Genomic DNA, 112,280 nt, shown 5'->3' on the forward strand with positions numbered 1-112,280 from the left:
TGCAGGCTCTTGTCATGAATACATCGAAAAAGCCAGCCCAGACAGGGACATGTGTACTGGTAAGGACGCCCTCTGCGTGATAAACAAACTGCCCAGAAAGTATGACTCATCGTTAAAAACATTCACCTTCGTAGCGAGCCAAATAGCAGCAAGCGAGCCATTGACAAAGGTCAAACTAGATATGTAAATGGACAAAACAGCACAAAATGACACCGTCCCCGTGGAGAGAAACGCACTGTTTAAACAGCAGCAAGTCGTTGCCTTTTGATCCCACCAATAAGATAAAATGCAAGACCTATAGTGTCTATAAATAGTCTCACATACCAGTACCTTGCTTCACAAGAGGCAAGAAAACAATTCTTCAAAACATTGCAACCTGAAAGAGCAACTATCCAAATGACTGGACATTCAAAAGCTAAGCAATGAAGATTACGCAGATATTCAAGTAACAACATTCTTTGTATTTTCCATCCTTTATCCATCTCTCTTGTTCTCCGACCCTCAGGTGCTCCTGCTGTCCTTCTCCCTAATCCTGTTCCCCAGCCTCAAGCCCTTCTCTGACACCAAGGTCAGCCAAGGAGACTTCAGTCCAGTCAGAAGTGAGTAACCTCCAACTCCAAATAGCTTTGTGTGCCTGCCTGCCAACTAATCCAGCACCTCTCTGTCACAGCTGAGGAGCTTGTTAGAACTGCAGTCTCACCCACCACTTGAAAGGTTCTCACCTGCGGAGCCTCACAGCCGGCTCCGCCTGTCTGAGGATTTGCTGTCAGCTTAAAATTGAAAGATTACAGCTAATGCACAGACAGCCAAGGCCATGTATTATCGTTACAGTTATGAAGCTATTGCTCTGTCTACAGCCTCTAATTAATGACCGTTAACTATGACTTTATTTTAAGATTTATCGGCACAAACTCCCAAAATGTCAATTTTTTAATTAGGAGGCAAGATCAGGATTTCTACAGCACCGAGGTGTAATTTGTTACCATAAGCTGTTTGACAGCTTTGAAAAAGCAATCGATGCTGCACTTTCCCTGAGTGCTACAGGCTATGTTACAAGTTTTTACAGGTTTAGAGGCTTAAATGTCTTTACGCTTGAATTTGATGTACAGGCGAGCACACTGACACACACATTTGCTACAACGCAGTAACACCTAAATTTATGTCCCCCATGTTAGCAATTTCAAGCAGTTATAAATGGTTTGTAACATACCATCATGTAGTTGTAAGCAGGGTAAGGCCGTTTAAGTGTTTATTAATGCATTGTACGGAAATGTAACTATAAAAACATATTTTATACTATCACATCTGTTTTACTATATTCTCATTATCTGTTTATACACCAGCTTTCACTTATGGGTGCCCATTAGGGGTGTCACAATCCTCCAAATCCACAATTCCAATTTGACGTTTGATTTTAGAGTTGACAGTTTGATTCAGCTATGCCATCGTTACCATCACATCTTGATTGTAAAGATGAACATGTTATTAGTTTTATGCCCTAACAGCTGTCATTTGAATTTTCAAATTCTTGTCTACAAAAACTAAGTATTTTAAAACAACAGCTTGACTATATACCCTGGCAGCTTTTGCAGGTTATGAATAGGCGAGTAATATATTCACAAAAAAATAAAGATCCCAGAGTTCAACAAAAAATATTACTCTTCAGAGATCTAACAATAAACAACAAACGGTATATTCATTGTGTTACAAAAGTTCAGATTCTCAAACTTGACATGAATAAACCACCGAGCAAATCAATAAAAGATCTGTGAAACATATCCAACGCTGTCAGCATAACCTTCCTACCAGTCAGTTGTTTTTTTTCCGTGCACATAAGCATCTGGAAGTGCAACTGCATGCAACTAGTAAGCTGAATTAAAAGCTTCTTTTGATCGATTTCTGCTTTAAATCTTGACACTGTTCATACAAAGTCATGTTGCTGTAACGGAGTTAACAAGCATACTGTAGTTTAACACTTTGATACAGTAGACAGTGTCAGTATGGACCTTTAAAGTTGGTTTGTGATCCCACAATAAAAACCAAGAAGAAGGAGAGCAAGGTTTTATATATTTCCTGCAATATTTCAGAGGGGAGTTCAAATGTTTACGATGACTTGAATGTTTACTCAATGGTAGCTTTTCTTACCCTTAGGTGTGCGTAAACTACAGGCTATGAACTTCTTACATAATACAATACAAATATATAAATACAAAAATGAAATTCAATCATTCATACGTAAAAAAGATCTTATATCTGCTTACAGCCAGGTAATAGTGCCTTTTCAACTATGAATTCAATCTTTATTCACTGCTTATAACTGTTAAATAGGGGGACTTAAAGTAAAGGGTTATTGGATAATAACAGGCTGAGCTGTTTGTCCACAGAGGCTTCAACTTGTATATCTTCTTCTCTGCCTGTTGTTGTCACACAGTCCAGTCAAGGTCTCTGCAGAACCTTCAGGCTTCCCGTGTGCTGCACGTCACTGAGCCGCCTTTCTCCGCTGAGGATGAATCCGAGCCTCTGCACCGGCATTTCCCCAGAGACCAGGAATTTGACGACATTACCTCACTGATGGGAAAGCTGTTAGTGAACCAAGACGGGCCCGATTTGGAGCCACTGTCTCTAAACAGCAGCCAGGAAGAAAGAATGGGTCATTACCACGTGGACCCAATTACTGGTCACATAGCTACTTTGACCTTGGATCCCCACCGATCAGCCAGGCTGCGACCACATGCTGATGACATGTAAACGAAATGCATAAATGATCTCAACATGAACTCCCCACAGCGACCTTGTCATAATGGAAGAGCAGGGAATTATCTGGGGCTGCTGTTTACACAGACAGGGAAATTAGGCTTTAATCATTCCTGTTTCGCATTCCTGTTTGTTATTATGTCTGTATACCTTTACCTTATTTGTGCAACTGTTTTATATATCAGGATACGGATGTGAATCTTATGCTGACGTCACCTGTCAAAATAAACTGTGTTTTTCTTTGTTTTATTGCCTGCTGGCTTTGATAAAATGCCAGTGTAAATGAATGTGTTTGAGACTGTCAAAAGCTGGGTAAATAGTACTGTGATGATGTGTATAGTTTTGATCCAAATGAATAATTTGTTGAGGATTTTGAAATCAAATAAAAAATTTGTTTAGATTTATTCACGGTTAAAACTGCCTCAAATAAAAGCTGTCAAAGCGAGATCAGAGGGATCAAAACACTGTGCGTTCATTTTCTTTACGATGTACACTTAATATTTCCTTTGGCAGTTACTGAATGTGTATTATCCAGTGTCGAGACAAGCCACCTCTCAAAGGGCGAGAACAGCATGTCAGTGAAGACATGGTTTGCAGAGAGGGAGACCGAAAACTGGGCCAAAGGTGGACCAGATGACCTCTTATCTCATGACTCAGACTTCTTACCCAATGATCGACATGTTCATATATTTACTCATTGAAGTCGGGCTGTAGCCTGTGTCCACAGCTCTCACCGTGTCTGGCTTGTCAGCGCAGACCACACAGTGACGGGATGAAAGTGCTCTTATCCTCGCTGCCACTTGGACCAGAATTTCATCCAGGTTTGACTTGTTGACATTTTCTGTGGTCAGCTTGACTGAACTTGAAGGCAGAACTGGAGATTCAATTCAGTGATTAAATCATCCACTGTAGAAACTGTAGTTTTTTTTTCTGGCTGAACAGAATATACAAAACACAATAAACCACCACTGTAGTTCCAATTTAACGTTCATCCTAAAAGTGGAAACATTTTGTAAAGTATTACAATAACATTAATAAAATGATTGCTTATATGAAGGCATGACGTTTAAAAATTCAGCATTCAACAAAGGCTTTTTAAAAAATAGATCTGTGTTTCATAATGTATCACATTTGATATGAAGGGTATTTTAACAAAAGAACATTTTACAACCCCCACAATACCTTAGCCTTTTTTTCTTTCACTTGACGTGTGACTGATGTATTTTCCATCAATTTCAGCCATCCTCTTTCCAACTGTCCTTTTCTCCATCCGTTAGGAGAGGCCTTTATAGAGCTGACACACCATCAGTCACAATCAGGATGTCAGGAGCTACCTAAATTGCAGCAATTGACTGGCACTTTGCTAGAGTTGTTGCAGTGTCTTCATGTGAAACAACTCATACAAACGTGATCCCATATTCATGACCCACTAGAAGTGTGCAGCTATGCCTGAATGTGCAGAATGTTTCCGTATGAGATCATGGCTATACAAACGCAGCAACCAGGTTACGATGCTGTCTCCATCTCTCTCTTCTGCTCTTGGTCTGTTATGGATGTAAAAAGAGCTGCCGGTCTATGTGTCTGTTTGACTGAGGGCGGGGCGAGCTACACATACACAGAGCAGAGAGGCAAACAGCCAACAGGGTGATGCTTGGCTTTGGCTGCACTTACACAAAATAAAATTGTATGTCTCTGATTCCCTGCTTTGATGTTGCTCAACTTTCTCTCTCTATCATTCACTCTCTAGTTCGCTCGACCATTGAGCCAGGTGGATTTGGGCCACTTTGAATGGGATGTCTACAAACAGCATAGTCTTCACCTTTAACGCTGTGTTTTGCTAGACGTTAACACAGATGTCAACATTACGTTTTACTGGAGGTCGAATTCTCATATTCATTTTCCTTTTGAATGTTATTAATTAAACATAATTCTATGTGGCCGGAGGTTTTTATTCCTTGAACCATTTCAAAACCCATTAATTGTCACTTATCAATTTATAGTTCACCTAGCTGAGGACATGTTTCAGGTTTTTTCATTTGCATACTAATAAGAAGGCCTATCAGCTGTCTGCTAAGGCTGGGACTGTGTCTTTGGAGTAAACAGTACCTTAATTAATTAAACTCTCAGTGAAAAAATAACTTTGAGTAGGCCTATAGTATGTTACACGAAAGAAAACGCATTGTACATGCCTTTAAACAAACTGTGTTCTGTGTCAGCATGAACTGGTGATGTGTGATCTGGTTGAATCCTCGTCTCTCTATCTCTGACCTCCATCTGCCCCCTTTCCTCTTTCATTTGACTCCGTCTTAAGTTATTTTTTCTAATCAATGTGAAAGTCTCTTGACCACCAGTGGCTTAAATCACTAACATAACCCATCGCTTTGATTAGCCAAATCCCTGTGGAGTCGGAAAGCCTCTTCACATAGATCGGCACCCGCTGACTTTAGTTAGCAACGAAGGAATGATGGTAGGACAGAGTGTCTTTCAAAAAGAGTCCTCTTCTTTTTTAATCTACAAGATGGTCGTCTTTTTTTTTTCACAAGGTGTGACGGTGGCCTGAATAAACTTGTTCGGTTGAAGATTCTTGAGCACCTCCAAACTTTCTTATTAACAGAATTGTTTTTTTTCCAATTTCAGAGAGATAAAGAGGGAACTTAAACAACTATCAATAAACTCAAGCTTGAAAGCACAGAGTTGAATCAATATTTTACACCTCAGAGAAGTGTGAGGGGGATTATTACTTCTTTGTCTTTTTTTTTTTTCGTGTTTCTGTAGGCATGATGCAATATGTTTTTCTGCAGCACATATTTGAAAAATGTGTCATACTAACAGAGATTCAGAAATAAATCAAACTTTTTGTATTAATTAATTTCATTATACCTATCAGGAAAATGAACTACTGTAAAATGTATTTTGTTCTTGCTTTCTGCTGAAATAATTTTGTCAATGAATCAGATTAACCTTTGTAGTCATAATTAATGAAGGGCATAAGTGCTCCCATTTTTCTGCAGTCTCTTACTGACATTTCTTTCCATCTTTGCTATTCTTTCAGCCATCCAAACATCAGCCGTGGGCAACCTTTCTGATTTTCGACAAAAGACGCACGTCAGCACTGCCACATAGCTACATGCTAGAAAGCATGCTTCTGATGAATACTGTTTATACTTATAGTGTACATAATCTGTCTACAACGCTCTATAAAAGGGTTATTAGTTAAAGAGTGATTCATTTTAGCATCAGAATGAATTCAGACATGTGTGCGGCCCTCCGCACGAATGGATTAGTCCTAATGCACTGGTTGCCATTAGTTTGCTGTTGTGACTTATCATCCTTGCACATGATGATTTGGAATTAATTAGTTGTGTAAACAAGAAATTTAAATGGTGGGATTAAAGGCTCAATATGCAGTTTCAAACCACAGATACAGACCAGCCAATTGAGACATACAGTGTAAATGTATTTAGCATTAAATTTAATTGTCTTCATACATAAACCAGGTTTTTGCCTGTAAAGACCTACTTTGATGTCAAAGTCATTTATTCATTTGTAGGGGTAATTTATGTATAAATGAATTTATGCAGCCTTACTTTTATTGTTACTTTAACATTGCAAGTCCTGGTCGAAAGAAAATAGCCTGCAAAAAGGGTTCTGCATTATCTCTATCCACAGTCAATAAGAATAACACCAAGAAGTTATAGTGCAAACAGCACAACATGGCAACAGACATGTCTCTTTTTGGCTGTTAAAATGTCCACATATTTGAAAGCCATGTAAACAGACTAGCCTTGGTCAGAGAGGCTTTCAATTCTAACTTGACAAATGAATGCTCCCAAGGATGGACCAACTACAGGTGATTACCAACACAATTGCTTCGACAGAGATTTTTCAAGAAATATAATCAGCATTGGAGCATTTCTGAAGTGTGTCTCCACAGAGAGTTGGTGCAGCTGCAGGTTTTGTTGAAAAAGCTAAAATTACCTTGACAGCAATTTTTTACCAAAGCATGGTCCATAAAAAATGCTGCTGTAAACATTACATGGAGGAATCTAAATATACTCTGAAGACATCGAGGGTCTGAAGATGTCTGGATGTCACTTCGATTACTTCTGCCTCTAATCACTATGTCAGAGCTGGAGGTAGGGTGAGTACTGTAAAAAGTTAGCAGAGCAGACACCTCGCTCCGGATAGGAAGCATTTTAAATCACCTTTAGATCCAGTCACCTAAATCAGCAATTTAGACGTGATGTAGAGCTGGTACACTCTTAGAAATAACGAGCTTATTAAACAAAGAGAATATTTATAGCTACAGAAGAGTTATATATATTTTGACGGTCTCAGGGATAAATTTTGGTTCCTGTTTGCACCAACATGTTATATAGTTGTAATATTCAGATATATATATATATATATATATTCAAATATATTAGTTTATCATGACGTCCCAAACGCAAATATCTGTGTTTTTTGTTTTTATTAAGATAATTGCTGCCCATTTTAAAATTATCTCTTCATACCCAGATGGTAGAAATTAGCTTTCCAGGGAGATAATGAATATTTAGAAACAAAACAGACCACCCGTCAATCCAGTCAGCAAAGATGCAGCAAGGTAAAGGTGAGAGTGAGTCGACACACATCGTACACGCTAACACACACAGTGCAAACAAATGTCAGTGAGTCACCCTAAAGATGGTGGCTCCAATCAGCACTAAACACAACCTAAAAAATCTCAATAAATAACTGTGTCAGACACTATTTACCTCAGTGTTTACAAAGGCTGGTAGTGCAAATATCAAAGCAATCTATTTGCAGAAATGAAACAGCGGCAGCAACATAACAAGGAGTTTAAAGACAAGATTTAAAGGTAGGTCTGGTACTCAATTATGATATGCAACGTTCAGTGGTTCGCAGAAATGTTAATTGCCAACCTTTTATCTTGGTCATTGGGCTGTGAGGCAGACTTATGTGAACTCAACAACCAGTTCCAACTGAAATTGTCCTCAAAGCACTCTGGATTGATGTGCAGTTGTGTCTGGACAAAGATAAATGTTTGACAGCAGAATTGTATCCCCAGAGCTTGGCCTACACCAAATATTAGCCTGATCAGATGACAACCTGAAGCCATTATTTTTCCACCCTGGAATACTAATCGTTCTCAAGGTGAGTCTGACTGTGAGCCTGAGGCCAGCTCTGACAATGGGTAGCCATTCACATCAAGATGAGATTTATATGCCATCAATTTGATGTCAGTATTCAGTAAGCAGTATCTTTAGCCCCGCTGGGACAAGATAGTAAACTGTTTTTCACTCATTCAAGGAGACAGTCAGCACTCGTGGCAAATAGATATCAAAACTTATCCACCTAATCATTCTCTCGTTTTTTAACGATTCTGTCAAGCAGGATGCATGAACGGTCAGAAATGCATCCTTGTTTCATGGGTCAGTTAGACAGGGGTCACTTCGGTGTCATTACTAATCACACCAAAAACTTTGCGTCAAACAGACGCTGCCTTTTTAACAGTTTGCCCACTCACTGAACTGAATCAATCACCATCAATCATGACAGCCAAAACAACCTTGGAACAGGCTGTGCCGTCATTCCCCAACTTCAAATTCACTTCTTTAAAGTGAATAAAAGGGTGACGCAACAACTGAGATGTGAGAGATTTATCTTCTCTTTATATGTGTCACTATCACTCCTGCCCCAGGCTTTCTCTGCCACAGATCCTTAATGAAAGCACAACAGAGCTGGTTTTGAGGACCCAGCGGACTGTCCAGACTAGAGAATACTTCTGTTGAATCGCTGGCTGCATCAATGACCCCATGATTTCACAGGAGACTCTGAGGATAATTTCCAATAGACCATATTGACATGGGGGCTATTTTCTTCTGACGTCATGCTCAGGGTGTGAAGCTCGAGTGCTGACGTAATGTTATGCTGCTGTGTTCCAGTTTGCCAGTTGCATAAACATAGGAAATCTGACAAACTGTCATCATTTCACTGCCTCCCGATTGATCGGCAACTTAAAAATTTGATTGATAGTGAAAATCTGTAGGGACATCGGTCCATATTTCAAGGTAAAACAACATATTTGATAACCTATTAGCTAACGTTAGCATTCAACCGTTCAATTTACCACCAACATATTCACACATGTCTAAACTTCTTTGTCTTAAACTGGGTTGAACTGGGTTTACAATGCGTTATGCAAATTGACTACTCTCCATCAGCTCCAGCAATTATCGATGGTTTTATCAACATCCTGATCGCTGTTGTTTCGGTGAGGGTGTCCTTCACAGCTGCATGATAATTTGGAGAAGATGAAAACTGGTTTGCAACTTGTGAAATATTAGTGCTTAGTAAGCAGCCTGTGCAGACTTAATCCAGGCTACATCACAGATTTGAACGCTTAGAACATTAAACCCTGCACTGTCACTGCTTGCACATTTGGGGGTTTAGGAGGTGTTAAGATGACAAGAACTGGGTTGCAAGGGATTAAAAGACTGCAGATGATTTTATTTTTTTTTTTTTTGTAATTCCGTCTGTCTTTTTAATTTGCTTTGAAAATGTACAGGGAGGGATTACTTACAGACAACAGAAGTGATTTGAAAAACTTGTTGTAGGGGTGGTTTGGAGTCCATTTTGTTAAAAACTCATGGCCATAAATCCCAAAGGATACAGGGGAAACACAACCCCCCCATCATGGGAAAAATATACTTAGTCCCCCCAATATATCACTGTACTGAAAACACAACTGTAATTTCAATAAAATTAATAACAATGAAAGCACTTGTGCCCCTGTAGCCCTCAGCAGGGGCACATGATGCAGGTACAGTGCATGTGTGGGAACCTGAACTTGACGCTGGTGGCTGACCTCCTGTAAGGAGTCAAACAAAAGACATGTTAGATATTTATTTTCTTCTTCCACTGAAATCAACAAAAAACACATTTATTGTCACCACTCACACACCAACATTAACCACGGTTTGCAGCAGCAAATGCAGTAATGTAGTTTCCCTTCACTGGGTGTTTGTGTGCAGAGTTTCAGCACTACTTTTGGTGTCCCCCTCCGGAATTGCTCTTGAGAAAATTTCATGTAGTTGTCCCCTCAAAGTTGTTATATATTATATTTTTCCCCCTGTGAAAACTGTTTCCACCCTTATTCTGATGTTTACTTGGGCTTTGCCATTTGAAAGAATGACAGCAGCTACAACAGGTGGCCCTGACATGTCATTGTTTCCCCACTTGATCCCCGCTGGCAGCCATCAAGTACTGAAGTTGATCACACAACTGTGGATTTGCAGTACATCATGTGAAAAAGGAACAAATTATTAAAATTTGGAAGGGCAGAAAATCAGGTACAAAGGCTTGAATGATGCAAAGTGAATACACTCTGAGCTAGAAGAGCACAAGTGAAGAATTCTGTTTTTAATTATCTCCCCTGTGGTTTTTATTTGGAATATATTTACCTCTACTAATTTGTGCTGACAGTTTCTGCAACACTTACTCCGCTGAATGCACAACACAGCTTGAATATTTGTAGAAAATACAATTCTCCAGTGAGGTTTAATTTTCATTATTAATATTTATATTCTCAAACAGGATACTCTTGTCTCTGTTGGACCATTTTGCTTTCCCCTCACCCTGAAGCTAAAAATACAAAGTCAAGAAAACTAAGCACTGAAACATTTGAAAACATGTTATTATTATTATTATTGTTATTATTATTATTATTATTATCATTATTATTGTTGTTTTTGTTGTTGTTGTTGTTATTTGGCAATGATCTTTCAATTTTAATGTGCAGAGCTTTTTTATTTTCATGGTGTATTTAAAATGTGCAGAGACGCTCCTGACCTCGTTTCCTTTCTCCTCTCAAAAGTTGCAACCTGGGGATTTGCTCGGAGCGCACACACACACTATACCTCGAGTGCGCACGACAGCTTTATCCTATTGAAGTTTATAGTCAAAGTGCAGCATGCTCATCCGGAGAGGTTGTCCTTTTTTTTCCCTCCAGTAAGGCTCACGTTTGTATTTTGTGTCCCTGCATCTTCTCCACACACGTCTGGAGAGAGAACATAACACAAGCAAGACTGTTTGTTCGCGTACAGTCGGAATTCGGCACATGCATCCTCTCCACTCACCTGCATATTTTACGCGCGCCGCTGTCTCCACGTCCCCGAGGCTCCTTTTAAAAGCAGCAGCGCAAACATGATTATCTGGAAGTTGTGCCGCCACGCCTCACCCTTGGCGGACACGCTGGAAGACTTTGATGTTTCAGATCGTGAACTCGCTCTGGTCCAATAATCTGGCTGCTGGCGAGGAGAAGAGCCCCGGCCGCGCGACGGAGCTCTGCGCGTTCACGTGGAACCTATAAACGATCGTGGCGCGCGGAGCTGTGAGTCGTCGTGGAGAGAGGAGAAGAGGATAATCGTGGAGAGAGGATTGCATCTGCCGCGTCGTGGGAGACAACCTGCCACAGACACAACAGGAATGCTCAAAATGTCATCAGCACAAACTTTTTTCCTCTCTCTCTCTCTTGTGAAACACAGATGTCCAACTTAGCTGTTCAGGCTGATATGTGAGCAAGATGCAGCTGAATGAGACTGGAGTTCAGACCCTGGCTCCTGAGCCATGTGAGCAGCAACTACAACAGGAAGACAATGCTGGAAACTGTAGCGGGGGCTCCATCGGCAACCTGTCGCTGCACTGCTGGCTGCAGCTCCTCACTAGGGAATCTATCATGGAATTTCCTGGAGACAGCTCCAGCCTTGTGGTGCGTGTGATGATCGCATGTGTGTACTCTATAGTCTGTGCACTCGGGCTGGTGGGAAACGCACTGGCTCTGTATCTGCTGCACTCGCGTTACAGGCAGAAGCAGTCCTCCATCAACTGCTTTGTGATGGGACTGGCTATCACTGACCTCCAGTTTGTTCTGACTCTACCTTTCTGGGCAGTGGACACGGCTCTGGACTTCCGCTGGCCGTTTGGCCGTGTCATGTGCAAAATCATCAGCTCTGTCACCACCATGAACATGTACGCCAGTGTGTTCTTCCTCACTGCGATGAGCATGGCACGCTATTACTCTATCTCCTCCGCGCTGAAGATGCACAGCCGGCGGGCAGCGGCCACCAGGGCCAAGTGGACGAGCCTGGGCATCTGGGCTGTCTCTCTCCTGGCCACTTTGCCTCATGCCATCTACTCCACCAGCGCTCAGGTGTCAGATGAGGAGCTTTGCCTGGTGCGATTCCCAGACTCAGGCAGCTGGGATCCACAGCTGCTTTTGGGTCTATACCAGCTGCAAAAGGTCCTGCTGGGCTTCCTCATTCCTCTGATCATAATCACTGTCTGCTACCTGCTGCTGCTGCGCTTAATCCTCAGCCGCCGTATCACAGGTGCAGCGGGCCCCGAGGTGGAGCAGGGCCGGCAAAATCGTCGTTCCAGAGTGACCAGGTCTATTGTCATTGTGGTTCTGTCATTCTTTCTCTGCTGGCTCCCCAATCAGGCGCTAACACTGTGGGGGGTGCTCATAAAGTTTGACCTCGTGCCCTTCAGCAAGGCCTTCTACAATGTGCAGGCCTACGCCTTCCCCCTGACCGTGTGTTTGGCACACACCAACAGCTGCCTCAACCCTGTGCTCTACTGCCTGATTCGTCGAGAGTTTCGGGCCGGTCTCAAAGAGCTCCTCCTCCACGCCACGCCATCCTTCAGGAGCCTGACCCATCTGCTGCGGCGCAAGACCAAAGTGGCTGAGGCGCCGCCTGTTCTAGTGCTGGTCCAAATGGATGTGTGACTGTGACAGCGGAGTTAAAGGGGTGAAGAGGAGAACTTGTCTTTAGTACTTTTGATCTGGAGCTGTGAACCCTGATGGTGCATTCATCTGAACCCTGTCAGCACAGAATATGAAGCACCTTTTTGGCTTTTGAAAACAACATAATCATAATGGACTACCCAGTGGGATGTGCCCCACTTTCACTGCATGCTCCCAGATTGACTCCACCGCAAATTGTTATACAATGACTCTCGCTCTTTCTCCGCCTCTCTCTCTGTGCTCCTGACAGGCAGTAGGAGTGCTGCTCTCTGGTAATTTGTCATAAATATGTATAGCTGTCAATCATCAATTCAAATTTCCGCACTCAGACGCTTTTGACATAAAAAGAATCAAAATGCGAATCTGGAGCGTTTCCATAAACTGTTTTGAGCGAATTAACTAGGCTACGTGAAGCGTAATTTCGTCAGAGGATGACGCAGTGTAGGCTACGTGGCTACGTCACGCGTCGATGTGTAAGTCAACAGAGGTTAGAGGAAAACAAACCAGGAGACACAATGGAGAGAGGTCTTCAGGAAATGACTTTCGATAGGGCAAGTTGCAAATCGTCTCGCATGTCAGCTAGCATTGGCCATGACCGTGCTGAAAAGCACGGAAACAGCTGATCAGTCATGTGAGTTGAATGTTCGCTACGTCAGAGTTTATTCGGCAAATCTGTTCTGATGCGATGCGATCGTACAAACCTTTTATGCGAATTAGAGGACTTTGTTTTTTTTCATTTTGCCATTTTCCATAAAATTTGCACATAAACTGCTTTATTGAAACACGGCTAGTGTAAACCTGAATTAATATTTGCCACAGCATCTGCACCATGAGTGGGATTAGCCATTTTTTACACTTCACTTGTACTTCACTGATAGAACTCTCAGACTGTGACTTTATCATGGATTTGCTTGGATAAGAACAAGAGTAAACCCCCCTTAGTGAAACGAGGAAAGAGCCTGAGTAATGAGGAGGTTGCCCAGTGTGCTGGCCAGTTCTTGTGTTTGTGTTTGTTCTATGGTGTAATGGTGTACATTGTTTCGTACAGTGAGGGCAAACAGGAGAATATGAAAATATGAAAATGAGTGATTTAAAAAGTGAATAGTAGCCTTTGCTATATTTAAAAGACAGCATAAACAGCAGGGTAAGTGAAAAGCGTAATGATATACACCTTTTGAAAAATGGCAAGGTCAAGCACTGTGCAACATCGTGCAGTTTATTCATGAGCAAAGAAAAGGGGAGTAGTTGTTGGGTTCACACCTGGAACGGTGAAAAAATAAGAGAAAGAGGTCAGGAGAAGGTAAAATGAGTCAACTCAGATTCCTGTCCTTTTTAAAGGTAAGACAGTGTGACACGATCAACACAATTTACAATAATGACTGTATAGTTTGTGAGCTGAATGTTGTCCTGGATGAAACAGCAGATTTTTTCTCCTGCGCAACAAATCAGTGATCACAGATGCAACATCTGGGTGCAGCTTTCTCATAGCATAGATGTGTCAGATTGATTAACATAATGAATCATTAAGAATTTGCATTAAATTTGCAGATTTATGTATCTTTGCAGCAGATTCAAACCAGGCCATTCGTAGAAATGGATTTAATCCACTGATGCTGACACCAGCCTGTCCTCTGTTAAATCACACAGTTATCGATGTTGAAGGAGCACATGCGTACTGAGTTCATCTGACGTGGCGATGTAATCTTCTGTGGATATGTTGTCTCTCTGTATTCTATCATGACTGTGGCCATCATCATGTTATTTTCTAAAGGAAAATTGTTTGTATTGATGTTTCAGTGGAAAATGATATGAATTGGCACAGTGTCAATGAAAATAAAGTAAAGATTGAATTAAAAGACCTTGTCGTGAACTGGTTGAAATGTTTGGGCCAAGTTGGAATTCAGAGCACATACATGGGGAGGTGAAATATGCAGATGCACGACTGACTGAAAAATAAAGAGGGACTAATGTTGCTGAAAGATAGTCCTGTACAGACTGAAGGGCATCTCATAGGCAGAGACTCACCCCTCTCTTCTTTTATTAATGGGATTTAATTGTCTCCCTCAGTGTTTGTGCAGCAGCTCTTCAATCACTCACAAAATCAGCACTGCGCTGCACAAATAATCCACAAACAAGGCTTCTGACTGAAGTGCTGTTAACAAGAGGTGCTGTCAGATAGAGTGGATAGCCTTTCTTAATCCTCTTTGATGAGCTGTGGTGAAATTAGATTGTTTTATTTTTAATCAAAGCTCCTCTGACACAGAGGGAAAGTTTGACAAAGCACACTCAAAATATTTTTGCATAAAACGCCCTGGAGTGGTATTTAATTAGTCAGAAATGTTCTTTTGAATGCAACACGAGGCTTTTGCTAAACATCACTTTAGGTGTTAGAGTTCCTCTGGCTGTGAACTGTGCACAGGGGGTCATATTATATATTATTGTTGAAAGCCATGTAATTATGGCTTGGTTACTGACCAGAGAAAGCAAGCAACTGCCCCAGGTCCCCACATGAGCAGTAACTCAGTTTGTTTGTTGATTGATTTCTGGTAATTAAATTAAAGGGTAACTCCACCAATTTTACACATTAAAGTGTGTTTGCATTTCTTGGGTTGTACTACTGGATATGTGAAAAAAACTAGTATGAAGTCTTTTGTGGCTCAAGAGGAAGCTGCATGTAATCTGTTTAATTGCCTCCAGTGATGTCACTCGGTGTCTAAGTTTCATTGTGGCTAATGTAGTTGCCAGGTTTTAAAGGAGGAGGAACGTGTGGAATAAAAAAGGTGATCTCTGGTTCTGCTGTATTGATTTATCCAGTGACATCACTGGAGGCAATTTACCAGATTACATGCAGCTTCCTCTCAAGCCACAAAAGACTTTATACTGCTTTTCATATATGCTGCAGTACTGTACTCCCAAAGACCTGTAAACACACTTAATGAATGGTACCCTTTAAATTGATTGCTCATTTGTGTAAGAATATGCCACACTAAAGTATGAAGTGATTAGAGCATCAAAGCTCCTCTATAATGATGTAATCTAGATGCTCAGTCTTGCATGGCACCCTGTGTCAATTAACAGCTTTACGTTTTTGTCCCATATTGTGTTACCATGGAGCATATTGGTAAATTAATGTGTGTTAAATCAAATTAACATGAACTAACTGACATAAAGCAATCCTTGAATCAGACAGTATTCCAGCTGGGAGGTACTGGTTGGTTTCTGAAGCTCGAGACAAAAAATAATTAATCTGCCATGGGTAGACTGCTGTGTGTGAATGCAGCATGGTACATATATAATAGCAAGAGACAGAGGAGGGCCGTCAACAGGAGCCCATGGTTTATTTTTGCCCCAGGGCCCCCTGGTGGGATAATCCGGCCATGCTGGGGACAGCAGTAATTTCTGTAAACAACAGAATCAGTGCCTTTTGTGACCTTTACTCAGCCAATCAGAGTTTAAGTATACTTGAATGATCAGTTGTGTGTCCAGACATTTCTCAAAGCATTTTTATTGTAATAACTCCATTAAAAACTCAGGGGCCTTATTATGCAGACCATGGACATTCTGGATTGCAATCATTAAACTTTACTTTAGTATAGAGCTTTTATATTCACAATGTTACACCATTTGTATGCAAAGATCTTCTGCTTAAAAAGCAAACGAAGCAGAGCCTGTCAGACCACTTTCTCTGCTGGCATGAGCAGATTTTAAAATCTGTGTCTCACATTGTTGCTGATCCTCCATGAAAAAACATTGGAATCAACCCAGGATCTGATCTTTACACACTTTGTCTGTTGCTTTCGCATTCAGCTGTGGAGGATCACTTTTGTAATTACCCATACCAGCACGATTTGTAGCTTCAGTGCAAGCATCCAATAAAGCCTGCTGGGCAATCCACAGAAAACGGTTCAGGGTTAGCCTAATGCCAATAACAACTGGCAGGCCCTTTGGCCAACAGCCAAATGGGCCGCAATTAAAAAACTCAGCAAGCAAAGCTCATAAAATGATAATGAACAAATGCCATGTAGGGAAAATCTGTTTAGCATGAATGAGTTATCTGTAATAGGTTTCCTGTGCCTAGGCAGCTGCCCAAGACAGAAAAGAGAGAATATACAATGTTTTCTTTTCATTAAATTACACCTGACCTATATTTTGCTATCCCTCTTTTTGTGTGAGTTGTGTGTGTAACCACGTACATAAGACAAATTTTCACACACTACTCTCTGCCCAGTTTGCCCTCAGAATACAACCTCCAGATATTTATATTTCTTTCTTAAGCCTCGTCGGCACCTGCTGCATATGGATGGACTGCGCAAGAGAGTAGATTTAAGACTTATGTACATAGAACCAGCCAAGGGTAACCAAACAATAACTTGCCATTTAAAAGTGAATAAATGTTATGTAAAAGTCAACACCTGAGAGGGATTGGACCAAAGACCTCTAACAATCAAAGGGAAAAGATACCTGTAGGGCAGAACACGTAGGACTGGCTGACTCAAAGGGAAGAAATAGGCAGCACAAAGACTTTGAGCTCTTGTTTTATTACAGTGCAATACAGTCAAGTGTATATTTTATATTACGCTATGCTTTGGCTGTAATTCAAAGAACTGCTTCTCTGACTGCTCTCACATCTGCTTCATACATACAGAGAGCCAAAGCATCTTTTTTCACCTCTCTGTCACCTCCTCTCTTTCTCTAAGAGGAAGTATTTGATGAGAATACAAACTTACACATGGACGTACACTGTTACAAAAGGATTTCGTGAACTTTTAACAGCAAGCTAATAGACTTATCAACATGCACTTTGTTACTATTCATGTCAGACTGTTTGATCAATACTCATCCAAGTTTCCCCTGGGACAGGAAGGGTTCGTAGAAGGTTGCCCGACACCCTTGGCGCTGACCTTTCTCTAAGGCCTAATGGTAGCCCAACAACACTCGCCTCTTTAGAATATTTAATTGTCCCTCATTAGCGTTAAACAGGTTCAGACTCGGCGGAGGCCAACTTGACTTTTTCAACCACGGATGGGATTATTTAGAAGCAGGTGAGACACATAGCGTGTTAATGCCATGCAGTTTCCATCAAAAGCTCCTGAGGTGAAAGAGACCCCATACGGCTGAATTGATTATCTATACATGTACGGCAGCAAACTGGGCAGCTCATGAGAGGCGAGTTTTTTGTAAAGCAGTTTTCAACAACAAGGCAATTCAAAGTGCTGTACATAAGACGGAAAGGCATTGAGAAAACATGTAAAAGACACACAAGGCGATAAAAAAAAGACAATATAAAATGACACAGAAAGGATTTTAACAGAAAGATCTCAGAGCTGGGTCTAGCATTTAGAAAGAGAAGTGGGGTGCTCATTAGTTAACAATTAGAAAGAGCATAAGAAAGCTGCTGGTGAAAAACACCATGTGAGACCACACCCACAGTCGATTACGTAATAGAAGTTCCACAACATTACGTTACGTAGAAGTACGTAATACTGAGTTGCATCATGTTGTATGGCGTTACGTTATGCTGTGTTAGTGTTCCGCTACGTTGTGTGCGAGCTACCTCCAGGGCTGATAAATGAAGCCAACACCAGACCCCCATATTAAAATGACCAACTTTACAGCAAAAATAGTCTAAGCGTGTTTACGTATGGTACAAGAAGAGTTTAGCTAATTACCCTGTTAATGACGGGTCCAGGGTGGAATTCCGAAGGACCGCCATTCCAAACGTTCACTTTCATGTTTCGGAATGCCGGCCCTTAATTATTTTTGAAAAATATTCCGAACCTGAAACCCTAACCTTAACCATAACCCGGTCGGAATGGCGGACTGTCTGAATGGCGGTCCTTCGGAACGGGGGTCGCCCCCCGTTAATGACGGTGAAAGCTCCAGTGAAAGTTCAGACAGTAAGGCTGATCTTTCGTATGCTTCGGCCTTAGTTTATTTATCATACCATCCTTTCATTCATTCCTCTCATAATTGCCTCTCATTATCTGGGGTCGTCAATTGATATCAGCTGCTTCCGTCAGCCCGTCACATCTATCCAATAGCACAGCGACATACCTTCACTGTTCGCCTGTCATCTTGCTGCTGTGTTTTTCAATATAATTGTTTCCTGCCTATAGTTCATTCTTGCTGCTGTTTTGCACACGTCCTCCACCTCCCAACCACCACCCAGCAGATTCACCAGCTTTATCGTTTCATCAGCTTCATTGTTTCATCAGCCCATCTGTCTTAGAAGAGTCGTCAACCACCACCACCATCAGTGTCTTGACTCCATGGGGGGACTCTTCTTGCTGCTGCTGCTCAGGGCAGATGCCCTTTCAGTCACGAAATCTCCCTGTAGAGTCTAAGCACCAAAGACTTTCTGACAAGACTCTGTCACATATCATCTGCTCTAATAAACATTTTCTTTACTTCATTCGCTCGTCTGTCCTGATTGAACTACACAGGGGGTGAAATTTTGCATAACTCACTTGTTTAAATTATATTAAGGCTTAAAGTTATGCATAAATAAGCACGAGTGCATTAAGTGACAGCTAGCCGCTAGCTGTCTAGCTAGTTATCAGCAACCATGCTTTCTTTTTCCACCTCTTTGCCCGTTTTTGGAGGGGCGATGGCGAGGGCCAGAGCCACTTCACTGAGTTTGTCAATGGCTCCTCAGAAACCTATGGGTTATGTCATTGAAACTACATTATTGTCTATGTGTTTGACTCAGCCATTCACCCTAAACTCCTCCTTATCCAGACTTTGTCTACGACAGTATGACACCTGACTTCCTCCTTTGCTTCGATCACAATCACTTCAGCCACGAGAGATCATCACCTAACAATTAATGTAAAAATGAGTCGTAATAAGCCGCTTGCATGGACAACCGTAGAGGACTGGCTGCTATTAATTTAAAAGCCCTCTTGTAATTGAATCCATTATCTATAGGCATTTATCTCAAGCAGCTCTCTTAAATGAGAATCATATTTTTGATAAATAAAAACGTTTATAGTTTTTTTACAAACTCACCAGGCCACAATTTATTAATCATTCAAAGCAGCACCTTACTCTCTGTGGGGGTTGTTTTCATTTCCATGGTATTTTTTTCCTTGAAGAGTTTGAAGATTTTCAATCAGCTGTGGCCCCAATTTTTCTCTGGTCATATCCAGTTGCACAGTCACGCCCATATCTTCAAAAGTCCATCACTGAATTCAATTTATCCTCCTAAAGCAACAGAATGTGCTTATCTCTCAGACTATTAAGAGGTCTCATGAGTGTTGAGTGCTAACACAGAGTCGGAGGCTGACTCTCTTTCCCTCTCCTACTCTCTTTCCGGCTTCCTGCTGTGCTAATGACTCCACTTGTGATGCCCACTTCTTACCTGTTGCACTTCATGATTAAAATTCTGCCAGAATTTTTGCCCAGGGTTTTTTTTTATCAGTTTATGCTGTCTGGTCGTGATCAAAGTATGACAGGAAAGCTATGGCATTTTGACTTGGCAAACGTTGGTTCCTCATTTTGCTGCTGCCCACACAGAGACCTTGAGAGTGAAGCTTGTTCTGTGGCTTACTTTAACAGAGTTAAGCGGGGAGAGAGAGCACAAACCAATCAGAACAGGAACACAAAGTTCAGATAGATTTAATGACTCACGGTTGCCCTGACAATTCTCAGTAAAGTCTTCTTTCTTCACTTGTCTGACTGCTTGTTTGAGTCTCTCAAGTGTCTTGGCAGCTTTGCGCCCTGCATGATGTCCACATGCTGTAGGCACCTTGGAAGGATAAGATTCAGGAATCCTGATTTCTTTCATTGCCCCTGAGAGGAAACAAGTCATTGTCAAACAACCAGAATCGATCCTGAAATAGATCAGAAAATTCCCCAGGTGAGTTGGAGGTTATATATATGCAGGAAGTCTCAGACTCAACATGAAAGTCAGCATGTCAAAAGTTATGAATCTTGCACGTGTTGAATACTTTTTTGCAGCTTGTATTCAGTTGGAAGTGAAAAGGTGAAACCATTTTCCGTCAAGACGATTTGGTGCATAGGTTCATATAGGAGGAAACACAGCGTGATCACAAGTGTAGAGTTGTGATGTACCTCATCTGGCTCACTGGATGTAGATTGTGAGTATAAACCTGGCATTGGCCGACTACTTCATTCATTCTCCTCCTTTCCACTATCCAAGTTATTATTTTCAAAATCCCCATCACCACAGGAAACCTCAACAACCTATGAGCTAGCAATTTACATGCTGAAAATGGCAAGTTACCCTAAATTGATCTCCAAAAGTACAAATGTAGACAAGCTAGCAGCTCTGACCTTTTCATCCCCAAGACCCGCCTCCCTATGTGCAAAACAAGTCCCTCACGGGGCACCATAGCTGTATTCTGGGTTTAGCGTCACCCAATGACTGTGATAAGTTTGAAAAAATACAAAACCAGAATACCAGAATGAAAATTAGTGCAGACAGACTCTCCAGCACTGACACAACGCTGTGATGATAGGTTTCGTTGTGCAAGTTTATGATGTAGCTGAACACAGACTAAGAATCTAAACCTGTGCTAGCAGCTCTGTGTAACTGTACTCTGGCATAGCGGTGCTTTTAGCTAGATGCTAATGTGCACACAATGATAATGGCAGTATGTTGATGCGAATGATGTAAAATCTTTACCATGACTGTCTAAATTAAGTGTTAGCATGCTAGCATTTGCTAATAAGCACTAATCAAAAATTAACGCTGGGGCTGATGGGAATGTCATAATACTTTTGCAGGTTGTTTTTCATAAAGCAAAGTACTCAGTAATCATGGTGGAGCTAGTGGGAAAGTCAGGGGATCACCAAAGTTATCAGGATTCATCTATCCATGAATGTCTGTTCAACATTTTGTGCAAATCCATTCAGTAGAGGTGTTGAGAGGTATCTCAAAATAACTGAAAAATGTGACTTGCTGGTGTCACTAGAATCCATAGTGACTAGGATTCAACATGTGACTGTGAACGTCCGCTTAAAACGTCATAGCAAACGGCTGTTGAGATACTTCAGTCTGAACCAAGGTGGGATCAACAAGCCGTCAGACAGACTTACACTGTCAAAGAGATAATAATGGGTTGAGGTTTTTTAATTGATGCTGACCTGTTTATTTTTTAGATTATACTGATCTGCGTTCATTTCACAAAAAGTGTTTACGGTTAATTGCAACAGCTCCGGGCATGAACATTGCGGTCTGGTTGACCTTTCCCTGCTGATAAGGATCTCGACCTGCCTCGAGGAACATAGATTAGCTCAAATACCAGCCAGTGTTTCAGGCTTTATCTGTTCTCTCTTGCCATGTAATGAAGCTTGGGTCACAACAAAGAACGCTTTAGATACACAAAGCCAGAACGGGACAGTCCCTTTCATCCATATCTGGACCCATTATTATCACAGGCACCAGGCTAAGCTGAGAAGGCAGGTGAATAGAGCGCAGATCAACCTCCTATACATGGAGGTATGGTTGTCGGGTGTGAAAAACAAATCTTCATTTTTGACACCTTGTCATTTTGCCATCTTGTTTGTGTCAGTGCAAAATTACTTAACAGATGTTGACAAATGAGTAGGCTGAATAAAGATAATTAGAATCAGGCATGTTTAGCCACGCTACCTGCATGGCTCTATGAATGGCAGTGTTAGATGCTCTAGACTGAAATATCTCAAAAACTACTGGATGGATTGCCATGAAATTTACAACAGAAATGCATGTCACCATCAGGATGAACTTAAATAATTTTGGTAATTCCTTAACTTTTCAACTTGTCCAGTACTTTAATTTATGACCCAGACTCGCAAAGCTGATGACATTTCCATCAGCCTATGTATTTCATGTTTATGCTAATAATCAAAAGTTAGCACAATAACATAAGTTCTTAGTCTTGTTATTTAAAGGTCCAGTGTGTAGGATTTAGGGGATCTATGGGCAGAAATTTAATATAATATTCATAATATTTGTTTTCATTTGTGTATAATCACCTGAAAATAGGAATTGTTGTTACCTTAGAATGAGCCCTTTTTACCTACAAAAGCAGCGGGTCTGCTTCCAGAGCTATGGTTGTGGACATATTCCAGGGCCATAGCACATTATCTGTACCTAATTGGTATGCAAAAGATCGCAATCTGATTGGTTCGGCATGAACCTTGGTAGCTTTGTATTTCCGTTTCCTCTGAGAGTTTAGGAAAAACATCATGACTTGAGGTGAAACAGATTTGCTTCACACAGGAAGCAAACCCCATAATCCCATATGAAGGTTTTAGGGGTGACCCACTTATCTAGCCCCACCGCATCTGTTATGCTTTGCTTACTGGTTACTAATTTTTAAGCAAAATCATGATCTTTTCCCAGGGGCAGCCTTTTGAATAAAGGAGTATTTTTTTTACACTTAAAGCAAGATGATCATTGTATTATCACCTCGATCAAATGTCTTCAAAATGGAGACAAAGGAGGCATTGCTGCTGTTAATGATCATGATGATGACCATGACCATCAGCATCATCATCATCTTGCAACATCATCATTGTCATCATCATGTACCATGGTGCACTGCTACCACTAAGCAAGCTTTTTAGGAAGCCAGCTGACAGGCTAACCTTACAAACATCTACAAAATGACTAAAAACATGAAAAATACTAAACAAACAGTAAACTATTAACAATATATACGAAGCGAACTGTGAAAAGTTAAGTATTTTAAATAAGTTACAGACAAAAAGCACAGAGATATCGATAAACATAGACTGTAGAGCAAGTGGAGAATAGAATAGAATAGAATAGATATACTTTATTGAATAGCTGCCTGTGAAATGTATAATTGTATTAAGTGCACCTGTAAAATAAATGCATTAAAAATGTTGTGTCTTACAAAAGCTTGATTTTGCAACTGAAAAACCACTGAATGTATTGTGCAATGCATTCTGAAGGTGTTAAGGTTCAAGGTCTGAATTTAATACTGGATACATATGCGGACAAACACACTAAGAAGGCAAGCTATTAGTGTGGGCTGTAAGACAGAACATTTCAAGGTTATTTTCAGTCCTTCTGAAAAGCACATGTTCTTGCCTTATTTGTTACCAACGTGTTTAAAAGATGTTGACCTACTTACTGGTTCAATCTGAAGTTTTGTGCTTTCAGATGGAAAATAGAAATAGATACTGACACATTACACGTAAATGAATGAACATAATGTTCTCCCCACTCTCAGCCCTACTTTATATCTATAGTATGATGAACTGAGGTGTTGGCAGAATATTGGAGTTCATCACTGCTCTCATCGACCCAGAGTGAGCACAGATGGTGATTATGTTAATGACTTTACAATGTATATATGAGGCTTTTTATCGTGGAGTATTATATGATTCAGATATGTTGTTCATTTTCAGATTCATCACACCTTTGGTTTCAATATGAATGTGATAATAACCAATCCATGAATATGGCCTTAAAGACATTGTTGCAAGGCAGTGTGAAAATGCTGCCAGAGAGAAAATGAAATTTTAAAAAAAACAAACTCAGAATTATAAATATTATTCACAAATGGGCCCAGCACTTTTTTCCATTTATCCCTCACTCTGCAGGTACTCATGTACCTCTGATCTTTAAAGCTGAAAGAGAGTTACTGCAGCTATTCCATTTATATTACCTGACCTTTACCCCAACATGTTTTTCAGCCTTTTGAAAGAGGATGGCAGTCTCCTTAAGGTTTTCTATGGGGCTCTGAGAGATGATTCACAAGTCAGATTCCTCCAGAGACTGAAAACCCTGAAATGTAGGTCAGGCATTTTCTTGCTGTGCATCAGCTCTTACTGCAGCTATGATCCATTGTCAGCTCAGGGATTCAGGCGTATTTGTCACTCCTGCCCATATTATTAAGCAGGTAAAAGACAAATGTAAGCGTCAAAAACCAAAAACCAAAAACAAAAAACATAACTGTTCTTTTCTGTTGGTGAAATAAAGTGTAATGCATATCTGCTGGGGAACAGCAAGGCCATTAAAATGAGGAAATGTACAAATGCAATGAACACATGCAGACACACACTCACACTGAAATTCTTAAAAGGATTAAAAACACAGCTTAGAGGTTTTCAGTGGGCGAACAAGTCAACTCAGTTTTTCCCTTGTTGTGGGCTTGTTTGTTATCTCTTAAGAGAGACTTCACAGAAGGCTGAGGCCGCGCCTGGAGAGCGCTGTGTTTTTTCTTCACTCACTGAGAGAAACCAGATCAGCCAGCTGGGCCTTGCCATGCACTGCTATGCGTTAACTGGGGACATCCAGGGCTCACTTGCTAGAGAAATGAAACAAGGTCACCTCGAGCAGGAGATGATTTTCATATGGACTGAGATTAAAACAGTTACTTAAGTTATTTAATACTTATTCTAAGGATCTGATTCAGTTTGCAGTGTTTCATTAAGCACTCTTCTTCCTATATAATCATAACTACACAGCATTATATACGAGGGCTGCAACAAGTATTTTTGGTATCGATTAAATCTGATTATTATTTTCTTGATTGATCATTTGGTTTGTAAAATGCCAGAAAAAGTACAAAATGGGAGGAAGTAGAAAGTGAAACATGACACATGAAATATAAATTATCAAATTAAACAGAAAATCAACAAACCAAAAGACCCAAAGAAACAGTTTAATATCAAAGAAGACCAAGAAAGCAACTAAATATTCTGCAAATTGGAGAAGCGGAATTTTTGACATTTCAGCTTTATTTGACAATAAATAACTGATTATTATTATACTGATTATTACGCCATTTATGTAACTTACATTACTTACCGACACTGCCAAATTTAGAAGTGTGTGGCAACTGACTGGGTTGCTGTGTTTAACACATTTGGAGTTAGAATGGGCTGATGCCTAAGTTTGTATCTATATCTACATGTACATCTGTTACTGTTGTAAAGTTTAATGGCAAACAGTTTTACATTCTTTTCAACTCTATAAATCTATTCAGCAAATCCAGCAGAAGGTCTCATCTTTGCTAAATCTCTCCAGTTGGCTACATGCTTTGGATTAAACAACACTCTAGGTTTAAGACTGCAGTCCTTCAAGAACAGTCTTCTGCTCATGATACCAGTCACTGTTCTTTAAAACTTCCACCTCTGTCTGACCTCGACTGTATGAATATGTGGCAAATTAGTTTTCCATGCAGATGAGATTTCATGAGATTAAAGCAGCATATTAAGATTATAATGAAAAAGAATAGAGAAGCAGCAGGAGAAAATAGGCAGGCAGGCAGGTAGGGAGAGAGGAGGGCTGCATGACTGATCAGGGAAATCGTTAAGATTGAGGCACAATAAAGCGTCAGGCAAACAGAAAGCAATTTTGTTCTGTGTTTGGCTTCAATTACCTGGTCTATTGTGTTGGGTTATGTTCAACATGTCTAATGCATGGTGCTGGATGGAAACAGCTGAAGAAAGACAAGATATGATGTGTGAAAGGCGGTATTCATTTTTCCTCCAGCAAAACGAAAAACGTCTTTTATTAATCTTTTTATTATAATTATCGTAGGTAGAGTGCCAGTGCCATTTCAGCGTAAACTTCTTCCTCAACTGCCCTCTCTAACTCTGTAACACACAGTACTTGGGGTGCCCTGCTAGCTCAGTTGGTGGAGCATGCACCCCATGTGAGGCGGTGTCCTCACCACATCGGCCCAGGGTTCAAATCTGACTTGTGGCTGGCCCTTTGCTTCATCTTATCCCATTTCCTGTCAATCTACAGCTGTTCTATCACATTGAAATCATGAAAAAATCTATTTTTATGCCAAATATTGCCACTATCTATCATTTTTATGTGAACCCCCATATCTTGCATGTAATATACCCACTGGTTCACTGTGTCAGTCTCACTGCCTCGGTGTGAGAAGTACACATTCTCATTCTGCGATGAAGTTAGCAATAATATTAAGGCTTTGTCCGGTTAGACTTTCAAAACAAAGCTTGCTTAGAAACATTTCAGGTGAAGGTTGTACTAATAAAGTTACAAATTTTGGCAATCTATGAATAAATACCACTTCTTGTCACTTTTGAACAAGAAATCTGTAACTGTGTTTGTGAAGGTTATTGACAACTGAATTTGATGTAGATGCTGCCAGAAGGTAAGTGATCAAATACAAGGTTCCTCCAGATTAATTATAGCTAACGATCAAAGGGAGTTTTCACAATCAAAAAGTTGCTCTGGTCCACTGAGGATGGTGGCCAATTTCCAGCCTTCATGACACATCACATCCAGAGAAAAAAAGACACATTTAGCCTTTGTTCATATGAGCTGCTGGCTCTGCGACTCTGAGAGAGGGTGTTGATTAAAGCCTGCTTCAGCCGACACTGTCAGAGTGCTATCATGTTTAACCAATACCCTGTTAGTGTAGACACTTAATCAATGGCTGTCATGGTGTACAGGGATCAAGACTTTACCATTCATCAACTGCATTGTTGTACATTTTGAGCGAAGTCGACCTCCCCATGACAATTTTCTTGCAACCCTCTATTTCCTGCACTCAAGAATGACTGTTTTGTCTTAAAGCAAAGGGGTTGTTATGAATAATGGAATCATTAAAGAAAGGAGATAGAGTTATGATGGCCAACAACAATATCAACCCCGGTGTTAACAACTTCTATCATCCGCACAGAAACAATGCGAGGTGGAAGCATGTCAATCTGGTTGTCGAGTGGTTTCATTTCTCCGAGCGCCTGGCATGAGAAAATTGAAATTTCTATGTATGAACAACATTGAATTGGATGTTATTTGCTATTCATAGATATCCAGAGCTCATGTTAAATTGCTATTTAGCCTGTCAAGGATGGTGTGGTCTGCCTGGCTGGGTGAAAATTGAACCCTCTGGCTATGACAATGTTTGAGACCTAGTATCCTGTGCATCCATACACGCTCCCTTTTTTAAATACAGCACACATTTGCCTGAACAATGTTTATAGTCCAGAAGAAAGACATCAGTGCTTAAAGAACTAGAATTACCACCTCGTGTTTGTATGCTTCCACAAAGTAGTCAAGTTGCAATTTACATCCTTGTAAAACTGTTGTCGGTGAATGCGGTTTGTTCGCAAAGGATTTCATCATGTCCCAAGTCTTTAGGAATTTGGTTTTTAAAAAGGACTGAGCATGCAACAGTGAAAGCCAGCTCTGTAGTTCCATTACAGGAGAAAGCGTCTCTTTTTATGAATGACTTGAATTAATTTGACTCCCTGGACTCAAGCAGCTCTAATAAACATTTTATATCAACAATTATAATACTGACTATGTGTAATGTGTAAGGGATTCCTTGTTGTGACAAACCCAGAGAGTTTTTAGCCGACTCTCACGTTCCCCTCAACTCTACAGAGTGTTTAGTGTCTTTCAGTTCATGGTTTGGTTTGCCAGCCCACAATTTTACTGTTGAGGACACTGTCAATACTCTCATCAACCAGCTGGCAGGACAGCTGGCAACTTGCTGGTCAACATATACATTTAGCAGCTGCAGGTTTACCCAGCAGCTGGTGGACACCAAAGCAGAGCTAAAAGGACATTAGAGATAAGACTTACATTCGTTACATTTGTGGACACAAAGATGAGTCCAAATGAAAGTTAATGTTGCTCTGTCTGCTGGATGTGTAAATAGGTGTTACAAACAGCCATATCAACTTTATTAGGTAATAACAACACAATGCTGTGTTTACAGGTTGTTGCAAAACTGATCTCACGTCTGGTAAATATGTAGCCAGAGCATGCCAGTTAGCTAATGTATCCTAATATCATAGTAGCATTCTGAAGTCTGTTTGCCCGATACCTGCTGCTGGCCAACAAATAGTCAGGCACATAACCTTTCTTTATAGGTGCTGGTATTTGGATTTTGTTACCTAGCTAGGTGTAGCATAGCTGTCTTTATGTGATTGTAAACTAAATATCTGCCGGATCTAGCTAAATCTTTACCGTATAGACACGTTTTGATCTTCGCATCTAACTGTTTTTAAAGGAAAGCAAGTAAGAGTATTCCACAAAATGTCAGACTATCCCTTTAAGAAGCAAACACTCAACACAATTACTCAAAGCCTATACCTAGTTTTATGACCTGCACGTTCTACACACCAAGAAGAACTTAGCTTTTTTTACAAGGGGTGGACTGTGTCAGAGAGGTGTTGATTCAATGCTGATCTTTCTTACGTAATGACACGTGTTATTCTCACTTCAGTTCTCATACATTTCGTTTGGGTAAAATGAAAATTGAGGTCTGGAGGACTCTGTAACTATGGAAAACTTCCATAACCTCCTGCAGTTTGTTTACTGAGCTAAGAGGGAGGGGAGAGCTGAGCTCAGTCTCAGAGGATCTGGAAGGCTTGAAATTCCCTGCAACACTTAGGCCCATATGTTGGCATCTCTTCAGCGTTTAATGTGATTTAACCTCATATCCCGGCAGAGTAACTGCCAACCTATTTTGGCATGATATTTTTATTATAGGATGGATTTTAGATCTGACTGGCAGAAGCCAAAATAAATAATGTTTTTGTCTGAACAGTACTCTTCTGCCTGCTCACCTCAGGGAAATATTCTTATCTGTTAAAAGTTTTTTGTCTTTTATAAATATAAAGGATCATGCAGCAGCGGGCCTATATCAGTATACTTGTAACCACATGCCAGCATTTTGTAAAAAGGAACAGCAAGGCCTTTTTTTCCCTCAGGAAGCCAACTTAGTTTCCTATCTTCACAGCAGTGATGCTTCTGATGGCACAAGCTCAAATTAGAAGTGCAGGTGCCAGTTACAAAAAACATTCATCCAGATGTGGCAAGAAAAATCACTCAAGTGAAATCCTCCACACAGGAGACGGTTTCATTCACATTATACAGAGGCCAATCAAATGGAAATGGTCTGAGCAGCTCGTTTGTTGCAGAGCCTTCAGCTCTGCTCCAAAAGAGAGCGGACTGCACCCAAACTTGAAGCCATACAGTTTCTTACCTAAAGAACATTTTTTGGGACATGAAGATATGTTCATAAGTCATGCAGGAAAACATCATTATGTATGTTGGATAAAGCATGTTTAAATCCTTCTTCGCAGTTATAAATCAGCATCTCGAACCTTTCAGCACATCTTTCACTGTGCTCAATCTCAAAATAACTCTTTTTATTTTGCAACGTGTTGTTGTGCACACACTTTGTACCCACTACCGTCAGCCTGCCATGGTCTATTGAGACTATTGTCAATAGAGACATTGTTAGCTGCTCACAGAATGGATTTCTGCCTTGTTGATTGTTGAACACGAAAGCAAAAATGCTGAGTATTGAAATAAGCCCTCAGTCGTTGGGGACTGACACCTATGACTGACTGACGGATTTTTTTTAAGTGAGTCTGAGGCTGATCTGTTCTTAAGATTTAATGTACACGGTACTTTCACTGAAAATAATGGAAAAAATAAATATTTCTGAGTTTGTATTTTTACCTCATTAGTAATGTATGAGTAAGTAAGATTATGAGTGTTTTCCAAAACTACACAGTGCTCCTTTTAATGTATTGATTAAGTCTAATTGTGCTCTTTTCTTCTATTCTTTGAAGTACTTTATACTGTTTTAACCACGACAGCATGCATGTAGTTACTTATGGACAAAAACTTTTGCTGTGCCTCCTTAAGAAATGGCACCTAAATCTCACAAAGCTGATGTTGGAAAATTTTCGAGTGGCTTCCTCTTCTGCTCACAGTGTGATGTCAGCAAGAAGTCTAACCAGTGTGATAAGATAACTAAATCATGTATAGGTGTTGAGTTTGATGAGACAAGTATGACATTGCTTTTACCAAGGAAGCTAAATTTAACAGTTGTTAATATTCACTCCATTGTGTCCAGCATAAAATAATAATTGCCAGAAAAATTAAAATCATGTGATTAAAATGTATCCATCAATCTTTTGCTCTTTACTGCTTCAAAATTCTGACCCTTAATTAAAACCCTCAATCAAAATTTCATAAACCAAGTAGCCCAGACTGCCCCAGTGTAATGCTTTGGGTAAATTTCCATACATAAAATCAGATATGAAAAGATATTAAAGATAATTAACAACTTTAAAGTATAAAGATTATGAATGAAGTAGATTCTTACTACATTCAATGCCCAAACATCATGTTCAGGTTAAGTCAGGCCAAACCTGAAAGTTATTGTTTTGCTTCGTCAGCCCAGCACAGTCTGTGAAAGTGTAACAGAAAACTGAGGACACTGTTCAGCCTTGGAAATGGTCTGCTTTAAATTTAATCCTTTCTTTTCTTGTCACAGGAGAAACACAGTAATACCTCTGTAACACCTCTGCAATGACACAAACAGAGAATTCTTGTCCTGCAGTCAATAAAAATGTTCAGACCAATTCTAAGAAATCAAAACAACAATCTGCTTGTCAAAATGTGAAAACAAAAAAAACTTATATGTGCCTTTGTATGCTTGAGTGCACAGCTTTGTTGTCATTGCAAAAAGGTGTATGTGCTCTATTTATATTGGCCCTCAAGTGAAAGTATGATAATAATCAATAATTTTGTTCTATCGTCCTTATTTTTCAATATAGTGGCCAAAAAGAAAGGAGAAAATATGCCTTGCAGCACGTTGTTCAGAAAGCTGTCTGGCTGGTAAATCAATTTATTTTCACAGCAGCAGGGAGTGATAAGATTGTTATCTCCTTCATGATGATTCTGTCTGCTTTTTCTCTTTACCTATTTGATATTAATCAATAGCTCCAATAATTTCTCATCATGCATCACTAGACCACATAAGACAAGAGCAATTCTTATGTAATGTTTGTAGACATGATAACAGTGTAAGAGCGCAACATGTGGAATCAGAGAGCACTATGGTTTGGATGAGTTTTATCTGTTCTGTGGTCGCAGACTTTATCAAACATCTTTGATAAATGGCCATTCATTAACTTTACATATGAATAACAGTTATTCACATTACCAATAAGATATTAATATTTTAGTCTTTAAACCATTTACTGGATTTGTAAATGTTAACATTATGATATATCAGAGTACGTTGGTTATGGTTATCGTTATCGTTATGTGCACCACAATGTCACCAGTTTGATTCCAGCTGTCGCCCTTTGGTGTCTGTCATCCGTTTCCTGTCAGGCTTTGCTCTCCAATAATGGTGAAGAAATGCCAAAGAATAACAAAAACAACAACAACAACAACATTATAAATCACTGTTCCCTAATGTAATGGAATTGTATTGACTTTGATAAAGTGTGTATCAATCCCGTTATAAATACATTCCAGTTGATGTATTTCTCTGTGGTGGGACACGACTGGATGATTAGTTTTCTCTTCAGTTTTAAGTCAGAAAATGATGAAATAGAAGAGCTAAAACTGGTTGTCAGGTGTCATAAAGTAAATGATCACTTCCCCTTTAAAGAAGCAGTGAAACAAACCTTATATAGGCTTCGTACCCCTGCAATACATTTTTCTTTTAAACCAGAAAGAGACAACTTTTCAACTTTCCCCCCGTCTGGCCTCTCTGGCCTGTAGTAATGCTGCTGGCGCCACTGAGCCAAACACAGCATTAGCAACATGGCTCTTGCTAACAGCCTGGCTACTGTCCAAAGCAAAAGACAACCATAAGAAACCAGATTTGAACAAGAAACCTCGATCTCAGTGTGCAAAGGAAAACACATGGCTGTTTGAGTACGTAGGCAGGTTTTGTTACTTACTGATCTAATAGAAAGAATGCCGGTTTTGAACCGTCTCAAGATCTGGTGGTTAGGAGAAACACATTTGACACAACACCAGCACCCTGTCACTCTGTTTCTGGGGACTTACCTGGGGACTGTGACTGGGGAAAACAATGGTTCTTCCTGTTTTGGTTGGACATTGGCAGACTTGCTTCCTTCGTGCCATAATGTGACCTTCATTTTTGCTGGAAAAACCAAGCACGATGGCAGACCGAATAGCAAAGTGAAAGCGAGGTTTATGGGGAACCATTCTATAAGTGTCATTTTTCCACAGCCATTTCTCTGTGCAGTCAATATTTACATAGATGCAAAAAAAAAAAAATACTTTACTGGCTGTTTTGTTTGTGACAAAAACCCATTACTATTGTGTCATAAAGCCCCATCCATTAAATATTTTCATGACCTCAGCAAACCAACACGTTGTTTTCATTAGTCTATTAAGTAAGAGACAGGAGGACACCTTATGTATGGTAATGTTGATTGAATTGCTGTTATAGAGGGCCAGTGTGACAACAGTGAAATAAGACCTTGAGATTATGCTTTTCAGAAAGCTGCTTGAAAGTCTCCTTTTCAGGACGCACTCATGTTATTAGACCAGATACTGCAGATTGAAATGGGAGTGCGGTTTTACTCTGCAGGCCAGTTCTGCTCGTGGGTATGAATCCCGCAGAGGCAAAAAAAGCACAACAGCATGGACAACACAGCAACGTGATAAGCAGCATGCAGACAGCACAGAATAATCCCCCTCCCAGGTGCATTGAAGAAGAGCAGAGCTGTAACAGGTTGAATATAGGAAGCAGTGGCCATAACAGTAGTCTCATATCAATGTAAAGAGTGAATACAAGTATGAAGATCTAAAAAAAAGTCAGGCCACTGAAATGCGATGGTTCAGGAAGAATTGCAGTCGACTGACACAGCAAAGCATGATATCAAAGCCCCTTTCAGCGTTGACAAAAGCTGGCCTAAAGTCAGCATGTCAGCAGCTTTCAGGCCTGTGTGTGCGGTTAACTGCATGCAGTACTCCAGTAAGCCGCCTTCTGGCCATGAAGCTGGCTCCAAGCTGGCTTTTGTTTGTTGTTGGCATTGTTTACATTGCGGTGACACAACCACAGTAAAATCAAGACCATTGATTTCTCTCCCTTAATCCGACTTCCCTATCATGTGACGTATCAGTAACCTGCCCCACAAAACTGAACCACTCTTGATATGAGTGCCACTGCAATGTAGAGAAATACCTTCCCCTGGCCCCTGTAAGTCTAGCTTCAACTGAAGAATACTTAGAATACAAAGAAAAAGATACTGGAAAAACTGCACATAATTCAAGCCTTTCTGCTGGCACCCCTGTCTGAAGGAGCTTAGAGTGTCCTGCCAGAACTGGGTCATTAGTCATTTTGAATTTTGGGGCTGGTTTTCAAAATGCCATTCCCTTTTAAAGCTTGTCTGCATTCAGTGATGTAACGCCTACAAACAAAAAAAAGTCAAATGAGACAAATATAAGCTGTCAGCCATTGCCACCTGCTGCCATTTCTTTCACACTGGCGAAACAGAAACTAGTGGCAGCTGCATGGCATAACAGCTTTGTACTGTTGTTGTTATATACGCCTACCTATCCCCTCCACTTTCTCTTCTCTTCTCTTCTCTCTCTGTTAGCTCTTATCCTGTCTTACAGCCCACATCCATTCAGTCATTGGTAAAATGTACAACATGCTCACTCTGAAAGTAGAAAATACAGACTACTTTAATCACAGAAAATGTTTTGAAAGTCAAAACCTTTCCATCATTGTCTAGTTGTCTAGTGGCACCCACGATTTTTAGAGGGATACTTATATCCTCTTCAGGATTTAGAGGGCATTGTACAAGTCATACTCTCATAACCACTGATTAATGGAAGTTTAAAATAGCCATGATGTTGTGGTGCCAACTTTGCCATTACCTTCTGCTCAGTTTGCGTTCTTGTTATACACAAAGTTCAGTGAAAATTGAGAGAATTCTTTAGGAAATAAAATCTAAAATACAGACTTTTATTACCAAGATAAACTGTCTATAAATGCGTGACTCCTTCAGTAAATCAAAAAGATGATTGAGGTCACAGTTCAACAACAGACTGTTCCCTCCTGTCTGCAGCCTTTCATTAAAGCGATTGCATCAAATAACTTTATAGCACTTAGTGATTATTACCAAATTATGCTTCTGCAACAAAGCATAATAATTTAATTCTTAGCAAACATTTTCACACTCCCAGGAACTGTCTGAGCACAGTGGAGAGTTTGGTAGGCACAAAAGCAACGCATTAAAGATATTTTTTCATCGTAATGAGATAAAGCATTTTGAAATCACGTTGTCATAGATAGAATGAAAATGATTGGTGTTGACCTTAAAGGTGAGATTTAAAAATCACAAGTGACCCCTCCAAATGCATGTGCAGCTCCAGTGGACGGGTAACACTTTACTCAGACCTCAGTTTACAGGTCTGGAAATTTCATGGTAAGTATGTGGCAATTTACAAGTAGTAGTAGTAGTATTTAATAACTAATTAGTATTTTAACAGGAGTACATTCAGTACATTCAGCACTATGATAATCCCACCAAGATGCACCACAGAGCGCCACAGGAAATCATTCCCGCCTGTGGCCATCAAACTGTTCAACTCCTCGCTCTGAGTGTCAGACACTCTGAGTCAATAGGAGGACTCTGGACGCTTTGTTTCTCTCTAATTTACAGTGTGCAATGACAAATGTGTTTTCAACTTTGGCATTATTTCTTGCTCTGTAGCTGCAGCTGTAAAGTAAGCAATTTCCCCTCGGGGATCAATAAAGTACTGATTCTGATTCTGATTCTGATCATTTCTTTGAAATTACCCCCAAAATACCTCAAGTGCCTCAAAACATTTTTTTTTCTTTGATCCAACATTTCTCCTAAAGTGATGAAAGGAGCTTTCATTTTCACATGCCAGAAACATTGGCACATGTTTTATTAAGCTTGTTTATACAGTCAAGGAAATGAATTTAGTCAACAAAACTATTTCACTTTGTCAGATCAAAGGTTTAGTTTGAAAGTTCAGTCTTGTCCCTGGAAATTTAATTTGGTTTATTTTATCTTTTATCCGCATTCATCCATAAGTTTAGTCTAACAAACCCAGCATGACCCCATCTGCAGCACAGCACATCTCATTCTTAGCTTTTGAGTCCTGACTCAGAGGCTGAGATGCAATTAACCATGATAGAAGTGGATTCATGCCTCTGTTGACTAAAATATCATTTTAATTAGTTACCACCCACTTTACATGCCTTTGACCTCAGATATCCAAAAACCACAAACTCAAAATCTATTTAACAATGTGGCCACAGTCTACATGTCGAGGTGTCATTGGGAAAGAGACCAATCCCCAAATTTCCCCATTGGTGAGTGTGGAGTGTGCATATGAATGATTACCAATTCTGATGAGCAGGTGGTGCCTTGTATGATAATCGAGAAGGCTGTGAGAGAAGTAATTTACTCTGCCACCAGTGTAAGAATGCAGTCTTGTATCGTGAAGTGCTTTGGTCGGTAAGACTGCAGTCAGTTTTCCTCTCATTTGTCCAGGTAAATATACCCCCACGCATCTCTAAGCACAGTTACAGAAGAATGTGATCAAGAGTGGCCTTCCTGCATTTCGGCGTGATGCGTGGGCTCTCAATTTGCAGTAATGGGTTTGCCCTGTTGGTGACTGGTCCTCTGTCTCCGCACTCAGGTTAAAAATTTAATCCATGTCAGTTTCAGAGAGCTCGCTCACAGTGCTGCTCCTTTTATTCCCACAAAATACTTGGTCATAACTTCATTCTCACAAACTCCCTGAAGATTTTGAATCAAATAAAAAAAAAGATTGGGCCAGCCAAAAATCTCAACACACAACCCATATCGCAGTCACTTTTTCAAAGTGGCATTGATGGATCGTGTGTTTTTGCAGGCCAGAGGGAGAGGGGACAGTACTGTCTTTACAAACAAAATACGTTTGTCTTGTCCAAACTAATTTTCACCTTTCTCTACACCACTTCGTACAAGAATGTACAATCAAGACCCTGACTTTTTTTTATAAATTACTACTTGTGATCTGCTTTGCCACTGCCTTCATGGTACCGGCAGTCATCTCAGGGAGGTGTATGCCAAAGAATTATACATTCCAGTGTCAGAAGGCCTGGCCAGCACAGCAATAATAATAATAATAATAATAATAATAATGGGAAAACGATTCTTTAAAGTAACCTGGTTCATCCCGCCACCAGGATACAGAGTCATGAACGACTTATTTTGGTTCCTTTAAAGTATTTGGTAATATAATAAGAATAATTTTCTTTTTCTGATTGTATTATGGATGCTACGGAGGAGCCAGCAAACAAGCAATCTGTGATTTCCCAAAGCATGCCAAGTCAATCATCACAAATGCAAAAATGTTTTTTCCTGATTTTATCTTCCTGTTGACCGCAGTGTTGCGTCAGTCCAATCTAGAAATTTCCACACCAGAGCAGCTACTTAAATCACTGCAGGCAAAATGAACATGGATGGATAATTTTGCACTCAGACTGGTAAAACCCGGGGGAACTGCTACTCAACACTGACAGCTGCCTCAGGGCTACAGGTACAATACTGTGATGATCGCACTCAATCATAATTTCAGTTGATACAGAATGAGTTGGTGTCAGGGATAAATAGCTAGACTGGATAGTCAGGGGACTTCAGCAATGACATGGCTTGACTGAACTGTTTTCTGAAATAGCAGGTACAAGGCACGCAAATCAAATCAACAGTTATATCTGTCATATCTATGACAATTGCTTTGCTTTGTTTAACTACAAGCACAATTTTATGACAGATGTGACATGGCTGGACAAGCAGACCAGGTGCGATAGTGTTAATGAGAAATTTTCACGCAGTTTACTTACTGTTCTCTCCGATAATTAACACTGTCAAACTTGTTCATATACTGTAATTCCATAGAATTCATCACATAATGGTCAACCTATCATGTGAGTGGAGATGGAGATGAACCCATGCACTTACATACACACAATAACGTTCTGCATTCACCACTTAGCCCTTTGTCATATTGTCTTTCATACCCGTCCATCCATTTGTCTGTGCCGCCCTGACAGAGCTCACTTCAAACAGAAAGCTGCGCCACACGGACGCAAAGAAATGTCACACAAAAATGACTTAAAGGATAAGTACCGTTTTTTACAACCTGGACCTTATTTCTGGCAAAAGATATGGTCATTTACTCACCCAGATAACTTTGGTGTCATTCGGCGTCGTTCGGACGAAATTAGATCCAGTGTAGCGGCGATATATCCATATAATGGGAGAGACGGGGCAGCGACACACAGCCTCTATATAACGCATTATCTGCCACGAAACTAGTTAATTTCATCAATATTTTGTTACGATATGCTAGCGCTATTAGCCTCTGAGTCCGGGCTCGTCCGTTATCAACATCCGGGGTCAAACTAGCAGCAGCAGCTACAGGTAAACAAGCTGCGCTGTCGCGGGTGCGCGCGCAGCTCAGAGACGACATCTTCCAGGTCAGAGGTAGTAGATCAGCCTACAGACCCCGGATGTTGACAATAGACGAGCCCGGACTCAGAGGCTAATAGCGCTAGCATTTCATAACAAAATATTGATGAAATGAACTAGTTTCGTGGCAGATAATGTGTTATATAGAGGCTGTGTGTCGATGCCCCGTTACTCCCATTATATGGATATATCGCCGCTACACTGGATCAAATTTCGTCCGAACGACGCCGAATGACACCAAAGTTATCTGGGTGAGTAAATGACCATATCTTTTGCCAGAAATAAGGTCCAGGTTGTAAAAAACGGTACTTATCCTTTAATGTGTTTTTATCAATAATGACAGATGTTAAAATTGAGGAATCTGAAGCTGTTTTAGTTGGACCTGCATGGTGACAGATTCATTGGTGAAAGTGCCGGTAAATGAGCAATAACCGATACCAGAGGAGAGGGTTGCATTTAACTGAGTCAATCATCACAAAGTGCACAAATGTTTTTTTCTGATTTAGTTTTCCAGTTTTATGGGCTGATGATTGCAGTGCTGCTTGCAAAAAGAAACTAGAAATTTTCACAGCAGACGACTGCAGATGAAACACACGTGGATGGATAATTTGGCACTCAAAACTTGTAAAACTCTAAATCACCATGTGGCTAAAATGCTACATGGTGATGAGGTGGAACATCACACTGACCCTCAATTACAGTACCTCAATACAGAATGAGACAAACAGCCGGACTGGATAGTAAGTGAACTTCAACAATAACATGGATTGAGTGAACTGTGCTTCGAAATGGCAGGCACCACACAACACAGACATACATATATACACACAAACATAAAATTATCTTTCCAAAATGCCAGGACAGAGTTGTTCAAATAGCTTAATACAACCCATGTTCACATTTTCCTGACAAGTATCCTTTAGTGGATGTGTTAAGACTCTGACAAGTCTTCCCTGGTGGTGTGCTGGTGTGTCTTTGCCAGGTCAGCGAAATACTGATCCGGCATTTAATCTCAAATCATCTGTTTATACAGTCAGTTAATAGAAATGTATTCATCCATTCATTATCTAAACCTACTGATCCTGTGCGGGGGCTGGAGCCTATCCCAGCTGACATTGGACAACTGAACGAATGAATGAATGAATGAATGAATGAATGAATGAATGAATGAATGAATGTGTTGCTTGTCCAGAGCAAGAATCTGGATAACATGCTTAAGGGAGCAGCACTTTAAGGATAGGAGGATCACCAAAGCTGTCCCTTAGCTGACTTCCCCAAACTCAAAAATATTCTTGTCCCTGTACAGCCTTGTCCCTCTTTCTCGTTCTAGGTCAAGTAGAGTGCTCCCATCTACAGACATGCAGCTGAAAGTTTGAGTTTCAAATCTTTCTTTTTATAGTGTCTCATATGTCTACATTTGTTTATGGGCTACAGTGCTGACAAACCAAAGAGTCCTCCAAAATATGCCGGTTGTCCTTTCCCTCTAAAGTGACACATTAGCTGTGGTTACATGGACAATATTTGAGTGGAATGAGTGAAATCATTTTAAGGAGAGATTCCAACTTGACTGCTTACATTGAGGAAAAAATTAAGTGATGCAGTAAGATGTGTGTTTCAATGCCCTAAAGCATGTAGAGCAAGGTTCACCTGGTCCATTCTGACATCATACACCAGCCAATAAGACACAGACACCTACAAAGTGACTGCCAAATGCAAGTATTGTTTGTAGTTTGTAAAACATGAAGACGAAAAAGGCGGACTGATTATAAAAGTTGATATTCTATTGTTGTAGGTGATACTTCCTCTATGGGATTTCCTTATGGATAACTCTAGGTGATTTGATCTATTTGATAACCAAAGTAAACTATGAGCCTGTAATTGGGCATGATATGGGACCTCTAAAGTCCTCCTCCATGCAAACATGTGTTTTACTTCGCTTGGACTTTTTGACCTTTGCTGTGCAGAATGATGTGTTTTATGTGTGTATAATCAGGTTTTTACAGTCTTGTAGGGATAACATTTCTCCTTGCTTTTTATTGTTTATCTACAAGCTTGATTTTGTGACAGTTGTGGTCTGCAACTTTACAGAAATGTGATGACGAAACTGCACATGCACAGGACTTTTCACCGAGGTAGGAAACATATAGGGCATCGGACAATCATATCAAAATATCATTGATTTTATGTCTTGAAACATGTCTGGAGGAGATTGTTGTGCATTCTACAGAAATGATTTATTGCTCATGTCAGCTGAAGACACACATGACAAACCACATAGCTTCCTGGTGCAAAGGATAAGATTATTGCCTTTTATGTGGCTGTGCTATGTGTTAGTATTTTTGAGAGGCATGGTATGGCAAGTTTTTCCTCACTCGAATCGAGGGCCTAAGGACAGAGGGTGTCATTCACTGTTTATTAATCAACATACTTGAAAAAATAAAGTTGATTGCTATTCTGAATATCACCAATTATTAAAGTTTGTTATATTTACACTTTTGTGCTGTTTTTTTGTCAAAGAGTTACTTCTGTCAGGAGTCATGCATAATCTGCTACACTCTCAGGTTAGGTTGTTTGATGAGACAAATGGGTGTTTTTGTTGTTTTTTTTCCCCTTCATTTATTATTAATAGCCCATTCTTGCTGTTTGCCATAATAATGATACCTGAGAGGGGCTCCAGGGGACAGAGTGCAGCACTGTGCAGTACTTATGAATGAGAAAGTACAAATGTGCTTTGAATATATTAAGGGGCTCTGAAGCACATCATTTAAACACTGCTGTGATGTGAGCACCGGGACGTGACAATGATTTGTGTCTTTTGTTTTTCTTCAGACAGAAGTTCAGAAATACCATGGCTGCTGTCTGGAGCTAGACTTGACAGTTATCTTATTAGATATAGTATATTTTGTTTATCTGTGTGTGATGTCTGGGCTCCTATGTGAGGAGTAGGTGAGGTCAAGGATCAAAGCAAAAAAGCAAAAAAGAGAGAGGGAAACCGGATAAATCACAGATGTTGAAGACTTCCAGGCCTGCATGCATTTCTAAGGATCAGACTGAAGCAAATACTCGCATACGGTGTGTCAGACTTCTGTCTCCTTCTGTCGCACGAAGTGCCAGCAGAACGTGAATTCTTCTTAAACTTAGCACAACAACAACGTTCCCCAGGATAGCTGTTTTGGGAGAAATCACATTGTCCCTCAAAAACTTTGGTGTCATTTCAATCCATAGTCAATTACTCAGGCTGAGCAGCCTGCCATTTCTCCACGTCAATCATTCTGTGCGAGTGTCTTTAGATATGACAGCAGGCTGAGAGCTACAGCACAACACTGGAAAAGCAGATCAGGTGCGATGGCGTTAAATGAGAAAATTTTACACACTCTCCTTCCTGTTCTCACAGATAATTAACTCTGTCAAATTTGTTCAAATTACTATGTTTGTGCTTTTTGAGCATGCCCCAATTGTTTTCTAATTGAGTTCCTGATGCAACCTCCCTCTCTCCTCGCAGAGTATGAATCACGGAATAATTTTATGCTTTTTAAAGAGCGCTTCTGTGACACAAGCACGTCCATATAATTCATCACGTAATGGTCAATCTATCATGTGAGTGGGGATGGAGATGAATTTATATACACACACATTAACATACTTGTCCTTTGTAGAAATACAGACTGGTCATACTGTCTTCCTTACTGATCTCTCCAGTTATTGACCATGGTGACAGACAGGTGCAAAGAAATGTCACACAAAAATGATTTGCTGCGGCAAAAAGTGATTTCTCCTTTTTGTTTTTAATGACAGGTGTAGGGAAAATATGAGTTTAATGTTAAATTTGAGTAAATCTGAAGCCGTTTAAGTGAAAGGCAATGCATCTGTGAGGTGGTCTTGCATGTTGACTCACTGGTGATTCATCGGAGAAAATCAACAAACCACCAAGATTAGAAAAAAGCCTTTACAATCTATGTACTCTATGGGTAAAAACAATTTTGTACACCATTAATGACTTACAGGCGGCATTTTATTCAAGGACCTTCCTCTTGCATGGTTATTATGCAGGTATATAATATTTTCTATGGTACTGAAAATGTTAATTAAATATATTCTGAATGTTGGAGACAACAAGAGATGGTCTTACAGGCTCCATTTGTTGCAGCCTCCACTTGGTCAATAAATCCTTTCCTCAAAAAAGCGCAGCAGCTGAAATGTTAGATATTTTAACAAAAAAAGGTTTTAAAATATGTGCAAATATGATTCGCCTGTCTATTCCTAAATGTGTTACAGGTGTTACACTTCAATAAATTTGTATTAAACAGCACCTTTCCTTGGAGCTGACATGAGGTAGACACCCATCAACCTGAAAACAGTGTGAATTACAAAGATTCCTGGATGAACTAACAACACATTTCATCATTCATGTTCCATCGTTCATTTCCACTGAGAGTTTAAAACAAACACGTCCTTTGAAGGTAGGCAGAACATCAGTCCTCCCTCTCCACCAGACTGTCAGTCCGCAAACAGCTTATTTTCTTGGTTCTCCCTCCCTCCCGTTCTCTTCATATGTACTAGTGATGTAAAATATTATATTTACCTCCAAAATGTAGTGGAGTGGATGTATAAAGTAGCAGAAAATGGAAGTACTCAAGTAAAGTAAAAATTGTACTTAAGGGCAGTACTTGAGTAAATCTACTTGATTACATTCCATCACTCAGAGCCACAGAGTCAGAGAAAGCCTTGATTATAAAACAAACAGGGTCCAATTAAAGCAACAGGAGTAAAATGCAGGATAGACCATGGTTCTTTTAGTTAGACTAGTTTAACGGGAAATTAATGGTGTAATAATTCCAGCACGATCAAAGAAGACATCTATCAGGATTTCACACTGATTGCATTGAGTCAATGATGTCTAATTGTCTTAAACATCTCTGTGAGTGCAACATAATCACTGCCTCATTCAGTAAAGCATGAAATGATCATCTCAATAGCACAGTTTAGTACCTGAGTTTAATGGGACTGGAGTGCTGGAAGCTGAAGTTTCTGGAAGTTAAGCTGGGGCACCATCTGCTGGAAAAATATAATAAGACATGTTTTGAAAAATCTGACAATGACAAAATGAAACATCTGACCCAACACAACACTACAACATTTTTGTTTTTCATCAGCAGGATAGGTTTGGGACAGTTTCCAACATTTAAATGATCTGTTGAACCACATTTTTGATTCCTGGTCTGCCGCCCACTTCCATGTGTGACCACATGTGACAGTTTCTGGCCGGTGTTTTCTTTCATAATGCAGCATTGATATTGTTTCATAATCATTTTATGCGGATAATTATGTTTTTTTCATATTTATGAAGCAATTCATTTCCGTTTGCTTTTTTTGCCAGAGAAGGCAAAGTACAGGGATTAACTACGGAACAGGTGCAGTACGTGATCAAAAAGAAAAGATTGCTGGATAGAAGAATGTAATCCCTGACATGCTTGATTTATTGTACTGTACAAGAAACACATATTATGATTCATGGCAAATGAAAAAACAACAAAAATCTGATTAAAATGCTGCCATCAAATGGCAACATTTTGCATTCTCATTCCAGAATAATTCAGTGCTGTAACTGTTAAAGGTGGAGCTAATTTAACTACCTTTGATGCTGATCGGTAGCTTGATGTATAATACATCAGGATTTATTTGGTGATTACATTTTGTGTAAAAAACCTAACTACAGCTTTGTATACAGTATAAATACAGTAGAGTAAATGGTGCATATGTGCCTCTCAATCAGAGCAGAGACATAAAGTAGCTTGAAATTAAGATACTCAAGTAAGTAGGTCTACTGGTATTGCTTACCTCAAAATTGTACTCAAGTACAGTATTTGAGTTCATTTACTTAGTTACTTTTCACCACTGACAGATTACCTTTTCTAGAATCCTGCCTATTTCTATGCAGGTCTGAGTCACTTAAAACATTACAAGTGCCCATTTTACACATTTAGTACTGAGATTTGATCACTGACAATTTATTGAGGAAAAAGATTAGCTATGAATATTATAATCTACATTTTAAACTGGAGTGAGGGACTTGCAGCAGGCCACCAGCACCTGATGACCAGAACATGCATAACCAATATACTTTCAACTTATGTTAAGGTCATTTAAGGACTTGTTTATGATGCAACTATGTTCACCAGAATGGACAACGAGCCCCCTGGTGGAAAGGAGGAGGAGAAAAAAAGGAAGTCTTAAAATGTGGAGACAAAACACTCCAAACAGGAAAGGCATGTGAGCAGCCTCCTGTTTAATTCAGGCATTTTGTAGTATAACCCCATGCTAAAAGTACATTTCTTTCACTGACTCTGAGTTACAAAAGTGTGTTAAATATCTGAAAGTATAGTATTGTAGGTTTTCTTTCTTTCAGTTGATTAGTGATTGCATTTTCCAGGTCAAAATATCCCAGCAAATGCAATTTACATTTGTTTATGGAATGTAACTCAGCTCATTGCATTGTATAAGAGTCTTATGTTTTGATATTTGCATTTATTTCAGTGAAAGATGTAAAAAATAAAAACAAATATGAGCAGATACAGCAAAATCCAGGAACCTTATTATTTTCCATGACCAATATGTGGAATTTAAGGGTTAGAAAAGGATTATTCTGTAAAAAATTAAAGTCAGGCAATTTATTTCATTGCATCATAAAAGAAAGCCCCTGGTGTCTGAAGCTAAACAAGACGTACAGTATTGTGAATTGGGGAGAGTTCAGTTTGGCTTCTAGGCAAGCCATTCCTTCTCTTTCTTATTGGAGCATATCCTATAGCCTAAATTAATCATATATATAAAAAATGTAATTTACACGTTACATATATTGATATACAACAACAAAAAAGCATGTTTTAGTGATTAATTTACAAATATCTTGCAGGATTCATAATTAGCCTCGTGTTCACCAAATTCTGGATACAGCGAGTAAATGCTTTGTTGCCGTTTTATTATTAATGGCTGTCGTGATTTAAGTTAATACTGGACTTCTCCTTCGGGCTCCTTCGACTTCTTTGTCAAGCAAACTTGTGATCACGAGCAGAAGCAGCGTAATGACATTTGTACGTGACGACGCACAGGAATGACGCACGTATTATAAAGCCCTGTTTTCTGACGTCAGCGGCCTCTTCCCTGCCTATGCCCTCGTGAGGTGGGCAGCGTAAAATTTCCTGTCTGTTTTCGCCACTAAGCGAATCCAAAACCATCCGCCAAAATGGTGAGTTTCTCTCATTTTTTCTGAGTAATTAATGAGTTATAGGACACACAAGGTGTCTTCCGCGTTAGTATTTATAATTTTGCCCGGACACTTTGACGGATGCTACGCTACTTGCATGACATATCTATGGATCGGGCTTTGATCAAAATGGCAGCCATTTCGTTGTCTGTAACGTTATCCGTTATATGTAATTAAAGAAATCAACTTCTGAACTGTTGCTGAATTCTTGGCTTTTTTACCTCTTTTAAAACATGTTCTGAAAGGCGATATGCCGGTCGGCCCTTTTGTACAGGTTGAAATGGCTGACGTTGGGAGCCAGTGCTGTTAGCTAACTTTTACCATTGGTGGCCGTTTTGTAATCCAACGTTGGGTGTTTTCGTTAAATGTCTTGCTAAGATCAAGATGAACGTAGTTGTACCAGGACACTCGTATTTTAAAAAGGCAGTCTGGGTGTAGGGTTAGCGAAATGTGTTTGACGTTATAAGGGGTAGAGGGGGGGATGACTTGCCGGCATTTAGCGTTTCTGGCCCGCCCGGCTAGTTTAGCTTTCAAGCCAGTGTTAGCATCTAGCATAGTGTCAAAGTCTGTACACGTGGCCTACAAGAGCCGACACACTGTGCCGGCTATTAACTCGGTTCAACGTATTTATACCAACTATTACTCATTTGTCATCGTAGTCAAAATATCAGTTGTTCACCGGCTGTACTGTGAAACATCGACAGGGAGCTGTTATATATTTCGGCTGAGTGTAGATGACGGTAACGTCACAGCTGATGTGATGCTGATGGCGGACACAACGCCCTGGTGGAAGTGCAGCACAGTTAACGTTGCGTCAGCAGCAATTTTCGATAAGCTGTGGGGGCAGTGAGTGTGAAGCCAAGTTGAATAACAATCGTGTGCACACTGAAACAAATGACGATATGATCCGTGGCCGTAAGTTATAAAAACTGGAAGATGCACAGCCAATGTATTTTAAGACTTTTGCTACGTGTGCACTGATTTGTTTGTGTTTCCTCTTTTTGTGAATGCACTAACCTGATTTTGCCCCCTCAGGTGAACTTTACCGTAGACCAGATCCGTGCCATCATGGACAAGAAGGCCAACATCCGTAACATGTCTGTGATTGCGCACGTAGACCACGGAAAGTCAACCCTGACAGACTCGCTTGTGTCGAAGGCTGGCATCATTGCCTCAGCTCGTGCTGGAGAGACCCGTTTCACAGACACAAGGAAAGATGAACAGGAACGTTGTATCACCATCAAGTCTACGTAAGTGTCTTGTTGTATTTGCTACTGCACTCTTATACTGTCTCATCACTACTGTGTTTGCAGTGTAGAGTTTTGTAGCAATCCGGTGATTAACATAAATGGTGGTGTGGGCATACCTTTTTTGTTTTTTTCGTCATGCAGCACTTTCCCATTTCAGCCAAAATGCGCTTAGGTGATAATTTGTTCCAGCACCTAATAGTTGTCTAACTGGATTTGCTTTTACTCTAAATCACGCATATGGTTATGTCATGGCTAAACATTTTGCAAAGTATGCTGTTTGTTTTGAACATCAACATAACTTTAACTACTGTTCTGCTTTGACTTTTTACTGTTACGGTATAAAAACCAATTGGCAGATTTCTAGAACTTGCATTTGTGAAATCATTAGATTTTGTCAGTGCTATATTGTAAGGCATTGTATGGAAGACCTTTGTGAATAGGAAACTATGTTTTGGATGGCATTCCTCGATTGGGAGGAAGAACACAAATTAAGTGATATTTTTTATTTTGACATCTGACTTTGTCTAACAAATTGTTCCAACTTGCAGCGCCATCTCCCTGTTCTACGAGCTGGCCGATAATGACTTGGCCTTCATTAAGCAGGCCAAGGATGGCAATGGCTTCTTGATCAACCTGATTGACTCACCAGGGCACGTTGACTTCTCCTCTGAGGTGACTGCTGCCCTCCGTGTCACTGATGGAGCCCTGGTTGTGGTGGACTGTGTGTCTGGTAAGGTCATGGCTGACCAATCCTCAGCAACATAAATGCCTAATGCAGAATATATGCTCGTCTTGGTTAATAGGTAGTTTGATCATAATTGACTTCAAAATATCTCAGATGTTTTTCTCTTATGAGAAGCTTGTTCCATTTGCATGTGCAGCAGGAAAACCTGAGGTGCTAATTTACAAAATAATCAGAAGTGATATGTTAACAATCAGACAAATAGTGTGAAATTGGACTGACAACCTGATCACCTTTCTGTACATTAAACTATCATTGTGTATCCCTGCCAGGTGTCTGTGTGCAAACTGAGACAGTGCTCCGTCAGGCCATTGGTGAGCGCATCAGGCCAGTCCTGATGATGAACAAGATGGACCGTGCCTTACTGGAGTTGCAGCTTCAAGCTGAAGACCTTTACCAGACTTTCCAGCGTATTGTTGAGTCGGTCAACGTCATCATCTCCACCTATGGAGAAGATGAGGATGGACCTATGGGCAACCTCCAGGTTAGTGGCTTCCTGAACCACATTGTACTCTGCTTTACCCTGAGACAGTAAATTTCAAACAACTGGCAGAATTTGCAGGATAAAAGCCCCTGAACGGAGACTCAAAATTAATATTTTTCTTTAAGCATTTGTCTAAAGTAAAATACTCAGTTCTCAACTCATCAATTCACAACATGATTAAATACATTTTTTTTAAAGATTCTCATTCGTACTGATATCCTAATGTGGTGTCATCAATTCTCCTAGATCGATCCAACCATGGGAACTGTTGGCTTTGGCTCTGGACTCCATGGCTGGGCTTTCACCCTGAAGCAGTTTGCTGAGATGTATGCAGCCAAGTTTGCTGCCAAGGGCAACACCCAGATGTCACCAGCTGAGCACTGCAAGAAGGTGGAAGACATGATGAAGAAGCTGTGGGGTGATAGGTGAGTCTTTTAAGCAGAGCTAGATTAGCAAATGAAAGCACATGTGATCAGGGAATGGGATGCAGAGGGGTAAGATGCACATACAAGACGGATTTAAGCATAGAAAATGACTTGTTTTAAAATGTTTGTAGTTGTCTGACAGTTTTATTGGTAAATCTTAACACAATGTTTGTATACTCAAGGTATTTCGACCAGAGCAATGGAAAGTTCCTGAAGACTCCTACAGGAGCTGACGGCACCAAGTACCCCCGCACCTTTGTTGCCCTCATCCTGGACCCCATCTTCAAGGTAACAAGACTTGGAGTTTATTTAAATGTTCTTCAGCACAGACATACATTTCCTAATTGGGTAATTGAGTGTCGGCAAATGTTTTTTGTTCAAACTCGACTATGTGCCTGAAAGTGATGACTTAAACATTCTTCACTTTGACCTGAGTAACCAGTGATGATATTTTTCCGTCTGAGAAGGGCACAAAAGTTGGTTTACTGAAACTTTCTTGGCTGGGCCGTGTTAAATTGCAGCCTACTAATTCAAAATGACTTCCTTTTGTAGGTGTTTGATGCCATCATGAACTTCAAGAAGGATGAAACCGACAAACTGATCACCAAGCTGGAAGTCAAGTTGGATACTGAAGACAAAGAAAAGGAGGGCAAGCCTCTCCTGAAGGCTGTGATGCGCCGCTGGCTGCCTGCAGGAGAGGCTCTTCTGCAGATGATCACCATCCACCTGCCTTCCCCCGTCACTGCCCAAAAGTACCGTTGTGACCTGCTTTATGAAGGACCCCCCGATGATGAGGCTGCCATGGGTATGACATTTACTTTAGTTTTGATCATGAACAGGAATTGAAGGTTGTAACATACACAGCACATGCATGATTTCAGCAATTCCTCTTGGAGATACCTTGGCAGGGCAGCGAGGCAGATGTGGCTTGGATTTGCTGTGGTTCTTGGAGTCAAACTGTCCATTTTTTGTTTTTAATCAGGTATCAAGAACTGTGACCCCAAGGCTCCTTTGATGGTGTACATCTCAAAGATGGTCCCCACCAATGACAAGGGTCGCTTCTATGCATTTGGCCGTGTGTTCTCTGGGTCTGTCTCCACTGGTCTGAAAGTACGCATTATGGGTCCAAACTATGTCCCTGGAAAGAAGGACGACCTCTACTTGAAGCCAATTCAGAGGTTTGTTGCAACATTTTGACTATCGATCAATAACTAGATATTTATTGGGTATGTGTATTACATTTCAGATGTTGGTCACATCTAACTGTGTGTTGGTCTTTTCTAGGACCATTTTGATGATGGGTCGTTATGTTGAGCCCATTGAAGATGTGCCATGTGGTAACATCGTGGGTCTGGTTGGAGTGGACCAGTACCTCGTCAAGACCGGAACAATCACCACCTTCGAGCAAGCACACAACATGAGAGTGATGAAGTTCAGTGTCAGCCCTGTGGTGAGGGTTGCTGTGGAGGCTAAAAACCCTGCTGACCTGCCAAAGCTGGTAGAGGGTCTGAAGCGTCTGTCCAAGTCTGATCCTATGGTGCAGTGCATCATTGAAGAATCTGGAGAACATATCGTCGCTGGTGCTGGAGAGCTCCATCTGGAGATTTGTCTGAAGGATCTGGAGGAGGATCATGCTTGCATTCCACTCAAGGTGATTAAAGCAACTTTTGAGTGAACTGATGTTAAGTAAAAACCCATTTACACCAATGAGTTTAATGTAAAATCTATATAAATCAAATGGATAAAACATGTTTTTATTTTATCCCTCAAGGTGACCATTTCTGCATTGACACTTGTTTTCTTTTAGAAATCTGATCCAGTGGTGTCCTACAGAGAGACCGTGTCTGCAGATTCCAGTGTTATGTGTCTGTCAAAGTCACCCAACAAGCACAACCGTCTGTTCATGAAGGCCCGTCCCCTTGAAGAGGGCCTGCCTGAGGACATTGAGAAGGGTGACGTTAGCGCTCGCCAGGAGCTCAAGGCCCGTGCCCGCTACCTCGCTGACAAGTACGATTGGGATGTCGGTGAGGCCAGAAAGATCTGGTGCTTTGGACCTGATGGAACTGGCCCCAACATGTTGGTGGACGTCACCAAGGGAGTGCAGTACCTTAATGAGATCAAGGATAGTGTTGTGGCTGGCTTCCAGTGGGCAGTCAAGGAGGTAAGTGGTCAGCTAAAACGGTCTTGAGTTCCACTAGAATCTTCTATCAGATTAAATCATTGTATGTTCTTCTACCCAATGATCAGTGTATATACATATATTTCCTTTACAATTGGTGCCTCTGTTGTCTTTAGGGTGTCCTCTGTGAAGAGAACATGAGGGCCATTCGCTTCGACATCCATGATGTGACCCTGCATACAGATGCCATTCACCGTGGTGGTGGTCAGATTATTCCCACAGCTCGCAGAGCTCTGTACGCATGCGAGCTCACAGCTGAGCCCAGAATGATGGAGCCCGTCTACCTGGTGGAGGTCCAGGTAAGTGTCACTGGAGATTTAGTCTGTGTTTTGTTTCTTCTAGTTACCCGAGCAGAGTTTAGCTTTAGGAATAAACCTTTCTTTAATTTTGATGTTGCTCAGACAATCAGACTTGTGTCTTTCACAAACAACTTTCTTTGACTCAAAGTCTCGTCTACTTTGCAGTGTCCTGCAGCAGCAGTCGGTGGAATCTATGGTGTGTTGAACAGAAGGCGTGGTCATGTGATTGAGGAGCTCAGTGTCATGGGAACACCGATGCGCCTTACCAAGGCCTACCTGCCTGTCATGGAGTCATTTGGTAAGTCGTCTTTTAACGAGGGATACTGGCAGAGCAGCCAGTGTTAATCTTGTTGCCTGACGTTTTAGCTTAGTCTGACTTATTAGGGCAGCATTTTAGTAACTTCAGTTAGCAAAACTAATGTAATTTCTATCTGAAACAGAGATTAAAGCCATAGATTGAGTCATATGGAGATTAGTTATTCAAAAATGCTGTTTGAAGTTTTATCACACTAAAATTTCACTCACCTACTGTATGTGGTCAAGTCTTGTATTCTTGTAGCTGACAGAATTCCTGTCCCAAACGTTTTGACAGGGCTAGGGCTGCTTTTGTTTTCAGTTGGATCATAGAAGTCGGTCTTTAGTTTATTTAACTTGCAAGGAACTTGTTGCAACCCAAGATCCTTGCCTCTAATGCAACACATACCTAGATAGTTTAACTTGGGGAGCTACTACTTATTTACCATGTCAAAAGGGAAAAAGATGAGGTGCTCAGTGTAATTTTACTTGAACCTTACAGACTTAAAACGGTCCACAAATGTTTAAAAGCCTTGGAAATGGTAGATGAGAAAATGTTCCCAGTGCAGTGGGTTGTATGAGTAATGGACAAATTGTGGTCTGTAAGTTTTGTCTTTATAAAAAAAAAAAATGGACCAATCATATAACTGCTATGCGTGTTTGTAGACATTCACATCTTTTTATACCCTACAAACCCAGGATGGGCAGCCATACCTATGTGATATTAAAAGCCCTTTTTTGACTAGAGGGGAAAACGAATGTAGTCTTCCATATATGTTCCACTTTTACCCATGAGGTAATGGAAGTTATTGAAACATACTTCGCTTTGTCTGTTCCCAGGTTTCACAGCTGACCTCCGTTCCAACACTGGTGGCCAGGCCTTCCCACAGTGTGTGTTTGACCATTGGCAGATCCTCGCTGGAGACCCAACTGATCCCGCCTCCAAGCCCGGTGTGGTTGTGACCGAGACACGCAAACGTAAGGGTCTCAAGGAAGGTATCCCAGCCTTGGACAACTACCTGGACAAATTGTAAAAGCTTGGGACCTCACGTGGCTTTTGCCTCATTCCTCCCCTTCCCAACAAATTATGTCTACATTGTGGGACCGGACTGTACAGAACAGTGAGCACTAATGTTTGCCAAAAGGATTGACGATAATGAATAAACACCTACAAAAATTGTAAACAATAAATAAAGGAAAATAAAAATGACTGGTTCAGGCTATTTTCTTTATGGGGCTAATCATGTGAAAGCTTTTAGACTTTTTCACTCCTGATTTCAAATGAATTGATTTAAGGGACAGCTGTACTGATGAAGCAAGACAGGCTGTGCTGAAGTGTCAGCCAGGACACAACAAGTTTTACAATACTTCCATAATGGGAGCATAAAACCATCTTGTTCACTGGTACGTGGCAAGAGTTTTTGTGGTATGGTCAAATCTATTTTATGTTTTATTTTTTTATGGATGAAACAAAATCTGCAACTTCATTCCGCTGTCGTCCTTCTGAAGATGCAGGACTTGGGTGACTAGGCAGAGACCTAAAGGAAAAATGACATGGTTACCAGAGCTGCATTTCATTATGATTATAGTTTTGCTCTTTTTGCCGAACATTTGCAGGTATACAGTTACTGTTTGTTCTCATTGTAAGGTGAGTCTTGAGACAAAACAAATGAATCTCAGACACTGGTATTTTGATAGACAATTGTCAGTTTGATATTTTGTAGACCAGTTTGAGAAGATACTGGTATACACTAACAACAAAGGTGAACAATTGCCAGAAAATGTCTACAAGACAAATATTGAATTTTTTTTGACGGTTACCACCAGATCTTTTGTTCGTGTAAAAGGGTAGGCGAAGTAATTTGATTTTGTGGCACCCCATAACCAAACAAGCTGAACTTTGTCTCAAATGTTTCCCGGACATGACATGAGAAGATGGCTAAAGTGACTCAAACAAGATAATCTTTCAAGATAAATCTGTTTTGACTGTACTCTTGTAGCCTAAAAACAATATATGGTATTATCTACCATATTGCCCTTTTCATGCCTCTAGGTTTGTAGTCAATAATCTGTTTTGAAAAAGATGGGTGGAGCCAGCAATCCACAACCATTGCTGTCCTTTTATTTGTATGCTTATTCTGATCTGCCCTTGCAAATCAATATTGGGAACTAATTGTCAAGAATCGTATTTGATAGGTAACAGCCAATCATGTTCACTGGGATCGTGTCGTCACTGCGCTTTGAAAGTATTTACCATAAGTGTGTAGTAACCCTGGCTTTTTCCAAAATGAAGTCATAGAAAAATCAAAGAAAATAAGATTATTAATCTAATTCTTCTAAGAAGAAAGTCACATCCACAAATCGAAATGTAATAAATCTAAACCCTGATTTATCATACTTGAAAATTAATTCAAGCAATACATAAAGCCTGTTTTCTCCTCCAGATGCTGTTCCACTCTGTTACCTGTGGAGGGCAGTAAACTCACACGATTCTTAACTTTCCAAAGCACCTGGCACCCAACATTTATAAAAACGATCACGACAAGCACCCTATCCAGGTAGTCAATGAAAGCTAATAGCAAACGACCACTACCGGTGTAGACTTTCAGAATAAAACGCAGGTAGACTACAGCTGTTGTTGGCGGGTACGTGTTTTCGGCGTGTTGAAGCTCGTGCCTTTGAATCAAACTTTACCCAAGTATCATGGAAACAATTACGATACGATATGGAAAACTTTATTAATCTCCCAAGGGGGAAACCTCAGTGTCACCATAAATATAACACAACATCAAGTATATGGGAGTACTATTTATAAAATGTAGAATACAAATGACTTAAATAAAGTGAATAATGAGGTGAATGTTAACATACACCTTATTAATATGATAAAGGGCTACATGATAAATATATAAATAAAATATGAACATGACAAAGTTCAAACAGACTGCCGCTTTTGTACTTTCTAGCTTTTACAGTCATTCGGGGATTTCATAGTAGTTAAAGTCATTAGGGACAGTCTGTAGTAAAATTAACTAAAATTAACTACAAGTATACTTTTGAGGTACTTGTACTTTACTTGAGTATTTCTCTGTTGTGCTACTTTATGCAAACCTTTAAGGGGGGTCAGATAGGGGGATATCCAACCAACCAATCATGACTCTCCGCGCCGACCAATCAGATGACAGGCAGCGTTCACTTCCTGTTTGGCCGAGGGATTCATTATCGGGTGAGTTAGAAGACGTTTATCCCAAAAAGTACGACTAATTCTACAAAATTGCCATTGTTATAAGAGAATAAACATTACTGTATGCATTGATATATATTTTCCTGTATTTAGTATTTCCTTTTGAAAAGTAAGTGCTTTGTCTCGCCTTTCTTGTGTCTGGATATTTACCCGTTGTGTGTGAGAACAGAACTGCTAGCAGTCAGGTTAGCTTAACAAGCGGCAGAGCTACGGGGGAGATAATGCTGAAATGTACTAGTGTGCGCATCTTTATGTACAGCTTCCTCTGTGTTATTCAACACAGAAGTCTTCACTTGGCATAACCCTAACGGAATAAGACCATTTGTATACGTTCATAGTCAGTTACACGGGCGAAGATCATGGGAGGGATCAAACAAGAGCAGAGTGATGCTTCACATCAGCCCAGACCTTCACATTCAGCAGAACAACCGCAAGAAGAGGTGAGTCCTCCTACATCCGACCAGGATCAGCACGATGTGTAAATTGCTTTGATTGCGCATCCTTAGTTGAAATAATAAGGCTGTCAAGTTTTGCATGTAAAGGTGTGATTGATCACTTTGTTTCAGGGATAAAACTGTTTACTATCCATTATTTTCTTCGGTAGCTAAAGGTTATTCACACTATTGCAACATCCCTGCAATAAATCCTGCATTCACAAAGGTTATAATGTTGCAGGAGGAGACAAATTATTGTATTGAGAAGAATAGAATAACTTCATTGTCCAACCGGAGCAGGAAAATTGTCTCTGGTCTCACCCAGGAAAATACAAACACAAACATGTCCACAGGATTAAAAACAAAACACATCACATCAATAAACTGTCATTGCATTAATACCCATAGTGTTCAGCATACACTCTCCTATTTAAGTTTACTGTAATTGGTTGTCTACATAAAATGCATTTGGGATAGATGAGCCCCTGGTAGATCTTGTTCTTTGCCATATCTATTTCATTTATTTTTATACAGGGCAATGTCCTGTTAACAGCTGAGCAGAATAGTAGAAAAAACAAAATAACAGGACAGAGTGTTAATAATTAAAATGGGGAATTGAAAAGAAATAACCTCACTTTAATGTAATACAATTCTGCAGCACCACTAACTACCTATATTGTATTTGCTGACATTTAACAGAACCAATGATTCATAGAAAAAATAATCTGCATCTTAACTGATATTCAAAAAAATTGTTAGCTGCAACCCTGGTATGTTATTATGGTAGTTTTCTACTGAGCAAGATCGTTTATACAGATGAGTGAGCAGTCCCAGCATTCATGAAAGTGTTGCTCCTCCTCTCTGCAGCCAAAGAAGAGAGGCTGGCCGAAGGGAAAGAAAAGAAAGAAGGTGCTACCAAATGGTCCCAAGGCACCAGTGACGGGATATGTCCGCTTCCTGAATGAACGCAGAGAACATATGCGGGCCCGATACCCTGACTTACCTTTCCCAGAAATCACCAAGAGACTTGGAGCAGAGTGGACACGGTTAGCCCAGAATGACAAACAGGTAGTTATTCAATTGTTGCTGCAAATAGCATCATCATCTGCCTTGTTTACTTTTCTAAAGATACGAAATCCTGTTGTTTGATTGGATTTTTAAAGGATATTTCACATCAGTTGTGTTTCTCAGTGCATTATTTGTGAAACGTGTGTGTGCTGGCAAACATTTTTTATGATAAAATGTACCACATGACCATTTTCCAAATGACATGCATAATTAAGCACTTGTTCGTTAGCAAGACAGAATTTTTTCTCAGTAAAGCAGCATGACATTATTTGTGCTCTGACAGCGCTACCTGGATGAGGCAGAACGGGAGAAGATGCAGTATGCCCAGGAGCTGAAGGAATATCAGCAGACTGAGGCCTATCAGATCACCAGCGCAAAGATACAAGACAAGAGGATCAAGAAAGGTGACAATTTATGTAATATATGTCATGTTGGTTATTGCCCATGCATGCATAACCACCACATCACCAGGGAAAATCGCAAGTTACTCCCTATGTTCTACTTTATTACTCTGTGTCTTGTGAGCTGTAGGAAGCACTTACAATTTTCTCTTTCAGAAGACACGCCATCTGTCATCATCAGTACTAGTTCAGAGTCGTCTTTATCAAAGGTACATGACACATCATATCGTCTCGCTGTATATTCTGCATCTTATTTTTACAAATGTTTCAAACAGCTGAGTTGTCTGATGTTGTCCATTAGGCTTCTGACCTTTCAAGCAGATTCGACATCCCTATCTTCACAGAGGAGTTCCTCGATCAGAACAAAGGTAACAGAGGCACTGGAAACAGGAAATGAACATGCTGATAGATCACAAGCCCCCCTTAACATGGCTTAGACAAAACTGCATGATTACTTTTGATATGATAACCGAATTTCCCTTCGGGGATTAATAAAGTTATCTATCTAAAATGATATTTCACTGTAAATTAAATTCCATATAGCTTTAAACAGATCATGTAAGATTTACACTTTCATCAAATCCTGCTTTATTTCTCTCTCCGTGGTATAGCGCGAGAGGCTGAGTTGCGCCGGCTTCGTAAGGCAAACATTGAGTTTGAAGAGCAGAATGCAGTGCTTCAGCGCCACATTAAGGACATGTACAACGCTAAAGAGCGCCTGGAGGCTGAGCTGGGGCTGGACGAGAAGCGAACACAGGCTCTGCACCAACACTTGGTGTCGATTAAACACACACTGGTCAACAGTCTGTCAGCAGTTCCCCTGCCAGGTTAGTCAGCACTCAGTTGGCTATATTTAGCCAGAGCGGGTAGACAGATGGATATTAGTTAAATGTATTTGCCATCAAGAATATTTTCATGCTAGATTCATTTTGTTTCATACTATAGTATAAATACATTGATAACATTAGCAATGTTACATGACCAGTACACGTAAGTCTTCGATTTCTGTCGATAGCAACAGCTGCTCAGAACACCTATTTCCCTCAGGATTGGATTGCCATATCAGTGCTTAAATTCAATTCTATGATATTTCACCTTGAGGGGACTTAGAATGAACTCCACTGTATCTTTTCTGAACAGGTACAGGTGAGACAGCATCTCTTGGGAACCTGGACTCATACCTGAGTCGTCTCAATGGAGCGCTGGAGGGAAACCCTCACAAGCATCGTGCCCTGCTCAGCCAGCTTTGTGAAGTCCTTTCTCATCTGGACAGGTAACTAATGTCTCTCAGACACAACCTGGTAGGGTTAAAACATAAAAATGGAGGTCAGGAGCCATAATTAAGTGTGTCTAGTGCAGAATCTGGAGGAGTGTGATTGATTGTTTTATTCACTATACTACTATGTAATACATTTATATGTCTTGCAGTGTAAGTAATCCTCCTAGTCAGGGCACAGATAAATGCTTAACCCGTGAGACCAAAGATGTGTTCAAAACTTGAACTGCCTGACAAGGAGAAAACGGTTTAAAAATATATACGTCTCTTATTATTCACATTATTATTGGTCCAACAGGGTTTTCCATTAATTTTGTTTATAATTCTCAAGTGATTTTTCTCTTCTTTTTTTTTTTTGTCTTTGCCAGTGAGAAGTTATGAGGACACTGCTTTTCATCCTGCAACACAGGGACACATGACCGGCTCTGTTGTATTAGTTCAAGTCAGTGCCATTCAACGGAGCATGTGGATATCTCAAGGAGAGTAAAGACAAGGGTACAAATACTTAAAAATACCACACACGCAGTCCTATCTACATGCCTCTTCTCTATGAATATATGTATTCTGCAGAATACGTGTATTCATGCACATTAGTTTATGTGAATGTAAATCTGTGTGGCAGTGTTGAGGCTTTTAACAGTTCAGGAATTTCATTACATGTAGTTTTATCTTCTGAACCGCATTTAAATTTGGATTGACTGCGACCCTGTTGTGTAGTTTTAGCAATTACTACAGGCCCCTGAGCTGTCCAACAAGACGAGCCTGTTTATTATGAGTTTACAGTAAATACCATTTGGTATTTGGTGGGTGGGGACTTCGTAGTGTTATCGAGTGCATGAAAAAATGTAAAGGGTGAAATAAAATGTTGGGGTATACATGTTTGGATTTACCAGCAGGTTGTTAAATGGACAAGCAGTTTCACATGGTGTCAGAATATTATTATATATTTGTGAAGTATATTTGTATTTTCTGAAATGTTCATTAAACTACACTGAAAACATTTCCAACAAAAGGTGAATTTGTGCAGTTATTCCTTTTTTAAATTGTTGTGAGCCATGTGTAACTATTTAAAAAGCCCCAACTAAAGTTTAAATCAGATCACAAAACAACATGGTTTCCCCTCTAAAATATGCATGGCTAGATTCCACTAGAAGTTACTGGAAAAATATGCTTTTGTGTGAGCGTGTGATGGTGACCTGACCCCAAATGAGAGAAGGTAAAGGTGCAGTGGATGTTGTAATCCAGCAGGGGGAGCTGTTGAACTACAAAAAGCATTGAATCTTGGAGCAGTGTGAAAGGTCATATTAGCCTGTGATTGGCATTTCTTTTTAAACTGGAATGATGAAAATGGGGTGACCTGTGGTTGATGTGCAACACAGTTTAATACAACGGAGCCTAGCTCAGGTTTTGCCAATGCAATTTGCGCTCACACTACGGTACAGATTATGTGTTTCACTTTTCTGTAGTCTGTTGACTTATGCACCAACAGTTTGTCTGCTCCAATCAAGTATCACTTAAATCCTGCATCACTTGTGTATAACCATTACCTTCTTACAGGAACGTCCTTGCAGAAGACTCTTGAATCCCTTAATATTTATGTGCATTTGCCCCCCTAGGTAAAAAATGTAATGATTACTGGGGCAGTATGCAGCCTCAAAAGCAATTGTTGCAATCTACCATAAATCAGAAAGAAGAAGGTTCAGTTACTTAATTGTCTCCTGTGGGACAAATTTGTCTTGGATAAAGGGACCTGCTGCATCAAACAGACATTACCGTGAAAACACATTAATAAGAGCACATGTGCAAAGACTACCTGTGATAAAAATAACCAAGCAAGTTGATCACAAAGTCAGGCACACTGTTAAAACTTAACAAAGTTAGCACACATCTCCGACTATACGCATCTTGGTATATAATTTACGAGCAAGGGCACAACTCTTTACATGCAGCGAAAGGTGGAACCTGCAGTTATTATTATTAACTTTAACAGACAGAGGGACGAATGAAAGTTTAGGAGAATGCTGCAGCGCAGTTTTGCTGTGAAGCTCCAGAAATGTTCTGTGGACTACGAAACTTCACCTGACTTTCCGTCAGCATGGGGGTGAGTAGATAATGACCAAATTTGTCATTTCTGGATGAACTTATCCTTTAAAAACATGCCTTTCAGGTGAGATTCTGTTAAAGATGCACAGTATGGTGGTATTATAACTGACACTCCTGCTGTCACTGACTCACTGCTAATTATTACCCAGAAGTCCTCTGAAGTAGTTTCCTCAGAAGAAGGCAAAAATGAATGATCACAATATTCTTCACTAAAAAAAACCCTCCATGTTGTGATATTATCTCAGGATACCAAGTGAGGATCTCCTCAGACATCTTAGAGTGTTTAAAATATGGAGGGAGAGGCTAAAGATCAGGGGCTGTATTCCTAAAGATTCTTAGTGCAAAGAGTTGCTCCTAGTGGCCAAATTCTAAGAAAATTCTTTGAATCATGATGTTTTCTTAGAATTTCCCCTAAAAGTGAAGAGTAGATCCTAGTAAAGATAAAAGCTATTCCTAAACAATCCTAGCTCTTAAGAGAGCTCCTAAGGTGAGATCTGTTAAGAGCAGGGAAGAGGACTTTTAAGCGGCAGAGTTCCCTAAGCAGAGGACAAAATGGCAGACGGAAGAGACAGGAGAGATATTCTACAAACACTGGATGACAGTGAATTAATGAAACGCTACAGATTGGATCGTGCAGGAATCATGTTTGTGGTCGATCTCATTAGAGATGCACTTACTTCTCTAACTCAACGCCACAATGCAATACCACCCGAAATGAAAGCCAGCCAACACTGCTTCTTATAGGCCGGTCAACAATCACAGACATTGATGAAAGCTGAGCCATTTTACCCTCGTTAATACCAAATTGAGTTGAAATGTTGAAAGTGCAAAAATGACCAGCATGGCAATTAATATAAACAAATAAATATAACTATCACTATGTGAATACTGTGCAAGTGGGCCTAAGTTTTCACACAGTTTGTAGGATCATTTTAAAGTATAGCTTACTATTCATTTAACAGATATTTTTTTATGTGAACTATTATTTACAATTACACAGTCTTCATAAGATTAGATTCTATGATTAAGTTTATCGATTTGAGGGTCCATCCTTTGCCCATTATCACCAAAAGTACATTTTTTATCCAGCTTTTGGGATCAACCAATCACAGCTTTTGAAATGATGACTCACACCTAGCAACGGGGTCAACCACACCTCCTCACTAAGATAGGAGTTCCTGTCCATTCCTCGCTCAGAGTTCTCTGGGAATGTTCTGAAATCACTCCTAAGCTAAGACTCCCTGCTAGGAATGTTTAGGTGAAGTCAGGAGCTCCCTGAGAGGATTCTCGGAACCTTCAGGAATACGGGCCCAGGTGTTTGACAATCTCCACCCCCTCCACCGCTCTGACGTCACTGCCAGGAGCTGTCCACAGCAGCGGTGGTGCTGAAGCTGAACAAGATGGCTGTGTGTTGGGGAGCGGAGAGCTGAGAGAGAAGGAGGGGGCGACAAGAGGCTCGAATTTAGACGGACAAGCCATCAAAAAGACGAGAGAGGTTTGCGACGCCGGCGCTCACCCTCCAAGTGGGAAGATTTGTATTTTTTGTTTCCGTGAAGCGTAACGAGCTCCTGCCAGGCCCCTGTCCCTGCTGGCGACGGCAGGCTTCTCCATCTCCAGCCCCGACGGTTCATTCACAGGGTGTATATCCATCGCACGGATTGGCTCAATTACGGAAGCTGGTGAAGAAAACTGGACCCTGGACTAAAGGCGCATATAAGAAATGTCATTGCTGTGTGTTGGAGGTAAGAGACAACTCACAATCCGCGTCTTGGCACGACTTGCTGCCATCCTGCTGTAGCGCGAGCGGCTTCAGTAGCTGCAAGTCTTTTCTTTGCAGCTTTTTAGGAATTTACCTGTGAAGATATCGATCCATACATCAGTGTTTTTGGAATAGCCATCTTGCACAGTAATGTTGAAATGTGCTAAAGGGCAGTTTGATGCGAATTCAATTAATAAGGCGAATACTTAACATCAGCTTTTGCATGTTTCTGATCGAATAATTTTTTTTTCTGTAATTCACCTTAAAATATTTCACGCCGACAGTCTTGATCGACAGCCTGGGTTCGTTTCACAAAAACCTGGCATCGCTACAACCGGATCGATTCATGGAGTAGGTGTATGCTTTCTGGCAGCCGCTGTCAAACATAGTAAAACAAGATGTAATCCACTCTCAGTTTGTGCCCGTGTGACAGAAGCGGTGGGTGGTTTTATGTTTCATGTCAAAGAGCTGATAGCATTTTGATTAGAAATCATCTCCAGTGCAGACATTTCGTGTCAGTTTTCATGCGTAATTGCGCGGAGCCAAAAAAAAAAAAAAAAAGGCGTGTACAGTAGCCTGCGGGTGTCTTTACAGTAGGGTACTTCTTGAAGCCATGCGATTGGGTGCAGCAGTCTTAGATCCACATGCCTCCTATTGATTGAGCTCTATAATGACAACCACAACATGTTCTCTCTCTGAATAATTCAAGCTTCCTCAGTTGTGTCCAAATTGCTTTTCTACTGTATGAACAGGCCCTACTCATCACGCTGCACTGTGTCATGACAGTGTCTACTCTCAGTTATCGAAGGTGTGTGTGTCTTTTTCTGCTAAACCTATGATGTTGCCTATGAAGTGAAACAAGTAGAAAGTTACCCAACATCTTTTTTAAATGTAAGCGCTTATCAGTGAATCCATGATAGGCTCTTAAAAGTCACGCAGTCGCTGTAAAAAAAATAACATTTTCAAGCAGAGCATATGTGGTTGTATCTAAGATGTAGAGATATGTTGGTTTTGATTGATCAAGTTGGAGTTTTGGGCTCCACATAGGAGCGAAAGACTGAAGACTTCCCTTTATTAAGACTGCATTTCTTCGAATTAATCAAATCTGAGTCCTTTGCTGTCGGACATGATTTTAATTGAATTGCGTAACTGTCTAAGGGGAAACTGGCTGGGTGGATTGTGCAGATGTCTTGGGAGTGAAGCACCATTATCCTGTGGATCTCCTGTAACCTTCCCCACAACCTCTGGTCAGTCCCAGATTCCACTTTGGCACCAAAAGTTAAAGCACAATTCAACACACACTGATCCTGTCATTTATCCTTGTCCTTGGAATTGTGCTTAAAGTTTCATCAAAAGTAACGTAAAATGCTCCAATTTTAGGGTGATTAAGTTTTGTTTTTTGTTTATTTGTTTTTTTACACCGCCTCTTAACTTCTTCAGGAGAAGTTACAACATTCCTCAACAGCTTCAAACGCCGTCAAAAACACCCAGACTTATGAAGAGACAGTAATCTGCTGCTTTCTAAAATCCTCAGTGACTTGCTGTGAGTTTCCCTCGTTGTGACAGTTAATAACAGCTTCCTAATAACTCCTCAAATTAAGAACACATTTGCCCCATGCACTGTGAGACTTGTAGACCAGTTTGCGTTTATTTACTACTCCTGGACACTGGAGAAATGTGTTGCCTGATTTATCGTGGAGCACTGCAGAAAAGGACGGAAAGGTGATTCCCTCAAGCGTCTTCTTCAGAGAGGTCGGTCCCGGCCTGTAGTGTTTGTAAAGAGGCTGCTTTACTGTTGGCACCAGTGCTCGAGCTGATTGCACAGATGTCAGGAATGAGATTCAGGCTCATTGGTGGTCCCTTTATGTCCCGAAGCGTTGTTGGCATAGCAACCCCAATGGTAATTCAGGTCTCTGCTGGCATTTTCTCATTAGTTTCTATACACAGCATTATAGGCCTGCAGCTAGGTTTATATTGATATTATATTTCTTTCCAGTGGCTCTGAGAAGAATGAGCCCCACGGTAACACAAGTCGGGCCGATAAACATTGCGGTGATCCGAGATGTGTGCATGGTCTACTTCCATGTCTCGTGATGTTAGAGGCAGCCTTTGAAAATGATAGCTTGTGCCACAGAAGCTGCATAAGCGTATTCAGACCTGGCAACCAGCCTCTCCCTGTCACCCCCTGTAGTGAGATGCCAATTCACACATAACTTTAGAACAGAGTGAGTCATGAGAGACATCCTCATTAGTGTCACCTTCTTTCACCGCAGCACCATCCAAACATCTATTTAAGACTATTTAACACACAGTATGTATTCAGATCGTTATGGAAGATTTCCTGCAGGAGAAGTCAGAAAGTCCAACATTAGATTTGAATGAAATTAAGCACAAAGCTGTCCTTGGCTGGTTCTGTGTCTTATTACCATTTCAAACACACTGCTGTGTTATTGTAATAATGACTAGGTAACTGGGAGTCTGGAAATAATTAGGAGCAAAGTTCAGTTGTGTTTTAATGGAAATATATACAGTGCAGCGGATAATGTAGCATTCATATCATGTGATTAATGAATCCAAGGCTGCATATACTGTAGGACCACTGTTATATGTGTTATATGTAGCCTTGGAAAGCAGTAAATACTTGTACTTACGTTTTCAGTTTCTAAGATTTACCACCACCAAGGAGGTGATCTTTGTTTGTTGGTTGGTTTTGTAAACAGGATTACACAAAAGCTACTGAACAGATTTTCACGAAACTTTGATGGAGGATGTGTTTAGGTGGCTGGTATCTAAGAGTTGATGTGGATCAGCAGTTTACAAATTAGAGTGATACAGGGCTGCAGAGTTTGTTCTTGAAATATGTTTCAGTTAGTCTGTATTATGGAGTAATAATAAAAAGATTTTGTTGCGGATCACGATAAAAAACACTCAATAAGCTGAACGGGATAATCGTACATCGAGATAAACATGAATATCCTCACATGAGTGACTTGAAAAAGCTGTTTACTTCGCTGGCGTACAGTCCTATATCGGTTTAACTGATTTATTTTCATTTGCCTCAGTCTGTCATCCATGGATCCAGGTGGTTTGCGCATTGTACGACAGCGAGATGAGGTTACCAAAATGTATTTATACTTTATTTGTGCAGGAGGACCTTGTGATTTATTATAACTTATTTAAGGTTCTTTGTTTTTCATAAAAAATAGATGTGACGGAATAAATTATACTATTTTCTCACTAAATGTAAAGTGATTGCAGTATGTTGTAGTAAGATTTTACGTTTTATTTGAAACTTTTCAGAATATTTTGATGATAATGGCGTAATATCGTGTTGGACAGGGTAATGATGACATTACATTTCCTGTAGTCTGTATGAATGCAGTCATCAGTGACTACCATTGTGTCACAGTCTAATTGCTATTATTGATATATATCCGGAGGCATACTGCAGGTGTGTGACTGATTTTTCTCTGGCAGTGAGTCAGCGATGCTGTAACAACCTCTCAATCTTTGTCACTTTTTCTCACTTAATTGTGCACTTGAGTCAATTCTCTCCCTTTTTTGTCATAATCTTCAGATTTCTCTTCACTGCATCCCCTGCCTGCAGGTTTATATTGTTGTTCCTGGTGTCGGTGTAATTGCTCTGAATTGTAGGCTCTTTGAAAGCTTTTGATTGGAAAACCTCAGGAAATAAAAAGCCCCTTTTAGCTCCTCTACACCAGGCCATGAGTGAGTGTATTTGTCAAATTTTTCTGCAGCACAGAAAGAGAAAATGAGATTCTGTAATTGCTGTGGAAGGTACTTTCTGTTGAGGGTTTGCAGAAAATATATCGCACTCCTTTTTTTTCACCTACTCCTCTTCACTCCTTCCCCCTGTGCTTTAACTGCAGCGATGGTGGTTTAGTCTTATGCCTGTGAGCTGTGAGCAGCACCCCCCTCCTCACCCACCATCCCCACACTCACACACACCCCCTTTCCGGCACCCCCCACCCCTGTCACACTGAAGTGGTTATTTTTAGTGTTGGGGATGCAGCGCGCTCTGCCCGCATCCGGCTGCACAGAGAGATTAATGGAGCACGAGAGAAAGAGATAGAAAGGGAGCGCACGTGCATACTCGCCACATGGCAGGGGGAGCTTGTAGGAGCGAGCGATGGAGTGAGAGGGAGAGAGAGAGAGGAGCGATGACTGGCGGATGGTGTAGAGAGGACAGTGTATGGCAGAGAGCGTTGGCAAGGGTGCAGCCAAGGTGCATCTGTCATTTACTGTCTGTTTAAAGTAAAAAATAACTCATTTGGACGCCTCTTTGTCATATGAATATTCAGTGCTTCCTTGGAAAAGCACCCTCCTCACCCCTCAGGCGTGACTGCCTTGTCAGCAGCTAAATCATCAGAAAGGGGATTTTACTTTGAAGTTGGCTAAGAAGCTACACCAGACCACTCACTCGGGCACCTGCCTCATGAATCAGAGAGATGTTTAAATGATAAGTATAAGTGATTAGTATTATCCAAGGGACAAGGGTTTGCTGAGGTGACGCTATTTTTAGAAGCCAATTTGTCCACATTGATTATCATGCTAGCTCTGCTGTCACTAAGAAAAATGACTCTGAATGAATGTGTTTCTTTGTCGTCATCACTTTTGCCACCCTGGTGATGCTTGATCGGCTAACAGGGAGTGTTTATTTGTTTAGTTCTGTCTATTCAGAGTGTTGGACTGTGGGTCACACATTATAAATGTACACATGCGCTGGGAATTTGTTGTTGTGGTCCAATTAGATTGGTTCTAAATTATTCCTTGTATTTCTTTCCTAAAATGTAACATCAGTGAAAAGATGCAATCAGCAGGGATTAAAAAAAACAGAGCTCTGAATATTAATACCTCACTGCTGAACATGGGGATGCTGGGCATCGGCAGGGTGTCTGATTGAATGAATAATGAATAGGCTTCCGACGTCACTGGTTTTAAAAGTCAGTCTGGTACTTTCAGAGGTCCCTGCATGTAGAAGCTGGCGCTGGCACCTCAGTGGAGCCTCATCTATTGTGTGAGACAATAAGCAGCGCTGCTTTGCCTTTTATCCAGCACCCCTTGTCGCCCAGCCACGCAGGAATACATACAAATACATTGTTCGCAGATGACGAGGCATGTGGCCGCTCTCCTCCATGGCATCACCTTTTACTCTCACCTGCACAAACTGTCCTTCTGGCCCTGTGACTCAGGGATCATGACATCTCCTGCCGTACGGATGCGGACTTTCATATTGAGATTGTGGCATTCAGGCCAAAGAGGACAGAGGAGTCCCAGCCTGAGAAGAGCAAGATCCCCCCCACTGTCCCCCCTTCACTCTCCGAAATGCCAGGCTCCTGCCAATCACCAGCCAACCATACTGTCATGCACATGAGCTACAGGCAGAGGCCCGGGGATGGTTTACTCTCATTACAGCTGCAAAGTCTTTTTTTTTACGTGTACTTGTAGAAGTAAACAAACAATCTGTAATTTTACTTAAAGTGGAAATAGATGACTATTTGATTTTCCCTTACTCCGAGCGTTTCCCTGTGGTGTTAGGCACCACTGTTGCAAAGACAACATTAGCAGCCTGGCTACTGTCCAACACAAAATAACAACTGTGTGACCCAATTTGACCTGATATCAGCGCTATGAAAAGGATTAAGTAAAGAAGAGTTAAACAACCGGTGGGCAGGTTTTGTTACTTACTGATCTAGTAGAAAGAATGCTGGTTTAGAAACCATCTCATGTCCCAGTGGTGAGGGGGAACACATACAAGAGAGCAGAGTGGATGTCCGTCTGTTGGCTTGTTTTATGTTGGTTTCTATCCCTCTACAACTTCTTTGCCTCCTCCATCAGCGAGGCTCTTTTTCTCTTGCAGTTTAGGCAGCGACCAGGGAAAACAATGCCTCTTCGTGTTTTCAGTGAGGCAATGCCAGACGCACTTCCTTTGTGCCGTTATGCGACCTTCAATTTTCCGGGAAAAATCCAGCCCGGAGGCGCACCGACTAGCACAGTGAAAGCAAGGTTTATTGGGAATAAAATCTATACGCGGGTGTTGTAATTTTTATACAGCCATTACAATGTGCAAACAGTATTTACTTCAGAATGATGAGTTACAGCAAAAGAGTTGTCTATTATCAGCTCAAGTATTAAGTATTGAACTTTGGTGAATTTCAAACCACCCTCGTTACAGAGTGAAAACAAAAGACACTTGGAAAAACTCTGAATGTTATATTTGCATGTTTAAAGATGTTATATTTGAGATCACTTTGTCCATAGTCATACTAACCTCTTGTTTGTTTTCTCAATTTGTTTGCAGTGAAGAAAGCCAAGCTCGATGGACCCCAAGGTGAGGATATCATCCATTTAGTACTTATTTTTTTACTGAATCGGACTGTTTCATATAAACAAACACACGGTAGCGCGACTAATGGGGTTTGCTTTTTCCTTTTTGCAGAGAAATTTAACACATACGTGACCCTGAAGGTGCAGAATGTTAAGAGCACAACCATCGCTGTGCGAGGAAGTCAGCCATGCTGGGAACAGGATTTCATGTTGTGAGTGCTTCTTGTCCTCTTTCATATCTTCTGCCCCTTTAATCCCACCATGTCTTTTAGCCCCTCTCTTCTTCTGTATATCTGTTTTCTTCTTCTTCTTCTTCTTCTTCTTCTTCTTCTTCTTCTTCTTACTACTACATTCACACCAACTTGTCTTCCTCCTCTTTCACACGTGTCATTGGCTTCATGTGTCATAGAAATGCTCACAGGCAAACAACTGTACACATAGGGGTATATTTAAAGTTTAGGTGACCGAGGAAGGAGCCATTAGATTAATCAAATGTGTCAATTAAGCCATGGGTTTTGACTTGAAGGCGTTAAATCTGATAAATTGCCTCAAGTAATATAATTTAAGTCAGAGTCAGTTGGGGCTGAAGACTACACGTTTGTTAGATGGTGTGGAGAAGAGATCTTATCAGATCCCTGTCGCCCACTCCTCATGCACGCTAGCGAGTCGATGCTACGTGAGCCACTCCAAGCATAACACACCCATATTTAAAAATGAACTGTTGGCACTGCAGTAGTCTGGCATCACCAGTGCTGAGCCATCACTGGAGAAAGGTTTGGCTGTACCCTTCATCATTCTACAGGGAAAAGGAAACGCTCTGGCTTGTTTGTATTTCTTTAAACCAATCAGTTCTTGGCTATGCAAAGCCCGGGAGGCAGCAACCGTGCCCCTGCGAAATAGTGTCTGGGGGGACTTGCTACCTCTAGACGATATCTCTAGTTCTGCTGCATCGATTTGGATCATGTGGTAAAACTGCCAAAGAGTGGAAATATTAATAAATTGACTTTCATGCAAGAAATTATTAATTCAGTATTAGAACTTAAAATCATTTCGATTTTTATTTTCAAAATCATTCTTATTTTTAGTTTGACATAGTCATAAATATAAGAGTCTACATCTAGTGTGAATTCCCATGGGTCCCTTTTTAAAAAAAATAGTCATAAATAGATAGAATTTGTGTAAGAAACGTAACTTAGGCTCTTTTAATATTTTTCAGGTGTGGTCTGTGATCTTCTGCTTCTGTGTGCTAGTTCCCATTAAAACAATCTTATGGTTGTAACAGTATTTAACCTTTATTTGTGTCTCCAGCTGTGCCGTGTTGGGTGTTAAAATATCAGGGACTTGGGCCCGGAAAGTAAAAAGTCCTTAAATTGAATGTTTAAGAAGGAGTAAATACCGTTAATTCACACAAATAGAGATGTCACCTCTGGGGCTCAAGTCTTCAGCACACAGATGTGCACCGCAGGGCAGCAGGGTCAGCTGTGACATTTATACCAGGAGTTATTTTTGCCCGATTCCTCTCCGTCTCGCTCCCTTTGAAGAGCGAGGGGATGATATAACACCTGTGATGTTCGAGCCGCTGCAGCGCAGTTCGCACACCCAGTGTAGAGGGTTTCTCCTGGATTCAGTACACCTCTGCCCCTTTTTTCCCCTTTTGTGAAGCAACATACCATTCAGCCATTTGCCAAATTACTTCTTTGCCCCCTAAGGAAACAGAAAGATGCATTTTCATATCAAAGCGATGACTATTATTAGCGTTTGATTCAGTTAAGACAGCCAGTGGGCGTGAGAAGAGGCACTGTTGGACAATGAGAGATGCTCAGTGAGCTGATAATCTGCCAGTCAGATTTTTAATCACTTTACAAATCATTTCCAGACCTTAGCTGTATGGACTGTATATGTTGTTTGATGGAAAAAAAGTGACTCACGGAGTTTACTTTTGTTTGTCATACAGGGGTGATATACATAGTCTCTGCTTGCGCTCTCTCTATATCATTGACAATCACCTGCTCTTTCCATCTTCGTGCCGAATGACTCATTTCCCTCGGCAGATTGAATCACAGTGCATATCCATCACCAGATTTGAGTGAAGCTCCTGATGGCATAGACTGTATTTCCGTTGAAACCTCTCTGTGCAGGGAGGTGTCTGCATACAACCCCGTCTCTCAGCTCTGTATTATCTTACTCCCTTTCCTCTGCTTTTTCCTAACCCGTTTCTCTTGCTCTTAATCCGCCTCTTCCTCTTTCTGCCGAACAGCGAGATAAACCGGCTGGATCTGGGCCTGACGGTGGAGGTGTGGAACAAAGGGCTGATCTGGGACACCATGGTGGGCACCTTATGGATCCCCCTGCGCAACATACGGCAGTCCAACGAGGTACACTCCCTCTCTCTGGCTCAGACTCAGATCTCCCAGCATAAGGTTTAATCGGCTACACTTCTAGTACAAGATTAGTCCGGTCGGAGTGATGAATGAATACAATTATTGAAATAACCTAATAACACCTGACTTTTAATGTTACTTTAATTAAAACCATGATGTGAGACTTGGAGAGTGCTTTGAGCTTCAACATGTTTATGTCTGAATATAGTAACAGTGAGTAAGTAACAATGTGTAATCAAACAGCTAGTGATACACTGTTGTCATACTAATGGAGATTATAGCAAGTCACATTGAGAGAAATTACGTTTTGCGTCAGTTCATACTGGAAGTTATACTGCTGCTGCTCTGATCAGCTGACAGCCTCTGATTAAATCATTGTTTCCGATCAGTCACACACCAATCACAGCCCATTCTCACAACAAGGCAGTCCATTAAGATATGGCTTCCTCCTCACATATCCCTCCTGCTCCTACGCTGCTGCTAGCACCATTTTAGTTTAGAGTCCTAACAGGGCTCAGAAGTTAGGAACGGCATTGCTTAGGGCTCACTCTTGTATACCCTGCAGGGGTTTTCTGCTTTGCGCTCCCCTGTGTTGTCTGAGCATGCTGCTTGGTTAATTCAGGGGACATCGTAAGAATAGATCCATCAGTGCCAAGCATAACTGTATTTCCATTTGGTGCAATAAATGGTTAATGAGAAGAGTGTTCTTGTTTGTTTTTTAATGTTTCAGTATTTGTTGATGTTTTTTCCATCTACATACTGTTTTGATTTATAATGTAGTCCTGCTGCATTGTATAACACATCTGCTGATGCCTTTGTGAAATATACTCTAATTGGCTCAATCAATAGTACGTGTCACACCCAGGCTCGTTATGTTTGTGCACAAGGAATTAGAATTGGTTAAATTCTGTAAACCACTGAATTGAATGAGATAGTAAGATGGTGTAAGGGACGTAGGTATTTCCTTGGTATTTTTGATTGTCCTACGTATTTAATTAATGTTCAGGTGCTGTAACCAGGCACAGTGACATCCACGAGCCTTGCCATCACTGTGAGGCACCTAAGAGATTTGCGCTTTAGTCAAAGCTAATGATAGCCTGATAATTAATCTTTCCGGTGAGGAAGTCATGTCGCAGTCATATTTCTCTGCCCCTCTGCTTCCTCGATTCTTTCCAGGAGGGTCCAGGCCAGTGGCTGACCCTGGACTCCAACGCGATCATGGCTGAGAATGAGATCTGTGGAACCAAAGACCCGACCTTTCACCGGCTGCTGCTCGACACCCGCTTTGAACTGCCACTAGGTTTGGCCTTTCATCAGAGTTATATTTATCCTGCCTGACGCTTTATACTGTACTTTGTTCAATAGTTGCTACTGCTAGTCCTAAAACGACCACATTTACTGCTTATTTTATTGCTGCTATGACTACAGCGCTAACAGTACCTCTAAAGCTGTTACTTTAGTTGAGAGTTCACTTTCCATCTTGGAAGCATTTGATGTGGAGAAACATGTTGAGCGTTTGTGTCGTGTGCTGCAGACATTCCAGAGGAAGAGGCCAGATACTGGGCCAAGAAACTTGAACAACTAAACGCCATGAGAGATCAAGATGTAAGATCCACATCACTCTCTGCACCATCTGTCTTCTATATTTCCTCATCTATTTATTCCTTTCTCTTTCTTTCATAACCCCGTCCTATTGTGTTTCCTTTCCACCTCTTTCTTTATCCTCCACACTCCCTCTAATTACACTCTGTTGCTGCCAATATGAGCAGATTTGCCAAGTCAATAATTTTTCCAGCGAAGAAGAATTGCTGGATGCTATTTTTTTTAATAATATGCCTGTTTTTTTCCCTCCCTCAGTATGCCTATCAAGAAGAACAGGAGCGGCCACTTCATGCCCCATCCACACAGTGCTGTGAGTCCTCCGTCCACCTCCTCCTCTTTTGTCCTTTTTATGCCTCCTCCTTTTCCCCTCCTGCTCCATCACACAGACTCATACTGAGAACAGGGCTAGACAGCATGTAGAAATGAGGCTGATAGATGAGGCAACGGAGGGAAGCTGAGGGACGGAGGGAAGCTGATGTGACGAATCATGCATGCAAGCCTGTCTGAACACTAGAAATGACTTATAGGTGCGAGATGCGTGATGAATGTGAACTGACATACGCTGGGTCGTCAGACACAGACCGCCCTGCCTGACTGTCTGTCTAGTGATGATGACACAGGGGAGCAGGTGGATAAGTGTGTAGAGTGTAAATCTGTGGACAGGAGGGGTTGGTGGGTGGCATGATGCTCGTGTGTGTGTGTATGCAGAGATGGTAACAGCATGTGTGCGTTTTCTGTTCTTCGTTACTTAGCAGCGCCAAGGCCAGCAGCATTTGCACAAAAGTTGATTTTGATCTAAGCTTCTCTAAAGACCTTGTGCTTTTCTTCACTCTCACACGTACATACACTGATGAGCGCTTATATATATACAGTTTAAATGATTATTGCTCAGGGCTGCAAATCTCTACATATTTGTTTACCTGGCTCTGTAGACTGCTGATGTGTGTAATTTGTGGCCCAAACCTCATTTGTTTTTTTCCCTCAACCCTTTATCTCCTCGCAGGTAATTGGAGTCTGTGGGGAGATCAGCAAAGTAAGTTTCTTTCAAGCGCTTCTGCTAATGACTTGGAGTAATTCTGTATTTATTGTCCATGTCTCACTTAATGTAATGATCTCCTTGGTAGTTTTCCCCAGAGACTATTAGCTACCAAGAAAATATAGTTTTTTCCTCCACACATCCTGTCTGAACGTCATCTCAGCTCATGTCTGTGTTCCCTTGATGGATTTAAAGTCAAGCTGTAAGAATTAAACTGAGTAAAGTCGCAGTAGAAGAAACTGGCGTGGTGTTTGATGAAGATTCTTCTTTTTTTCTTCTTCTCATTTTTCACTCAAAGCAACAAACTTAGCAAGCAGCTAAGTGCTGCGCTAACTTTTCTTTGCCCTGAGTCTTGTCTGTCAGGCTTGTCTTACCCAAGCCCCCAGGAGGTGCGTTGGGCTTTGAAGCCAATTTTTTATAGTGGTCAAACCATTTGATTAACATTTGAAAAGTCTAAAATAGCTGCACGTTTAAATAATTGTATTCCCACTCAAGTTAGCTATCTATATTTGAATTTCTCCGAAAAAGAGTCTTGAAATGGAAGTAACTCAAAATGAGATACTAAATAGATAGTTGTAGTAAAAATATGACAATGATGTATCAGAAAGTATCTGGTATCTATAAAGGAAACTGATTGAAAAAATGATGGTTACAACACAGAGGTTTACATAGCATTTCCAGTTTTTGTTATCTTACCATTGTTATGGAAACTGTGACCAATTTAAGCATAATTTTTCTATACACTCACTCAATTTTAAATGTTTTTTTTCATTGTTTCCCCCCACATTTGAAACCAAACTTATATCCTTCCTTTTCCAGTGATTGCAAAGTAGTTGAAAGTCAGTTTAGCATTTGCTGAATGATTCACATCCTGCCTGTTGTTATGCAGGTTGTCCTAAATCCAAACTTCATAAGTTAAAACATGAAAACCATCTGAGTTATTTACGACACAAATACAGTATAATACAATTCTGACCAATCGTCTCGCCTTCTCACTCTGTCCCGTCTCCCGTTGTGTTTGTGTGAACAGACGAGGACCCAGACAGCGCCGTGGACGACAGGGACAGCGACTACCGCAGCGAGACCAGTAACAGTATCCCACCTCCCTACTACACCACCTCCCAGCCCAACGCTTCAATGCACCAGTATCCCATGAGGCAACAGCAATACAGACACTCCTACACCGATGACATACATGAGCTGGACTACGACCACAGAGCCATGAGGTAACGAGCACCTGACAGCCAACACATAGCTTCAACTGAGACTGAGTTTTTGATTTTTTTTCATGAGATTACCATGGCGGGCTGTCAGAATGTACCAGCAGCAGGTAGAAAGGGCTTAATTCTGGTGAGACAGGAGGAGAAAAACGCCAAATGAACTGTAAGATGTTGAAAATGTAATATCCCATCTTAAACAAATACTCTGTAGCATTTATCCCTCAGACAGCTCAGCCCCGACAGACGACCTTGTTTTGTTTCATTTTATTGTACATGGTAACATGTTGTCCCACTGTGCTCTCCTCCTCTAGAGAATAACCCTGGCCTCAGTGTATACAAGCATGCTGGGGTGCACAGTTCTTGTATACAGGTCATGTATGAAGTGGGCCGTTGTGGTTATCTTTACTGTGTGCATGTGTGAATGCGTGCGTGCGTGCGTGCCTGCATCTTTGTGTGCACGTCGAGTGTGTGAGCATCATAAAACCCCATGTGATCTTTCCTGCGCCGACTTCTTGTGCAGATAATAAATGAACTGCTGGACATGACAGTATCTCTGAACATTGTTCGACATGTTTTCAAAGGCGGCAGATGATCAGAATGCAATGCTCAGAAAAGCTGAAGGTTTTGATTTGGTTAGATGTAGATGGGTAAAATAAATCTTCAAGTGCTCAACCTCAGTAGGAGGGCTTTGTGCAGAAACTTAAAGGATACGTTCACTTTTTTTCCAAGTATGTCTTTAAACAATATTTAGATGTTTATATGAACATTGAAACAGGTTGCCGTAAGCCGTCTTCCTGTTCATATTGGTCAAGTTCTTTTAAATCGGTCCTTTAGATCGCCTTTGCCATAACTTTCATCTAACTAACATTCTTGCTGACAGTTGCTCCAGTGGAGTGGAGGGACAGTCACACAAAAAGATCTAAATAGACAATAACTTTGACGTATACCCAGAGGTGGAACGTAACTGAGTACATTTAATCAACAACTGTATGTAAGTCCAAATTCAGTATTTGCATTTCATGCTACTTTATACTTCAACTTCACTACATCTGGAGACACATGTTGTACTTCTCTACATTTATTTGACAGCTTTACTGACTGCTTACCTTCCTTGTCCAGTGAAAACCATGTAACTCCAGATATGTTGATTAATTCATCTTATATAAAGTAGTTAAAATGAGATTAACTTTAAACATCTACAGCAGTAACATGTCACATACACATAAATGCAATGGTAAAATTAATCCAGAATTTATTAAATAGTTAAACAATTTTACCTTTTACCTGAAGTGGGGTATTTTCATAGTGTGGTATAAGTACTTCTTCTCAAGTAATGGATCTGAATACTTCCTTCACCACTGCATACTGTACACCCACTTGATTTGAATATCTCAGACTGTTGAAGGATCTTGACATGGCCATTATGAAGAGGTGGAATGATTACAGCAACCTGCTTCATCACTCGCATGAACATCTGACTGTTGTTTTAAGACAGCCTTGAAAAATCGTGAACCTTTCCTTTAACCGGGCAGTGCAGAGGCTCAGTTTGGTTAGAGCTTTCTTTGAAAGATTTGCACTGAGCTCTACTGATGCTCCTCTCCCACCTCTCCCCTCCTCCCTACCTCCCTCCTTGCTCCTCTGACCAGACGCTATGATAGTTTAGACTCGGCCACCAACGGGCGCAGCGATATCGACTCAGGCTCAGGGTCGAGCCGGCGCACCAGTCGTCAGTATTCTCTAGACAGTAGGCATTCACTGTCCGATAGGTGGGTCTCTGTACCTCCTCTCCAACTCCTCCTCCTCTTCCTTCTCCTGCTCCGGCCTGTGACTCCGTCTCGCTGTGACGTCAGTGGTGGACTTGTCCCGTCCTCCTCGCTCGCTGTGCTTGCATGCATGCGCTCTTACCCTATCTCTGTATATGTATATTCTATACTTTTCTATAGAAAACTACTGGTCCTGCATCTATATTTACTGTGTTCCTGGTGAAGAATCACAAATGATGTATCATACTCATCTTGGCCATTGTTAAACTCTTGTGAGTTCTGCGCAGTTTTGTGTTTATGTGTGTGGGTGAGTGATGGACAAGCAGCGTGTATGTGTGTGTGTGTGTGTGTTGTTTCCTAAAAGTCAGAGACAGAGAGGTTAATTGTCGGTGGGAGTTTGTGGAAGAGCCTGTGTGAATCTGTTGTCGCGACAGCCTGTTATTACAGCCTCATCCTCTATGTGAGACTTTAAGAAGAGCCCTGTCTTATTCTGTGTGTCCCATACTTGCTAATTATACACATTTCCACTTGTAAGACAGCAGGAGCCCTTCAGCCTAATAGCTGGGCCCTAGCAGAGAGGCCAAGAAGGATTACTTTCATTTTCATCTCAGTTTCACCGTGTTGTTTTTTTTTTCTCTTTGCGAAGAAAGAGGGCAGACGAGTGTTTAGACTCACACATTATGCAAGCATTTGTCACTGTCTGTGTCAGTCTTTGTGTTGGATGAGAGATGGTGAGATAGATGATGAATAGAGAAGAACAGGAGTGTCGTGATTGAGTGTTTATGTGTCCGTTCACCCACACTTGTCTATTCCCTCTGGCTCACAGCCCGATGGCATGATACAGTTCTCTCCTTTACTGCTCCTGCACCACGCATTATTGAACCAACATAATCAATAGAGACGGAACAAAGAGTGTGCGTCCGTGTGTGTGAGAGAGAGAAATTGTTTTGCATGTGTCTCAAATCTCTCTCTGATTCATGGTCCGTCTCAGTGTCTAATAGCCTCATTCATCATCGTGAATAAATATTATTCACTTATCTGCAAAAAGAGACTGTTTAGTTCTGCCAGGCTAATAAATTACCCTCAACATCTCCAGGTTCACTCTCCTTCATTTGAATAGGTCTATTCATATCTTTTTGTATGGTGTGTGTTTCTGTGTTAATTCCCATTGCAGTTACATAGATGCATCACTAGCGTAAACCCACCTACTCCGAGTTTTCTCACTGGTTGGTTCAAAGTCACCCCTCTTCTCCTATTCGTTAGCTGTCTCCCTCCTTGGCCCCAAAACAAGCTCCTTAAGTGTGACAACCAAAATCTTTGTTGTGTAACTGTGGGACTCCCCTAGTTTTCCTTTAAACATGTGTGGCCGTGTATATGTAACAGGTGTCTGTGTCTCCCCCTCCCTTCAGTCCAACAGACAGTCGTTACGCCTCATCAGGCGAGTTGAGTCGAGGCAGTTCTCAGCTCAGCGAGGAGTTTGTTCCCGAGGACGGCGAGAGCTTGCGGGGCTCTGAGTTCTACGATGAGAACGACTCCTACCACTCCTGCCACTCCTCCGTCAGCTACGGCAAAGAGGATTCCCCGGGCTGGGACGGCGAGGACCCCCAAGGCGTCTACAGCGACGAGGGCGGCTACCTCAAAGACGGAGGGGAGGAGGGGGCGTTGTACGCCGAAGAGGAGGGCGACATGTACAGGGAGGAAGGGGAGTACAACTATGAAGACGAGGAGGAGATGCCTTATGAAGAAGATGAAGATATGTATCCGCTTGATGGCACACTCAGCGAGGACCAGGAACCGCCCTACACCCCCACACCCACAAGCACTGCCCCCACCCTGATGCCACCCTCCGATGGTCTGTCGTCCACCAGGCCACCACTGGAGAAGCAGACGTCGTTGCATCAGCAGCGACCAGCCCAAGATCAGCTCCAGCCCCCCAGCGCAGCTCCTGGTCTACCTCCAGTCACACAGGGCGACAAGTTGCCCCCTTTCAGTGCAGAACCCACCAAACCTCCATTTGCAGCCACCCAGCCAGCTCTGTCTACTACCAGTATGTCCACCACCACGCCTGCATCGCAGCTCTCAGCTGCAGATATCGAGCCCATTGAGCCTGAGCCCAAGTCTGAGCTGCTGCTGGAGGAACCTCCACCTCCCGAGCAGCCTCCCGCAGCAGAGAGTGTCCCCCCAGCTCCAGAAGAGAAGCCAGAGGAGCCGCCTGTTCCAAGGTGAGGACTGTTCAAACAATGTCAGCTTCGTAGAGGAAAAACAAGCTTTCACGCGCTGTAAACACTACATTTAGCTACATTTCAAAGACATTCAACTGGTGCTTCACGTAAAAATAAGCACATACTATATATTTATTTCAACAGACACAAACAGTGGGGATCACACTTCCAGTTGCCTAAAGGAGGAACGTAGCACACAGACTCTGGGGGAGAGATCTTTAAACAGGTTGCACAGACTTCTGCTACACCTTAGTTAAACTCCCGATTAAAAGAGTGAGGTTGCAGATTGCAACCAACTTAATACCCCTCGTCTCACCCAAGAACACAACAGTTCATGGGATTATACACCAGTGAAAATATATTTATTGATACTATATTCCAGTTCCATGCTGCTAGATCCCACTAAATCCTACACACTGGAACTTTCAAGGGCTACTCACATAATTTAAAAAATAAATATCAAAATCAAAGCGACAGACGCCAAGAAATTCTGACTTTTTGTCCTTAGTAGAGGAGAAGCCACATATTAGCACCAACAGCATATGAATAACTCTTTCTTTTATCCTTGTTTTAGCTTCCCGAAGAGGGAACTCATGGAACCTGGTCCTGCCAGAGCCAAAGCTAACTGGCTTCGACTTTTCAGCAGAGTACGACTACAACTGCAAGAGGTACAGCCTGTGTGTGTGTGTGTGTGTTTCTTAGTGTGTTTTTGTGAACACAGGTTTGGATTCATGTCAGGTGAATGCCCGGTAATATGTCGTCTCTGTTGTTGCTCTGCTAAAATCTACTACTGGAGGTCACTGACTTGTTGCATCATTCCCTGCACGCTCGACTGTTACTGTGTTTTTTTTTTCCAGCTTTTGTTGACTGCTCCACCATGTTTCCCAGTTATTAGTTGGTTATTGCTGTGAATTATATTGTCTTGTGTTTATCTGTTTACCCCTTGTACTGTTTTGCCATTTCATTATTTTCTTTTCAGTTTGTTGCCATCCTCGTAGCGATTTGCATGTAGTCCGTTCTGATTACCCATGGCTGGAGCAGACGCTCAGGTGGGTGTGGCCAGTAGAGTGTTAATCAATCTAATTTATATTGTATGTATCCTGTGCGGCTCGTAGATGTATGTGAAGCTGTCGTAAGCCTGCTCAGTTTCATTTTCAATGCCCAGCGTTTATACCAATAGTCACTATTTCTGTACGCCAGTGTGACGTGAGTATCCATGCTGTGTGTCATTCTTTGAACAGGCAGGCAGACAAAGAACATGTCTTTCAATAACCGAGCAGATAGAATTAGAAGAATGATTACACGGATGGCCATCTGGCTGTAATCTACTTTTACTATGATTCTCAAACACAGAGAAGCCACTGCTGATGTCAGTAATCAGTACACTCACGCACAAAGACTTAACTCAGCTACACCACTCTCCTAATCTCCCCCTTTTTCTTCCTGTCTCCCACTTGCACCACTGTTGTATTATTCATTTGTGAATTCTGGGAACACTTGCAGTCATTGTGGCTACATGAAATAGGGCTTTTTGCAAAAGGAACACCATACAGTATCTTTCCATTCTGTTGTTCTCAGTATAAAGAACAATATAAAAGCACCGTGTACAGTACTATAATATGCTATGCTTCCCATTCTTCCAGCCACAGCTTTTATGGCACCCTGCTGGTCTCTCTTTCTCATCTCATCTCTCTCCTTCCCCTCAGGCCCGAGGAGAAAGTGTTGGCATCGCCTCTCTGCTTTTATCAGCAGGGTAAGTAACCATGACGCTGTTACTACTACAGTCATTGAAAATCTATAACCTCCCAACCAAAAGGCAAGCCCACGGCCTGAATGTCCGAATGCATTTATTGTCTAATTGATTCGTCTTGTCTAACGACTGTAGCTGAAATAATAGCTGGTGTTGAACCCTGCCCTGTGCATGTGTTGTCTCCAGGATGGGTGGCGCTCTGTATAGCATCGACAGCATGCCAGACCTCAGGAAGAGGAAAGCTATGCCTCTGGTCAGAGATCTGGTGAGTTTCTGCACTAATCTCTTTATATTCCCCTGACTAAGTGTCTCACATCTCCCCAGTCCATCTATCACTCAGCTTAGCAGACAGTGCTCTCATCCATTAAACCTTCTCCTGTTTTCCTTCAGATTCTCTCTCATCTTGTTCTCCTTACCTTGAATATCCCCTTCTCTTAAGCCCACTGTACTACACCCACAATACTGTACATTTCCCTGCTATTACAGCCTGACAAGGCGAGCTGCAGGGCAAAGTGCCACAGGCAAGGTTGGAGGTTTCCTCTGACTGACATTGATGTGTGCTAGATGCTGTCATATAACAGAGCTTTAAGTACCCCACACTGCCATCATCCCCACTCCTCATTAAGATAAGATTGTTGGAAATATAAATCCTCTGGAGAAAGCTGTCACTCATTCATACAACCCACTTCCTTTGAGTATCTTGTACTATTACACAGGCTGGACAGCATTATCTCTTTTCCATCATTGTTAAAATGTTACACTAGCAAGTACAGATACACATTAAACTCACATTAGTATCATGTATCTGCTTTTCAGGAAGGTAAATGAAAGAAAAGCTTACAGGAATAGTCTGACATTTTTTGGATACACCCATTTTTGCTTTCTTACCAAAAGTTAAAGAAGAATATTGATTGAGCAACTTTTCATTTTTACACTTCAGTTTTGTGCCGATTAAGCAAATTAAATATAAGATACTAGTTAGTGTTTGCTGGTAGGTGGATTGTATTACCTTCAGCCAGAGCCGCGCTAGCTGTTTCCCCCTGTTTCAAGTCTTTGTGCTAAGCTAAGCTAACTAGCTGCAGGCTACAGCCTTATATTCAAGATGAGTGGTTTCAATCTTCTCTAACTTGTGACACGAACACAAATAAGCATACCGTGTTCGTCAAAATGTTAAACTATTGCTTTTATTGCAAAATACGTCCTGAAGTGGAGGCTTGTAAAGTTAAAGACAATTTAGCTCTTTATATTAACTGCCAGGCAAAGCTCAGCGTACCATTTTCCTCATCACGCCAGATCCCTGCTTAACCACACACAGGTAATTAACTGTCTTCATTAATAAACACTCACGAAGCACAGACAGGCAGTCACAGGCAGGTGCCCCCATGTTTCACTTCCTCTCTCTGTCACTGCACACACACACACACACACACACACACAACGTGTCAGAGTGTCTCGGGTAATTGATCGGACAGGGTGGGGTAATGGCTGAATGAACATTGATCACAGGCTGTTTCATTCAGATGTCAAATACTCAAGTCTGGTTGACATGGTCTCTATTGAAGTCTTCACATCTGGCTGTTGATTCACCTTGTTTGATTTCCCCCTCATGCTTTTATTGTGGAAATCCATTCATGTTAAATCACAAAAACTACAGTATATGCACAATGAATGCATCTTTTCCATAAACAGTGGACGGAGGTCTAGATCTGAAAAGTGAAGCCATTGTGGAAGTGCCTTAAACCTGCATTCCTTCTAATGGCCAACAGGGGGCAACTTCACTGGTTTTAAAAAGAGTCTGACTACATATAAGCTTATGAGAAAATGACTCTACTTCTTGTTTTTTTTTTTACCACAGTAAACAGTTTTGTAGCTTTTATGGTCTCAATCACTGGTTTCAGGTCCTCTTCAAGAAAGAATGATGTTCATTCTGTAAATTATTTAGAGTTAAAAAAAATGTGGGGGATTGGCGGGGCTATATTTTGATTGACAAGTCGCTACCACGGTATGTCCTTAGACTCTCAGTCAGATCCAATCAGGTTATCCTCCCTAGCTCCACTCTCTCTTCCAAATATGGTCACTTCTGCCTCCAAAAAAAACAAGATGGTGGTGACTATAATGCTGAACTAGAGGCTTCAAAATGGTGACGGTCACGGTGGCTTTGTCCACTATTTATTACCCAGTCTATGATCTTTTCTCCACATTTCTTTTGCTTCTTAATTCTCTGTGGAAACCTCCTCCTCTTGCTTGCCTTTTTCTAATATTATATCTCTCCCCTGTTCCTCCCACTTTCTCTGCACCGCCACAGGCTATGGTGAGTAACACCAACACCATTTGCTATCAAAACACCTGTGAAGGCATACTAGTTTTCTCGTCTAGCCAGCAAATTGATCACTGTTATGAGAGGAAGCATTTTGAATTCTGCAGTTGGCACCTCTAGTTTGCTGTAACTATTCAGGAGAATATTGCCAGACAGACAGTAATAATACACCTTGCCTCAGAGGCTGCACTGAGATTTGTTTTGATAAAAACTGATATTGAGGTGGGAGCTGAAAGACACTAACCCCTCCTCTCTCCTGCCACTCAGTCCTTGGTTCAGAACTCCAGGAAGGCAGGCATCACCTCGGCCCTGACGTCCAGCACCCTGCATAACGAAGAACTGGTCAGTGCTCATTTACAATGTTAATTCAACTTGTGCTAAAAAAGAAATCTGATTGCAGCACATTGCTGACCCTCTCCTTCCCTCATTTGTGCCCTTGTAGAAGAGTCATGTCTACAAAAAGACTCTCCAGGCCCTCATATATCCCATATCCTGCACCACCCCACACAATTTTGAGGTGTGGACAGCCACCACGCCCACTTACTGCTACGAGTGCGAGGGACTGCTGTGGGGTATCGCTCGCCAGGGCATGCGCTGTACCGAGTGTGGAGTCAAATGCCACGAGAAGTGCCAAGATCTACTCAATGCTGATTGTCTACAAAGTAAGCAAAATATTAGAAAGAACTGGTGCAGCATTTCCTGGCTTTATGTTTTAGACTTCTGGCTGTGACAGTGCTGTTTTTTCTTATTAGTAATAGTAAAGTATCCAGTTTATCTATTTTCTCTTATCTCTATTTGTCACTGCCAAGCACAGTCCATCTCTTCCTCCTCCTCCTCCTCCTTCTCTCACTCCTGTTCTCCTATTTTCTTTGTTTTCTTGGGAGGATATTAAAAGCCATTTGTCTCTTGTTGTCATCCACCGCTCTTTTACTCAGCAATTTTATAGCTCTGCAAATATGTCCGCCTCTCATTCATGAAATATGGCCAAGGTTTTCATCACCTACACTTTTACTCTCCTCTGTATTTTAAATTGAAAGCTCATTTTCTTTGTTGTTGTTGTTGTTATCATTTAATAACGAAATACTATTGCCCATTCCCTGCTGAATACTTTGGACATTGTTGCAGAAAATCCTACAGCTCTTCCATTTAAATTAAACATTGTACATATTTTAAAAAACATTTTTTGCTTGCATAACTTGTCTTTTATTTTTCTGTACATTGTTCTACTATTTTAAATTGTTAAACACCAAAAACACTAAGTTAAATTCCTCACAGGTGAAATCCTTGGCAATGAATCTGATTCTGAACTGTGATAACTAAAGGCCACTTCTGCTGCTTTTACACATCTAATCCTTAAGTTTCTCGTCTCAATTTTCACGCTGACCAGGAGCAGCAGAGAAGAGCTCCAAACACGGTGCAGAGGACCGAACCCAGAACATCATCATGGTTCTTAAAGACCGCATGAAGATCCGCGAGAGGAACAAACCCGAGATCTTCGAACTCATTCAGGAAGTGTTCGCCATCGTCAAGGCCACCCATGTCACCCACATGAAGCAGATCAAGCAGAGTGTGCTCGACGGCACCTCTAAGTGGTCGGCCAAGATCTGCATCACAGGTGAGGGTCGAGTCAAACCGGTGCAGTACAGTAGCTTTGAACAGAGCCGGCCATCAAAGTCAGAGGAGACGGCACGTGTCAGGTGTGTGTGTGTGTGTGTGTGTGTCTATAAAAAGAGACAAGCTGGCGTTTGTATGAAGAGAGCACAGGTGGCGTTTGTGGGGCAGTAGAGCAGAAGGTCAGATGATTTAAGAGGCATCTGTTTGCTTGCAAACACACGCACACACACACACACACACACACACACACACTGACCAGCTTGCCATTTTTTTCCTTCTTCCTAGTGTTGTGTGCCCAGGGTCTACAAGCCAAGGATAAAACCGGTTCTAGTGATCCATATGTCACTGTCCAGGTGGGAAAGACCAAAAAGAGGACCAAGACCATCTATGGTAACCTCAACCCCGTCTGGGAAGAGACGTTTAACTTGTGAGTCAAGACCTAAAAAATAAAATAAAATATGTGAAAAGCGTTAGGGCTGCAAATAATGATTATTTTCATTACCAGCCTATATGGTTTTTTATACTTTCCTGTTAATTGATTTATCATTTGGCCAACGAAATTTCATATATTAGAAGAAAATGTGATCACAAGTCCTTAAAATGGCACCTATTTCTTCTCCCTTCTTTGATATTTACAGTGATGAGACATGATAGTAATTCATCTGGTCTTCTGTCCGTGTATCAACTATATTTGCTACCTGTGGCTGACTCTCGTTCTGTCTGTTTAGCGAATGTCACAACTCCTCGGACCGCATCAAGGTGCGAGTGTGGGACGAGGACGACGACATCAAGTCTCGCGTGAAGCAGAAGTTCAAGCGGGAGTCAGACGACTTCCTCGGTCAGACTATCATTGAGGTCCGCACTCTGAGCGGAGAGATGGACGTCTGGTATAATCTGGGTCAGTTGAATTATTTAGTCCATGCCACTTACCACCGCTTTTGCCATTATATGAGTGACCTAACTTCTTCAGATTTAGATGTTTTGCAAGTTGGGTAACATTGTTGCTGTATGTCTTTTGCTCTTTGCAGACAAGCGTACAGACAAATCAGCTGTGTCTGGAGCCATCCGCATGCACATTAATGTAGAGATTAAAGGAGAGGAGACGGTCGCCCCCTATCACGTTCAGTACACATGTTTGCATGAGGTAAGCTCAGTGTGTGTGTTTGTGTGTTGGAACAGGCCTTTACTCTGTTACTATATCTTTGGATATGAATCTAAAGATAGAAGAACCCGTATAAAACTTTTTTACTAGTAAACAAACAGACAAAACAATTCAACGAATCCAATCCACCCAGGCCACCCAAAACATTAACACTAAAACAGGCCGAAGAGAAAGTTCACCACAAAATCCAGAACACACATTTTTCCTCTTACCTGTTGTGCTTGTTATGCATTGCTTTGGCATGAGTCCTGGAGATATCTCCTTGTGATGCTCAGAGTACATTTTAAGAACTCATCAGCGACGAGTCTTTCCAGAAGTCCAGAAACCATTACTCGAGATAATCCACAGACCTTGTTGTGAGCAGTTTCATGTAGGAACTATTTTCTCTCAATGGAACTACCGCTAACTAGGCCAGCACAGTTTAAGCTCAGGACACCATTAGCATTTACATCCTGGACTGTCACAAGCATCTCGTTCATGAGTAGATGCACCGTGATATGTTTGGCAGGTGAAGTTTGACTGACAACTCCAAAACTCGCCAACTAACACCCAAATCAATCTAGATGGATACATGTGTGGCAGTGGGGTGTGGTTGAGGCGCCGGCTGCTGGAGGAGAGGGAGGAGTGGCTCAGCCGGTGCTCAGACAGCTGGACAGAACCAGGTTACAAGCATGCTTATATAGCTGACTGATTACCTGATTCTGTCCAGCTGTCTGAGCACCGGCTGAGCCACTCCTCCCTCTCCTCCAGCAGCCGGCGCCTCAACCACACCCCACTGCCACAACATGGTAGTACAGATAAGAAATCAAAACATGTATTTTTGATTTGGGGGTGAACTGTCCCTTTAATAATTAAAAAAAATATTTTTTATACTTTTTTCCATTTTACAGATCATATTTATTCCTGCACTTAAACTTAAACTTGAATGTCCAAACTCCTTTGACTTCATTGTTGGTCTGCATAATAACATGCACAACATTATGCAGACCACCCGATTAATGCATTGCTACTATTACTTTAAGTACAAAGGACTTTTTCTAACCACTGTGTGCGTCTGTGCGTCTGCGTGTATCTCCGTGCAAAGTCATCCCAATGAGCCGTGCCAAACAGGTTAATTCACTTGACTGATGTTCAGCTCCATAATGGATCCATTCCAAATTAAACCCAAGTTAATACTCCGTGAAGTTTGCTTTGCTCTCAGAAGATAAAAACCACTTCCAGACATCAGACACATTTCTAGTCCGGCTCTGTGCGGAAAACTCTCCTGATTGATTGTCGACCAATCACGGCCTCGTATGGCGTCATTACTCGGCCCATTACTCAACAGAGCATATTAGCTGAACCTTGACAGACAGATGACCGCTGTTATTGCTGCACATAAGTGGCCATAAACCGCGAAGCCAACTCTGAATGTTTTATTGCAGCATAACACGTTATGGGTGAGTAGTCCAGACAGCACCTTGTGTTGGCCTCATAATGTAGTTTAATGGTTGTTCAAGTAGCACAGATATTTAAAGATAACCACATCATAGGCTGTAATGTGCTCTGCTCTGTACAATGATACATATAGAAAGTTTGATTATGACTGAAATGTATAATGATAGAATTAAAGAACACAATTTGAACATGCTGGTTTAAGGGGACACACACTCTTTATCATCATGTAATGGCTTCTCTTACTGTTCCCTATATCCCTATACATGTCAGAGCTTTTAATAGCCATTTATTGCCATTTTCTCTTTTTGTTCCTTTCGTTGCCTTTTCTTCTGTATGTCTTCTTGTCCTTTATTTTTCTCTCTAACTCTTTCTTATTTTCACCCCCATAGAACCTCTTCCACTATGTGACAGATATCCAGAACAACGGTGTGGTGAAGATCCCTGATGCCAAAGGGGATGATGCATGGAAGGTCTACTTTGAGGAGACTCCCCAGGAGATCGTAGATGAGTTTGCCATGCGTTATGGAGTGGAGTCCATCTATCAGGCCATGACGTATGTTACTGGCTAAAAGCCTGACGTCAGAATATCGTTATTTTGGAAAAAAAGACCCTCTCTTTTACACGTCTGTCTCCCTTTTGCAGTCACTTTGCCTGCCTGTCGTCTAAGTACATGTGCCCAGGTGTGCCTGCAGTGATGAGTACCCTACTGGCTAACATCAATGCCTACTACGCTCACACCACCCAGGCGACCAACAACGTCTCTGCCTCTGACCGCTTTGCTGCTTCAAACTTTGGGGTGAGTCATCGCCAAAAGCATTTCTCAGAATAGAAATTCTCAATAAGTGCAGCAGGTGCCACAGTTATATTCAAAAAGGAGGGAAAAGATGAAATGTATCCTTGCTTTTCCTTGTTTATATGCTCATTTGCTATGACTGAGCCTTCATATAACAAGCAGCGTGGTGTGTCCGCTATATGTTTGGTTATTTTAAAAATCTGTTACCTTGTGCCCACAGAAAGAGCGTTTTGTCAAGCTTCTCGACCAGCTTCACAACTCTCTAAGGATTGACCTGTCCATGTACAGAGTAAGACTGCTCTTCATCTCACTGTTTTCACTCACGTAAACTTTGAAAAGTTTGTGAAAGATGACAAGTACTGGTTAGACTAACTGCATGCCAGAACATCAGCCCACCTCCTCTGTCTCCGCTGCTTTTCTTCGCTTATTTCTCCTCATTTTTCTCTTTGTCAGAAAACGGTACAAACAAAGCAGGCGGATGTGTTAATGAGAGTGACAGCTCCTCTGAAACATGCACAGACACATTCAGGAAACACTGCACACCCACACAGTAACAAGTGTTGGAAATTGCAGTGGAAATTGTGTTGCCATGCTGGATCGTGCCCACAGACACAAACACACACTGGACAAGGATGGATGTGATCTCATGTCCTGTGGCTCACTGTTATTTTTCTTCCGTCTGACTGCAGAACAACTTTCCTGCCAGCAGCCCAGAGAGGCTGCAGGACCTCAAGTCCACAGTGGACCTCCTCACCAGTATCACCTTTTTCAGAATGAAGGTACTGTCCCTTCATTCAATCTTCATAAAGAAGAATGTTCAACACAGGGGAGACTAAACATATTTGTGTAATCACAGCGTTTGTACATGACTAGTTTAACTGCTTCTCTCTTTTGTGTGTGTGCTCAGGTCCAAGAGCTTCAATCTCCACCCAGAGCCAGTCAGGTGGTGAAGGATTGTGTCAAAGCCTGTCTCAACTCCACCTACGAGTACATCTTTAACAACTGTCATGAGCTGTACAGCCGCGAGTATCAGACAGACCCGGTAAGATGCAGCAATTTGTTTAATATCCACGCAGGTGTGAGTCAATGTCTCTCTCTCTCTCTCTCAATTTCTATCATTCTGTCTTTGCCAAATGTCTTTGTTCAAATGTATTGGCCATAATTTCAGTTATACTATGCAAGATTTGTCAGTTGCAGTTTGAAAACAATCCATTTAAAGTCGTGCCATCCCCCCCGACTCACAAAGACCGACTGAGACTGAGGGAGCAGAGGTGGTCAATCGAGCAGTACATAAAGGAGTGTCGTTTGCAAAAACAAAGCAGTAGATTAGAAAACAGAAAGGTTTTTTGTGATTATTTAAAAAAGTGTGGATAAAAACGCCCACATCCCTGCACAACCATCCGGATTTTGTGCTAATGCAGCCGAAGCACATGCATCATCCTCTCTGCTGTTTGCCTCTCTGCTTTGTGCGTGTGTGGATGTATCTCAGCCCCGCCCTCGCTCAAACAGACACACAGACCTACAGTTCATAACAAAGACAGAGCAGGGGAGAAAGACAGAGACAGCAATTAACCTGTTCATTCTGACATGTTGCTCTCTCTCTGCCTCTTGTTATTGGCAGAACTGACACTCTGGGTTTGTCAGGTTTATCCGTTGACCTGTGTCACAACCTGGTTGTGGTTACCAATCTGTATTTAGTGGGGGGTTTTTAGTGGAGTTTCTGGTTTCTCACAATGCCCTGATAGTTTAGAGTCCAGTGATTAATGTGCTTTTCTTTTCCTTTTGCTGTAATTTGGTTCACTCTCTCAGAAGGAACACTGACTAATCACTCAAAAATCACTCAAAACCTGGCAGGCAGTTTTCTTCATAAACTGCTAAATAAATCAAAATGACTTGGGAATATTATTATTATTGTTAGTATTCTGTATTTTCCTGGCCATTGTCTTAAAATGCACTGTGACATTGCACTTTCATGTACTGTGCATCTACTGTAAGCGTGGCGAGTTCCTTTCATCCTCTCAGTCTGGGAAGGCCGGGCTTTTCCATCCATCACTCCTGCATTGGATTTCATCAGGGATTTCTAGAACTTGCTTCGAGTCCTCATTAAAGCGCCATCCCCATTCAAACTCCCCTGTGAATTTCAAATAAGCATTTTTCCCTTTGAATAAAACAGTTCATCCTGAGGGACGTTGCTATATTTTGTTGAAATCTCTGCAAGATCATTCTTCTCTCTTCAACCCCTGCGGTGCTCGGCTTAGGTTTTTTTTTTTTTTTCTCTTCCTTCCAGCGCATCTTCAGCTATTTCAAAAGAAGTCGTCCAGACAGTTGACATTCTGAGTCTGTTTAAAGCAGCAAACGTTAAATATGTATGAGCTGCTGGATTAAAAACACAGTGAAGACTTCCCCAGTCTCTCTGTCTCAGACAATAAAAACACCATTAATACAATTACACACAATTAAATAGCTACACTTGAAGCTTGACCCATTTGTTATCCTATCCAGAATGTAAGTAGGAGTTTGCTGTGGGCAGTATAGCCTAAAAATCATATCATAACGATGAGGAAAACTGACATCTTTTGGCATTAAAAACTCTGTGACTGAGCATAATACAATTACCTGCATGACTCTGCAGGTTGACAGCTGTTGCCATCTTCCCGTCATATGCTGAAAAGCAAGCTAAACTCCCCCTGAAACGTCTGCGTAGCTTCACTGTGACTCATGTTGTGTCACTGCTTTTTCAGGCCAAGCAGGGTGCCGTGCCTCCGGAGGAGCAGGGACCCAGCATCAAGAATCTGGATTTCTGGTCCAAACTCATCACACTTATCGTCTCCATTATCGAGGAGGACAAGAACTCCTACACTCCCTGCCTGAACCAGTATGTCTCTGTACTCCTGTTACTCTGTCTCTTTCCACAGTTTATCTTCGTACGTCTTAAAAAAATCACTTTCAGGCTCTCATCTGCTCATTCGGTTTCATACACCTTCTTTATCCAAGTGCCTATACAGTAAGCCTTTCTCCTTTCTCTCCTACATCAAGATTTCCCCAGGAGCTCAACGTGGGGAAAATCAGTGCTGAAGTGATGTGGAACCTGTTTGCTCAGGATATGAAGTATGCAATGGAGGGTGAGTGCAAGTCACTGATAGCCTGTGAGCCTCTGGACTGACTGAACCTTGTCGAAGAGAACTAGTTTTTATTTCCATTCAACTTTACTTTTTTACTTCTTAACTAAACTTGGTGGGAATGATTCAAATAGAGGATTTATGTAGCAAACATATTTTGTAATATGTGATAATTCTCACAAGCTAATGATATTGAAGGACTTTTATTATGAAGCATGTGTATCGAATTTTATGACAATTGGTCAAATGATTTAGGAGATACAGTTTATTAGCCTTAAAGTGCAGGTCCATCCTCGTTCTCTGTTTTTGGACGTTCCCACGCAGCGGTTAGTAAAAGGTTTGGGAAAATAGATCTTTGACTCTAAAACAAACATACTTTGACCAAAATATTTTAAAAAAACACTACTTGGAAGCTGCAGTATGATATAACACCCTCAAAAACACAAAAAATAATGGACCCGCCCTTTGATGGCAATCCTTATCAGTTAGGCTGTATACTGACAGTAACTGACAGACGCTCATTGTCAAGTTTGGTTGCTTTTGTGTTGAGCCCACACAAGTAATCAGCAAATATCAGATGGATAATTTACGGCTGATTAAGTTAAAAAAAACGAGTGCAAAACAGACCCTAAATGTCCCTGTGGGTGGGTGTGAGGGAAAAAACTTCAAAACAAGTAAAAACCTGAAAGGTCATAGTCAGTTTTCTATTAATATTTTATTTCTTGCATAAAATTGGTTTTATGGTCATCTTTTTATAATGGTCTTGGCCGTCTGAGTAATTAAACCATCGATCGTACTCAACAAGGCGGTGAGGAAGTGTGTTTGCCTCTGGGTCGATATGTCTGTATGCACAATAGATCTGTGGTAATTACAGGTAGATGAAGCCCAAACACCAGGTGAGAGATTTTTACATGCATTTTTCCGCTTCATTCTTTCTCTCAGAACATGAGAAAAATCGCTTGTGCAAGAGTGCCGATTACATGAACCTGCACTTCAAGGTGAAGTGGCTGTACAACGAGTACTGCAAAGACCTGCCCTTCTTCAAGAGCCGAGTGCCAGAATATCCTGCGTGAGTAGCAACTCGCCCATCACTGTTATGCAACATCAGACTCATACTGAGAACAGAAAATAGACTATTATAAATACATGTATATATTTTTGCTCTCCATAGGTGGTTTGAGCCATTTGTCATTCAGTGGCTGGACGAGAACGAGGAAGTGTCTCGGGACTTTCTGCACGGCGCTTTGGAGAGAGACAAAAAAGACGGGGTAAAAGTTTCCGGCTCCTCTCCTCCTTATCTCCCTTTCACTCCTCTGGAAACGCTGAGTCGCTGCTGTTGTTCAGGCAGAATTACTGTAATCCATCCTTTGTAGTTCCTCTGTCACACTCAAAGTTATCAGCCAAAGTTTCCCCCTCCCTCCCTCCCGCTCTGCCTCCCACACTCCCCCCTCCTCCTGCCTCTCCCGCACTCTTCAAAGGCAACAATAGAAGCGTGGACACGGCGGCAGACAGAGAATTTCTCCGTCAAAGTGCTTCGTCGTATAAAGCGGCTCTTTGGAAGTTTAAACCAGCGTGGTTGAGACATGCATGTACTCAAGGAGGGAGATAACTCTGTGACAGCAGGATATTGTGAATTAATGGTCTTATTCCAGAGTTTTGACTGCAGGAGAGCTGTCCTCACCTCATTACCCAGACTCCCCGGAGGAGCACCTACACACTCACCTCTAGCCAATTAGGGACCAGGTGCTAACCAGCAGCCAATTACAAGGAGACAGACAGGAGCTCCCAGCTGTCACTGGCTGGCTGTGTAACTGCCTGTACAGCTTGTTGGCTCTCGGGAGTCTGAGGCTCGGTGCACGTGGGGAAAAGATATCAAAGGTCCAGTTTAATATAGCGTCTAATGGTCCGTCTATATGTCTCTTGGAGCCCAGGGGTCACATCTCGCTAGCATCCCTCGAATCCCAGCTTTTCACCTGCTACCTCAGCTGATCCTTAATCATATTTGCCTTTTTTCTCTGTTATTTTACTCGTGGTTTTTAATCATCGCGCACATCTTTTTCCGCCCTACAGTTCCAGGTCACATCAGAACACGCTCTGTTCTCCTGTTCAGTGGTGGACGTGTTCTCCCAGCTCAACCAGAGCTTTGAGATCATCAGGAAGCTAGAGTGTCCGGACCCGCAGATCGTGGGACACTACATGAAGCGGTTTGCTAAGGTAGATGTAGTAGATTTGCAACTTTCAGTCAAATTGTTAACTTTATAAACTCAGTAAAAAACTTGTAACATGTGTTTCCCTCCAGACCATCAGCAATGTGCTGCTGTCCTACGCTGATATCATCTCCAAGTGTTTTGCCAACTATGTGTCCATGGAGAAAGTGGTGAGTGGTCAAAGACTGAATGAAGAGCTTGAGGAGTCCACTCAGCCAAGGACAAACAATATACTTTAGTTTCTGTTGTTTGTAATCATAAACAGGACAGTATCTTTATGCTTATTGTAAGAAGGGTTTCCTTGGATCCCGTACCACCAAAAAAGGTCGATCTAACTGTAAATGTGTTAGTGAGCACTGTGTCGTGTTTCTGTGCTCAGCCCTGCATCCTGATCAACAACATCCAACAGCTGAGAGTTCAGCTGGAGAAGATGTTTGAAGCCATGGGTGGAAAAGACGTGAGTGAATATCTTTTTCTTTTTTCATCCCTATCCAGCCGATATCCTTCACTAGCTCAGAATTGTGTGTATGTTGGTCACAGTTTTTAGTTCAGCAAATCTTAACCCACAGGCGTCCATGAGTGCTAACAGTCAGCTCTGTTTGTGTGTTACCATGTACTTGCGTTAGCTGTGTGTGGAGGCCAGCGACATCCTGAAAGACCTGCAGGTTAAGCTCAACAACGTCATGGATGATCTCAGCAGAGTCTTCTCCGTCAGGTAGAAACACACTCTGACATAAGTGTGATGTATGTTTAGACTGACCGACTTCATTAATCGCTTCTTCTGCTTTTCTCTCCAGTTTCCAGCCTCACATAGAGGAGAACGTGAAGCAGATGGGAGACATCTTGGCTCAGGTGAAGGGAACCTCAAATGTGGGAAACGCCAGCAGTGTGGCCCAGGATGCTGACAACGTCCTGCAGCCCATCATGGAGTTCCTGGACAGCAAGTGAGGCAGTCTGTCATTTTTTGTGGAGTCTAAAAGGGAAAGTTCAGCTTCTTTGAGTGCCTTTTATTATTTAACTTACTAAGACAGGCTTATGGTTGTCTGTTTTTGTGATATAAGGGTATGTTGAATAGTATGGGTATCGTAGTTTAAATCAATATGTAGATGTATGTGAGGTTAGGATGGCGGTCTGGAGGTAGACCAGCAGTCCACACACAGGGGTTGTGAGTTTCCACAGGTCCTTGAAATCCTTAAAGGTTTGTGAATTTGAGTGGAGACAGTTTTTGAAAACTGACATGGTTTACTGAAAGTGCTTGAATTTGTATATTTTGTGCAAGAATAGAAAAGGTTTTGTTTTTATGTAGATATTTTTATAGATTGTTTTATGACACTAGTAAATTGGCATGTGTTGCTGTCTGCATGTGTGTCTCCTGCAGACAGTTTTCTGCCATCGCTGCTGCTCTCTTTGAGTTTTTTTTAAGCCTGCCAGTTCTCGTTATAAAACTTCTCTGTGTTGTAAGAGTAATTAAAGGTGCAATATGTAAATGGTTTAGTTGAAAACATTCAAAACTATCAACAGAATGTGAAGAAACAAAAGTTTTGACGCCATGATGTTCTGTGTGGCATGATTAGCATGCTAACCAGCTAGCCCAGTCCCGTCCCAGTTAAGCTACCGTGCTAGCGGTATAATCACCAACACTTCCCCCGTGCTCCGAGCTCCCACTCATGTTTGCTAGCTGAACAGCTAACTGAGCTAACGAGCTAACGGCAGCTGTAGTTAGCAGCAACTAGTTACTGTAGTCACATGCTGCCCCCTATTTGTGTTGAATTCGACAAGTCGTCAGTTCTTACATATTGCATCCTTAGCCTTGTTCGGTTTCTCAAACTATGGTTTGTTTGGTCCTTGAATTTCAGGGAATTGGGCTAAAAAAGTTCTTGAAAAGTCCTTGAATTCACTGTTTAAGAAAGTGTGGGAACCCTGTTATTATTTCCTACTTTAGAGAGGAATTTCTGCTTCATTTCACAGTCTGTACAGATTGTTTCAAACTATTACTTATTACTCAACGTTCAAACTTCTCATTGAGACTTAACAGAACAAAAGCCTTCCATGATGCAGGGATTTCAAGCAGCAACTTCTTTTGGGTTCAATCTCCTCTTTTCTTTCTCATCCGTTCTTCAGGAAAACAGCATTTGCCTCCTTCTGTTGCCTATTATTCATCTTCCCCTCATTCCCTGTCTTCCTTCTGTCTCTAACCCCTTTGCCAGCCTGACGTTGTTTGCTAAGATCTGTGAGAAGACCGTGCTGAAACGTGTGTTGAAGGAGCTGTGGAAGCTGGTGATGAACACCATGGAGAAGACCATCGTTCTGCCGCCACTGACGGACCAAACGGTGAGAGCACTCCGCCCTGCAAAAGCACATACGACCAAACAAACATGCACAATTATATTGCTAAGCCACGCATGTTATTTTGGCACCGACTGTGCCTGCTGTACATCCAAGGATTTATTTTTAGTGTGGATAAACAGACACGTGCACACATTCATACAAACACGCACATCATCATGATCTGTTCGGGCTTATTTAAGTGTGAATGCAGCGACAAAGAGATACAAATACCCGATATGATGTTGACCATAAGGTAGACAGCGGAACAATGAAGTACAAAACATGTAACACACATGCACCCACACAGGCACAAACACACACACCTCCAACTGCCAAGGCAGCCTCAAAAGAAAAAAGGAGGAGGAGGTGGAGAATGAGGAAAGGGAATACAAAGGCAGACATTTTGTGCGTGTTGCGTTTCAAGATGGCCCTCTTTTATAAACAAAAGCTCACACTGCTTCTGCATCACATCTACATGGCATCCTATCCACTTCTTAACCCCTACACAGATTATATTTAACATCGCCCCCAGTGCCTTCATTCACCCAGACAATTAAAATGGAAAAAACTGGAGAAAAAAAAGGAGTGCACCATATCATTCTAACACCAGCTCATGGCTGCTCTCCAGTATGTCAGCCAAAAAGTATTTGGAGAGATTCCTGATTTATGAGTAACTCACAACAGAGTGGCAGAACATTAATTTTTGCCCAGAGGATCTGGCCCACTTCCAAAACAAATCATACATTTTGGAAAGCAGCCTCTTGTTTTCTTTTGTTTTTGATATATGTGTTCTTATTTGTGTTTGGTTATAACTAAAGAGCCTCATATCACTGTTAAGACGGTGATCTCTGGTTACCATGTGCGGTGCTCACCAGTATCAACACTACTGGTTGAGCCATAGGTCTGCAGTTATTAGCCCCTGTCCAATTGAGTTTATCCAATGAGAAAAAATAACGAGGAACAAAATTAGGAGAAGATAGCGAGCTCTGAATGTGTGCAGATGCCGCATTATCATCTTAATATAGCTTTTTTTTTCCATTTAAAGGTGCAGTATGCTAGAATTGGCCAATTGTCAAAATACATGCTCCAAACAAGTAGGGGGCAGTATTTCACCAGAGTCACGGCTAAGTGCTGCTAACTGTAAGCTAGTTAGTTAGTTAGCCGTGCAGCTAGTGGTCAGTGCTGGGGCTGACTGGTTAGAGTGCTAACTTCAGTAGATGTCTGCAACATAATATAAAGATGTCTTTGATGTAACGTAAAAACTTATTTTGCTTCACATTCTCTTGATGATGTTTGTTAATTCATAGCCTATTTGGCAAATATGCAAGAATTTGCCAACTGTTGAATTTATACTGTTATTTATTCACATTGTCTTGATAATTTGAATAAATTCTGGATGTTTTTAACTAAACTTCCTACATATTGCACCTTTAAAGTTGCTTTTAAAAGCTAAAACAATTATTTCATATATTCTTAAAAAATTGCAAAATGACAGTGAATTTCCTGGCTCCCTCTGTCCTTGTAGTCAGTCCAGGCTTCAGACAGGTATCAATCGGTCCACGTCCCTCCAGCCCTGGGGCCAAAACTTGTGTTTTTCTTGATTGATGTGGGGCTCTTTGCAGCTTGACTGACCCTTCTCTCTGGTTGTTGTTGTTGTGATTACTATTACATCCCGCTCCCACCGCTCTCCCTCCACAGATGATTGTAAGTACAGCACTCCTGCGTGTGTGTCTGTCTGTCTGTCCACGGTGGTTGGTTCTCTGCTATATGTGGCTGCGATCTACCCCTGTTTTTTACCCCACATCGCACCCTCTCCCTTCTCACAGCCTCACCTCTCAGAACTGTCCCATCTCTGTTCTCTGTTCAATCCTCTTCCTTCTCTTCTCCTCTTCTCTAACACTGTCTCTCTTTTGAGAAGACAGAAGCATGGTGCATTCCTGACTGGTTCTGATAGGTCCCACTTCCCCCTTCAACAATCTCCACCAATCAATGCCCCCCTTCTTCCGCTGTCTCTTCTTCCTGAACACTCTCCTCAAACAGGAAGTGGTGCTCCTCTCTTGCGCCTGGTGTTGCCTTGTTTCTTCTCATGCATTGTGTCCTTTTACTGAGACTCTGGTGGGGTAACTCTGATCTCTCGGTGGCTTGGTATCTGGTGTCCCGCCCCACCCCCCTCTCCCTCCTTCTTAACCTCAGTCGTCCCCCCACTGTTCCCACCTGTTCCCACCTGTTTGAAATGTGTCCTGCCCCTCCCTCCCACCGCCCCACTGTGGGTTTGTTGCTTGCATCTGGTCTATTTCAACACTGCAGTCCTCTCTCAGTATACTGTACAACACTGTACTGTACTGTATGTCTCTGCAGACCTGTCATGTTGGTCTGTCCTGGTTTGATTTCATGTTCTGTTGTTACAATGATGATTTTAATGCTGGTATTATGTCACCGGTCCTCGTGGCTTTTCTTACAAGACGATATTGGTGTGAACCTATGTTGGTTAAAAAGCGGTGCATTCAATGTACCCTGCAAAAACAGGTTTGGAACTGACCCTACATGATATAATGAAGCATCTAGTTTAACATAAGAACTTTAACAATAGTCCATCCTGATCTTTGAACTGTAGTGTACGCTTTAGTACACAGCCAAAACATTGTAATGTCAAGTTTTTTTCTAATGAGCTGATTTTACGCCTGTGTTTCAGCCCACATGATCTGTGGCGCTTATCTTTTGTTATGTCAAGCGTAACCCGTGGTGAAAGAAGTATTCAGTTTTTTTTACTTTAGTAAAAGACACAACACTAATCTGTGAAAGTAATCTAGTACAAGTAAAATTAATTAAAATTATTGTAGTATTTCTAAAGTACTACTAAGGTACCATTGAGTCTTAGGGTTAGGGTTAATTAATATATTATTGGGTTATTTTTATTGATGAATTTATGTGTAAATAGCTTTTTACTGTTAACTGCTAATTTAAACTATTTGCACGTATTGTTGGGCAGAAAAATCTGTTGTCCCAAGTTATCACAAAGAGCTTTTATGTACTGAATGCTATGATGTGTTGATTTTATTTTATCTTTATTTAAGGAATAGTTTCTACATTTTACCTTCTATGTTTTTTCACTCAGTTTCTTTCTTGTCAAGAGCTAGGTAAGAAGATTGATACCGCTCTCATATCTTTGTGCTAAGTATGTAGCAAGAGCCGGGGCGTTTATTAGCTTGGCTTAGCGTAAAGACTGGAAGTGGGAGAAACTGCTAGTCTTGCTCAGTCTAAAGTTCAATCCACCTAGCAGCACCTCGAAAGCTCACTTATTAACATGTCATATGTAATCCACACACGAGCAGAAATTATGAACTGACAACTTGTGGATTTCCTGGGTGTTACATGCTGTATTACATGGTATTTCTCGGCGACCAGCAGCCAGGACACAGTGCCTTCCTTGAGTCCTGATGCATACTACTAGCACATAACTACCTGTAAAATCCCAACCCGCCATTGTGTGTGTGTACAGATTTAACAAAAACAATATAATGTGTTGATTTGTGAGCTTTAGAGGTGCTTGTAGATACATTTTTTTGCACCTGTGGTAAAGCCGTGCTAGTCTTTATTCCAAGCTAAGCTAATCATCTCCCCGCTCTACCGCTTCACTTTTATCATTTCTGATTTTCTCATCCAACTCTTAAAATGTCAAACTTCTTCTTCATCATTCAAATCCTGGGATTATTTCATGTCATCGACAGGAGAGGTTTGAATTCCACAATGTGCACATTTTTACTGGACAATGCTCCTGACGTTTCCTATCCCTTATTGCTTATTACAGGTGACCAGGCCCTCGTATCAGACCACATAACGTGGCCCTATAATTGTAGCTTCCCTTAAAATAGCACAGCAATGTGAGATTGTCAAAATGGGTTTAAACACTTGTCAAGCAAGTGTCATCTGCAAATTTCAAAGCAAATTTTGTCAGCATCCATTTACTCCATGTATGCTGCTCTCGCTCTGTCAACCATATTTTGGTCAGGTTTGTCTTCTTTGTTTTGTTATAAGTCACAAAATATGCTGCTGTTGCTTCGGAGGCTGAGCTAATTAGCAACGCAAAAGGAGGTGACGTCTCTAGAAGTGAGAAGTATCCTCAATTTTCTTTTTACATTTGGCAAAGCAACAAATGCACTTCTGATTGCGTATTCTCATGTAACCAAATGAGGGTGAAGTCATACTGCAGGGACTGGCCACTGCTTGAAGTATTAACCAAATGCTCTCTTTCCAGGGGAGGCTGAAGAGTGCTTCTCACAGTGATGTAAGGACTAAACCCCTTCAGATCAATGTGTCTTGTCTCTCTCCTCTATGTCTTCTTCTCCGTGTCTCCGTCTCTCTCTCTCCCTCAGCTCGCCGGTCAAACAAAGCAGTGGAAATATTGATTTTTCACTTTTGTTTTTACACAACATTCCTCTGTAGTGCTGTTTATATGCTGTGAAATGCTGTAGGAGTAGCCACCTACACTGCCAGCCTCGCCACAGGTCATACACTCTCATCTACATGCGGACATTTGCAGCTGCAGAAACAAGGAGTCAAGGAGCTCAATCGTCACTTAATCCCACTTGGGATTTTGAAAGCAACGCGTTTGTTTCGTAATTGCTATCTACATTACATATAAAAAAAATCAAGTAGGGCGGGGTTCAGCTTGCAAGATCAGCACAAGTCAAAGCGGCTGAGCTTCACGAGGCAAAGCTGCGAGCAAGTGATGGTTGGCACTTTGACTTGCAGCTTATAGAGCATTTTAGTCACAAAAAGTCTCGCAGGATCAGAATATTTGGCATAAAATAAAAAAAGGCACCGCTATCTACTGTATTTTCTCTCAGTTTAATGCAGCGCAGCAGTGGAGGAAGGCTGGATTACTCTGCAGTGAGCCTGTCAGACTCTGCTTGCCCGACTGAATCTAGTCTGTAATCAGAGATAGGACGTGAAGGTGCAGTCGGCAGCACTTAGGGATATATTCTCTTACCAGAGTAATGCATTAGGCTGGACTTTGCGGTAAATACCTGCATACACCTCAGTGTGTGTGTGTGTGTGTGTGCCTGCACGTGTGTGTCCATGAGTGCACGAGTATGTGTTCTTTCTTGCCCTCACCACGACGAGCTGAGCCACTTTCCCTTCTCTTCATACTGAAATGTCTCAGTGTGTGTGTGTGTGTGTGTGTGTGTGTGTGGATTTGTGCAGCGGAGTGTAATGTTTTGGAATGAATAAAACACAGATAAGTGTGATAACAGCACTTGAAGGAAAAGGTACCTTGACATCTGTAAAGAGGCTTAGCGGGTTTGTTTATGAATGTGTGTGTGTGTGTGTGTGTGTGTGTGTGTGTGTGTGTCAGAAACGTCGCTGTCCTCTGTGTGACACTAAGCCGTTTACTGCTGCCCTGCATTGTCATGATAATAACAATACTCTCCACCTCTCCTTCTCTCCACCTCTCTCTCTCTCTGTCTCTTCCAGGGAACCCAGCTCATCTTTAATGCCGCCAAGGAGCTGGGACAGCTGTCCAAGCTGAAGGTACAATATGTTTTTACACCATAACGTCCTGAGCCTGGCGTCAGTGCTTCAAATCAAGACCTTAATTGCTTAGAAAACATGAGACAGAGCACGTGAAAGGACGGACCGGTCGTTTATGTCCGTGCTTCTATTGTTGTCGTCCTCAGGAGCACATGGTTCGCGAGGAGGCCAAAGCGCTCACACCGAAGCAGTGCGCTGTGATAGAGCTCGCCCTGGACACCATCAAGGTAGAAACTTTACATGCGTGCAGACTTTAACTTTGTTTCTAAGAGTTGATGGGAGGACAGTATGCATGATGCACTGAGCTGCTGTTAGTGGGTCCAGAATTACTAGCAAGTCCTGCTACAGTCAGTTTGTTAGCTGGATTTAAGTTAGGGTTTTAATTATTTTTCATTATTGAATTATTTTCCCTTTTTTTTATTAATTGATTTCATTATTTGGTTATAAAACATGAGAAAACAGTGAAAGAAGATGACCATCATAATTTCCTAGAGCCTCAGATGAAGACATTGCTGTCTGATTGCTCTCAGCAACAGTCCAAAACTCAAAAATATTCAATTTATTAGAACAATTAACATTTGGTATTTTGCTTGAAAAATAACAGTAAATCCCTTTTCAAAAGAGTTTCCAAATACTTTCCTGTCAATAGACTAACAGAACAATCAGTTAATCCGTTATTCAACCAATCTTGGCAGCTCTGGATTATTGTGTTAACAGTTTTGATCCATATTTTCTCCCAAAAAATGTCTTCTCTTCCTCGAAAATCTTGCCATAGACGGTAAGTTACAGCTATGTTCTTCTTTTGTCTGTGCGCCTTTGTATACGTTAGCAATATTTCCATGCTGGTGGTGTGGGTCTGAAGAAGACGTTCCTGGAGAAGAGTCCTGACCTCCAGTCTCTCCACTACGCCCTGTCGCTCTACACGCAGGCTACAGACAAACTCATTAAGACCTTTGTCCAGTCACAGAACTCACAAGGTAACCTAATGCTCTTTATCATGTGTGGCACTCTTCTTCCTTTTTCTCCTTTCTACTTTTTTTTTATTCCGTTTCCAGTATCAGTTAATTTCTAATGTTTCATAAGTCTCTGACTGAAGTTGCTGTATCACCGTTGCTCTCTACGCAGTGTCTCCCACTCCTCTGTTGACGTTAGGGTTTTCCCAAACGCTGAGCTCTATATACTGAAAATATCTTTTCATGCTTTGTAGAGCATGAAGTCGAGGCTGCGCATTATTTTTCTCTCTGCTCTGAAATGCTGAGTCTCCTGGTAGCCAGCCTCCGGAAACACAGAGACTATTCTTTACATGATCTGACAGCTATTTGTAATGAAAAAATAAATACCAACCCCCTCTTTTCTGTGATTCTGCTGCTCAGCCTCCATCCTACCGTCAGATGGCTACACAGCAGCCGTCATATTTGTGGAAGCGCTGATGCTGACACATTGTCCCTGAGCACCGCTGCTAGAAATACCATTCCAGTGGATGGTAGTTTAAGATTTAATTAGCAAAATGTCATGCGGTTTTTGGAGCATTTTTACAGCAGCTTTGCAGATCAAAAGAATTCAAAGTTAAGATTAGAGGTACATTTATCTATCAGGGTCTCACGTCTTCAGCGACAGTTCTTATAAATGTTGGTCTGTTTTTCTCTCACTAATTCTTAAATTCGACCTCATATTTCTACATGTTTCTCCTCTCTCTGTCTACTCCCTCCCTCTGCCCCGTCTGTGGGCCAGTGTTCGGCGGGAAGGGGGTGAGGTTCACCACTAGTGAGGATGTTTACCCAGAGAAGGGTATGTGGCACTCAGGCTCAGGGGCCTGAGACATCCAGGACTACCAGAAAGAGACCAAGCCCAACTCCCTTCACACTCCACTTCCCACCCCCACCCCCATGTGCATCCTGAAACTCCCCTGCCTGCTCAAACTCATCCCAACAGACAAATGCAATGCACAGATTGAACATACTTCCTCTCTTCCTCTCTCGATCTCTGCATTTTTTGCACACACACATACTGCACATGCCCACCACAACAATAACAACATAGACTTTATGCATTCATGCATGTAATGTTATACACTGATGTCTGTATGTACGGAGCTGCACTGAATACATACGCCATGGACGGTATGTATGAGCAGACACTGAAGCATGATGTGCTGACATCAGACAAAAAGAATAGAAATGCATTAAAGTGTGGAGGAACCCTGATCCAGCATGATGTCACCGAGAGAGGCCCGAGGGCGGATTGAGCGTGTGTGTGTGTGCGCGTGTGTGCGTACACGTGGGTGAGAGGCTGAGCAGAGCCGATGTGACTGAGTGAGACTGTCCTAAAGGTTGCTGAAGCAGAAGCATCAGTGTATCAGAGTATTGTCTGTCTCCAGTGAAGAAAACAGAGAGGAAAGCCTCCTCCTCCTCCTCCTCCCCAGCGTTACCACCCCTCCCGCTGTGTTTGAAATGAAAGACGCCGACGAAGAGGACTAGGATTATTCTGTCTGAAGATGATGATGGCTGCTGGCTCTAGTTTGTCTGGGAGGGCTCCCTGTCCTTGCCTGCTCCATCATCGCACACAAACACAGACAGAGACGGACACATACAAACGCACACATACACATACACGCGGCTCGTTCCCATGTGCAGCGCGGCCCGCCCTACAGCAGTGATGAGAGAGGATGCTCAGTTCACCCTCTCTCCCCCCCTCTTCACCAGATTGAGCCAATCAGAAACAGTCCCTCAGGTCAGGTGGTCTGATTTCTGTCACTTTAGATTAGATTCGAAGGATTTGACGCTTGCTCACAAACGCTCAGGCGGGATGATGCAGGAGTCTGTTTGCGTTCGGCTAATTCAGTGTTTGTGTGTTGACGTCATTCGATGCAACACGCTGACAGTTCTCTCAGATGGACAACCGCGGCTAAGGCTCCAGTGAGAGACGACTAATAAAATACAAAGTTGTGTTGTTTTCCTATGGACAGAAGTATGGAAGCAACAAACGACCGTGCGAATATCTAATCCAGATATTTAACCACCACTGAATACATCATATTGAAATGTAAAAACTACTGAATGGATGGCACTGAAATGATGTACTCTGAAAAGCATCTGTTTGAATTTGTTTGGTCTGAATAGCCGTCTTTGAAATTTCCATGAGGTCATTTAAATCTTTGCAGTTTCAGAAACACAAACTAAGTCAAAGTGCTTTTGTGCCACTGACAGATTGTTATTCTAAATTACTTACAACATTATGGAAAGGATCCTATAGAGATACACCTTTTTGTTTAACCAGAAACAGATGTCATATCACAAACTCATTGTTAAGTACGCTTCATTCAAACTCAACAGAAACAAAATAAAACTCACTAAAACTGTCTAGGTGAGTCCTTCGACTGTTCCAACAATCACCGACGCTGGTTTGATTTAAATGAACCCTTAATTACAGAGTTAGGTGTGAAAATGTCCTGGTTCTACACTCTGTTTTTCACCACTGCGTTTTTTTGATGCCCGACCTTCCTCTTATAGCCATCTTGGTCGTTTTCCAGTTGGCGATTTAAGGGGGACCTGTAACTGATAAAATATCTAGAATTATAACACGTTTACGAAACGCGTTTGTGTTTTAACCGGCGCAGCTTTTCTAGCCTTTACAGCCTGAACGACCCAGGACACTCGCAGACCGAAGGCATGCGTTGTCATTCACTCAAATGACGCTAATTTAAGAACTGTGATTACGGGGTGCCCACTAGCAAAGCAGATGCTTTGTCCTGGCTGCAGTGGCCCAGGGTTTGAGTCCGACCTGCGGCCCTTTGCTGCACGTCATTCCCCCTATCTCTCGCATCCCATTTTCTGTCATCTCCCCGAGCTGTCCTATCAATAAAGCCTAAATAAAGGCCAAAAAAAACAACAGACAGTCTGAGAAAATCGACAGGGAAAACAGAGCCTTAAATCATGAAATGACTCTTGCATGTTCTTTCTGCCAGCAGGCAGTTTAAAATTAGTGTGACTCATAAATAGGACCGTTGCGTTTATTAAAAGCAGCAATGTGATGTGCCACTACCAGACAGCATAGAGCAAGTTATGAGCAAACATACCCGGGAAATAAATGATTTTATATGGCACTGAACCTGAGTCATAACACAACACAAGTTTTACGTTCTGGACCTCTTCTTTAGCCATTTTGGAACTGGACAAGTTTAGCTACTTGTTGCATAATTGGAAGTTTAAAACAGGATAATTCAGACCACACAAATTCAGATGCGTGGTTTTCGAGATCACTATCCACTCATCCAGTCATTTTCAAATTAAAAACAAAAAAGTTTTCATAATACACAATTAAGTATTCGTTTGCTAATTAAATTGAAATGAATAGTGGAGGTATATGTAGAAAATAACAAAGTGAGTCCTTCCTGTCAGCAGCTGGAGGTCTATGACTGTAACAAGGATGCAAATTAACTTCCTGCCAAGCAGATTTCACTGGATAGTTTTTCATCATATTAGAGTAGATGATTAAAGCAGGATGACTGAACGAAGCTCGACTGCCGCTGATCAGTGATGACTGCCGTTCTTACACACCGCAGGCTACGAGCTGCTTCATTTGTAGCTGGAATAATCAGGGGTCATCTTTGAATAAGCGAGCGTGGGTGACGCTTTGCTGCAATCACAGTGCAAGTTTGATAATTAATGGTTATTCTGGTGAAGATTTTCAATATGGTGCTAAATTTGCAGCTCTGATTGTCGTGTTTATTGAAGGAGAAAAGCCTGCGTTTTTCTTGGCAAAATCCTCCTGCATCCCAGCCAGCAAAGTTTCTTTCTCATCTTTTATGGACGTCCTCCACAGAGTAGTCGAGGCCAGATGGATGACTGCTGCTCTCTTTGGTCCTGCTGGCAGCGAGACCAACAATCCCATAATGCTCCCTGGAGAGATGCAGAGCGCTGCATGCCAGGAACACTCTGCCGTCTAACTCCCACAGACACCTTGTTTAGTGGGCGGCTGGTCGAAAACACACACACACGGGCTGCTGGTCGTCGCCACAAAGATACCGTTGACAGAGCGAGGACACTAATTAAAACATTGAAAATTAATGTCCATCTGTCACCGTATCCTTCTGGAGATGTATGTGGATCGCAACCACTTGTTCACACGCTGCACAAAACCACATAGAGGCACTGAGGAAAGATTTGTCCACCGTCTCCCTCCCAGACAAAAGAGATGGAGCCTGAGTGGAGCCATGAGGGCTTCTTCACCCGAAAACGGTCTTAAGGAGTCAAGCAGCAAAGGACGCCAGGACGTGAGCTTGGGCTCAGGTCCAGAGTTGAGTTATCTTGGATGGAGGGGTGGACGTACTCAAAACTATGTGATGTTTCATAGTTAAAATACAAAGAAGCATCTAATTTCAACCTTTTGCAGTCCTATTGATGTTAATTAGAAGTAAAAGTATAAGTAAAAACAAGACTTGAATTTTTATATGAAGAAAAACACACAAAAAGTAGTACAAGGACAAAACTAAAACTCCACTGTGGAGAAACAGTGTACGGTCCTTGTAATAAGCATCTGTTAATAGGTAATAAGACCCTCAATAGTCCTTATAGGATGCATACAGTCTTAATAATGTTAAGGAGCATCATATAAGGACGTATAAAGGTCTTATTAACTTTTAACCAACACCAACCGGCCTTAATATAAAGCACTTTATTTAGAGAGTCCGTTATCAGACGTGCCATCCGTCACCAACAGATCTGGGGGGCTGAACTGCTCCTCTCTTGTTCCCCTCTCTCGTCCCTCCTCTTGCCATGCTTGGGTAAAAGTGTTTACCAAGGAATGGGTGTGTCCACCTGTCTCGATCCATCTGAGCATGTCCTGACCTGATCTATGTCAGGGGGAAAACCACACTGTCCAGTTGACCTTCTCCAGCTTCTCTCCTGTCTTCTTCTCTGCCTCTTACTAACCACCCTGCATCCTAACAGACACCTTGCAAGCTATGAGTGGGCACAGATTACCGTCCTCACTGGATCCAAATTATTACCTCTCAGACCGCTGAATTCAGTCAGTGTCTAATGATAATGCACAATGCCTTACTGAAGGATTTAATAGAGTTTATTTCAGGCCAGTATAAAACATCCTCTGGACTGCAGTTTTAGAGTTGTTGAGAAGTGTTTTGATCAGCTCATCAGTAAATATTAGTTATTCTACTATATTAAACACATGTGCCCACTCATAGCAGCTTTGTCTGATTGTCCACTTCCAGACCACAACATATGCACAAGCAGATCACTTTGCCTTATTTTAAGTCCTCCTGTCACACAATGATTAGTTCGATACAAATAAATGTTTGGCTCGTGATATCCAAAAGGTGACAGTCAAATCCATTTCAATGTTCAAATAATCAAATTGAAATGGAGTTAGTCTGTAACCTTTCAAAACAAGGAGGAGAATTTGGAGTAGAAGGCGCAGTGGTCTGTGTCGGTGTTTGGTCTGTGATAGGAGTCTCATGTGAACACATTCAGAGGTACTAATGAGCCCTCCGCTCTCTATCTGTCCCGTCAGGCTCCGGGGTGGACGATGCCGTGGGAGAGGTGTCCATCCATGTGGAGATCTTCACCCACCCCAACACTGGAGAGCACAAGGTCACAGTGAAAGGTAAAGGAAAAGATTTGTTTTTTTTGCTCCCTCTTTGTTTTCAATTCTGAAAATTTAACCACCGATCAGTGAGGGTGAGAATTTATCCTGGATGCTGGTACAAGCTTTCAACCATATCATATGGCCTTCATCTGCTTACATTACTTTAATATTGTAATACTTTTATTATATATATTTTTTCACAGGTAATTAGTAACTTTATCGGAATACATTTTTTAAGTAAGCCTCCCAACCCTGGTAATAAGTCCCACAGCTACTGAGCTTGCATGCCAACAGATCCATCTTGATGATCAAACATGATCCACTGATGAAGATCACGTGGTAAGGTTGTAGCTAGTATGTGTTGTGTCAGTGCGATCAGTACGACAAGCTGATTACACAATTAGCAAATTATTACAAATGTGCTTTTTCAAATGTGGCCGTCGCCCCAAAAAACACGACTGAGAAAAACCAAAAAAGTTCCTCAACACCGTCCAAAAATATACACAACCAAAACCACAGAGACCAGAAGTGTTGTCAGTAGTATTCCAGCATCAAACCAGCATGCATGAGTCAGTTTAAACCTTATTTTATCAAAACAAAGACAGTGCTGTATTGAGCCAAGAGCCTTTAATAACAGCTAGAGTCACCAGTACTCCAGCTTTAAATACATCCATGAATCTGGATGCCACTAAATCCTACACGCTGGACCTTTAGTAACAGCTACGAATAACAAATCCTGTCACTCTACTTTGCCAGACATAGTGCCTTTAAAAAGTGCTGAACCCCCTTGGAAAATCTTGCATTTTATTCTTTTACAACATTTAATCAAAGTAGATTTAATATGACTTCTTTCAGTCACTGATGATCAACGGATCAAGAGAAGGACAGTTTTCTGTACACGTTGCATCAGTATTCACCACCCTTTAATAGGTCACACTGGTTAGCACTGGAGCAGCCAACTGGTTTTGGAAGTCACATAATGAATTACATTGAGTTAACGTGTGTGTAGTCAAGGGGTTTCAGTTGGTTGTAGTACAACAGTATATAAAAGGTATAAATGATAATCAAGAAGCACATAAATACACATTTTCCTGTGTCAAAGGCATTTGGAAAGTCCTATGTGATAAAGTCATAAAGGCTGGTGCCTGACTGCTTTCCAGCTGCCAAAGAAAAATATGACTTTGTAATGAAATGAAATCCCAATTCTCCTCCTTCGCCGTCTTAACAAGTATCTGATTATGAGGCCTGAGGGAGGGCCAGTTTTTTCTTGTTCTGGATTTTCTCCTCCCTCACACTTTTTCTCACTCTTCACACATTTTCTCCACATCGATCTCTCTCTCTCTCTCTTTCTCTCTCTCACCCACTCCTCCGCTTTCTCTTTCCCTCCATTTTCTCCATCTCTCCCTCTCCGACTCAGTGGTGGCTGCCAACGACCTGAGGTGGCAGACACAGGGAATATTCAGGCCATTTGTGGAGGTCTACATCATCGGTCCTCACCTCAGCGACAAGAAGAGGAAGTACGCCACCAAGTCGAAGAACAACAGCTGGGCTCCTAAATACAATGAAACCTTCACTTTGTGAGTGATACTGCTGACAATGATTCTTCAGGGACCTGTTATGCTTTTTCCTTTGTTCCCTTTCCTTCAGTGTGTTATATCGGTTCTTGTGCATATAAAAAATCTTTAAAGTTAAAAGGCCCAAAGCCCACATCAACAGAAGCTCCTCTCTCCCACAGAAAACCCTGCTCCTGAAACGCCTCATAATTCCGTGACTTTGTGACATCACACTACACTACATCACCGTGTCACACATTTGCAAAATTGCCTAGGGGCTAGTTCGGCTTGTAAGAATTGATTAAGCACAGCTGCTCTGATGTGGTTAATCAATGTGTGCGCTGACCAATCAGAGCAGACCGAGTATCCAGGAGGAGGGGCCTTAAAGAGACAGGAGCTAAAAAAGAGAGCGCCTCAGACAGAGGAGGAACACTGCTGCAGATCCGGATAGTATGAGAAAACGGATGTGTTTTTGAGCATTAAAGCACGTAAACGAATTCTAGTAGTGACCTAAAATAAAATCATGAACCTGAAAATTACCATAATATGTCTCCTTTAAGGTTGTGGAAAATTACAGAGTGCTAACAGATTGTTAACTCTTCTCTCCACTGCAGCACTCTGAGTAACGAGGTGGGCCCCGAGTGCTACGAGCTGCAAGTGTGTGTGAAGGACTACTGCTTTGCGCGAGAGGACCGCACCGTAGGCATGGCCGTCCTGCAGCTTAAGGACGTGGCCTCCAAAGGCAGTGTCGCCTGCTGGCTGCCGCTGGGTAAACGCATCCACATGGACGAGACAGGCCTCACCGTGCTGCGTATCCTCTCCCAACGCAACAACGACGACGTGGCCAAGGAGTTCGTCAAGCTCAAGTCTGACCAGCGCTCTGCTGAGGAGGGCCGGAGCTAAGAGACTGAATTGAAAACCGTCTGAGGCTCGATCAGACGTCGCCATCTACTGCCCGGGGGCTCTTCCCGAGCCACTGCTAGCCACTGCCCTGATGATCCAATGTTGTAAAAGCACAGATAAGACAACAATCACCATACATCCAGTGCTGTAAATACATTCATTTCAGTGGAGAGGACACAGTGCTTAACATCACCACTAATTTTCATCAAAAAGCACCAGTGTCTTTATGTTTGCAGATGTTATCAGCCATCCTTTTGATGAAGAAAACATAGAGTTTAACCATATATCTGCTCTCCTCTCTCCGTAGAGGTGAGGCATGCCATACACACTCACACCTCGTTCGACTGGTTAGGGTGAGAAATATCTCGTAGCCTTTAATACTTTGGCGTTCTTTCTCACTTTCCTCTGCCTTTTTTACTTTTACCCCTTCCACTTTCCGGCTCCTCTCGTCCCTTCTCGCGCCTCCAGCCACTCGAGAAGGGACTGCAAGTGCCAGCAAATAATCGCTGATATAACGCCAAGACCAGCCCTAAGCACAACAGGACCAAACTGTCCAACTGACCCATTTACAACGACAACAAAACGGCTGCGAGGCCTCAAACATTCCAGATATAACAGGTGGGGAACAAAGCACTATTTAGTTTTGGTAATTTGTAATATTTATTTATTGCTTTCTTCCAAATTATATTTATATTTAAATATATATCATATTATATAATATATGAAGGACATATTCAGAGTTATATACAGGATTATTCAATGGACGTGCGGTACTTGAAAGATTGTCCTTGTCCGTCTTTATGTCCGTCTACCCTGTAACAGAGCACACTGCCTGACACCCTCAATGCCTTCTGTCTTGTTGACCCTAGTACTCTGTGTGTGTCTTATATAGTGACTGTGTAGAGAGGTTAATCTGATGGATTCATCAGAGCGTATGCGTGTGTGAATGTATAATCTGCGTCAGTGAGTGTGTTTGTAAGACGTTCTAATGTTGACCTCATGTAGCCGCCCGTGTTGCCTGTTACCTGCAAACGTAATCACAGGAAGCCATCACACAGAGGATGATGTTCATATTCAGATAAGATTTTCTAAGTGTCTTTTATTTAGTGGAGGATGCCTCATAGTTTTTTTTGTTACTGTAAACATTCCACAGTTAAGAAATACAACTTGCCAAATCAAAACCTGCACGCAAAAAGATGATAAAAAGCCGTCCCTGAGCCAAAGTCAAGCCCCTTCCAGTTTCTCTCACGGGACCTTATTCTGGATAAAATATGTATGGCAGTGAATGGAGAGAGACAAATCATTTTTTGATCCCTTTTGAATTGTGCCATGAACTACACATATGTTTGTTAGTTTAAAAGATAATTTTCCACGTCATGAAATAAGGTCCCATGGGGTCCACCGGAAGAGGCGTGACTTGGGCTCTCTCTGTGGAGGTTACAACGTCTCACACCCTGCACCCCAGGGAGAGCATGAGCCGCTAATGATCTGCCACCCATGATCCCTGATGATCAAAACTGCAGATGCTCGAGAAGTCAGACCTCTGCTAAAGGGCTGCAGATCCAGACCACACCAGGTCTGGAGCTGACATTTAAAAGAGGGCCTACTGTTTAGTAGGGATTTAGAAGCACAGGGGTCTTTAATGCACCCGTAATAACACATTTATGTGTTTATTTTTGTCTTTCAGTAATTGTTTATGGAATGACAGCAATTCCAAATCATCCTCCAGTTAAATTGATTTTATTTGATCACGTGACACGAAATGTTTCGACTTTGAGCATGTCTCTTAATTCTATTTTCATGAAAAGACTTATTTATCTATAAAAGTTGTGTATGTTTTCTTCCAAAAGCATCCAGCGGAAATGGATGTAGTCCTCAGACTCAAAGAAAGGGTCCAAGTTTAATAAAAACAGGGTGTTTTCTCTCTTTTTTTTTTAAAAGTGGGAACTGACGAGGGCCTCTACCCCCGAAGCGCTTGATCACAAAAGAATATAATTTAACAAACCCCCTCTTTTGAACAAGGTGTAAGAACTGAACTCTATGCATCTAATCTATAAAGATCTATGTAGACGAGTCATCTTTTTTGAAGCAGTCTTATAATGTTTACATTGTGGATTATTATTCTTATTATATCAGCACAAGTGTTTGTCTGATATGTTGTAAATGCCGTCTCTATTGTAATGGGCCAAATATCACAGCTGTCGTAGAGCTGATTAGAGGCTGGAGTTTGTTTGTACAGCTTCTCAGTGCAGAGGAACATAATCTGGAACAGAGAGATCAATTGTCGTTGATTGGCACTGTAAATAGCTCGGATGTAACAAACACATGTCGGACGATGTGAAGTGAAGTTTGCTGCTCTTTTGTAGACTTGAATTTTGCTCTGGGTGACTGGGCAGATGGGAATTATGTGGGTATTGGGTGCCCGATTTGGATATGTAGCTATTATTGAAAGATACAGGGGGGGCCGTGTACACGCTGGAGATAAATAACATCAATCATTTAACGGGCTTGATTCAGAGCCAAATAAAAACGCAGCACAACAACTACCCATCTACACATGTTGTGTCCCTCTCTGGTGTGTACAAGGTCTTTTGCCCGAGGGGAAATCTGCACAGTCTTTTAATAACTTTAAATAACATGTACACAACTGTCACATAGCTGAAAATGCCACGAAAAAAATCTTTATTTATTGCTGTTGACAATGATACTCTAGTCGAAGGAATTCCTCCTCCTGCAGTTTGCGTGTTGGGGTATCGGACTGGCATGTTGAACAGAAGGTAAGGACGAGGATAAAATGTTAGAAGCACAACGAAAAGCACACAGACACAAAGCGGACAGACATGCATGATCTGTTCTGTCCAGACAGACACAGTCTGCACAGCGACGCCGGTCCTGTACTTCCAGAAACGGTGCATGATAGGAACAATAAAACAAAAAGAAAAAAATGTATTGTGCCAGCACGCATAATTATTTGATGTTTGATGCCAATTGTTGTCTCCTTTATTTTGATATTTTCATTCTTGTTTTCTATTTTTCAAATGTTTGTGAATATATAAATATGTATTACTGATGATGATGTGTAGTGGTACAAAGTACTCGCATGAGAATTTTTTTATACACGAGATGTTTCTAATTTTTTGGGTTGTTTTTTTATTCTGGTTGTTCTTATTGGGGGTCGAGGTGACTGGAACTGCAGTCTCATTGTGTTTCTGCTTCCAATAAAATATGAAAAAAGAAAAATAACGCTTCATTTCATTCCTTGTTGGTCAAACTTTACTGAGATATAACTGCACCGTTGCTATTTGTGACTTTATCCAGATCTCTGCTGCCTTTTTTAAAGAAATACAGTCCTGCT

General features: G+C 41.5%; 5 protein-coding genes across 8 annotated transcripts in view; all 5 read left to right on the plus strand.

The window, feature by feature from the left end:
- The window catches only part of creb3l3a (cAMP responsive element binding protein 3-like 3a), a 7,379-nt gene extending 4,099 nt beyond the window's left edge, over window positions 1–3,280 (plus strand). The window contains exons 8-10 of one of the 2 annotated variants that reach the window (XM_084354449.1): window positions 1–59; window positions 506–599; window positions 2,432–3,280. The exon at window positions 1–59 is cut by the window's left edge and continues 26 nt beyond it. In XM_084354449.1, coding sequence (XP_084210575.1) covers window positions 1–59; window positions 506–599; window positions 2,432–2,748 — 470 coding nt within the window. In that variant the 3' untranslated portion in view covers window positions 2,749–3,280. The remainder of the gene's footprint in view (window positions 60–505; window positions 600–2,431) is intronic. The other variant, XM_084354450.1, reaches the window with a different exon arrangement.
- Window positions 3,281–11,182: 7,902 nt separating this feature from the next.
- Window positions 11,183–14,382, plus strand: rxfp3.2b (relaxin family peptide receptor 3.2b). Its single transcript, XM_084354318.1, has one exon. The coding sequence runs from the start codon at window positions 11,342–11,344 to the stop codon at window positions 12,542–12,544; it is 1,203 nt and encodes a 400-aa protein (XP_084210444.1). The 5' UTR covers window positions 11,183–11,341; the 3' UTR covers window positions 12,545–14,382.
- Window positions 14,383–44,936: 30,554 nt separating this feature from the next.
- Window positions 44,937–51,960, plus strand: LOC311259143 (elongation factor 2b-like). Its single transcript, XM_084356059.1, has 13 exons — window positions 44,937–45,059; window positions 46,113–46,327; window positions 46,876–47,057; window positions 47,342–47,553; window positions 47,800–47,978; window positions 48,161–48,266; window positions 48,531–48,783; window positions 48,961–49,156; window positions 49,263–49,629; window positions 49,786–50,139; window positions 50,274–50,456; window positions 50,622–50,754; window positions 51,591–51,960. Exons 1-13 carry the CDS (start codon window positions 45,057–45,059, stop codon window positions 51,782–51,784), a joined length of 2,577 nt encoding a protein of 858 aa, XP_084212185.1. The 5' UTR covers window positions 44,937–45,056; the 3' UTR covers window positions 51,785–51,960.
- A 1,934-nt stretch (window positions 51,961–53,894) lies between these two features.
- hmg20b (high mobility group 20B) lies at window positions 53,895–58,174 on the plus strand. Of its 3 annotated transcripts, none has more exons than XM_084354175.1 (9): window positions 53,895–53,976; window positions 54,333–54,434; window positions 55,296–55,496; window positions 55,780–55,900; window positions 56,057–56,106; window positions 56,199–56,265; window positions 56,509–56,724; window positions 57,038–57,170; window positions 57,542–58,174. In XM_084354175.1, exons 1-9 carry the CDS (start codon window positions 53,929–53,931, stop codon window positions 57,552–57,554), a joined length of 951 nt encoding a protein of 316 aa, XP_084210301.1. In that variant the 5' UTR covers window positions 53,895–53,928; the 3' UTR covers window positions 57,555–58,174. The 3 variants fall into 3 exon arrangements, with proteins under 3 accessions (XP_084210301.1, XP_084210300.1, XP_084210302.1); XM_084354174.1 differs by having other exon boundaries at window positions 53,896–53,976; window positions 56,054–56,106; XM_084354176.1 differs by having other exon boundaries at window positions 53,975–54,004; window positions 56,054–56,106.
- Window positions 58,175–60,532: 2,358 nt separating this feature from the next.
- unc13a (unc-13 homolog A (C. elegans)) lies at window positions 60,533–108,927 on the plus strand. The gene is made up of 41 exons (XM_084354751.1): window positions 60,533–61,018; window positions 67,358–67,387; window positions 67,496–67,595; window positions 69,641–69,758; window positions 70,941–71,064; window positions 71,299–71,369; window positions 71,622–71,676; window positions 72,370–72,399; window positions 73,433–73,628; window positions 75,269–75,388; window positions 76,795–77,607; window positions 78,182–78,275; window positions 79,314–79,360; window positions 79,544–79,622; window positions 81,942–82,016; window positions 82,117–82,336; window positions 83,062–83,289; window positions 83,574–83,715; window positions 84,017–84,186; window positions 84,317–84,432; window positions 86,277–86,440; window positions 86,530–86,683; window positions 86,901–86,969; window positions 87,370–87,459; window positions 87,588–87,722; window positions 89,422–89,555; window positions 89,717–89,802; window positions 90,742–90,868; window positions 90,971–91,067; window positions 91,870–92,013; window positions 92,099–92,176; window positions 92,386–92,463; window positions 92,633–92,721; window positions 92,804–92,950; window positions 94,214–94,337; window positions 99,810–99,866; window positions 100,013–100,093; window positions 100,696–100,843; window positions 106,395–106,487; window positions 107,887–108,046; window positions 108,637–108,927. Exons 1-41 carry the CDS (start codon window positions 60,997–60,999, stop codon window positions 108,923–108,925), a joined length of 5,394 nt encoding a protein of 1,797 aa, XP_084210877.1. The 5' UTR covers window positions 60,533–60,996; the 3' UTR covers window positions 108,926–108,927.
- Window positions 108,928–112,280: the final 3,353 nt, after the last annotated feature.

This window comes from Pagrus pagrus, assembly GCF_965226575.1.
Source record: "Pagrus pagrus genome assembly, chromosome: 6".
In the NCBI taxonomy this organism is placed as follows: Eukaryota; Metazoa; Chordata; class Actinopteri; order Spariformes; family Sparidae; genus Pagrus; species Pagrus pagrus.

Excerpts from the sequence above, each read along its gene's own strand:
- rxfp3.2b (XM_084354318.1), top strand. The coding sequence starts at position 11,342 with ATGCAGCTGAATGAGACTGGAGTTCAGACCCTGGCTCCTGAGCCATGT.
- LOC311259143 (XM_084356059.1), top strand. Across the intron at positions 46,328-46,875 it reads TGTATCACCATCAAGTCTAC|CGCCATCTCCCTGTTCTACG; the intron begins GTAAGTGTCTTG and ends TCCAACTTGCAG. Across the intron at positions 50,755-51,590 it reads GCCTGTCATGGAGTCATTTG|GTTTCACAGCTGACCTCCGT; the intron begins GTAAGTCGTCTT and ends GTCTGTTCCCAG.
- hmg20b (XM_084354174.1), top strand. The coding sequence starts at position 53,929 with ATGACAGGCAGCGTTCACTTCCTGTTTGGCCGAGGGATTCATTATCGG. Across the intron at positions 54,435-55,295 it reads CAGAACAACCGCAAGAAGAG|CCAAAGAAGAGAGGCTGGCC; the intron begins GTGAGTCCTCCT and ends TCCTCTCTGCAG. Across the intron at positions 55,497-55,779 it reads TAGCCCAGAATGACAAACAG|CGCTACCTGGATGAGGCAGA; the intron begins GTAGTTATTCAA and ends GTGCTCTGACAG.
- unc13a (XM_084354751.1), top strand. The coding sequence starts at position 60,997 with ATGTCATTGCTGTGTGTTGGAG. Across the intron at positions 92,014-92,098 it reads ACATGAAGCGGTTTGCTAAG|ACCATCAGCAATGTGCTGCT; the intron begins GTAGATGTAGTA and ends GTTTCCCTCCAG. Across the intron at positions 92,464-92,632 it reads AAGCCATGGGTGGAAAAGAC|CTGTGTGTGGAGGCCAGCGA; the intron begins GTGAGTGAATAT and ends TACTTGCGTTAG.